General features: G+C 47.6%; 4 protein-coding genes across 8 annotated transcripts; 2 read left to right on the forward strand and 2 right to left on the reverse strand.

Moving 5' to 3' along the window:
• Positions 1-65,584: 65,584 nt before the first annotated feature.
• LOC103650816 (DNAJ heat shock N-terminal domain-containing protein) lies at positions 65,585-68,715 on the forward strand. 2 transcript variants are annotated; one of them, XM_020550379.3, is made up of 3 exons: positions 65,615-66,008; positions 66,163-66,794; positions 66,884-68,715. In XM_020550379.3, exons 2-3 carry the CDS (start codon positions 66,164-66,166, stop codon positions 66,904-66,906), a joined length of 654 nt encoding a protein of 217 aa, XP_020405968.1. In that variant the 5' UTR covers positions 65,615-66,008; position 66,163; the 3' UTR covers positions 66,907-68,715. The 2 variants fall into 2 exon arrangements, with proteins under 2 accessions (XP_008674621.1, XP_020405968.1); XM_008676399.3 differs by having other exon boundaries at positions 65,585-66,008; positions 66,163-68,715.
• Positions 68,716-71,572: 2,857 nt separating this feature from the next.
• LOC100276232 (Heavy metal transport/detoxification superfamily protein) lies at positions 71,573-74,942 on the forward strand. 3 transcript variants are annotated; one of them, XM_035965782.1, is made up of 3 exons: positions 71,573-71,911; positions 74,123-74,254; positions 74,406-74,942. In XM_035965782.1, the coding sequence occupies exons 1-3, from the start codon at positions 71,642-71,644 to the stop codon at positions 74,499-74,501; spliced, it is 498 nt and encodes a 165-aa protein (XP_035821675.1). In that variant the 5' UTR covers positions 71,573-71,641; the 3' UTR covers positions 74,502-74,942. The 3 variants fall into 3 exon arrangements, with proteins under 3 accessions (XP_035821675.1, XP_008672582.2, NP_001143542.1); XM_008674360.4 differs by having other exon boundaries at positions 71,581-71,911; positions 74,123-74,204; positions 74,457-74,942; NM_001150070.2 differs by having other exon boundaries at positions 71,695-71,911; positions 74,123-74,204; positions 74,460-74,847.
• A 1,458-nt stretch (positions 74,943-76,400) lies between these two features.
• LOCLOC103650817 (uncharacterized LOC103650817) lies at positions 76,401-77,657 on the reverse strand. The gene is made up of 3 exons (NM_001301438.1): positions 77,129-77,657; positions 76,963-77,016; positions 76,401-76,705 (listed from the first exon to the last, which is right to left on the reverse strand). The coding sequence occupies exons 1-3, from the start codon at positions 77,655-77,657 to the stop codon at positions 76,401-76,403; spliced, it is 888 nt and encodes a 295-aa protein (NP_001288367.1).
• A 694-nt stretch (positions 77,658-78,351) lies between these two features.
• LOC100383674 (putative histone-lysine N-methyltransferase family protein) lies at positions 78,352-92,198 on the reverse strand. Of its 2 annotated transcripts, NM_001319048.1 has the most exons (16): positions 92,083-92,147; positions 91,500-91,941; positions 91,335-91,418; positions 91,144-91,185; positions 90,990-91,044; positions 90,742-90,851; positions 90,000-90,176; positions 87,813-87,911; positions 84,001-84,099; positions 82,380-82,429; positions 80,664-80,752; positions 80,039-80,201; positions 79,842-79,947; positions 79,323-79,502; positions 78,932-79,162; positions 78,365-78,852 (listed from the first exon to the last, which is right to left on the reverse strand). In NM_001319048.1, exons 2-16 carry the CDS (start codon positions 91,887-91,889, stop codon positions 78,739-78,741), a joined length of 1,989 nt encoding a protein of 662 aa, NP_001305977.1. In that variant the 5' UTR covers positions 91,890-91,941; positions 92,083-92,147; the 3' UTR covers positions 78,365-78,738. The 2 variants fall into 2 exon arrangements, with proteins under 2 accessions (XP_020405510.1, NP_001305977.1); XM_020549921.2 differs by lacking the exon at positions 87,813-87,911 and having other exon boundaries at positions 78,352-78,852; positions 92,083-92,198.
• Positions 92,199-144,179: the final 51,981 nt, after the last annotated feature.

A 144,179-nucleotide genomic window follows, 5' to 3' on the forward strand; every position in this document is an offset into this window, starting at 1 on the left:
ACGAGGCACCAGTGTCCAAACTTCATTCCTCTTGAAATTATTGAGCCCCTCCTGCATGGCCAACACCCAGTCCGGATCTAGCAAGGCCTCTTCTACCTTGAAAGGCTCAATAGAAGAGACAAAAGAGTAATGCTCACAAAAATTAACTAATCTAGAACGAGTAGTTACTCCCTTGCTAATATCACCCAAAATTTGGTCGATGGGATGATTCCTTTGAATCGTTGCTCGAACTTGGGTTGGAGGTGCCGGTTGTGCTTCTTCCTCCCTCACATGATCATCTTGTGCTCCCCCTTGATCACACGCCTCCTCCTGATGAACCTGTTCATCGTCTTGAGTTGGGGGATGCACTATTGTTGAGGAAGAAGGTTGATCTTGCTCCAATTGTTCCTGTGGTCGCACATTGCCAATCGCCATGGTGCGCATTGCGGCCGTTGAAACGTCTTCTTCATCTACATCATCAAGATCAACAACTTGCTCTCTTGGAGAGCCATTAGTCTCATCAAATACAACGTCGCTAGAGACTTCAACCAAACTCGATGATTTGTTGAAGACCCTATACGCCTTTGTATTTGAGTCATAACCTAATAAAAACCCTTCTACAGCTTTGGGAGCAAATTTAGAAGTTCTACCTTTCTTCACAAGAATATAACACTTGCTCCCAAATACACGAAAGTAAGACACAATGGGTTTGTTACCGGTTAAAAGCTCATACGAAGTCTTCTTGAGGAGGCGGTGAAGGTAGACCCAGTTGATGGCGTGGCAAGCCGTGTTTACGGCTTCCGACCAAAAGCGCTCGGGGGTCTTGAACTCTCCAAGCATCGTCCTTGCCATATCGATGAGCGTCCTGTTCTTCCTCTCTACCACACCATATTGGTGAGCATGGTGACGTTGTTCCCCTCATGTGAGATCCTGAGGGTGTCCCAGATCTGCTTGGCATTGTCCAAGCCGCTCACCTTATTGTACTCTTCCCTGCACAAAGATGCTAAAAGGACAGTAGTAGCTTGTGCATTTTTATGAATTTGTTCATTTATAAACATGGGACTATCCGAGCTATCAAATTTCATTCCACTCTCTACAATCTCCCATATGCTTGGATGGAGAGAGAACAAGTGACTACGCATTTTGTGACTCCAAAATCCGTAGTCCTCCCCATCAAAGTGTGGAGGTTTGCCAAGAGGAATGGAAAGCAAATGTGTATTTGAGCTCTGAGGAATACGAGAATAATTGAAAGAGAAGTTTGAGTTAACCGTCTTTCTTTTGTCATAGTCGTTGTTGTCGTTGTCCTTTTGGGAAGAAGTGGACTCGTCGCTGTCGTCGTAGTATACGATCTCCTTGATGCGCCTTGTCTTCTTCTTCTTCCCATCTTTTTGTTTATAGCCCGAGCCCGAGTCGGTAGGCTTGTCGTCTTTCGGCTCGTTGATGAAGGACTCCTTCTCTTTATCATTGATCACAATTCCCTTCCCCTTAGGATCCATCTCTTCGGGCGATTAGTCCCTTTCTTGAAGAGAACGACTCTGATACCAATTGAGAGCACCTAGAGGGGGGGTGAATAGGTGATCCTGTAAAACTTGAGACTTAATGCCACAAAACTTGATTAGGCGTGAGCACAATAATGCCAAGTGGCTTAGAAAGGAGTCTCAACAAAACACAATAACCACAAAGATATCAACACAGAGATGGCACAGTGGTTTATCCCATGGTTCGGCCAAGACCAACGCTTGCCTACTCCACGTTGTGGCGTCCCAACGGACGAGGTGTTGGGAACTCGTTCTCAAATGCTATGAATTAAGAACAAGGCAACAAAAAATGTTAAATGTTAAGCCCTTCGTCCGCTGAAGCATTATTTCCTTAAGGATTTAATGAACTTTGAACGAAGGTTAAATACGGTACAATTACGAAGGTTGAATCTTCGTAATTGAACTCTCAGAGATTGTATAAAATAATTCGAGATATGAAGCATTAACGACAAGTAAATTATAAATAAACAATATCATTTTCATATTATACAAACTTGATGTATTCAAATGTTAGATACATTTATACCTTTGCCTTGGCAAAGAATAATTTCCGAGTGATGCGATTGTAATTGCAGGAATGCGTGAACAGTAAAGGAATATTGTTCACTATTTATAGGCACAGGACACAGCCTGTGAGGAATTACAATCATGCCCCTCATAAAAGTTTACAACATTGACTCAGACCTTTATGGACTAAAAGGTCATTCTATCTTTAAGTCGGTTCGTTCCTTCACCTTCAGATATGTTGTATTATCAAAGCTTCATGAATGATACCTTCGGCGTCACGTACGGGCAGCTTCAGCCGAAGCTGTCTCTTTCTGCAGGACCTTCGGCGACGAAGCATGGTCCCAACAGTAGCCCCTTCGCGGTGCTAGATCGTTTTTCATAACGAGCTTGATCCGTGAAAAAAGTCTCTTAGGCTTCAGGAAGCCGAAGGTCCGAAAAACACCTTCCCTGAGCTCGTTGTCGAGAAACGATAGCGGTCCCACCCTGCAGGGTTACTATTTGGTCTCTGCGGTCCACCGCGTAGTGGGTGTGAGCAGCTGTTTGCCTGGTGTAAAAATCCTGACGATTCACCTTCTTACCTGCAGTACTATATAAACAGACGGGTAGGTGTGAAGTTACCACAGCATTCATTGCTATTGCACTGTTTTGCTGCCAAAATTTTTAACCATAGCCGAAGCTTGACTCTCGCAATCAGACGAAGCTCCAGTTTAAAGCCTACTTCGTCAGAAGAAAAAGCTTCGAGAGAGAAAGTTTTTTAGTTCCCAAGAAATTCAGAATTAAATGGCCAGAGTGCGCTCTACCGCTAGAGTTGAGCGTGAGGGAGGCGAAGCCGAAGGAGCGAAGACTGTTCCTATCTCCGAAGCGATGCAACGATCCGGACTGGTGACCTTGGAAGGAATCCGCACTGCCGAGACAGAGCAGACTGTTGCCGATACAGAACAAGTTGCTGCCGAAGTGGAAGAAGGAGATATTGAGGAAGCTGATTCCGATGATGATTACCATATTGCCGTACCAAGCAAGCCCAGCCATTTGGACTTCGGAAAGTCGACTGTCTTCAAGGCTGATTTCTCCAAAATGGTGAAGTCGGGCTATTTCAGTGAGAATGAGAAGAAGCTGCTTCGCTTCGGGGGGGAAGAAACTACCCCGAAGCCAGAAAAGGATGAAATAGTTATTTTCAAGAGCTTTCTAAAAGCTGGGTTGAGATTCCCCTTAAATAGGATGATCTCTGATGTGCTGCAAAGATTTGGTATCTATTTTCACCAACTGACTCCCAACGCGATTGTCAGGCTCAGCGTCTATATCTGGGCTCTCCGAAGCCAGGCGGTGGAGCCGTTTGCCGACAGCTTCTGTCGAGTTCATGAGCTGCATTACCAAACTAAGGCCAGAAAAGATGGATTGCATGAAAATTTTGGTTGCTATAATTTTGCTTATCGGAAAACCATGAAGTTTCCCGTGATCAGCTACCGAAGCAAATGGCCGGCAGGCTGGAAATCAGAATGGTTTTATGTCAAAGTTGACGAAGACAAAGAGAAGCTGGTTCAGAGCCCTCTTGAACTAATCTTCGGAGAAATAAGACCCCGATGCAAAATGGCAGTAGAAGGTCCAACTTGGGCTGCACTGGGCGAATTCAAAATTATTGCAGAACATATTGGCACTAGAGATTTAGTGCAGGAATTCCTGGCCTTTAGGGTTTTTCCAACTATGAAAGAGTGGACAATGCCGAAGCTTAAAGGGGAAAAGAAAGAGGGGGAACTCGTCCGACTGCCCTACTATTATAAGTTCAAGAAATATTTTAAAGTACCCTGCCAAGAATGGCTTGATACAATTGAAATAATGAGTAATGAAATTCTTGGGAATTATTCTAAAAAAGAGGACCAACTGATGACAGCGGCCTTCGGCACTCGGCCGAAACAAAGGCTGAACAGGGTGCTTGATGCCATAGGATTTGAATATGCTGACTACGGCCGACTGGGCGGAGATGTTGGAGGCCCGAAGCGAAAAAGGATTGCCAGCGCTACTGACGAAGAAGTCGTCAAGGTAGCCAAAAAGAAAAAGAAAGATTCTGAAAATCTTAGCGCTGAAGAGTTAAATCCTGAGCCGAAGGTGGCCACTACAAGAAAGAGAAAAAGTGCATCCCCAGAGCCGGAAACGCCGGTTCGAGAAGAAGATACTCCTGCTTCTCCTTCTGCTGTTGAAGTAGAAGAGATTATGAAGGTAATAACTGAACCCTTGCCTATCAGGCTAAGCCCGCTGGCACTGGAACTGACGAAGTTTTTTCAGAGGGACAAGGCAGCTTCGGCAGCAAAAAGTCCTGTGAAGCCGAAAAAACGGAGAATTATTCAAGTGACAGATGTGATCCATCAGACACCGCCACCGGCGACGGTGTCAAAAATTGTCTTTGCCGAGACTGTCGAAGCCGAAGGCGCCGCAGCCGAAGCTACTAGAGTGGAAACCACTGAAGCTGAGACCGGCGAAGCCAAAGCTACCGGGGCCGAAGCCGAGACCACCGAAGAGTCAAACCTGGAAACCACACTTGAGGTTATTGACAATATACTCCTGAAAATGGCTGAAGAAGAAACTACTGCAGCTGCGGTGAGCACAGCAACTGAAAAGGGGAAAGAGCAAATTGACGAAATTTCAGAAGAAGAAGATTTTAACTTTCAAGATTTGCTTGGACAAGAGTTAACAGACGCTGAGAAAGAGGAGTTGAAAAAATATGCCATATCTTGCGGATATAAATCAGGGGCTATGCTATTTGGTGGGGTGAACGAAGGGAAACTAAGATGCCTTCGGAACCGTACCGAGGCCAAAGTTGTTAGAACCCTCTCCAAAAGCATTGGCTTGCCGAAGCTGGAAACTGACTTGTGCCGTTATCAACGACACCACATCGCCGGAAGCTTGCTTTATGCTAACTTCAAGGTAACGAATATTTTTGTTATTTTATTACTATTATTACTATCTTTTAGGTCGCGTTCTAACGAAGATCATTTCGACAGAGCATATTATTAAGCAAGGTTCTAAAAATGCAACAAGATCTGGAAGAAGAGAAAAACAAAGCCGTCATTCAAGATTTGGCTGAAAAAGTTGAAAATCACGAAGCCAATCTGAAAAAGAAAGACTTCATAATCCAAGACCTTGAAATCATGGTCAAAGAGCACGAAGGTGCGTTAGAAAAGAAGGATTTTGTTATTCAGACCATGGAGGGCTCTTTGGCTGAAGTCCAAACTGAGAATGACAAATTAAAGAATGAATTGCTCTGACAATCAGAAAAATTCGAGCAAGAAAAGAAATATCTTGAAGCAAGCCTGAAAACTGAAGTGGATAAATACTCAAATTTGCAGAAATCCTTTAAAGAACTTCAGGAGAAATGCTTAAGCTTCGGCAGCCGATGTGTGCAGCGGCTGAAGGACGTGTTTCACTCTGTCGGAGCTAGCTCTTCGAAATTTACACCTTCAGCTGAAAATCTGCCAAGAACATTAGAATATATTGAAGGCAAAGTTGATGCCCTTGACGAAGTTATTGGTGGGCACGCCGACTTCTGCGCCCTAGTAGCTTCTCGGGGCACAGCTACTGCTTTTTTGAAGGCTGGCTGCACGCATGGAAACATTGTGAACAGACCAAACTTCAGCTTGTCAGCTTCAGATTTGATAGATATCCCAAGCTTAGCCAGAAGCATCGGAAATAGATTCATGACCCAGATCTGGGTAAGTGACGGGCGGAAAATGGCAGGCGACGAAGCTCGAAGCCATCTTAAGCCGGTAAGAAACTTATGTTTGTTACTTTTACCTTCTCCTTTGAAATTTGTACCTTTCTTACTCTGCTGTTTGGTATATACAGGATGACGAAGCTGAAGATTGACAATGCTGATGTTTAACAAAACTGAAAACGAAGCCTTAGCTGAAGCTTAAAGTTGCTTATAATGTGCTTTCCTGCAAAAATTCTTGGAGAAACTCTTGTAATATAGATATGGAACAACTCATGTAAATTTGTACATACCTTGTAATATATCCTGTCTCCCTTATCCGTATTCAATCTGCTTTGCTGTGGACGAAACTTCTCTTTTGAGCCGAAGGCGAAAAACACCTTCCCTTCTTTTCGTACACACCGAAGCATAAAAAAAATTTCTTCGAATCTTTTCCTTATTTTCTGAAGCACCTGTCTTCTTTGTGTAGCATGATGATGATTCTATATATGTCTAAATGGATGTTTATGAATGCAAATGACATGATGACATGTAATGTGCAAATGAATATTAGGACACATGTTCAAAAACCATAAGCACGGCCCTTCATCCCCTCAAGAATGATACAAATCTTTTTGCCGTTTACTTTTCGACTTCACCGTTTACTTTTCGGTGTATCAGCGTTGACTTTTCGCTGTAAGCCTCCCTTAGGAGCTTCTTCGCCTTTTACTTTCGGCGGAATCAGCGTTTATTTTTTCGTTGTAAGCCTCCCTTAGGAGCTTCTTCGCCTTTTACTTTCGGCGGAATGAGCATTTATTTTTCGCTGTAAGCTCTGCATTCCCTTAGGAACGACTTTTGAGCTTCTCCCTGTTTTCTTTGCTTTTTTCCTTTGCACTCGAAGGTGCGTTTTCAGCTTTTACATTTACATTTTTGGGGGATATCGCTCTTATAGAATTGAAATAAGAAAAAGAAAAATTACATGTTGTGGCCCCATTAAAAACCTTTCTCCCCCTTTGGAAAGGAAAAGGGTGCCACAAAAAAGAATATAAAAAATTACATCGAACTAAACATAATATCGCCGAAGCTCATCCGCATTCCACAATCTAGGAATGTCATTGCCGTCCATATCCTTCAATCTGTAAGAACCGGGTCTTGACGAAGATACTACCAAAAAGGGGCCCTCCCACTTCAGTTGTAATTTGCCTACTGTTTCAGGGTTAGCTACTCTTCGAAGTACCAAGTGTCCTGGTTCAATGTTCTTCAGCTTGACCTTTCTATCACGCCATTTTATTGTTTCAGCTTGATATTTATTGATGTTTTCCACAGCTTGAAGTCTGATCCCTTCAATAGCATCTTTTTCTACAGAGCAATCAGCTTCGTTTTCGCCCTCTGCCGAAGCTACTATCCTTATTGATCCTGTTTTGGCCTCTTCTGGGGTTATTGCTTCGTCACCGAACAATAGTTTAAAGGGTGTAAAGCCTGTTGATCTTGACATGGTTGTGTTATGACTCCACACCACTTTGATTAACTCATCTGGCCACTTTCCCCTGGGCTGATTGAAGATTGACTTCATTATTCCTGTCATTATGATCCCATTGGCTGTTTCGACAAGTCCATTTGACTCTGGGTGTCGGACTGATGCAAAATGAATCTTCGTGCCAATTTGATTACAAAATTCTCTGAAGGCTTCAGAATCAAACTGTGTCCCATTATCCACAGTGATAGCCTTCGGCACTCCGAAGCGACAAACAATGTTTTGCCAGAAAAACTTTTGAATAGTAAATGAAGTTATTGTGGCTAAGGGCTTCGCCTCAATCCATTTGGAAAAATATTCCACTGCCACCACCACATATCTTAAGTTCCCCTGTGCTGGTGGTAATGGACCTAGCAAATCCAGACCCCACCTTTGCAACGGCCAAGTGGGTTGTATTAATTAAGTTAAAGACGAAGGTTGTTTTTGATCTCTTGCACATTTCTGACAACCTTCGCAATTTTGAACTAAATCCGCTGCATCCGAAGCTGCGTTTGGCCAATAAAATCCTTGGCGAAAAACTTTCCCAAGCAAGGGCCTAGATCCAATGTGAGATCCACACAGACCTGCATGTATGTCCTTCATTAATTCTATACCTTCGGATCTGGATAAACACTTGAGCAATGGGGAACAGACCCCGCGCTTGTATAACTCCCCTTCTATTATGACATATGGTCGAGCTCTTGCTTCTATTCTCCTGTTATAAGCTTCGTCGTCTGAAAGGAAATTACCCTGAAGGAAAGAGATGATCTCAGTTCTCCAATCTTCACTATAAACAGGGGATATGTTAAGGATTGCTCTTTCAAGAAGCTCGACCGAAGGTGCTTTTATTGTTTCAAAAAATACTTCCGAAGGTATAGGCAGCCCCTAGGCTGCTGACTTAGCCAATAGATCAGCGTATTCATTTTCTCCACGAGGAATATTTTTGACAGAGAAACCTTCGAAGGAAGCCTCAATCCTTTGGACTATATCTAGATACTTTTCAAGCTTCGGGTCTCTTGCTTTGTAACTTTTGTCAATATGACCAGAAGTAACTTGAGAATCAGTTTTAAGAATGGCCCTTCTGATTCCCATTGCCTTTAATTTCCGAAGACCCAAAAGCAGAGCTTCATACTCGGCGATGTTATTTGTGCAACTAAAATCAAGTCTTGCCGCATAACAAGTTTTAACTTTGGAAGGTGAAACCAACACAGCAGCCGCTCCCGCTCCGAAGGTTCCCCAAGACCCATTGCAAAACACTGTCCATGCTTCGACATCTTTATTTGTTTCTTCCTCCTGAGCCCCTGGCGTCCAGTCAGCAATGAAGTCTGCTAACGCCTGGGACTGAATAGAAGATCTATGAACATAATCAATGCAAAATTCATTGAGCTCTGCAGCCCATTTTCCAATCCTTCCAGTAGCTTCTCGGTTCCTCATAATATCCTTCAGAGGTTGTGAAGAAGGAACAATTATGTTGTAAGCTTGAAAATAGTGCCGAAGCTTCCTGGAGGCCATCAAGACAGCATACAGTACCTTCTCCAACTCTGTATAATTTTTCTTTGATAAACTAAGAACCTCGGATACAAAATATATTGGGGCCTGCCTCTTAACTTGGCCTTCAAGCTTCTCCTGAACAAGTGCTGCACTTACCGCTGAGTGCGAAGCTGCCACATATAATAATAAAGGAGCCCCTGGCGTAGGTGGAGTTAATGTTGTTAGATCTATCAAATACTGCTTCAGCTCTTCGAAGGCCTTCTGCTGGATTGGTCCCCATTGAAAGACTTCAGCTGTCTTCAGCACTTCAAAGAATGGTAAGTTTCTCTCTGCTGATCTAGATATGAATCTGTTGAGAGACGCCAGCCTTCCTGTCAATCTTTGATCCCCCTTTTTTGTACTTGGTGGTTCCATTCGAAGTATTGCTTCGATTTTGCTTGGATTAGCCTCGATTCCCTTTGTTGAGACTAGGCAACCGAGAAATTTACCCTTCTTTACTCCAAAGACACATTTTCTGGATTCAATTTTAGACCAGCCTGTCTAAAATTAGCGAAGGTCTCCTGCAAATCAGCAATGTGGTTATCTTGCTTCGTGCTTTTTACAATGATATCATCAACATAAGTTAGCACATTCCTTCCTATCTGAGAGTGAAGGACCTTCGCTGTCATTCTGCTGAAACTTCCTCCAGCATTTTTAAGCCCCTCAGGCATCCGAAGGTAGCAATATGTCCCACTAGGGGTTATGAAGCTAGTTTTTGGTTCATCTTCCTTCTTCATCCATATTTGATGATAGCCTGAATAGCAATCCAGCAAACTCATAAGCTCTGATGAAGCTGCTGCATCAACTAAGGAATCTATCCTTGGCAATGGAAACTCGTCCTTCGGACAGGCTTTATTGAGGTCAGTAAAATCGATACACATTCTCCATTTACCATTGGCCTTCTTCACCATAACAGTGTTAGCCAACAATTCTGGGTATTTTACCTCTCTAATAACTCCGGCACTGAGGAGTCTTTTTACTTCATTCCGAGCACCTTCGGCCTTGTCTTCAGACATTTTCTGAAGCCTCTGCTTTCTGGGCCTGAAGGATGGATCAACATTGAGCGAATGCTCAATAACATCCCTGTTAACTCCACAAAGATCATTAGCTGACCAAGAAAAAACATCTTTATTGTTGAACAGAAACCTTATCAAGGTTTTCTCCTGCTCTTCGGACAATTGAGATCCCAATAGCACCTTCTGCTCTGCTATATCCTCACATAGGAGCATGGGTTTCGGCTGGTCAGCCGAAGCAGCTTTTTCCCTTCTGAACTTGTATTGCTCACAAGCTTCAGTTCCATCTATATTATGGATTGCTTTTGAGTCTGTCCAATTTCCTTCGGCCCTTCTGGCAGCTTCTTGACTTCCATGAATAGCAATGGGCCCTTGGTCCGAAGGTATCTTCATGCAAAGATAAGCTAGATGCAGAATTGCTTCGAAGGCATTAAGAGTACCACGACCAATGATTGCATTGTAAGGGTACTCCATGTCAACAATATCAAACATAACTTGTTCAGTCCTTGTGTTGTTGATGAATCCAAAAGCCACTGACATTGAGATTTTGTCGAGTGCTACAATCTGCCTTCCTTCGAAGCCGCAGAGGGGATGTGTGGCATCAAGAATTTTATCTTCGGGCTCTTGCATCTGTCTGAAGGCCTTAGCAAATATGATATCAGCTGCACTGCCTGTATCAACCAAAACATTGTGGACTAGAAATCCTTTGATAACACAAGAGATAACCATAGCATCATTGTGTGGGTAATCCTTGAGTTGAAGGTCCTCTTGGGAGAAGGTAATAGGAATGTGAGACCATCTTGACTTGATGAAGGGTCCTTGCACCCCGACATGTTGTACCCTTCTCTGTGCTTCCTTCTTCTGCTTTTTGTTGGCTGGTTCTGAACATGAACCGCCTGTTATCGGGAGTACCAGCTTCGGAACCGAAGCAGCTCCAGCTTGAATATTGAACGAAGCCATCAGCTCAGAAAAGTGGAAGTGAGTTCACCAGAGGTGGGCGCCAATGTTGGGAACTCGTTCTCAAATGCTATGAATTAAGAACAAGGCAACATAAAATGTTAAATGTTAATGCCCTTCGTCCGCTGAAGCATTATTTCCTTAAGGATTTACTGAACTTCGAACGAAGGTTAAATACGGTACAATTACGAAGGTTGAATCTTCGTAATTGAACTCTCAGAGATTGTATAAAATAATTCAAGATATGAAGCATTAACGACAAGTAAATTATAAATAAACAACATCATTTTCATATTATACAAACTTGATGTATTCAAATGTTAGATACATTTATACCTTTGCCTTGGCAAAGAATAATTTCCGAGTGATGCGATTGTAATTGCAGGAATGCGTGAACTGTAAAGGAATATTGTTCACTATTTATAGGCACAGGACACAGCCTGTGAGGAATTACAATCATGCCCCTCATAAAAGTTTACAACATTGACTCAGACCTTTATGGACTAAAAGGTCATTCTATCTTTAAGTCGGTTCGTCCCTTCACCTTCAGATATGTTGTATTATCAAAGCTTCATGAATGATACCTTCGGCGTCACGTACGGGCAGCTTCAGCCGAAGCTGTCTCTTTCTGCAGGACCTTCGGCGACGAAGCATGGTCCCAACACGAGGGTTGCAATCAACCCCTCTCAAGCGGTCCAAAGACCCACTTGAATACCACGGTGTTTTGCTTTGCTTTTCTTTATCCCGCTTGCGAGGAATCTCCACAACTTGGAGTCTCTCGCCCTTACAAAGATGTTCACAAAGAAGCGCGGAGTAAGGGAGGGATAAGCAACTCACACAAGACACAAAGATCACAGCAAATACGCACACACAAGATCCAGACTTGAGCTCAAGAGACTATCACGAGTTTCTCACTAGAACGGAGCTCAAATCACTAAGAATGTCGAACAAGTGCGCAAGAACGAAGTGTGAGTGATCAACTATGCTCAAAGAATGCTTGGATGTCTTCTCCATGCGCCAAGGGGTCCCTTTTATAGCCCCAAGGCAGCTAGGAGCCGTTGAGAGCATTGTAGGAAGGCAAATCTTGCCTTCTGTCGCCTGGCACACCGGACAGTCCGGTGCACCACCGGACACTGTCCGGTGCGGATTTGTTTCCTTATTTGGCGAAGCCGACTGTTGCTGATTGAGAGCCGTTGGCGCACCGGACACTGTCCGGTGCACACCGGATAGTCCGGTGCCCCCTTGTGACCGTTGGCTCGGCCACGCATCACGCGCGGAATCCTCGGCCGACCGTTGCCCCGGCTGACCGTTGGCTCACCAGACAGTCCGGTGCCTCACCGGACAGTCCAGTGAATTATAGCCGTACGCCATTGATGGCTTCCCGAGACCGACGACTTCGCCTGTGAACGGCTCACCGGACAGTCCGGTGCACCACCGGACAGTCCGGTGATTTATACCGTACACCGCCGTCGAAGTCCCGAGAGCAGCAAGTTCGCCAGAGCCAGCCTGGCGCACCGGACACTGTCCGGTGCACCACCGGACACTGTCCGGTGCACCCAGACTGCGCAGACTTTGGCTGAACAAAGCCATCTCTTTTCCAATTCGATTTCTCCTGTTTCCAGCACTTAGACACAATACATTAGTCCATAAAACAATGTACTAAGTTTAGAAACATACCTTTTGACTTGATTTGCACTTTGTCCACCACTTTGCATAGATTAACACAAAAGCACTTAGGTTGGCACTCAATCACCAAAATACTTAGAAATGGCCCAAGGGCACATTTCCCTTTCAAAGTTTCATGGCTAAACAAAGGTACTAGGTGATAAACAATATTAATACAAAATTATTGCAACTGGAATGATTCAAAAAAGAGCTAAGATAAATTTTCTATGAATTATATAAATTCTGGAATTATTTTTATACCTGAAAATTCATTTCTTAAGTAAATTCCTGATTATATCTCTGTTTGGGCTGCGCGCGTAAAACAGGAAAATGCAGGGGCTTCTGCGCAAGAAATACTAGACTCAGGCTCTTATTACTATGACTGTAGCCTGAGTCTAGTATTTCTTGCGCAGAAGCCCCTGCATTTTCCTGTTTTACGCGCGCAGCCAAACAGAGATATAATCAGGAATTTACTTAAGAAATGAATTTTCAGGTATAAAAATAATTCCAGAATTTATATAATTCATAGAAAATTTATCTTAGCTCTTTTTTGAATCATTCCAGTTGCAATAATTTTGTATTAATATTGTTTATCACCTAGTACCTTTGTTTAGCCATGAAACTTGAATTAAAATTGTTCATTTAAATTAATCTTTTCTAGGTGCTAAATAATTTCAGAAATTCATAACTCAATAACCGTAACTTCGTTTTGATCCATTCTAGTTGCATTAGTCTCAAAATATTATTTATTATTATCTGGTAACTTGGTTTTATCATGAAATATAGGTTAAAATGTTGCACTTATTCTATGCTATATTTAAACACGTGGATCTTCGGAAAACCATAACTTCATAATCGTAACCCCGAATTTAGCAGTTCTCGAACCCACGATCTCGTAGCAACACGTAGAATATTCTTATATAGTTTGGTCTTATTTTTGGTGTTAATTTTGCCTATACCATGTTTGTTTGTAATGCTACGATTAGCGCGAGGTTACGAACCACCTGAAGAGCAAGTTGGTACCTGGAATCTCAAGCCCCAAGCAAGTTGTGCCCTTGATCACCTCTTTTTACCTAGTCATGTTCTAATTAATCATAATGATCTGCATAGGTTAATTTTGATGGGACCTAATAGGTTACCCTAGTTTGTCTATCTTTATGCTTTGTTTACCACTGAACTTCTGGGTAGTACTTGCTAGTGCTTTATGTGGATTTGGGCATAGAGATATTCATGATTATACTTTTATTATCAGTTGCTATTTACTATTCATGATAAGATCATTATGTTAATTGGAATATGGAGAACCACCCGGGAAAACAGTGCTACCACAAGGGTTTAATGGGACGCCCTTGGCTGACTAACTAGGAAAGCTAGTGGAGGACTACCTTACCCAAAAGGGGCAAGGGCAGTAGGGGAGTGGTCAGTGTAGGGAGGTCCTCGGGTTGATTTTGCTGCAATGGCGGTCAGACGAGGGATTCCTGCATTGGAGCTTCCTGTAAACTGTAGTGGGTTTTCTGAAGCTAGTGGAACTTTGTAAAGGCCTCGTAGTGTTACCCTGCCTCGCCTCCTCGGTAGAGGTGTATGGGATTGGCCGTCTCTTGGCAGATGGGTAACACGACTTGTGGGTAAAGATGTGCAACCTCTGTAGAGTGTAAAACTGGTATACTAGCCGTGCTCACGGTCATGAGTAGCTCGGACACTCACATGATTAATTTATGGAACTAAATTCAATTTGTCATATGCATTGCATCACAGGTGGTGTTGTTACTTTTGTTCTACTACTTAATTGGGTTTGGTATTTACTTATACTTAGTAATTGCTAATAAAATTTTGACCAACTTAAAAAAGCAATGCTCAGCTCTAACCATCCTTTTTGGTAAGCCTTACACTTCATGTGAGCTCCCACCTTTGGCGAGTTCATGCACATTATTCCCCACAACTTGTTGAGCTATGAACGTATGTGAGCTCACTCTTGTTGTCTCACAACCCCCCACAGGTCAAGAACAAGTACCGCAGGATGAGGCACATAGAGGATGATGTGGCAAGTTTGTGAGAGATCTAGGCCATCGTCTCCCAGTCAACTTTGGGTTGCTAGACCGTTGTCTCCTTTATAATGTAATTATTTATTTATTTTGTACAGAACTCCTATTATATAGTAAAGATGTGACATTCGATCCTGTGCCATGATTCATCATATGTGTGAGACTTGGTCCTAGCACACCTGGTGATTATGTTCGCGCCCGTGTCTTGGTGCCCCGAAACCCGGGTGTGACAGATTCGTAGCTCATACGGGTGGTCACTTGAACCAATTAGTCGCTATTTCAATGAGGTGTTGAGAGGTGTTATATCATTATGTCATGATTTTATCAAGCTTCCTAACCCTTTAGCTATACAACCTGAATATTCTAAGTGGAGGTGGTTTGAAGATTGCCTTGGAGCACTAGATGGTACACATGTTGATGTTTTTGTACCTTTGGCTGATCAAGGGAGGTATAGGAATAGGAAGCAACAAATCACCACCAATGTTTTAGGTGTTTGTGATCGACACATGAAGTTTGTTTATGTTCTAGCTGGATGGGAAGGGTCAACTTTAGATTCACGTGTGCTACATGATGCCATGTCTCGGGATGATGCATTTGCTATTCCAAGTGGAAAATATTACCTAGTAGATGCTGGATACACCAATGGACCAGGCTTTCTTGCTCCATATCGATCCACTCGCTACCACTTGAATGAGTGGGCTGCCTAAGGGAATAACCCATCCAATGCCAAGGAATTGTTCAATTTGCGCCATTCAATAGCTAGAAATGTGATAGAGAGAACGTTTGGGCTATTGAAGATGAGGTGGGCTATATTAAGGAAAAACTCATATTTTGACTTACAAAATCAGATTAGGATCATCAATGCTTGTTGCATATTGCACAACTTTATAAGGGATAGACAAAGAGATATGGATGATTTACTTTTTGGCCAAGTTGATCAAGTAATATATGTTGAATCTCATGATGTTCAAAGTGAAGTGAGTATGATTACCAATGTGCAATCATCAAATCAATGGACTAACTTCAGGGACACCAAAGCTAACCAAATGTTTGATGATTACCAAGCGAGACGTGGACAATGTATGATAATTTTTTTAAATATTTCTTTTCTTGCAAATATTGTGTTGCTCCTCAATAACTCTACTAACCTTTATAATTTTTTATTTGTAGGATATGGAGAAGGGTAAGAAGTCAGGCTCGGGTAGGGGCTACATTTCTTGGAATGATGATATGGACAAGGCACTTCTCGACACATTTGTGGAGTACTACAACAAGGGTGACAGATGCCAAAATGGGTGGAAGTCTCATGTCTACATGGCTGCTATCAAGAATGTCCGAGAAAAGTGCAATGTGGAGATCATAAAAGACAACATCATGTCAAGGAACAAGACATTTGACAAGCACAACACTATCATCAATGGTATGCTAGAAACAAGTGGCTTTGGTTGGGATTGGAATAAGAACAAGATATCCGTCGATAGTGATTCTGTATGGGAGGCTTATGTGGCGGTAAGTTTCAGTTTTTTGTTTTTATGTTGTTACACTATCATCAATGGTTTTTTGTTTTTTAGCTACATGGTCAAATCTGAAATTTGCATATGCCCTTTAATAAGTTTGTTGATCTGATACTGTACTTCGAGCAGCTAGATTTTTTATCTCCGACAAAGAGAACTGTGGCTTTGTTCTATTAGTGCTACAGTAAAAATGGGTGCTTGCTGCTGCTTGCTGCTATTTTAAATTTTGTTTGCGGCTTACAGTAAAACTGGGCAATAATGCATGGTATCATCTAGAGCTCACCTCAAATTGTTTTCTGCAGAAAAATAAAGAAGCTAATGGGTACAGACACAAGACAGTCTTATATTGGGACTCGATCAACTTGGTGTTTGGGAAAGATCATGCAACCGGTGAAGCGGCAAAGACCCCAGCTGATGGTGCGAGAGATATGAGTAAGGAAGAGGGAATCGGTAAAGAGTTTACTTCATCAACAACCTCAGGAAGCTTGAAGAGGCAACGGTCCAGTGATTCCTTCACCTCAATGATGGTAGAGAAATTAGACAAGTTCATTGAAGCCATTAGGGATGAAGCACCAAAAGGGCCGACATCAAAAGAAATTTTTAGCACAATGGAGGTGTGGAGGACAGATATCCCTCGGGTCCACTAGAAGGCAAGAAGGCCTCGCGAAGGGCCCCAGGCCCATTATTTTACAAGGCCATCCTTTCGTGGGCCAGGGGAGGAACTTTTGGCAGATTGGATCAACACGAGACGGATCAACTCAAGCCCATGCGGTTCGTTGAATTCAAGCGCTATCCGCAGCAGTGATCCGATTCTCCCGCACGACACCCTCAGACGTCGGAACTAATCGATGATAAGTCGGCAGGATCATAGGAAGATAAGTTTAGTCAGTTCACTATTGCTTAGGTGCACGTTGTTATCATATCCGCATGTATCGCCCCACGGTCGAGTATATAAGGCCTAGGGGGCACCCTATCAAAAACAATCTTCTTCATCTCATACATCAGCCATCCACTTAGCTCTCTAGCATCCCTCGTACTAGAGAATTCCTCTGTAACCCACCCCATAAAAGATCCACACCAGGACGTACGGTGTTACGTGTCTCAAAGCGGCCCGAACCTATGCAAAATTATCTATTGTCTCTCGTGCAACTAGCACGAACCATTGAGCTACAGTCGGTTACACCGTCCTACTCCAAAAAGCACCTCGAGGGGTAACCCCAGGTGCGCGGTCGGACCCAAAACACCGACAGCTGGCGCGCCAGGTAGGGGGTGTGTCACTGATCCAAGCTAGCTCAATGGCCATCACCTTCCAGCACAAGATCATCCTCCGCCTCGGATCCGTATTCCGCTTCGGAACCATTTCATCCATGGCAGACGAGGAGGGAACTCTACATCGCATTGCGAACCCGCCGGAGAGAAAACCTTCCTCGACAATCTCCGAAAAAGTCGGAGCAAAGCAGGAAAAAGCGCAACCTCCAACGCTCCGAGCAAAGACTACCTTCTGCAAGCCAGGAAAAGAGGATCATTCTGCTCGAAGAATTCTACTGTCCACCTCCTCTACGGAAAAATGGACGTGGATCACAAGGAAAAAGGAAACAAATGAGGTGAAGGCTCGTCGAGCTGCTCTTCTAATACCTCCGCCCTCAAAGGAGAACAGAGAGAAGCTCGTCACTACGACAGTTCCATTCTACCCCGACGTCCTCTTAATCGGGGGAAGAATGGAATCGACTTCCGTCTCCAACGATGAACCAACCGTGCTGGAAGAAGAACCTCTTCAGCGGGAATCTCGCCGACGAAGGAACCGACGTCGAAATATTCGGCGACATCACGAAGCCGGAGAGCGGGACCCGGCGTAGCCTGTATCACGAGATGAGATCTCGGAGATGGGAGAAACCCTAGAAGAACGGGTCTTCAGGGAAAGAAGGAATTCCCGACGACGTGATCGTCGACAAGCTCAAGAGCAGGCCGAACAGGAGGTGAGACAACGCCGAGTGAACCCTTTTCTTGGACGAAACCTGAACCCCGACTTCGCCCGAGCCATGAACACACCGAGTGAGGTCGGTGGAGTGTTGGCTCGAATAGCCGATGGCCTCCCCTAGACTCCAGACGCCGAGGGCTATCGGCGGCTGCTCACTCAGGCCGTTAATCATCTTCTGCCTCTCGCTCACCCTCCGAGCGACCTACGACACGCCATCAACAGTCGGCGGGATGCGCGGAGCTCCATCAATGCTTCGCGCGAACGACGACACGAGAACGAGATCTGGCGTTGAGAAGAGTATGATCAGGATCACGGCATCCCTGCGCGAAGTCAAGCCACCAGGGTTGAGTCGGCAACAGCTTCAACTGGCGGCACCACCCGGGGACGGTCGGGGCAGCACGTCGACAACTCCCCCCGGGACCGACATCACCATCGTCGACAAGAGGACACGTGCGGAGTATCGGCACTCACTCCTCGTCTCAGGGCCATTCAGTGGCCCCCTAACTTCAAAGTCTCCAACATCGACAAGTACGAACCTAAGCAGGACCCGGGAGGCTGGTTGGCTGTCTACACCACCGCTGCCCGAGCCGCTGGGGCGACTGAAGATGTGATGACCACGTACTTGCCCATCGTCCTTGGGCAGGATGTGCTACAATGGCTTCGACACCTACCCCGACACTGCATCGACGACTGGAGAGACTTCAGTCGGTGCTTCATCGCCAACTTTCAATCTCTCTCCAACAAACCGGCGCAGCCATGGGACCTCAAATCCATCAGGCGCCGAGGAGATGAGACTCTCCGGTCGTACCTCAAAAGATTTCAGACCATGAGAAATCGTATCTCCGAGGTTGCGGAAGCAGCGGTGATCGAGGACTTCTATCGGGGATCCAATGACTCGGTCTTCGTCCGAGCCATACTTCAAAAGGCGCTGACTACCTCCGAACAGCTATTTAGGGAGGCAGACCTCTACATCACCGCCGACGAACGGGCTCAGGACCTCATCGGGGGAACGAAGCCTGCGCCACCGGCACCACGTCACGACGCAAACCAGCAACCTGACAAACGTTGGGAGAAGAGGCCTCGTGACGAAGTCCACGCCGCCGGACCACCCGTCTCCCGCGCCCGAGGGGCACCCCGCGGAGGCGAGCGAATGTTGGACGACATCCTCGACGCCCAATGTCCGTACCATAAGGACATGCGCCACACCCTCCGGAACTACAGAGATTTCAAGCATTTCATCGGGAACGACCGACCCTTCCAGCCTCTACCACCTCCCCCGCCACGAGGAGGACCCGGAGAACAGCAGGAAGGGGGAGGAGGTGGAGCATTCCCCTGTGTCGACGGAGAAGTCAACATCATCTTCGACGAACACGGATCTCAAGAGAGCAAGAGGCAACAGAAGCTCAATGACCGTCATATACTGGTGGCGACCACCGGTCCTCCCGCCCCGTATCGATGGTCCGAACACCCGATCACCTTCACTCGGGCGGATCAGTGGCTCAACTTCGACCATCCGGGCAAGTACCCACTCCTCGTCGATCCGGTGATCCAAGAGACTAGGGTAAAAAAGGTGTTAGTGGACGGGGGAAGCAACATTAACGTCACTTTCCCCTGGACACTTCAAGGCTTAGGAGTTGCACTCAAAGAGCTCCAAGAGTCAGACACTCCTTTCTTTGGCATCGTGCCGACTGAAGGAGAGTACCCACTCGGACACATCTACATGCCAGTCACCTTTGATACTCCAGACAACTACAGAATCGAGTACCTGAGGTTCGAAGTGGCAAGCTTCGACTGTGGATACAACGCCATCATCGGCAGGCCAGGGTTGGCAAAATTCATGGCCATCCCGCATTATACGTACATGATATTGAAGATACCGGGACCACAAGGAATCATCACTATGCGTGCTGACTTCCAAGGCACCGCGGAGTGTTTCTGAGTGGCCATTCAGGCGGCCCTCACCACCAAACCATCGATGACTTCTTCTGCGCAGGCGAACTCAAAGCCTGAGGAGGACCTCTCAGTACCTGCAAATGAAGCTCAAGCCGTAACCTCTATGCGGCCGACTGAGGAAACCAAGAGAATCAACCTCGGGTTCGTTGATGAATGTAAGACTGCCATCATCAGCTCCAGCCTAGATGACAAATAGGAAAGCGCGCTCGTCCAGTTCCTGCAAGATAATTGAGACGTATTCGCATGGCAACCTGCGGATATGCCGGGGGTCCCAAGAGAACTGGTCGAGCACAAACTGAAGGTCTATCCCCAGGCGAGGCCGATCTGACAAAAGTTGCATCGTTTCACACCCGACAAAAGAGAAGCCATATGCGCTGAGCTAGCTCGCCTAGTCGCAGCAAGATTCATTAGAGAGGTACTACATCTTGAGTGGTTAGCAAAAGAATAAAGTGGATTGGCGCATGTGCGTCGACTACACAGATCTCAACAAAAACTGTCCGAAGGATCCCTTTGGGCTTCCTAGAATAGACCGGGTGGTAGACTCGATAGTCGGGTGTTCTGTGTTGTCCTTCTTGGATTGCTACTCCGGGTATCACTAGATCAGCCTGGCAAAAGAAGATGAGGAAAAAACTGCATTCATCACCCTGTTTGGAGCTTTCTGCTATACCTCCATGTCGTTCGGCCTCAAGAACGCTAGAGCGACTTACCAGAGAACTATTCAAACATGCTTAGCCGATCACTGGGGCAAGCGAGTGGAAGCTTATGTTGATGATGTGGTGATCAAAACAGAAAACTCAGAAAACTTCATTGAAGATTTGCAGCTGGTCTTCAACAGTCTGAGGCGGTATCGGTGGAAGCTCAATCCAAAAAAATGTGTCTTCGGAGTGCCAGCTAGGAAACTGCTAGGATTCATTGTCAGCCACCGAGGAATTGAAGCCAACCTGGAGGAAATCGAAGCTATCATGAGAATGGAAGCACCACGATCGCAGAAGAAAGTACAGAGGCTTACTGGATGCATGGCAGCTCTGAGTAGATTCATATGAAGACTAGGAGAAAAAGGCTTGCCATTCTACAAATTGCTCAAGAAGGTGGACAAGTTCCAGTGGACCACAGAAGCACAGGAAGCTCTTGATGCACTAAAAAGGTTCTTGACTATGCCACCAGTGCTAAAGCCACCACGCCGAGCTACGCCAAATCAATCGGCCGAAGATCTGCTATTATACATCTCTTGCACGACCCACGTGGTGTGCACCGCGTTGGTAGTCGAGCGAGCAGAGGAAGGGCACGCGTATCCAGTACAACACCTAGTTTATTTGATCAGTGAAGCTCTAGGACCATCAAATAAGAAGTATCCTCAAATTCAAAAACTATTATACGCAGTACTTCTAACTGCGCATAAGCTCCGTCACTACTTTGATGACCACAAAGTTATAGTAGTCACTGGATTTCCAATAGGGGGTATTCTCCATAGCAAAGAAGCCATTGGAAGAATAGCCAAGTGGGCCTACGAGCTGGGGGCTCACGACATTGAGTTTTAGCATCACACTGCAATAAAGACTCAGACACTAGTTGACTTCGTATCGGAATGGACCGAGCAACAAGTACCAGATAACCCGGAGACTACAGAAGTATGGCGGATGTATTTTGATGGCTTGCTGAAATTGCAAGGAGCAGGCGTAGGAATCCTCTTCATTGCTCCTAGAGGTGATCAACTCAAATATGCTTTCCAGTTATTATTCCCAGCATCCAGTAATGCAGCAGAATATGAAGCTTTGATCCATGGATTGAACATTGCTATATCACTGGGCATTAAAATATTGATGGTATACGGAGATTCACTGGTGGTCATAAGTCAGATAAATAAAGAATGGGATTGCTCGAATGACTCCATGGGCAAGTATTGCACAGCCATCCGAAAACTGGAAGACAGATTTGAAGGGCTAGAGTTCCATCACGTGGAAAGAGAACGCAACGCTACGGCAGACGCATTGTCAAAGCTAGGATCCAGTCGGACTCAGGTTCCACCCTGAGTTTTCGTCCAAGAGGTACCACACCCGAGTATTTCCTCAGATCGGGCAGAGGAGTGCAATGTTTTAAGCCAGCCACAGTCAGACTCTAATGACTAGAGGGAGCCTATTATTAAGTATATAAAGAATGAAGAGGAGCCGGATGATAAAGTTACAGCAGAACGCATTGCAAGACAGTCAGCACACTACACCCTCATTGGGGATACACTGTATAGAAGAGGTGCATCGGAGTCCTCATGAAGTGCATTCCTTCGGCCACTGGGAAACAACTATTAGATGAGGTCCATGCTGGACAGTGTGGAATACATGCCGCATCCAGAACACTGGTTGTGAAGGTCTTTAGATCTGGTTTCTACTGGCCGACCGCAAAGCACAATGTAGCCGAGTTAGTCTAGAGGTGTGAAGCCTGCCAATACTTATCAAAGCAGCAGCATTTACCAGCACAGCAACTACAAACCATACCCGTAACATGGCCATTTGCGTGTTGGGGACTGGACATGATTGGACCCTTCAAGAAAGCTCAGGGAGGATACACTCACGTGTTGGTTGCCATTGACAAATTCACTAAATGGATAGAGTACAAACCCATCGCTTCTCTAACTTCGGCTAAAGTAGTGGAATTCATACAAGATATAATATTCAAGTTTGGGACACCGAATAACATTATAACTGACTTGGGATCCAATTTCACTAGCTCGGAATTCTTTGATTTCTGCGAACAAAGAAGCATCCAGATCAAATATGTGTTAGTAGCACACCCAAGAGCCAACGGTCAGGTAGAAAGGGCTAATGGAATGATATTGGAAGCACTCAGAAAGAAAGTCTTCAGCAAGAATGAAAAGTTCACAGGAAAATGGATCAGAGAGTTGCCGTATGTGGTTTGGAGCCTAAGAACTCAACCTAGCCGAGCCTTGCATGGAAACACACCTTTCTTCATGGTCTATGGTTCGGAAGCAGTGCTACCTGCCGACCTTAGGTTTGGAGCACCAAGGTTGGTCTTCGAAAACATAGCCGAGGCAGAGGCTACCAAGTTGGAGGATATTCATGAACTGGAAGAAGAGCGATTGAATACAATAATTCAGTTAGCTAGGTACCAGCAAACCCTGAGGCGCTATCATGATAAGGCTATTAGGCATCGATCTTTCATAGTGGGAGACTTGGTCCTTCGCCGAATTCTAACAGGGGAAGGACAACACAAATTGTCACCATTATGAGAAGGGCCATTTGTAGTAGCAGAAGTCACCCGGCCAGGATCATACCGGCTTACTCAAATGGATGGCACGGAAATAGGGAATTCATGGAATATAGAGCACCTCAGGAAGTTTTACCCCTAGCTAGATTTCAAAAGCTATTGGGGCAGCATTGTATTCTGTAATCAGAAAATACATCATCAATAAAAAGTCTTCATTCTCAAAGGCACTCGAACTACTTACTATCAATCTGCATGCCCACTTAACTTAGGGTGACCACTATACCCTACTAACGGAGCAATCAGCTTAAGTCGGCAGGGACTTAAGACGGTGCAACATGCTCACGCTTACTTAACTTAGGATGACCATTATACCCTACTAACGGAGCAATCGGCTTAAGTCGGCAGGGACTTAAGACAGTGCAACATGCTCACGCTTACTTAACTCAGGATGACCACTATACCCTACTAATGGAGCAATCGGCTTAAGTCGGCAGGGACTTAAGATGGTGCAACATGCTCACGCTTACTTAACTTAGGGTGACCACTATACCCTACTAACGGAGCAATCAACTTAAGTCGACAGGGACTTAAGACGGTGCTACATGCTCACGCTTACTCAACTTAGGGTGACCACTATACCCTACTGACGGAGCAATTGGCTTAAGTCAGCAATGACTTAAGGCGGTGCAACATGCTCATGTCCACTTGACTTAGTATAAACATGCTTACGATCACTCATCTTAGTCGATCTCTATGCCTCACAAAATAAGGAGAAATTTCGAAACCAACACACTACATTTATTTCTGCAATCATGACAACTGTTGAATTCAAACAACAGAAAAACAAAAATAGCATCCAGTACCAAGAGCACGTTCAAAACAAAGTATTCAGGCACATTGATCACATATACATCATGAACATATTCAGTATCTCTACTTGGCAATATTTTTCACAAGAGCAACCGATGAATAAGGGCGACTCGAGGAGTCAGGAGCAGCTTTGACATCGGCAACTATATCATCAGGAACAACCACACCCGGCCTCCTCATCAAGATCCGCCCCGCATGAATGGCTTTTTCCATGGCCTTGTTGCGATGGGCCCTCAGAATGACGGAATTATCTTCTGCAGCTTTGGTAGCCAGTCGAGCGGCCTCTAGCTCCTGGGCGACTGATTTCTTGGAGACACGTAGATCCTTGATGATGGAATCTTTGCTCGACACCAACTGCCTAAGACGCAGGACCTCATCCTGAGAAGCTTGCAGTTCATGACGGTGGTGATCCAAATCTACCATGGTAAAACGATGGCTCCTCTCCATGATAGTCAGAGAATTGCTGGCATCACGATACAACCTATCAAGATTATCGCGAGAAGTCGCAAGTACACGTTTTTCCTCCTACATACAAGATTCAGCTCTCAAACATCCAGTAAGCAGAAAAAACATAGCAGAGAAAGTCAAGTAAGCTTACCTCGTTAGCCGCCCTTTCAGAGTCAAGCTGAGCACTAAGAGAGGAATTCAATGAATGGGCGTCATCTAAGGAAGCAGAAACCCAAGCCAGATTGATCTGACCTTGGGAATACTTTTCTTCGAATTTAGAGTACCACCGGGCCATATCTAATGAAAAATAGTTGAAGAAGGGCACACAGTTTAAAACAGACTAACCAGGTAGCCAAGGAAGAAACAAAGACACTAACCAACATTTGCCATTTTTAAATCAGATATCTGTTTCTGAAGCAGCAACAGATTCCACTGCATCAGGGACAGTGGCACCTTGTGATCTCAATTGACCAACCATCCCGTCAACCAAAGCCTGATATTACAAACAAATGAGTACAAAGACAGTAATTCGCCGAGAGTATCGCTATAACAGGAAAAGCCAAGTTACCTGAAGATTGGATAAGAACGACGGAAATCCCAAGTCACGAGAAGCTAGATGATGGTTCGATGAAGGAACATCACTAGGGATCAATTCGACGCCACTAACAGGCATCAGAACTCCAGCATCCAGTGCGCCACCTCTAAGGCGACTCCTTCACTTGAAGCATGCACTGCTAGTACACCTCCAGAATGTGGTGGAGAAGATCCGACGTGGACATCCATGGAGGCATGAGAAGAGGAGCCCGCTCGGACACCCTCGGGGGCTGGGTTGCAGCCTGTACTGCCCATCGGAGCCGGATCACCACCGGCAACACCCTCAGGGGCTGGGTTGCATCTTGCGCTACCCACCCGAGCCGGATCATTACCGGCAACACCCTTGGGGGCTGGGCAACCGCTGGCACCATCCTTAAGAACTGGGTTCTCTACAATAGCCACCTCTAAGGCTGAAGGACTCTTAGTCACCTCCATCGGAATTGAACAACCTTGACCAACCTCTTGGCTCCGAAGACCGCCCTCCAAGGTCAATGATGCACGAGACGTTGCCCGGGATACCTCTAATCCCACATCTGGAATGTCAGAGCAGACGTCCATCATATCACCATCAATGGGCTCGGATAGTAGATCTTTAGGGACAACATCCTCGAGAGCCTGATCAAAATTTGCTATGGATAATTCTTGCAAACCAACAAGAGCAGACAGAGCTGGAGAAGGAATATCGCTACTTCCCCACTGACTCTGTAACGTCGACTGTTCTTCCAAATCAATGGGACTTCTTCTTCTTCTTCTTCGTTCTCGTCAACAATACGGACCATAAGCGGCGCAGAGTCACACCCATTGGGTTCAACTCTGGCAGGGTCACACCCATTGGGATCAACTCTGGCGCCATTGGGTCCAGCTCCAGTAAAGAGTTCCACCGGTACTCCTTCAGTGGCAGGAGCAGAAGGGCCAGCACCCTGGTCCAAACACGACACTCATCGAAGCCGTCTCTTTTTCTTCTTCTTCCCCTCGGCAGGCGCAGTTGGATGACTGACCTGGCGGAGACGTTTCGGACGAGTACCCTCAGGTCTTCGAGTATACACGGTTTTTAGGCTCTGGGATAGTTGCAACAGCCATTGGCTCAGGAAGGGCCGAGTCAGAAGAATCTCTAGCCAACATGTCCAGCATAGCACTTATCTCTGCGTCACCTGGATTCATAGGCATCTCAAAGTGAACTTGCCTATCATCATTGGGAAGATCACCAAGTGAAGCAACCAGAACCTCAACTTCTTCGAGAGAGGGTCGCACTCTAAGACCCAAACCACTGTCACTATCAGGAGGATTGGACACAAAATCGAAAAAGGACTTGAACGATGGCAGATTCCAGGCAGAATATGCAACAGGAGCACCAATATTTGATACTTTGCCTCTAAGAATCATTTCCAGTCGGCTCACCAAATCCACAGCAGGAATTCTCTTGTTGGTAACCCGGGTTGAGTCGGCGACACCACTATATAAGTAAGTCGGGTATGCTCTGTCCTTCAGAGGCTGAATATTCTTAAACACATAGTCTGCAACCACAGCTTCAGCGGTCAGACCTCTCTCCTTCAGCAAACAAATTTCAGCAAGTAGAACCTTGGCCTCTGTTACCTCCAGGGCTGTAGGAGACTCAATCCAACTCGGAGTGCGCACATCCGGTTGTCTCCCTGACCGAGGGGAGAGGGAGTTACCATGGTTTTCTACAATGAACCACTCTAAGCGCCATCCTTTAATATTGTCCTTAAGTGGGATATCAAGGTACTCTGTTTTCCTCCCACGACGCATCTCCAAGCTCGCACCGCCCACAAGCTGATGCTGCCCCCCAGCCATCCTAGGGCGACAGTGATACAAGTATTTCCACAAACCGAAGTGAGGAAGAATTCCAAGGTAGGCCTCACACAAGTGAACAAAGATAGAAATTTGTAGAATAGAGTTGGGATTCAGGTGAGTCAGATTCAGATGGTAAAAGTCAAGGAGACCGTGAAAGAAGGGAGAAATGGGAAGGGCAAGACCACGAATAAGAAAATGAACGTAAACAATGGACTCGTGGGTATCCTCTGTCGGGACAGTAACCCCACACAAATCCGCCAAGAACAAAGCTCCTTGGGAGGAAGAATTCTAACATCGACAAGGTGGAGAAGATCCAACTCAGAAACAACAGACATATGATTACCTGCGAAAGGCAATTGGCTATTGGGATCGATAGGAGGAATGACCGCAGCAGCAGAATTCTGGTTCTTCCGCTTGGGCGCCATCACAATCTTGTCAGTGAATTTGGCGAAAGCGAAATCAAAGGAAAACAGAGGATGTTTGGAGGCAAAAAAAGTAAGGCTAGGGCTCAGGACGCGGAGGCATGTGACGACGTGATGCAAATGGGGTTTTCCCGGGTCAGATACTGTTTCTAAAAGCGCTAAGTCATCACTCAGGAAAAAAGCAGGACTTCATGACTCGGCTGTTACCTCTAAAACGCTGACGTCACTAGAAACCACTCGGTTGTTACTTCTAAAACGTCAATGTGGTCCAGCATCACTCGGCTGTTACCTCTAAAACGCCGACGTCACCAGAAATCACTCGGCTGTTACTTCTAAAACATCGACGTGGCCCAGCACCACCCGGCTGTTACTTCTAAAACACAGACGTAATCTAGCATGACTCGGATATTGCCTTTGAAGGCACCAACAGTAACTCAGTCGTTTTTTCTCCACATAAAACGCAGGCAGAATTAAATACGACCCGACAATAACAAGTCATTACTCAAGAATTACTTCTAAGAACAACGACTGCGTCGGGCATAAATACAAGTTGTTGATCGACTATAAGGGAACATCGGAAAGGCAAAAGATATGCATAGAGCCAACATTCTTCATTATATAAAGGGAGAAGTTCTTTCACAAATTCAAAGACCGACTCATTATGAGCCGGCCTTCCTCCCATTTCTCGACACATTACATTACTACATTACACTACTACACTACTTACACTACACTATACTACTAACTACTACTACATTATTTCACTAATACTAATACTACTTCTACTACTACTTATCTATACTAACATTTTGAGCCAGTGGCGCTTTGCCACTGGCCCTGCTGCTGCCGTCGCCGCCCTTGTCGTCGCCCTTGCCGTCACCCTTGCTGTCGTCGCCCTTGTCGTCGCCTCCGTCGTCGCCGTCGCCCTCGCTGTCGCCGTCACCGCTGCTCCCCTCCTCGGACGAGTCAGAGGAGTTCTCCTTGTCTGAGGAGACCTCCGACTCATCCGAGCCCTCGAGCCCGGAGCGCTCGACGGCCCAGATATATGTCCACACCTCGGCGGTGATCCCCTGGGAATCATCTGAGTCATCGGACGATGCCGGGGGTGAGGTGTAGACTGGCGACCCCTTGGACTCGGAGGAAAACTCCTCCTCCTTCAAGAACTCAGAATCGCCGAAGTCCTCCGAGGAAGGGGTCAGCTCACACTTCTGCTTGTCGCCGGAATGGTGCAACAAACTTCCACCCTTTTTGCTCTTGCCCATGATGGAGTAGAAGAGAAGAGAAAAGAGGAGAGCAAGCAACAAGCGGCAGAGAAATGTGTGAAGACGCCAGAGAAGCAAGCGCTCTATTTATAGAGGAAGAAGGCAACTGCTCATCTCCTACCACGGCCACTGAACAGTCACAAGTATTCAATAAGCAATTCAAATCGTCTAGGAACAAGTCAGGCGACTGACGCCGTTTCACGTAACACAACACCCATTGGGACTCAAGTCAACTGCATGGACGATATGATTACACCCGCGGTCACATCAAGTTACTACTCAGGGACAGTTCACTAAGCGCTCAGCGCACCAAGCCGTCCCTTGCCTACACCCATTGGGGGGCGTCCAGGAATTTTCAATAGATTTTCCCAAACAGTCACATCCATACAGTATACACAATGAATGTATCAAGTCAAAAAGAAGATATCAATGGAGATCGGAGGAAAGCCACAAATAGTTGATGAAGTACAAGTCTAATCAATAGGAGCATTGAAGCATGAAGCGAAAGGAAGACCAGCCAAGGGCCATCTACCGGATGTCTAATCTGTTGCAGATCAAATAAATTTCAACTGGACATGGGTAGACCGTGTTATTGATCTCAAAGGCAAAACCGTATGCTGATTTCTAAAGCATAAAGTTGATGATATCATGCTAAATTCTAAGGCATTCGGCGAGGATAAAATGCTGACTTCTAAAGCATGGGATGAAGACCTTTGAGGGGATTATTTCCAGTAATCCACTCAAAGCTCAGGGGCTACACCCATTGGATGCATCTCCAATGCACCTAATGAATCGTTAACTCCAAAAGACGAAATGCTGATCTCTAAAGCATGAACTAACGTTAAAATACTGATTTCTAAAGCATGAAATGAAGAAGAAAATGATTTCTGAAAAAGCTTGAGATGAAGACCTTCGAGCGGATTATTTTTAGTAATCCATTCGAAGCTCGGGGGCTACACCCATTGGGTGCACCTTCGGTGCACCCAATGAATCCTGAAACCCCGAGAACAAAATGTTGATCTCTAAAGCATAGGCTGATGACAAAATGTTGATTTCTAAGGCATGAGTCCAAGTCAGAGACAATGATTTCTAAAAAAGCATGGGATGAAGACCTTTGAGTGGATTATTTTCAGTAATCCACTCAAAGCTTGGGGGCTACACCCATTGGGTGCACCTCCGGTGCACCCAATGAATCCTTAACCCCTGAGAACAAAATGTTGATCTCCAAAGCATGAGCAGAGCATCGATTTCTGAAGATTAAAAGCAAAAGACTGTTGAATAATGTCAAAAGAAGATGACAAAAGATCGTTTTTACCAAGTCACTCAGAGTTAGAGGTAACGACTTAACAGACATGTTTCAAAATCGCAAGCTGGACCTAGAATCTTTGGGCCGATTATTTTAAAATCAACAAAAGGATTGGGGGCTTGTGGGGGACAGATATCCCCCGGGTCCACTAGAAGGCAAGAAGGCCTCGCGAAAGGCCCCAGGCCCATTATTTCGCAAGGCCATCCCTTCGTGGGCCAGGGGAGGAACTTTTGGCAGATTGGATCAACACAAGATTGGATCAACTCAAGCCCATGCGGTTCGCTGAATTCAAACGCTATCCGCAGCAGTGATCTAATTCTCCCGCACAGCACCCTCAGACGTCGGAACTAATCGATGATAAGTCGGCAGGATCATAGAAAGATAAGTTTAGTCGGTTCACTATTGCTTAGGTGCATGTTGTTATCATATCTGCATGTATCGCCCCACGGTCGAGTATATAAGGCCTAGGGGCACCCCATCAAAAACAATCTTCTTCATCTCATACATCAGCCATCCACTTAGCTCTCTAGCATCCCTCGTACTAGAGAATTCCTCTCTAACCCACCCCATAAAAGATCCACACCAGGACGTAGGGTGTTACGTGTCTCAAAGTGGCCCGAACCTGTGCAAAATTGTCTATTGTCTCTCGTGCATGTCGGGTACCATAATTAGGGGTACCCCAAACGCTCCTAATCATGGCTAGTAATCACCCTCAGACCAACTGACGGGTGCGGTTCAAGCCAAGACTTTGTCTACCCGAGGTACGCGATCTCACCCGAGCCCAGCCTCGGGTTGGAACAGTAGTCCCAGACGAGTTCACGCCTCACCCGAGGGCCTCCTCAGGCAGCGGGCGCCCCCTCGGCTCTCCCGAGGCCCGACTCGAGCAGGCTTCGTTGTGAAGCAACCTTGGCCAGACCGCCTCACCAACCGACCGCTTCACAGGCGCATTAAATGCAGGGGATGCCTGACGCCGTATCCTGACACACACGCATCAGACGGGCAGGCCGAAGTGACCGCAGTCACTTCGCCCCTCTTCTTTACTGTCTGATATGACAGGAAAACAGCACCGCTCGCTCTGCTTCGACTGCCGTGTCAGCCACCCCGGCAATGACTGACAACAAGTCACGATCAACCACCGAGTTCAGCCTCGGGCGCAACAGGAAGCTCCGCCTCGCCCGACCTCATGCTCTGGCCTCGGGAGGAGGTCTCCGCCTCGCCCAACCTCAGGCTCCGGCCTCGGGAGGAGGTCTCCGCCTCGCCCGAGCCCCAGACTCAGCCTCGACCCCGGTCTCGGGAGGAATCACGTCCTCGCCCGACCCCGGCCTCGGCCTCAAGAGAAGTCTCCGCCTCGACCGACCCTGGGCTCGGACTGACCGCGCTAATAGGGGATGCATCATTTCCCTATTCCTAGCCTGCTCAGGCTACAAGGAACAAGACCGGCGTCCCATCTGGCTTACCCCGGTGACGGGTAATGATGGTGCCCCGCGTGCACCATGACGCTGGTGGCTCTCAGCCCCTTACGACAGCAAGGAGACGTCAGCAGGATCCTTGTCGCGCTGCCAGCTGTGCCCCTACAGGACTCAGGCGCTCCTCTAGCGGCCACGCCATCACATGTACAGGGCCCAAGCTCTCCCCCAACGGCCACGTTGGCATGTACACAGGGCTTAGGCACTCCACTGTCGGACACGTTAGCGCATAGCTACGCCCCCCGTTGTACGTCTGGACCCTCTCCTTGCCTCTATAAAAGGGAGGTCCAGGGCCACCTTGAGGGGGGTTCGCGCGAGGGAAGCGACGGGCGAGCTCTGTGTCTCTCCCTCTCTCACGCGACGCGCTTGTAACCCCTACTGCGAGCGGCACCCCTGGTGCAGGATAATACAAGGCTGGTCCCAGCTCTTGTGTTTCATCCCACGCCAACCCATCTGGGCAGGGACACATAGCGTTTTCACTGGTCGGCCCAAGGGACCCCCCCGGTCCGAGACACCGACAGTTGGCGCGCCAGGTAGGGGCCTGCTGCGTGTTAACGAACACCTTCCCGTTGAGATCTAGATGGGGAGTCTTCAGCAACCTCTCCAGCCCGGGACGGTGCTCCGCTTTGGGAGTCTCGAGTTCATGTCCCTCGACGGCAGCTACGACATGGTACTCCTCCCCCCGCGGCGTGACGACAACGACGGTCTCCGACTCGCCCCGGCGGCGGCGAGCTCTACGACAGCATCTCCCCGCGGCAGAAGAGGAGCACTCCGGTCGTCCCCGCCACCCTCCTCGTCGGAGGAGGCGGAGACGAGGCAACCATGGCCACGCAGGAGGCGGCACCTTGTCGGCTGTCGCACCAGAGCGAGTCGATGATGCCGGCACTCCCCCGGGGGACATGTCGGACATTGTCCTCGCACCTGAGACAACGGCGGGTGTCACTTCCCCGCGACGTGTCAGCCCCAAGCGGACTGATGACGCCAGCACCCTCGCAAAGGACCTGCTGGGCGTTACCCTCGTACATGAGATGACGGTGTGCTCCGCCCCCAACGCGACTTCACCACCGTCCAACGACCAAGAGGTACCGTCCGTTTTTCATCCCGTACCTTTTCGGTTCAGCTTCGATCCACCTAGCGACCCCGCTATGGTGAGCGCCTTTGTAAAGGCGTATCCAAACCTTCCGGGGTACCACATGTGGTCGACCTGGGACCGACTGATAGCCGTCTCAACCTTCGGACCGGCGGGTTTTGAGGAAGAGGACGACCCCGACTCCGGTTGGGATTTCTCTACCCTCAATGACCCCGGTGCCATGCAGGGCTTCATGTCCGCATGTGACCATTGCCTCTCTGGTTGTTCTGACGATGGCCATGACCTTGCCGACGAGGGTTACGACCCAAGTCGCGAATGTTTCCACGTCGATCTAGGAGATCACAACAAAGGCAACCACCTCGGTATGCCAGAGGTTGACGATCCCCCTGGGCCCGCATCTCGCGTTGACATCCCGCGGGAGCTAGCTATGGTCCCAGTCCCTGTGGGGGGGGGGGTCAGGACATACAGCTCGAGCAAATCCGTAAGATGCAGGCCTGGGTCGACGGGGAAGCAGGCCGGCTTGTATAGCTCCGACATAACATCGAGCAGGAGTGGGCAGGCCAAACACTCGCCGAAGAAGCCTGTCACCGGGCCCAAGACATCCGGTGTCGCATCGTCGACAATGCCAGGGCAGCGCTACCCCCGGCCGTCAGCGGGTCCGGCCAGGACCTAGCTGCAGCGGCGATGCTGCTTCGAGCCATGCCGGAGCCATCCACTACCGAGGGACGGCGTATCCAGGGCGAACTCAAGAATCTCCTAGAAGGCGCCGCGGTTCGACGAGCTGAGAGCTCCGCCTCCCGCAGGCGAGCGGACCCCTCGGAGCATCACGCGGTGTCCTCCCGGCGCATTCGGGAAGCCTCGATCCATCCCGAGCGTACGCGGGACGAGGCGCCCGCTGCCCGGGAATGCCTCGACAACGAGCACCACCATCTCGACCCTCGAACCCGCCTCGACGAGAAGGTGCGCCGAGGCTACCATCCCAGGCATGGGGGATGCTGCAACTGTAAGGAGGATCGCAGTCCTTCGCCCGAACCACCCGGTCCGCGAGTCTTCAGCCGGGCCATACGACGAGCGCCGTTCCCTGCCCGTTTCTGGGCCCCGACTACCATCACCAAGTACTCGAAGGAGACGAGGCCGGAGTTGTGGCTCGCAGACTACCGACTGGCATGCCAGTTGGGAGGGGCGGATGATGACAACCTCATCATCCGTAATCTACCCCTTTTTCTCTCCGACGCCGCCCGAGCCTGGCTGGAGCATCTGCCTCCTGCGCAGATCTTCGATTGGGACGATCTGGTCAAAGCTTTCGCGAGAAACTTCCAAGGCACGTACGTGCGCCCTGGGAACTCGTGGGACCTCCGAAGCTGCCGCCAGCAGCCAGGGGAGTCCCTCCGAGAGTACATCCGGCGGTTTTCAAAGCAGCGCACCGAGCTGCCCAACGTTACCGACTCGGATGTCGTCGGGGCTTTCCTTGTCGGCACCACTTGCTGAGACCTGGTGAGCAAACTGGGGCGCAAGACTCCCACCCATGCGAGCGAACTGATGGATGTCGCCACCAAGTTCGCCTCGGGTCAAGAGGCGGTCGAAGCCATCTTCTGAAAGGACAAGCAACCTTAGGGAGAGCCGAAGACAGACGCCCCTGAGGCGTCCGCCCAGCGGGGCACGAAGAAGAAGGCTAAAAACAAGTCACGAGCGAAGCGCGACACCGTAGACGCGAATCTCGTCGCTGCGGCCGAGCACAGAAACCCTCGGAAACCTCCTGGAGGGGCCGACGCGTTCGACAAGATGCTCAAAGAGTCGTGCCCCTATCACCAGGGGCTCGTCAAGCACACCCTCGAAGAATGTGTCATGCTCCAGCGCTACTTCCATAAGACCGGGCCCCGGTGGAGGATGGCAATGGCCATGACGACGACAAGAAGGAGGGCGGCAAGGAAGAGGGATTCCCGGAAGTCCATAACTGCTTCATGATCTACGGCGGGCAGGCAACGAACTCCTTGGCTCGGCACCGCAAGCAGGAGCGCCGGGAAGTCAGCTTGGTGAAGATGGCGGCACCAGTCTACCTAGACTGGTCCGACAAGCCTATCACCTTCGACCAAGGCGACCACCCTGACTTTGTGCCAAGCCCAGGAAGGTACCCGCTCGTCGTCGATCCGATCATCGGCAATGTTAGGCTCTCCAAGGTCCTCATGGACGGAGGCAGTGGCCTTAACATCATCTACGCCGAGACCCTGGAACTCTTAGGGGTTGATCGGTCCGAAGTCCAGGCCGATGCGGCACCCTTCCACGGGATTGCGCCCGGGAAGCGAACCCTACCCCTCGGACGGATCGACTTACCTGTCTGCTTCGGGACTCCCTCTAACTTCCGAAAGGAAGCTCTCACCTTTGAGGTCGTCGGGTTGCCAGGAACCTACCATGCGGCGTTGGGAAGACCATGCTACGCCAAGTTCATGGCCGTCCCCAACTACACCTACCTCAAGCTCAAGATGTCGGGCCCGAATGGGATCATCACCCTCGGATCCACGTACCGCCACGCGTACGAATGCGACGTAGAGTGCGTGGAGTATGCTGAGGCTCTTGCCGAGTCCAAGGCCCTCATCGCCGACCTGGAGCGCCTCTCCAAGGAGGCGCCCGACGCGTAGCGGCACGTCGGCAACTTCGAACCAGTTGAGGCGGTCAAGTCCGTCTCTCTCGACCCCAGCAACGACGCCAGCAAGCAAGTTCGGATCGGCTCCGAGCTCGACCCCAAATAGGAAGCAGTGCTCGTCGACTTTCTCCGCGCAAACGCCGAAGTCTTTGCGTGGAGTCCCTCGGACATGCCCGGCATACCGAGGGATGTCGCCGAGCACTCACTGGACATCAGAGCTGGAGCCTAAACTGTGAAGCAAACCCTGCGCCGTTTTGACGAAGAAAAGCACAGGGCCATAGGCGAGGAGATCCACAAGCTACTCGCGATAGGGTTTATCAAAGAGGTATTCCATCCTGAATGGTTAGCTAACCCTGTTCTTGTAAGGAAGAAGGATGGGAAATGGAGGATGTGTGTAGACTACACTGGTCTAAACAAAGCATGTCCGAAAGTTCCTTACCCTCTACCTCGCATCGATCAAATCGTGGACTCCACTACTGGGTGTGAAACCCTGTCATTCCTCGATGCCTACTCAGGCTATCACCAAATCAAGATGAAAGAGTCCGACCAGCTCGCGACCTCTTTCATCACACCTTTTGGCATGTACTGTTACACTACAATGCCATTTGGGTTGAGGAATGCAGGCGCCACTTACCAGAGGTGCATGAACCACGTGTTCGGAGAACACATCGGCAGAACGGTCGAGGCTTATGTCGACGACATCGTTGTCAAGACGAAGAGAGCCTCCGACCTCCTCTCTGACCTTGATACGACATTCAAGTGTTTGAGAGCGAAAGGCGTGAAACTCAATCCTGAGAAGTGTGTCTTCGGAGTCCCCCGAGGCATGCTCCTTGGATTCATCGTCTCCGAGCGGGGCATCGAGGCCAACCTAGAGAAAATCGCGGCCATCACCAACATGGGACCGATCAAAGATGTGAAAGGAGTACAGAGGGTCATGGGATGCTTCATGGCTCTGAGCCGCTTCATCTCACGCCTTAGCGAGAAAGGCTTGCCTCTGTACCGCCTCTTAGGGAAGGCCGAGTGCTTCCCTTGGACCCCCGAGGCCGAGGAAGCCCTCGGAAACCTTAAGGCGCTCCTTACGAACACACCCATCCTGGTGCCCCCCGCCGCAGAAGAAGCCCTCTTGATCTATGTAGCCGCGACTAATCAAGTGGTCAGTGCCACGATCGTAGTCGAGAGACAAGAAGAAGGGCATGCACTGCCCATCCAGAGGTCAGTCTACTTCATCAGCGAAGTGCTTTCTGAGACCAAAGTCCGCTACCCACAGATCCAGAAGCTGCTCTACGCAGTGATCCTGACACGGCGAAAGTTGTGACACTACTTCGAGTCTCATCCGGTGACTGTGGTGTCATCCTTCCCCCTGGGGGAGATCATCCAGTGACGCGAGGCCTCGGGTAGGATAGCAAAGTGGGCGGTGGAGCTTATGGGCGAAATGCTATCATTCGCTCCTCGGAAGGCCATAAAATCCCAGGTCTTGGCAGACTTCCTGGCTGAGTGGACTGACACCCAGTTACCGACAACTCCAATCCAGCCTGAGCTCTGGACCATGTACTTCGATGGGTCACTCATGAAAACAGGAGCAGGTGCTGGCCTGCTCTTCGTTTCACCCCTCGGAAAGCATCTCCGCTACGTCATTCGCCTCCATTTTCCGGCATCAAACAACATGGCCGAGTACGAGGCACCGGTTAACGGGCTACGCATCGCCATCGAGCTAGGGGTCCGACGCCTCAACGCTCGAGGTGACTCGTAGCTTGTCATCGACCAAGTCATGAAGAACTCCCACTGCCATGACCGGAGGATGGAAGCCTACTACGACGAAGCCTGGCGCCTGGAAAACAAGTTCTACGGGCTGGAGCTCAACCACATCGCCCGACGGTACAACGAGACTGCGGACGAGCTGACGAAAATAGCCTCGAGGCGAACGACGGTTCCCCCGGACGTCTTCTCCAGAGACCTACGTCAACCATCCGTCAAGATCAATGACACGCCCAAGCCTGAGGTACCCTCGGCCGAGCCCGAGGTACCCTCGGTCGCACCCGAGGCACCCTCGACTATCGAGGAAGAGGCCTTGCCCGTCGAGGAGGAACAGAATGGGGTCACGCTAGATCCGGACTGGCAGACCCCGTATTTGGAATATCTCCTCCAAGGAGAGCTTCCCATCGACAAGACCAAAGCTCGGCGGCTGGCTCGGCGCGCCAAGTCATTCGTCTTGCTGGGTGATGAAAAAGAGCTCTATCACCGCAGCCCCTTGGGCATCCTCCAACGATGCATATCCATCGCCGAAGGACAAGAGCTGTTGCAAGAAATACACAAGGGGGCTTGCGGTCACCATGCAACACCTCGAGCCCTCGTGGGGAATGCCTTTCGACAAGGTTTCTACTGGTCAACCGTGGTGGCCGACGCCACTAGGATTGTGCGCTCCTGCCGAGGGTGTCAATTCTACGCAAAGCAGACGCATCTGCCCGCTCAGGCCTTGCAGACGATACCCATCACCTAGCCATTTGCTGTGTGGGGTCTAGACCTCGTCGGTCCCTTGCAGAAGGCACTCTGGGGCTTCTCGCACCTGCTGGTCGCTATCGACAAATTCTCCAAGTGGATCGAGGTCCGACCCCTACAGCATCAGGTCCGAGCAGGCGGTGGCGTTTTTTACCAACAACATCCATCGATTCGGGGTCCCAAACTCAATCATCACCGACAATGGCACGTAGTTCACCGGAAAAAAGTTCCTAGACTTCTGCGACGACCACCACATCCGTGTGGACTGGGCCGTCGTAGCTCATCCCATGACGAATTGGCAGGTGGAGCGTGCTAACGGTATGATTTTGCAGGGGCTCAAACCAAGGATCTACAACGACCTCAACAAGTTCGGCAAGCGGTGGATGAAAGAGCTACCCTCGGTAGTCTGGAGTCTGAGGACAACGCCGAGCCGTGCCACGGGTTTTACGCCATTCTTTCTAGTCTATGGGGCCGAGGCTGTCCTCCCCACGGACTTAGAATATGGGTCCCCGAGGACCAAGGCGTACGACGACCGAAGCAACCAGACCAGCCAAGAAGACTCGCTGGACCAACTCGAGGAGGCTCGGGGCGTTGCCTTACTACATTCGGCACAGTACCAGCAGTCGCTGCGGCGCTACCACGCCTGAAGCGTTCGGTCCCGAGGCTTCCAAGCGGGAGACTTGGTGCTTCGCCTGCGACAGGACGCCCGAGGGCGCCACAAGCTCACTCCTCCCTAGGAAGGGCCCTTCATCATCGCCAAGATCTTGAAGCCCGGAACATACGAGCTGGCCAACGACCAAAGCGAGGTCTACAGCAACGCTTGGAACATCCAACAACTACGTCGCTTCTACCCTTAAGATGTTTTAAGTCGTTCATGTACCTCGTTTACACACATAGAGTCTAACCGTCAAGGAAGGGTCGGCCTTGCCTCAGCAAAGCCCGACCCTCCCTCGGGGGCTAGAAGGGGGGAACCCCCTCTGCGTCAAAATTTTCCTCGGAAAAGTTTTCCACCAAAACAACTTTCGTGTTTCCCGACTATATCGGTAATAGAACCCCGCAAAACGAGTAAGAGCGCATGTAAGCGGCAAGGCCGACCAAGCCGAGGGACTCCTACGCCTCTGGGATACAGATACCTCACTCGTCACCTTCCGCAAAAAATAACTCTTACTCGGATAAGCAATTCTGCTACTGACGAACGAGTCCGGATACTCGAAACAAGAGGAAAAGAAACGCAGCTTTATAACACGACGACCAAGTGTTTAGGCCTCGGCGGCCGCGAAAGACACATGCATGTTCCAAACGAACTGCTCCGGCAGAATCAGGCATCGCCCGGGGGAGGAGTGGCACCCTCGGCTTCATCTCCACCCTCAGCGCCGTCTCCACCCTCGGCGAGATCCGCCCCGGCCTTGGACGGCGACACAAGCGGAAGGATCTCCACCTCGAAGGAGGACGCCAGCACCGCACTTGGGCCCACGACGGCCGCGTCAAGCCTCTGAACTTCGGCTAGGGCAGCTTCATCTTCGTCGGGTAGACAGTACCCCTCGCTGACCCGCTCCAGATCCACATCGTAGTGGGAAGCGAGCACGACGAAGGCCCACCTAACGCCGTGATGCAGCGCCTCACGGAGTCTGCTGCGCACATGGCCGCCCAAGGCCTGCAGGCGACTCTGGGGGAGCTTCCCGAGGGGACGTCGTCAAGACCAAAGACCTGGCAGAAGGCCGAGATAGCTTCAGACATGGCCACACGGTCAGCCTCCTCTCGCTCAGCCGCCCGGACAAGTGCCTTGGCGGACTTGTTGAGGGCTGACTCGAACTCTGCAAACAGCCAAACAGAATTCTTCGGACACGAGTTGAAGAATGAACATCGAAGTCACAAAGCGACCAAAACATACCTTCAGTCCGGGCACGCTGCTCCGAGGCTGCGGCTTGGGCGGACTGGGCAGACCCGACGGCCGCGGCCAGGTCCTCCGCAAGGGCTCCGGCCCGAGCAGACACTTCGGCTAGCTGGCCCCCAAGGGCCTCAGCCCGGCTTTCAGCCTTGGCGGCCTGGTTCCTAGATTGGTCCCGCTCGCCAATGACCTAGCCAAGCTCCAGCTGCCACTGCTGCGCCTCTACGCGTGCCGCCGCTGCCTCCACCCCCAGCTCATCACAGAGCAACCGAAGGTCCGCCGCCTCAGCACTCTGTTGGGCGAGGCGTTCGGTAGCCTCGGTAAGCGTGGCCCTCAGGAACCGCAGCGAACCCTAGACGTCAGCCTCGCGGCGGATGAACGACGACTTGGCGGTGCTCAGATCCATCAGATTCTGAGGAAGGGAAGCAGGGCGTCATAAAGAATGCCCTGGTCACGCGAAAGGTATGCCTGAAATCCTTACCTGGAGGATCCTAGGAACGTCCCTGGAAAGGATCTCCATGGTCGACCGAAGCGACCCCATCGCTGCCTCGGCATACTCACGGAGGTCATCCCAAGACTGCTCCTCCCGCTCATCGTCAAGGACGAAGAGGGGTTTCGGGGCGCCGCGGGTCCAGAACCGGAGCGCCTGCCCACGCTGCTCATTGGGATCGCGCCGCGCGGGGAGGAGGGCGCCGCTCCTCAAGACGGGTCGCGGTTCTGCACCCCCCTCCTCCAGGGCATCGGGACCCCCTGCAGTCGACGCATCGGGTACCCCCTCGGCTAAGGGGGCAGGCTTCCGATCACCGACCTCGAGCAGCGGCACCTCAACCATCTCAGCATCAGCGACGACGGGTGGCTCCACGGGTGGAACGGCAACAGCCTTGGCAGAAGCTGGTGCCGGCGCCGACAACACGTCAGGCGGGCTCAAGGCCGTGGCCGCGCCAGCAGTCTCCCCCGGCACGACGGCCGCCTCGACGGTGGGGTCAGCCTGGGGAGCTCGCCCCATGGCAACTCGCGCCGCCTGGGCCCCCCGCTTGGGGGCATCTTGTGCGGAGGCCGACCGACCAGCGTGGTGCGGTGCGGCACTGGCTGCAGAAGCCGACACCGTCTTAAGGGCCTTCCTGGGAGCCAGACCGGCCAACCGTGCCTCCGTTTGCTGGGAGGAAAAGGTAAAGCAGGATCAGGACACACGAGGAAGGAGCCAGGACATAGGTATCCTCAGATACTTACCCGCTCCGGACCAAGGCCAATCGTGCCTGCGGGGAGGCCCCTCGGGCGTTGGTCCCCGCAGGCGCCGCCGAGGTTCGCCCCGCTGCTGGCTTCAGCACCGTTCCCACTTCGGGCGCCCGGGGCACCGAAGGGGCGGCCTGCCCATGCGACGTCACGACGGCCCGAGGATCAACCTCCTGTACGGCCAGCACGGGCGACTGCTCTCGGGAGACAGGCGGGTCGGCCTGACTCCCCGGGGTCACCTCAACTACCTCGTCCAAGGGGTCAAGTATCCCCTCAGCCTGCCCCTGCTCTTAGGACCGGGACCCTGATGTCTCGGCCCTAGATACCGATGGCGCCAGCCCACTCGGGGGCTGGCTCAACGACCCTTGGCCCAGCCTCAGATCTGGGCTGAGGCCAAGGCGGGCCGCCATGTTGTCGTCTTCGACATCATCGTCGTCAACGTCGTCGTCAGGCGTCTCCGGCGACGGCTCCCTCGGGAGCCCGTCCCTCTCCTGCCTCCAACGGTGCCTCTCCAAGGCGTCCCGAGCCCGCATCCGCTCGTGAGCCCGAGCCTTTTTCGCGTCCTTCTTCTCCTTCTTCTTCTCCACAGCGACCCTCCGTGCGGCTTGGTCCACTGCGTCCTCCGGGACCGGTGGCAGGGAAGGCTTGTAACACCCCAACTCCTGGAGACGAGCGGAAATCCCGACTGAGAGAATCAAAGGCAACCTGACACAAGATAGAGAAGGAGCGGACACTCACCAGGGACACGGACCCGCGCTCGAGACGCATCAAGGGCTGGGTAAGGGCGCCGGCGTCCAGCCTCCCGACCGTGCCCGCTACCCGCCTGTGAAGGTCATCGGCAGAGAGGGGGACCGAGGACATCTGCGAACCCTCCAAGTCGACCCCCGGCATCATCTCCGAAAGCGGCAACCACCGCTCTGCCAAGGGAAGCACCCTCCGACGATGGATGGCGGCGACCACCCCCGCGGCGGTGAGCCCCCCATCTCGTAACTCCTGCAAGGCCTCCAGAAGGGGCTGGAGTTTCTCCTGTTTCTCGCGCGCGGCCCCATAGCGCCAATTGCTGCCGGGAGCAGTCACCACTCGTTGAGAAAACGACGGGAGCCTCCCATCGTCATTCCGGAGGTAAAACCACCGGCGCGCGCCTGCCTCAACTGGAGGGTGCAGCCGCCGGCCCGCACAACCATACGAACCTTCTTCTCCCCCGTCATCAAGGCAAAAAGCTCCGCGGAGAAGAGATGGGTCCACAGATCCTAGTGGGGGTCAATCCCCAAAAAAAGCCTTCGCAAACCGCCACGAAGATGGCCGCTTGCGCAATGGAGTTGGGGTTGAAGTTGTGCAGCTCCACCCCGTAGTAATGCAGGAGCGCCCGCATGAAATGGCTTGCGGGCACTCCGAACCCCCGCTCATGGAAGGAGACGAAGCTCAGCACATACCCCGGCAGCGGGGTCGGGTCAGCCCCGCTCGGAGGGACCATCCACTCTGGCTGCGGGTCACCAGAGAGGGGACGGAGCAAACCATCAGCGACAAGGGCCTCCAGATCGTCCACTGTGACGATGGAAAAAGGCCACGGGTCACGCGGCGGAACAACGGTCACCCGGTCGGCCATCGCCAAACGAAGGGGGTGGTGGCGGAGTGGACAAGGTACGTGGTTTTCTTTCTCTGGTTGTTCCCTTAGGTTGCGAAAACCAAAGTAGGAGGCGAGCAGCAGAATAAAGAACCGCAACCGGTCCCTCTTCTGGGTATATAAAGGCCCGGGCAAGACCCGTTCAACACTTTGCCCGAACCCGCCGCGAAGTTCAAACTCAAAGACAAAACGCCCATTCCTCGAATGGCTCGCACGCGCAACGGGCGCCACGCGAATTGCCCGTCCCGTCGCATTAACTCCCCGACGGAGCAGGCAACACCTCTGGCAGGCGAGGCGGGCGTCGCTTCGCCTTCGCCATAATGACCGCATCAAAAAAGGTGCGCCACCTTATTTAAATTCATATCCTTCCCCTCCTCCTCTCTCTCTCTTGCCATAGGGACCGGGAAAGGGGACGTTGTGGAAAGGATCCTTCTCGGCGGAGGAAGCGAGCCCTGAGCCCTCCTACTGATCAAGGGTTCGAAGGCTGGCCCCTCGGAAGGGTTTCGACAGCCGCCCCAGAGCACTCGGACTTCAAGCCCATTACTGATCAGGGGTTTGAAGGTTGGCCCCTCGGAAGGGTTCGACAGCCGCCCCAGAGCGCCCGGGCTCCGTGCCCATTACTGATCAGGGGTTCGTAGGCTGGCCCCTCGGAAGGGTTCGATAGTCGCCCCAGAGCACGCAGAGTGAGGGATGACTCTGGGTACGTTCGATACATAGCCAAGGCTCAGGCTACGCTCCCGAGGTACCCTAGGACATTTCCGAGACCGGCGGGAACGATTTGTAACGGAATCCCACCGGAGGGAGGCATCGAGCCCTCGGACCCTGTCGAAGGGGTCTGGGTCCGACGAATCACCCGCAGGTACTTTTGGAGCGCGCCTCTGGGCCACCAGCCGACCCCTAACAAACGGGGCACGGGCGTCCACTCGGATCACCCGTTAGCAGCTCACTGGAAATACCATGTTCGATGCCCTCCGAGGGCAACATGGCGCTTCCCCCCCTCCTCCTTGCGGAAAGGCGACGCAGGGGCGTATAATAAAAGTCGAGAAAGTCCTTGATCGTCCTCTCGCTCCGTGCAGAGGCTCGGGGGCTGCTCTCGCACCCGGCTACGGCCAAAACTGTTGACAGCGTCAACAAACCAGCTTGATAACTTGGAACCCGACCACGCACCCGGGCTATGGCCGGGCCGCATGAGGGAACGATCAGACCGGCCGAAGCACCACGAAAAGCATTCAGACCTTAGAGGAGTCAAACCACTCCTCCAAGGCCTCGGGGGCTACACCCGGCGGGTGCGCTCGCGTGCACCCACCAGAACAAGGCAAAAACCGAGAAAGGCCGGTCCCCTCACCGAAAACGCGGCAAAAGCCTCCAAGCGAGTACCATCACTCCCTTCGAGGCTCGGGGGCTACTATCGGGTACCATAATAGGGGTACCCCCAACGCTCCTAATCATGGCTGGTAAACACCCTCAGACCAACTGATGGGTGCGATTCAAGCCAAGACTTCGTCTACCCGAGGGACGTGATCTCACCCGAGCCCAGCCTCGGGTTGGAACAGTAGTCCCAGACGAGTTCACGCCTCGCCCGAGGGCCTCCTCAGGCAGCGGGCGCCCCCTCGGCTCTCCCGAGGCCCAGCTCGGGCAGGCATCGTTGTGAAGCAACCTTGGCCAGACCGCCTCACCAACCGACCGCTTCGCAGGCGCATTAAATGCAGGGGATGCCTGACGTCGTATCCTGACACACGCGCATCAGACGGGCAGGCCGAAGTGACCGCAGTCACTTCACCCCTCTTCCTTACTGTCCGAGATGACAGGAAAACAGCGACGCTCGCTCCGCTCCGACTGCCGTGTCAGCCACCCCAGCAACGACTGACAACAAGTCACGATCAACCACCGAGTTCAGCCTCGGGCGCAATAGGAAGCTCCGCCTCGCCCGACCTCATGCTCCAGTCTCGGGAGAAGTTCTCCGCCTCGCCCGACTTTAGGCTCCAGCCTCGGGAGGAGGTCTCAGCCTCGCATGAGCCCCGGTCTCGGGAGGAATCACGTCCTCGCCCGACCCCAACCTTGGCCTCAAGAGAAGTCTCCGCCTCGACCGACCCTGGGCTCGGACTGACCGCGCTAATAGGGGATGCATCATTTCCCTATTCCTAGCTTGCTCATGCTACAAGGAACAAGACCGGCGTCCCATCTGGCTTACCCCGGCGACGGGTAATGATGGTGCCCCGCGTGCACCATGACGCCGGTGGCTCTCAGCCCCTTACGACAGCAAGGAGACGTCAGCAGGATCCTTGCCGCGCTGCCAGCTGTGCTCCTACAGGACTCAGGCGCTCCTCCGGCGGCCACGCTATCACATGTACAGGGCCCAAGCTCTCCCCCAACGACCACGTTGGCATGTACATAGGGCTTAGGCACTCCACTGCCGGACACGTTAGCGCATAGCTACGCCCCCCCCCCCCCCCCCGTTGTACGTCTGGACCCTCTCCTTGCCTCTATAAAAGGGAGGTCCAGGGCCACCCTGAGGGGGGTTCGCGCGAGGGAAGCGGCGGGCGAGCTCTGTGTCTCTCCCTCTCTCACGCAACGCGCTTGTAACCCCTACTGCGAGCGGCACCCCTGGTGCAGGATAATACAAGGCTTGTCACACCTCTTGTGTTTCATCCCGCGCCAACCCATCTGGGCAGGGACACGCAGCGTTTTCACTGGTCGGTCCAAGGGACCCCCCCGGGTCCGAGATGCCGACAGTGCAACTAGCACGAACCATTGAGCTACAGTCGATTACACCGTCCTACTCCAAAAAGCACCTCGAGGGGTAACCCCAGGTGCGTGGTCGGACCCAAAACACCGACATGAGGAGATAGATGGGTTAGATGAAGACACAGTTTTAGATTTGTTTGATATCTTAACAGGTGATGTGCGCAAGTACGAGTCCTTATTGGCACTTCCAGTGATTCTGAGGAAGAGATGGTTGCTGAAGCAACTTAAAAAGTGAACCGAGTTGTGGTTGGGTTAATTAAACTGTTGTTGGGTGTGTTTGATGTTGCTGTCTTAGTATATGTTGGGTGAATTGAACATCACGTTGAGTTGCAAGTAATGTGTTCCAATGATATGTAGACATTTGAGATAAATCTGCATTATTATTAGTTGATGTGGTTACTTCCCTCTAAATATGTTGTGTACAAGTTAATAGGTACTGTGTACAAGTTGATGTGGTTACTTTCTTCTAAATATGTAAATTCCATATATAACTACCCAAACAGGATATTGAATTTGATTCATGGAAATAATTCCATTAGCATCCAAACAAAAAATTGAATTGAATCAAATTCTAAGGAATTACTTTCTTTAGGAATCCAATATCTAGAATGTTGTTCATGGAATGAGTTTCATTTCCATGGAAACAAACGACCCCTTATGAAAATGGAAATCCCTTGCAAAAATAGGGTTGCCAAACTAGCCATTAATCTGACTTCGTTCTTGTAGCATTCGAAGGAGGCGTTGCACGACTCCTCGCCGCTGGCCTCCATCCTCATTGTTGGCCTCCCTCCTCCCTGCCCTCCTCGCCACCATAGCAGGGTCATAGGCCACCGCCCTCCTTGCCGCCATAGCAGGGTCACAGGTCGCCTCCGTCCTCGCGACCATAGCAGGCTTGTCGGTCACCTCCGTCCTCGCGCCATAGAGGGTCACCTCTCTTCTAGTTGTCATAGCAGGTCCACCTCCCTCTTCGCTACAACAACAATTTCTTGGTCGCTTTGATCATGGTTGCTTGTTTCCTATGGTTATTTGTTTCATGTTCACCAGGGGAGACTGCACATGTTTTGGAGCAATACCATGCATCATCAAACATGAGAACATCGAATGTCTTGTATCTTCAATTTGTTGACAGTTAATGTCTTATATGTTTAATGTGTTTAATTTGTTTGGTAGCTTTTTAATTTTTTTATTTTAGATTAAGCGAATGATAGACTATCTAATTTCTTCGTTGATGACACTTAGGTGAAAGAATACTCGAGACTTGTTTGGATAGCAACAATGACGATGCTTATGGATGGAGATAAATAATTTGGAACCATCGACGAGGAAAACAGAAGGTACATAATTGTTATATTGTGTTGATTTTGCATCCATTAGGAATAAACTAACAATTTGTAACTTATCTACTATCTGTTATTGACATGAATAGATTTGAACTAGCATTGGTACCACCACGGATTCCATCTACTAATTCATATCCAATAGTAGAGCCATCAATTCCATTTATAGAGCAACCACCTCCTTTAGTGGATTGGGATTCAATAGCAATTCAAGAAGAAAGAGAGGATGAAGGACGCATATAACTTTGTGATGTAGCACAAGTTTACGCACTTTTAGGTTTGAGACATGCAGATGAGATGGAGGAAGAAACTGATATGCAAAATGTTGTTGTACCAAATTCTAGTGTTCATGGAGAAAGTGGTTCTGGAATTCCATCGACAGGATGATGAAGGTGCATTTATGCCGGTTGTTGATAATATTCCGGAGATGTCAATGATTGAGTATGATATGAACAATCCATCTATGGAGGTAGGCACAGATATCCTAATATGCAGGATTTTAAATTGGCTATTAGACAATACGTCATAAATAAAGAATTTGAGTTACGTATTGAGGCGACCAACAAATCCAAGCACAGAGGGTATTGCAATGGTGATAGATGTCCATGGTCTATTGTTGGATTCAAGGAGGGTGAAGTATCTGTGGGGCGGTACAAACTCTTAAACTAACATACAAATGTATTTGTTTGAATTGTATTTTTGTACATATTTGTCTCATGCATTTTCTTATGTTTCATGTGCAGGTTACATTGTTGAATGATATAGAGAATGACAAAGGTTGACATCGCCGTGGTGTCCGAGACGCTTGGACCCGATTTCTTTCAGAATTTTGCTTTTCTCCCCGCAGATGGCACGAGGGGCGGCATTCTGCTAGCTGTGCATGCCAGTTACTTCCGGATCCTCTCGACAGCCTGTACAAGCAACACTATTTCTGCCTTGATTCAGTCCAACTGTGTACCTAGCGAGTGGTGGATTACTGTTGTTTATGGGCCGCAGCTCGACGCTCATAAGTTAGAGTTTTTGCATGAGCTTAGGCAGCTGGGTAGCATCTCCGCAGAGAAGTGGTTAATTATTGGAGACTTCAATTTAATCATCAGTGCCGAGGACAAGAGCAACAACAATTTAAATAAGAGGTTAATGGGGGCCTTTAGATCTGTGTTGAATGATCTAGAACTGAAGGAGCTACCACTAAGAGGGAGGAGGTTTACTTGGACTAATTCTAGGACTCACACTAGAATCGACAGAGCTTTCTGCTCTAATGACTGGGACCTCATGTTCCCTAGCTGCTCCGTTCAGGCTCTATCCTCCTTAGTATCTGATCACTGTCCACTGTTTTTATCTGGTGACACCTTGTGTAACACCCCAGGTGTTGCCATGGCTGGAGCACACCTTGGCACTCAAGACTATGATCACATGTGGAAGAACTTAAGGAGCAAAAGTATAAGGGGCTTTGGAACTAAGTTTTTACCAAGAGTTGGGAATGACCAAAGGCATTACCCTAATTGTGTGCAACTATCACCTTGGGAGAGGAGGAAAGAACCCTAGGCCTCTCTTAAACCCTATCTCCCAAAACCATGGATAAGAGGGGAAAGAGAGTGAGCAAATGTGCAAAACATGGGTAATCTTTGCCCAAACCCTAAGCAACATTATAACCATCAATTAGGGGAGGGAAATATTACAAAAAGGCCCCTAGGGAAACCCCATTTCAAATCTCCAAGTGGAGAGAGAGCTAGAGCTCTCTAATTCCCTCTAAGTCCCATTTTAGCCCTAAATCAAAGATCAACCGTGTTCACTTTAAAAATGGCGCCAAAACCACTTGGGTTCTATACCAAAAATGTGCAATACCACTTAGGGCACCCACTGGAAAAAGTTGAGCTCGAGACTCGGACGTTTGACATGCCATGGCATGGCTTTTGTCGTGATATGCTCAGTATGACACACCTGTTTTGGCACCCGAAGATCTCCCTCCCTAGGCCGTATCTGCCCCGGCGTCTCACAGTTGAGTGACAGCCCTAGGTGCCAGGAAGAGGTCTGCGCCGGACTTTTGCAAAGATTCGCACGTTTGCGACCTCTGGCGACATTTGAACACTGGAAGAAACAAACCGCCACGTGTTCGACGCCGTCTGCCGCGCCAGAGCACGCCCGCGCGCGCGCCCGCGCCGCGCCCAAGCCAAGCCAGTGCCCTGGTCCGCGTCCGCGACTATAAAACGCCCAGGAGCCTTGGCCGTACCCCTCCGCACGCGCTCAAGCCTCACCGGAGCTCAGTTCGCCGCCGTTTGCCCATACGCGACGTGCCCGCGGCCACCCGAGCCCCTGCCACCGTAGACCGGCCCGCCCAGCCATTCCCAACCCCGTCCAGCCCTCGGAGAAGACTGTGCACGTCTCCGTGAAGCTCCCCGAGCGAGGAATCGGGCTCTGCTTCACCGGAGAGGCCGGCCCAAGGTCACCGGACTTCAACCGACCGCCGGCAACCGTGGACCGAGGTACACCGTGCACCTCTCTTCGATTCCTTGCACGGTTAGACTCCTTAGACCTCCACGAAGCTCCCTATGCCCTTGGATTGAACTATGCCGCCGTGGATAGGCCGGAGCACACGCCGCCGACGAGCTCGCCCGCCTGCTCACGTGGACCGGGCGATTCCGGCCATCCCCGATGACGAGCCGTACCTCGACGTGATCGCCAGACCCTCCCCAAGCCAACCCTACCCTTCGCCGGACCTCCCTCGCCGCCGGTAAGCCGCGCCACCCTTTTCTTTCCCGCGGCTACTGTTTCAGTTGAGGGAGGGACTGCGGGTGAGAGGGAGAGAAACCCAGGGGGTTAAGTGAAAGGTCAGAGACTCAAGTGAATAGTGCCTTAAGGGTAGATCTGCGAGGTTTGAATTGTTTTAAACCCAGGGACCTCGGCGCAAACTGTTTTTCCAGGAAAAACTTAATTAAAACCTAATTTAAATTCAAACAGAAACCTTAAAAACCCATAACTTCTGTTTGGTTTATCCAATTTTGGTCAAACCAATTTTGCCAGACTCTAAATCATGTAACCTATTTAGGAAAAATATAAAACCCCTTGGTGCTGTGGAAAACTTAAAAGTTCTGATTTAATGTTAACTTTGGCCAAAAGCTAAATAATAGTAAGAAAAATAGTTAGGCTATTTGACTAAGGTTAGGAAAATTTGGAGAAGTTTATATTCACCTACTAACCTGTTTAAAAATGTTAAACCCCTCTGTCCATTACATTAAGTTAGTTTTAACCCCTTATTCCAAATATGCTTAAGTTTAAGAAAAATAGGAAAAGTGACACAAATATTGAACCAGAGGGCACCCCTATTTTTGTTAAGATACTTAGTTAATGTAGTTCACTAGAAAAATATATCATACCCTGTTTTTAGTGTAAAATAATTAAGATCTCTTTTATTTTAATAAAACAAGTGAAACTTAGAAAAATTCTACAAAAATAACCCCAAGGTAAAAACACCCCCACCCTTGGGATAACTATTGTTTTATTAGAAAGAACTTAGAAAAAATATGAAATCTGCTGTTTGACATTTTTCAAATAGTAATGTAGTAGAAAGAGCCTTTTTGACATGAAACTTAAGAAAAGCATAACTAAATAACCACCCCTTAGTTTTCTGTGATTTTTAGCCCAGAGGCCTATTATTACCATAGGATGCCAACAAAAATAACCTTTAGGACAGAGCCTACCCCTAACTAAGAGGTGTAGTGTAAAATGGCCCATCTTGCCCAACTGTGGTTATTTTTTTTTTTTGTTTAAAGCCTAGCTTTTGTACTTAAGTCTCAAATTCTTAAAACAAGCTAAAACAACAAGTGACAACCCACTGTAATTTTTACAGAATTTTTAGAAATTATTAAAACCATGATGTAGTTCAAACCTACCTTAGAAACCCTAAATGGAAAATTAAATAAAGGAAAATGAATAATGTGAAATAATGATTTCCAAAACCTTGTACTCTGTCCACTAGAGTGTATCAAGACAATACAAATTCTACTGTGTTATCCTAAAGCCAAACCTAAGCTTAAAGGGTAATAAGTCAAAGTCTATGTATACCACTAGAAGCCCCACAGAACCAGGAAACCCTAAGTTAATTCTTAACTTAGTTTCTTTAACTTAATGTTCTTAAATCTTGCATAATCATGACATACATGTTCATTGCATTTCGATAGACTGTAATCTTGCGGACGGAGAGTACATCCTCGTGCCGGAGCAAGGAGCTGCCCAGGAGGTTGCCCCCGATCCAGCACCAGAGCCAGCACCAGAGGACCTGCCTGCCACTGCTTTGGAAGGCAAGCCCCGGTTTTATGCATAACCTGTTATTTATGCTATTTTACTTCACTTAATGATTGTAGGATTGATTGTGCACTTAGGTGTAGGAATTGTTTGAAACCCTAGTTGCATGATCTCAGGAATCCTTTTGAAATGAATACTAGTATGACAGGTCGAGTAGTTGCTCTAATTAAATAGGATCTCGGTAGAAGACGAGTGATTTTTCTAGCACTCGCGCGAGATCAGGAAATTGATTGTACCCACTTTCACACTATCATGATACTAGTTGGTGGACAACAATCCATGGGGATTGGTTGTTTACGAGATGGAAAATGGAATAAGGATTAACGTGCGGATACCTGTGTCAAGCGTTTGAATGTACTAAACACATACCGAGAAATATGGTAAATCGGTAAGCCTAGTACCTGAGTGAACCTGCCCGCAGATTGCCCTCCTCACGCGACCTGAGACGAGGTCTCCCATTCCGGTTATGGTGGGTACAAGTGCGGTCACTGCACGACGGCCAGTCGGGGTCAGTGAGGCATTGTACGCCAAGGCGGTGAGCCCCTTTCTGTTGCCAGGGAATCGATGGGGACGGTTGATGTGTGTGGGGACGGAGTGCCCCTGCATGTCGTGTGTTTAGGTTTACCTTGCAAGGATAAAAACTCGATTCGAATCGTCTGCTTCTCGCAGCTAATGAGACTGCTTGATCCATTGTACTGCATTGAGTAATAAGTGGAAGTATGATGAGTTGAGATAAGATGTTGACTGCTAATGATGCTTGCTACCATGTATGAGTAGATAGTCCACTTTTAGCCTTAAGAGAGTCACACTTAACTTTGATTAAGTTAAAATCTTGATTTAGAAACTCAGCTAGTGCTTTTGGCAACCAAACCCCACAGCCAAACAGCTGCATGTCTAGAGGTAGAGGAGTAGACTCCTCACACCGGGTAAGTCTAGCTGAGTATTAGTATACTCAGCCTTGCTTGTGGCATAATTTTTTTTACAGGTTCTCTGGAGGAGATGGTTGCTGGGATAACTTGGCCGACCACCCTGCCACCGGGTTGGACTGTCGAGTGGGACCCTGCCTCGGCTGAGGAGGAGCATGAGGAGTGATGGGACAGGCTTCCCCATCTCTCTGTTTAATTATCGTTAGTTTTATTCCGCTGCACTTCGAACAATGATGGGTACTTTGGCAAAAACTCCGATGATGATGATGGTGATGTAATAATTTAACATTGTGGCATGTATGGTTTTATGCTTTATTGTATTTGCTCTGTGACTCACCATCGAGTGAGCTTGTGGTACTTGATCCTGTCAGTGGCCGTGTCGGACTAGATCCGAGGGATTGACGGGTTACTCCCATTTAAGTGTGGTCTAGCCTCTAAGGCAGGGCTTAGGCACTTAAGTCGGAATAATTCGGGCAGTTCCGCCACAGCTGGTATCGGAGCTTGTACCACCATAGAGGAATCAATAAAATGTAAATACCATCAATTTTTCTACATAAAATTGGATAGAAACAAGGTTGGATAGATAGTAGGACGAGCAGGATAGACCTAGGACGTGAAGCCTTAGGTTACTAGAAGGGTAGCTAGGTGGCTAAGTAATTAGGCCCTACAGGCCACTTTTACAGGATGGGAGTTCCTCCCTATTCCTTTTAGCTTGTTGTGAGGTCGTTCAGGACGAGCATGCATGCATTCATAATTAAGCAATGGATAACTAAGTAAGGACTTAAAAACAAGATAACAACCAGCTAGGTCCTTAGTGCCTTTTTACTTAACTAGAGAAAGGCTGAGTTTTATTTTTCTTGTTCTTTTTATAATTCTTTTCTTTTACTTACGCTTAACCGTACACAGATGACTTCCCACGGATCCTCCGATGAAGGAAATGCACTGACCCACACTGACGGACTTGCACGAGAGGGCTTTCCCCGCATTTTGTGGGAGGTGCTTCAGGGGGCTGGATACACGACACCCCCTCAGTACGCGGTGCAGCAGTTCGAGAAGCACCGGGTGCCCCGCTGTAGGGTGAGGATGACTCTGGAGCCTCATCCCCTGCAGCCAGGCTGGCGCTCCTTGGACTCAGAGTCTTTCGGGTACCGGGCAGAGGACACGATCGAGGCGATCGCTCTGCATGGATTGACTACCTTCTGCGGGTTCCATCCCTTGGAGCTGGCTACCCATCCCATTGGCTTGTTCCCCGCTGAAAAGGAGGACGACCCAATGTGGAAGGATCGGGTGGAACATGCCAAGGACATCTGGGCCATCTACCCAGGACAGACTGCGCACTTAACAGTACGGTGCATGAATGCTCTGTACCGTCTGCAAGTGATGCGCGGTGAGGCAATGTCCCATTTGATGGCACTGCTGGAGGCAACAAAGATCACGCTGGATAACCGAGAGGAGCTTGTGGTTGACCTATCTCAGGAAATGGTGGAAAAGGACTTGCAGGTGGAGCAGCTATCCACTGATATTCAGGAGTTGGAGGAACTGGTGGGCACCAGGGAGAACACCATCGAGGTTCTCGAGGATCAGCTACTTAACACTCAGCAACAGCTTGCTGAGGCTAACGAGCACCTGGACATGCATCACCAAGAGATCCAGGACCAGGAGGACGACGAGGACGTCGACATTGAGGGAGGAGATGAGCCTGCCTCCAGTGTGGACACTGCTGGCTCGGGAAGACCACCTTCCCCCGAGTCAAGTGTTGCCTCGTTCGCTCACTAGGTGTCCAGGATAGGCTTGGAAGTCGGACAGTCGGACTCCTCGCAGCTAGCTTAGCTTTTGCACCCTTGGGGTACTAGGCTAGATAGAGTTGAGTCATTTTGGAACAATTTGATGTAACCGTGTTAAACTCTCTTGGGAGCTTGTGTGATGGATGCTTTTATCAGTTTAATTTGGAAGGAAGAATTTATGCCTTTTTAAATCCTTTTGTTGAAGTCAGAATCTAGCATGTTTATTTTAACTTTTCACCGCGATAAAATGTTGAACTTGGAGATATGGTGTTAAGCATGTATGTGGTTTTTCAGATGGCCGGGAGGCAGCGTCGTGGCCAGAATGAGCACGTTCCTCCACCGCCGCCACCACCTCCCACTCTGCAGGAGCTCATGGCTCAGCAGAATGAGATCCTGAGGCAGCTGGCTCAACGTCAGCCACCACCCCAGCATTATGGTGGTGGAGACCACCAGCGTCACCCCACGGCGGCCACCTATCAGGAATTCCTCAGCACCCAGCCTCCACTGTTCACAAGGGCGGAGGACCCACTTGACGCAGATGTGTGGCTGCGAGTGGTGGAATCCAAATTTCCACTGCTCCATGGAGTTTGCTCAGAGGTCACCAAAGTCAGGTTCGCCACCCAGCAGCTTCGCGGACCTGCAAGGACTTGGTGGGATCATTTTCTTGCTATGCAGCCAGATGACCGAGAGGTGGAGTGGAGGGAGTTCAAGGCAGCTTTCAGAGGGCACCATATACCAGCAGGGATCATGGACAGGAAGCTCAATGAGTTCTTGGCACTCACTCAGGGCAACAGGACAGTGTTGCAGTATGCCCAGGCTTTTAATGACTTGTGCCAGTACGCGGGATATCATGCAGATACAGATGAGAAGAAGAGGGACAGATTCAGAAGGGGGCTCAGCTCTAAGCTCCGGGATCGTCTCAACACCGTCAGGGCCAACAGCTACAATGAGTTGGTCAACATGGCTATCTCCCAAGAGGACTGCATTACAGCTAGGCAGGCAGAGAAGAAGAGGAAGACCCCTGTGGCAGGACCCTCAGCTCAGCCACAGCGCTTCAGGATTGTGTCCGACACCCAGGGCAGAGGACCCCAGCAGCAGCAAGGGAGATGGGTGATCCGACCACCGCAGCAGCAGCAGGCACCCAACCGCACCCAGTTTCCAACTCAGAGAAATAATCAGCAGCAGCAGTACCGCCAGGCAAATGACAACAGATGCTTCACTTGTGGCAACACTGGGCATTATGCCAAGAATTGCCCCAGGAACCAGCAGAGGCAGGGGCAGAATGTCAACCAGAACCAAGGCAAGAGGCAGAAGGTGCAAGTGAGGCAAGGCAGGCTGAACTTCACCACCATGGCTGACATTCCAGAGGGAGCACCCGTCATGACTGGTATCTTTACAGTATTAAATTTTCCTGCTATTATTCTTTTTGATTCCGGTGCTTCACATAGTTTTATCAGTGCCAAGTTTAGTGCCAAATGCCAGTTGCCCTTTCACCATACCGATGGGGGCATTACGATTTCAACACCAGGAGGCAGAGTTGCCACTTATCAAGTCAACAGGCAAGTGCCTATAAAATTTGGTAGTCTGGTAATTAGAACCACCCTTCTCATCTTAGGATTGGATAGCGTGGATATTATTTTGGGAGCTGACTGGTTGACCAGGCATCAGGCAGTATTGGACATTGCAGCCAGAGCCATTGAAATCCATTCCCCTGCTTATGGCGAGACTGTTTTATATTTACCCGACCAGGGATGCACCCGTTCTTGTGCCTTTGTTATGATAGAATCCCCAGTGGAAAAGATCCCAGTGGTCTGTGACTATCCAGATGTTTTTCCGGATGAATTGCCAGGAATGCCACCTGACCGAGACATTGAGTTCGCAATTGAGTTGCAACCCGGGACTGCTCCGATCTCCAAGAGACCCTATCGGATGCCTCCCGCGGAATTGGCAGAATTGAAGAAGCAACTGCAAGAGTTGTTGGACAAGGGATTTATTCGTCCAAGCACTTCACCATGGGGATGTCCAGCATTATTTGTGAAGAAAAAGGATGAGAGTTTGAGGATGTGTGTTGACTACCGCCCTCTCAATGCGGTGACCATAAAGAACAAATACCCGTTGCCTCGCATTGATGTTCTGTTTGATCAGTTGGTTGGAGCCAAGGTATTCTCCAAGATAGACCTTCGCTCAGGATACCATCAGATCAAGATCTGCGCTAGCGATATTCCCAAGACAGCTTTCTCTACCAGATATGGACTGTATGAGTTTCTGGTGATGTCTTTTGGGCTGACCAATGCCCCGGCTTATTTTATGTATTTGATGAACTCAGTATTCATGCCAGAGTTAGACAAGTTTGTGGTCGTTTTCATTGATGATATACTGATCTATTCCAAGAACGAAGCCGAGCACACCAAACACTTGCATACTGTACTTCAGAGACTGCGTGATCATCAGTTGTATGCTAAGCTGAGTAAGTGTGAGTTCTGGCTGAAGGAGATCAAATTCTTGGGTCATACCATTTCTCAGGATGGGGTATCAGTTGATCCTGAGAAGGTGCAAGAAGTGATGGATTGGAAACCCCCGACCACAGTAAAGCAAATTCGGAGTTTTCTGGGATTGGCAGGATATTATCGACGATTTATTCCGGATTTCTCCAGAATTGCCAAACCAATGACTGAACTGTTGAAGAAGGGAGTCAAATTTGAGTGGAGTCAAAAGTGTGAAGATGCCTTTCATACCTTGAGACAGCATTTGACAACAGCCCCGGTGTTAGCTCAACCTGACAAAACCAAGCCTTTTGAAGTTTATTGTGATGCTTCTGGTATTGGTTTGGGATGTGTCTTGATGCAAGAGAGCAGAGTGATTGCTTATGCTTCCCGGGCACTCAGGCCCCATGAGCAGAACTACCCTACACATGATCTAGAGTTGGCAGCTGTAGTTCATGCTCTTAAGATTTGGAGACACTACCTGATGGGAGCTCACTGTAACATCTACACTGATCACAAGAGTCTCAAATACATCTTCACCCAGGCAGATCTGAACATGAGGCAAAGGAGATGGTTAGAGTTGATCAAGGACTATGATCTGGAGGTGCATTACCACCCTGGTAAGGCCAATGTTGTGGCAGATGCCTTAAGCAGAAAAGCCCAGTGCTATTGCATGAGCATGGATGTGGGAGTTACCACCCTGTGTGATGAATTGTGCAAACTAAACCTGGAAGTTGTTTCTTCGGGTAACCTAAGCTATATCTCGGTGGAACCCACATTGCAAGAGCAAATAGTTCAGGCACAGCTTGGGGATAAGGGAGTTCAGGTTATCAAAGAAATGATCAAGCTGAAGGCAGAGAAATATAAGTGTTTCCGTCAGGACAGCAAGGGAATCCTATGGTTTGGAGATCGATTGGTTGTTCCTAAGGACCTTGAGCTCAGAAAGAAGATACTAGATGAAGCTCACCTTTCCAAATTCTCCATGCACCCTGGTAGCAACAAGATGTATCATGATCTCAGATCTTTATATTGGTGGACTAGAATGAAAAGGGAAATTGCCAAGTACATATCCGAGTGTGATACTTGTCAGAGGATAAAGGCTAGTCACTTGAAGGCAGCAGGCCCTCTGCAACCCCTTCCCATACCATCTTGGAAATGGGAGGACATTTGCATGGACTTCATAGTGGGATTACCCAATACCTCCAGGCACCATGATTCTATTTGGGTTATCGTGGACAGATTGACCAAGACTACGCATTTCTTGCCCGTGCACACCACCCACAAGACCGAGAAGTATGCTGAGATTTATGTTGATCAGATAGTGAGATTGCATGGTATTCCCAAGACCATTATATCTGACAGAGGAGCACTGTTTGTGGCACGCTTTTGGGAGAAACTGCAAGAATCACTTGGGACCCATGTCATCCGAAGCTCAGCATATCACCCACAAACAGATGGCCAGACAGAAAGGGTGAATCAAATTTTGGAAGATATGTTGCGAGCCTGTGCACTACATTATGGAAAGGATTGGGACAAGTGTCTGTCTTTGGCAGAGTTCTCTTACAACAATAGCTATCAGTCCAGTCTGAAGATGGCACCTTTTGAGGCATTGTATGGGAGAAGGTGTAGGACCCCACTGAATTGGTCTCAAGCAGGAGAAAGGGAAATTTTTGGGCCAGACTTAGTACTCGAGGCAGAGGCAAAGGTCAGGGTCATTACCAAGAACTTGGAAGCTGCTCAGGCCAGGCAAAGGAGCTATCATGATAAGAGGCGGAAGCCTCTACAGTTTGAGGTGGGAGATCATGTCTATCTTAAGGTATCACCCACCAAGGGTGTTCAGAGATTCGGGATCAAGGGCAAGTTAGCCCCTCGCTACATTGGACCCTATGAGATCAAGGCAAGTTGTGGACCCGTAGCTTACCAATTGGAATTGCCACCTCACATGTCAGCAGTGCATAATGTGTTCCATGTATCTCAGCTGCGGAAATGCGTTCGTCTACCCACTGAAGTACTCCCGGAACCAGACATTGAGATAGAACCAGATTTATCCTACCAAGAGTACCCCGTCAAGGTATTAGATCAAAAGGAGAGATCAACTCGGGCAAGGACAGTAAGAATGTATAAGGTTCAGTGGAGTCACCATTCAACAGAAGAAGCTACATGGGAGACTGAGGATTTTCTACGCTCTCGCTTCCCCGACTTTCTACCCAAAAGAGTCGGTATGTAACCACAGAACCCCACCCCCACCTGCCCTTTGAAATCAATTATAAGAGAAACTAAGATAGCAAGAATAGTCTAAGTTGTGAATTCAACTTAAGAAGGGCTTCCTTCTGAAGTTGCAAAGAGAATGACATTCGAAGAGCAGTTAACAAGAGAAACTTGAGTATAAAGAAAGAGTAGCACCAACACACCTTCCAGCACCCTCCAAGGGACTCTACCTCAAATCTCGGGACGAGATTCCTTTAAGGGGGGAGGGCTGTAACACCCCAGGTGTTGCCATGGCTGGAGCACACCTTGGCACTCAAGACTATGATCACATGTGGAAGAACTTAAGGAGCAAAAGTATAAGGGGCTTTGGAACTAAGTTTTTACCAAGAGTTGGGAATGACCAAAGGCATTACCCTAATTGTGTGCAACTATCACCTTGGGAGAGGAGGAAAGAACCCTAGGCCTCTCTTAAACCCTATCTCCCAAAACCATGGATAAGAGGGGAAAGAGAGTGAGCAAATGTGCAAAACATGGGTAATCTTTACCCAAACCCTAAGCAACATTATAACCATCAATTAGGGGAGGGAAATATTACAAAAAGGCCCCTAGGGAAACCCCATTTCAAATCTCCAAGTGGAGAGAGAGCTAGAGCTCTCTAATTCCCTCTAAGTCCCATTTTAGCCCTAAATCAAAGATCAACCGTGTTCACTTTAAAAATGGCGCCAAAACCACTTGGGTTCTATACCAAAAATGTGCAATACCACTTAGGGCACCCACTGGAAAAAGTTGAGCTCGAGACTCGGACGTTTGACATGCCATGGCATGGCTTTTGTCGTGATATGCTCAGTATGACACACCTGTTTTGGCACCCGAAGATCTCCCTCCCTAGGCCGTATCTGCCCCGGCGTCTCACAGTTGAGTGACAGCCCTAGGTGCCAGGAAGAGGTCTGCGCCGGACTTTTGCAAAGATTCGCACGTTTGCGACCTCTGGTGACATTTGAACACTGGAAGAAACAAACCGCCACGTGTTCGACGCCGTCTGCCGCGCCAGAGCACGCCCGCGCCGCGCCCAAGCCAAGCCAGTGCCCTGGTCCGCGTCCGCGACTATAAAACGCCCAGGAGCCTTGGCCGTACCCCTCCGCACGCGCTCAAGCCTCACCGGAGCTCAGTTCGCCGCCGTTTGCCCATACGCGACGTGCCCGCGGCCACCCGAGCCCCTGCCACCGTAGACCGGCCCGCCCAGCCATTCCCAACCCCGTCCAGCCCTCGGAGAAGACTGTGCACGTCTCCGTGAAGCTCCCCGAGCGAGGAATCGGGCTCTGCTTCACCGGAGAGGCCGGCCCAAGGTCACCGGACTTCAACCGACCGCCGGCAACCGTGGACCGAGGTACACCGTGCACCTCTCTTCGATTCCTTGCACGGTTAGACTCCTTAGACCTCCACGAAGCTCCCTATGCCCTTGGATTGAACTATGCCGCCGTGGATAGGCCGGAGCACATGCCGCCGACGAGCTCGCCCGCCTGCTCACGTGGACCGGGCGATTCCGGCCATCCCCGACGACGAGCCGTACCTCGACGTGATCGCCAGACCCTCCCCAAGCCAACCCTACCCTTCGCCGGACCTCCCTCGCCGCCGGTAAGCCGCGCCACCCTTTTCTTTCCCGCGGCTACTGTTTCAGTTGAGGGAGGGACTGCGGGTGAGAGGGAGAGAAACCCAGGGGGTTAAGTGAAAGGTCAGAGACTCAAGTGAATAGTGCCTTAAGGGTAGATCTGCGAGGTTTGAATTGTTTTAAACCCAGGGACCTCGGCGCAAACTGTTTTTCCAGGAAAAACTTAATTAAAACCTAATTTAAATTCAAACAGAAACCTTAAAAACCCATAACTTCTGTTTGGTTTATCCAATTTTGGTCAAACCAATTTTGCCAGACTCTAAATCATGTAACCTATTTAGGAAAAATATAAAACCCCTTGGTGCTGTGGAAAACTTAAAAGTTCTGATTTAATGTTAACTTTGGCCAAAAGCTAAATAATAGTAAGAAAAATAGTTAGGCTATTTGACTAAGGTTAGGAAAATTTGGAGAAGTTTATATTCACCTACTAACCTGTTTAAAAATGTTAAACCCCTCTGTCCATTACATTAAGTTAGTTTTAACCCCTTATTCCAAATATGCTTAAGTTTAAGAAAAATAGGAAAAGTGACACAAATATTGAACCAGAGGGCACCCCTATTTTTGTTAAGATACTTAGTTAATGTAGTTCACTAGAAAAATATATCATACCCTGTTTTTAGTGTAAAATAATTAAGATCTCTTTTATTTTAATAAAACAAGTGAAACTTAGAAAAATTCTACAAAAATAACCCCAAGGTAAAAACACCCCCACCCTTGGGATAACTATTGTTTTATTAGAAAGAACTTAGGAAAAATATGAAATCTGCTGTTTGACATTTTTCAAATAGTAATGTAGTAGAAAGAGCCTTTTTGACATGAAACTTAAGAAAAGCATAACTAAATAACCACCCCTTAGTTTTCTGTGATTTTTAGCCCAAAGGCCTATTATTACCATAGGATGCCAACAAAAATAACCTTTAGGACAGAGCCTACCCCTAACTAAGAGGTGTAGTGTAAAATGGCCCATCTTGCCCAACTGTGGTTATTTTTTTTTGTTTAAAGCCTAGCTTTTGTACTTAAGTCTCAAATTCTTAAAACAAGCTAAAACAATAAGTGACAACCCACTGTAATTTTTACAGAATTTTTAGAAATTATTAAAACCATGATGTAGTTCAAACCTACCTTAGAAACCCTAAATGGAAAATTAAATAAAGGAAAATGAATAATGTGAAATAATGATTTCCAAAACCTTGTACTCTGTCCACTAGAGTGTATCAAGACAATACAAATTCTACTGTGTTATCCTAAAGCCAAACCTAAGCTTAAAGGGTAATAAGTCAAAGTCTATGTATACCACTAGAAGCCCCACAGAACCAGGAAACCCTAAGTTAATTCTTAACTTAGTTTCTTTAACTTAATGTTCTTAAATCTTGCATAATCATGACATACATGTTCATTGCATTTCGATAGACTGTAATCTTGCGGACGGAGAGTACATCCTCGTGCCGGAGCAAGGAGCTGCCCAGGAGGTTGCCCCCGATCCAGCACCAGAGCCAGCACTAGAGGACCTGCCTGCCACTGCTTTGGAAGGCAAGCCCCGGTTTTATGCATAACCTGTTATTTATGCTATTTTACTTCACTTAATGATTGTAGGATTGATTGTGCACTTAGGTGTAGGAATTGTTTGAAACCCTAGTTGCATGATCTCAGGAATCCTTTTGAAATGAATACTAGTATGACAGGTCGAGTAGTTGCTCTAATTAAATAGGATCTCGGTAGAAGACGAGTGATTTTTCTAGCACTCGCGCGAGATCAGGAAATTGATTGTACCCACTTTCACACTATCATGATACTAGTTGGTGGACAACAATCCATGGGGATTGGTTGTTTACGAGATGGAAAATGGAATAAGGATTAACGTGCGGATACCTGTGTCAAGCGTTTGAATGTACTAAACACATACCGAGAAATATGGTAAATCGGTAAGCCTAGTACCTGAGTGAACCTGCCCGTAGATTGCCCTCCTCACGCGACCTGAGACGAGGTCTCCCATTCCGGTTATGGTGGGTACAAGTGCGGTCACTGCACGACGGCCAGTCGGGGTCAGTGAGGCATTGTACGCCAAGGCGGTGAGCCCCTTTCTGTTGCCAGGGAATCGATGGGGACGGTTGATGTGTGTGGGGACGGAGTGCCCCTGCATGTCGTGTGTTTAGGTTTACCTTGCAAGGATAAAAACTCGATTCGAATCGTCTGCTTCTCGCAGCTAATGAGACTGCTTGATCCATTGTACTGCATTGAGTAATAAGTGGAAGTATGATGAGTTGAGATAAGATGTTGACTGCTAATGATGCTTGCTACCATGTATGAGTAGATAGTCCACTTTTAGCCTTAAGAGAGTCACACTTAACTTTGATTAAGTTAAAATCTTGATTTAGAAACTCAGCTAGTGCTTTTGGCAACCAAACCCCACAGCCAAACAGCTGCATGTCTAGATGTAGAGGAGTAGACTCCTCACACCGGGTAAGTCTAGCTGAGTATTAGTATACTCAGCCTTGCTTGTGGCATAATTTTTTTTACAGGTTCTCTGGAGGAGATGGTTGCTGGGATAACTTGGCCGACCACCCTGCCACCGGGTTGGACTGTCGAGTGGGACCCTGCCTCGGCTAAGGAGGAGCATGAGGAGTGATGGGACAGGCTTCCCCATCTCTCTGTTTAATTATCGTTAGTTTTATTCCGCTGCACTTCGAACAATGATGGGTACTTTGGCAAAAACTCCGATGATGATGATGGTGATGTAATAATTTAACATTGTGGCATGTATGGTTTTATGCTTTATTGTATTTGCTCTGTGACTCACCATCGAGTGAGCTTGTGGTACTTGATCCTGTCAGTGGCCGTGTCGGACTAGATCCGAGGGATTGACGGGTTACTCCCATTTAAGTGTGGTCTAGCCTCTAAGGCAGGGCTTAGGCACTTAAGTCGGAATAATTCGGGCAGTTCCGCCACACCTTGAGGCGCCCATACAAGGGATTCCGTTTTGAATCTTTTTGGCCAAAGCTTAGTGGCTACAGCAATGTGGTGGAAAATGCGTGGAACAGGCAACTCACAATTTTTAATCCTTTCTTAAGATTGCACACAAAGCTGCAGAGGACTGCTAAAGCGCTCAGGAAGTGGTCCATGGCTCTTATTGGGAATAATAAATTACTGATGCTTGCGGCTAAGCAACTGATTTGGATTTTTGATGTGGTCCAAGATTACAGACCCCTAAGCAACCTTGAGCTTACGTTACATAAGCAACTCAAAAACAGATTTTTGGGACTCGCAGCGGTAGAAAAACTTAGGGCGCGACAAGCGTCCAGGTTGACAATGATCAAAGCAGCCCACACAAATTCTAGGCTATTCTTTCTCAGAATAAATGGCAGGCGCAGGAGGAATTTCATTCAGCATTTTGTAACTGAGACAGGGAATGTTTACTCTCAGGAAGATAAAGCGCAGCTCGCTTTCAATCATTATAGCAATTTATTGGGCACTTCTCCTGTGCGGGCGAACTCTTTGAACTGGGAATTTCTTGGGCTACAGGCTGCTGACCTTTCCCACTTGGAGGCTCCTTTTGATGAAGAGGAAGTTCTAGCAGCGATAAATGATCTTCATGCTGAGAAGGCGCCTGGACCAGACGGCTTTATTGGAGTGTTTTTTCGGTCTGCTTGGGCAATTGTCAAAGAGGATTTATTGCTGGCTGTGAATTATTTCTATCATATGCATGACCAACACTTCAACAAACTTAACTCTACACATATTTGTCTGATCCCGAAGAACAGCGAGGCAGCACCTATTTCTGACTTCAGACCCATCAGCCTCACACACAGCATAGCAAAGATAATTTCCAAAGTGTTGGCTAACCGCCTGGCACCCTGTCTTGATCAGCTAGTATCCAGAAGCCAGAGTGCTTTCATCCGGAAGCGGAGCATACATGATAATTTCCTGTTCACGCAAAATTTAATTAAAGAGCTGAATAGAGCAAAAAGCCCTACTTTGTTCCTGAAATTGGATATTGCTAAGGCCTTTGACAGTGTGAGATGGAAATACCTTCTTGAGGTCCTGCATCATTTGGGGTTTGGAAATAGATGGAAAGCTTGGGTGTCCATCCTGCTCAGATCAGCTAGCTCTGCAGTAATGATTAATGGAGTCAGAGGGAATTTCTTCAACCATGGAAGGGGCTTGAGGCAGGGGGACCCGTTGTCTGCCTTGCTGTTCATTCTTGCCATCGACCCTGTTCAGAGGCTGTTTGACATTGCTTATCGGGAGGGTCTGCTCAGCCCTATTCTTCACCGCTCTGCTAGATTGAGAGTCAGCCTCTATGCTGATGATGCCGCCATATTCATCAACCCGATCAGAGAAGAAGTTCAAGTCACTAATCAGATCCTAGCATCTTTTAGTGAAGCCTCAGGTTTATCTGTCAATCTGAGTAAATGTGCTGTCTATCCTATCCGCTGCGACTCGCTGCAGCTAGAGCATATCATGCAGCCTTTCTCGTGTGCCATCAAAGCTTTTCCGTGCAAGTACCTTGGGCTGCCTTTAACTTGCCGACCATTGCGTCGAGTGGATTTCCAGCCGCTGCTTGACAAATTGGCTGGTAAATTATCGGCATGGAAAGGGAAGCTGCTTGATAAAGCTGGAAGACTGACTCTGGTAAATTCAGTGCTCACGGCTGTCCCGGTGCATTTTTTGACAGTTTTCCCTTTGAAGAAGTGGGCCATTAAGAAGATCGATAAAATTAGGAGGTCTTTCCTTTGGAGAGGTGCTGAAAATGCTAATGGTGGGCACTGTCTAGTGAATTGGACCAAGTCTGCCAGACCGAAATCCTTGGGTGGCCTTGGCATCTTGGATCTAGAGCGTTTCAGCCGTGCTTTGCGCCTCAGGTGGCTTTGGCTCAACTGGACTGATTCTAATAGGCTGTGGGCTGGTTCTCAGATACCCTGTGATAAAATAGATGCAGCTTTGTTCCGGGCATCAACATCTGTAACGGTTGGCAACGGACTGAAGACAAATTTTTGGCATGACGCTTGGCTCTCAGGCAAAGCTCCGATTGACATTGCACCTAGCTTGTACCCCCTGGCATGGCGCAAAAATAGATCGGTGGCTGAACAATTGGTTAACCTCAATTGGACGAGAGGTCTCTGGAGAATGAAAAATGTTCAACAGATGGCTGAATTCATACAATTGTGGAACCATATTGAGGGGGTGCAGCTCAATGACCAGGAAGATTGCATTCGGTGGATATGGACCGAGAATGGAGTGTACTCTTCCAAATCAGCTTATCTTGCACAATTCAAGGGCTCTTACAGTGCTTTCAAAGCAAAATCTATCTGGAAGGCGCACGCCGAAGGGAAACATAAGTTCTTTGTGTGGCTGCTCATTCAAGCAAAGATCCTCACAGCAGATAAACTAAGTCAAAGAAATTGGCCATGCAATCCTGTGTGTGTCCTTTGCGATCAAGAGCCGGAGACTGCGATTCACCTTTGCCTCAAGTGCCCATTTGCTTTGGAAGTGTGGGAGTTAGTTAGGTCGTGGACCAATAATCTGATCATGTCGCCCAGCTCAGATATTCAGAGCTTTGATTCATGGTGGGCTGCTGTGCTCCAAAACAAATCGAAAGAAGATCAACTCACTGTTTCGGGTTTGCTTATGTACTTCACCTGGAATATTTGGAAGGAGCGGAATCGGCGTATTTTTGAGGGCAAGCAAGCATCGACACAAGTGGTCTTTCATCTGGCCAAACAAGAAATGGCGTTGAGACGAGCTGCAGTTGGGCATCCATGTGTAGTGTAATGTCTTCTCTTTTTTGGATTGTGTTTGAGTGTTTTTCGTTATATGTAATAGCAACTTTTTAAGACTCTTGTTTCCCTTCTCTCCTTAAATGAAATAGCAGAGCTCCTGCACTAAGTTTTCAAAAAAAAAAACACTTTCATACAAGTGGGTTGCCTCCAAGGCAGTTTCTATACTTACAAGTTAGAAAATATCCTCATATGGGTACTAAGGAGCTGCAGCTTGGGTTGCAAGATGAGCACGAGTGCATAATTGGCTATGATACAGTCTGGAAAGGAAAAGAAAAGGCTTTGGCTGAATTGTATGATTCATGCCAAGAGAGTTTTCAGCTGTTGTACAATTGGAGGTCAGGGGTCACGAAGGTTTTCGGTAGACCATGGCTTGGCAGACAGCAGACTACTACTAGCAACAAAATCAGTCATTAAATCGATCCGATCGGTTCACATCCCGCGAGATAATCCATGGCTGGGTGCTAGGGTTTACGGCTTCCTCCATTCGCACGCACCCCTGGGCGCTGCGGGCTCGCGGAGCAGGATCGATCAGTTCGGTAAGGACACAGATCCTCGTTTCTTTCCCATTCCTTATTCGCGTCTGATGGAACGCCTAGGCTAGGCTCTGCCGCGCTGAGTTCGCTTAAATCCCAATTGGAATCAGCGGCGCAAGCGCAATGCTTGCCTCTGACCTTGGTTCTTCCGGCGCAGGATGGAGGATGGGGAGACGGAGGAGGCGCAGCGGGACGCGATCACGGCGAGGATGCGGGCCCAGGACTACGCGGGCGCGAGGGCGCTGCTGCTGCGGACGCTTCAGACGAACCCCAGGCTGGAGGGTGCCCTGGAGATGCTCCCGGTGCTCGAGGTCCTCTGCTGCGCCGCCGCCGGCCGTGGGGGCGTGGACTGGTACAGAGTCCTCCAGGTGCTGCCTGTGGATGACGCCGCCAGGATCGAGGCGCGCTACAAGAGCATCGTGGCCCAGGTGGAGCCGGCCATGGGGGCTCTGCCCGGCGCCGAATTGGCCCTCAAGCTCGTCGACGAGGCTTACGCGGTGCTGTCTGATCCAGAGAAGCGAGAGGGGTTTGATTCGAGCAACGTTTTCACCCGGTTCGTTCGGTCCGGTGTCGTTGATGCTCCACCGCCCGGTGGCACACTCGTCCGTCCTGACAGGGTGAGCAGCCTTCACACAAACAAGATTATGGCGTTAAATGGTACGAGCAATGCAGTCTCGCGTACCAACCACGCCGACAGGCCATGCTTTGATGGAAGGGATTCCCGTCTTTCAAATGTGGCGAGTTCATCCGGGACTAAGAGGATGGATCCTTGCTTTCTTGCTGATGACGGTGAGTTGCAGTCACCTGATGGCACTCATGTTAACAAGGGGCAAAAGAGTGTCAGTGAAAAGGATGTTTATTGCATGTCTCCCTCACAGGAAAACTGGGATACCTGCTTTGATGATCCATCACATGCTAAGGAAGAAGATTTGGATGCCTGCTTTGATGATCCATCTGGTACCAAAGAAGGTGAGCTATGCAGTAGCAAGTCGTATGAATACCATAATTTTGAAGAAGATCGAGCGATCGAGAATTTTGCTCCTGGCCAGGTTTGGGCAGCATATGACTGGGGGAGGTTTCCTCGTAGATATGCACTGATTGTTAAAGTACTGACGGATAAAATGCAGTTGTATGTCTCATGGTTCATGCCCTGTCCGCAAACTCCTGAAGAGAAGAAATGGTCCCTTGTGGGGTTGCCATTGGTTTGTGGAACTTTCGTTGCAGATGAACACCGAATCTCGTTAACATGTCCAACTATGTTCTGTCACCAAATTTCCAACAACAACATGAATCAAGATCTTGAAGTGTATCCACAGGAAGGTGAAATATGGGCCATTTATAGAAATTGGGATATCGGATGGTACACTGATCCTAGGATGTGGAAGAATAGTGACTTCTCTATTGTTGAAATTCTTACTAGCTATTCTAATGAATCAGGTTACACTGTTGCACATTTGACAAAGGTGGATGGTTATGGAAGTGTTTTCCAGAGGCATTTTAAGAGTGGAACAGAACATTTGTTACACATACATGGTCAAAATCTTATCATGTTTTCTCACAGGATCCCTTCTTTCAAATTTACTCATGATGCTGGAACTATGTTCGAGCTTGATCATTCTGCAGTTCCAGAAAAAATGCACCAAAAAAATACATCTGCGTGTATTTCTCATTTGTCTGAGCTTTCAGGTTTACCTGATGACACAGATGGCTTCCCTGAAACTGCTGTTGCACAATTCTCAAATCCTTCAGCAACAAGCAAAATGGAAGCAGGTTCCCCGACGCAAGCCATGATGAGCTACAATACCAAGTGGTTTCCCAAGGATTTTCTAGAGGGCCAAATATGGGCTGTATTTGATTCTCGGGACCGGATGCCTAGGTCTTATGTCAGGATAATCCATGTGGTTTCATCTACTTCAGTTTTTGTATTGAAGTTGGAACCTCACCCTATGCTTAATGAAGAGATACAGTGGGTTGAAGATGGTCTACCGGTTGCTTCTGGAGTATTTCGCGCTGGTACTGAAACTACTTACAAGGATATCTGGGAATTCTCACACCCTGTAGAGTGTGACTGGAGTGCAAAAAGATCTTTTTACCGTATATTCCCCCAAAAGGGGGAAATATGGGCAATGCTAAAAAATTGGAGGATCACCTTGAATACCACTGACATTGACAAATGTGAACCTCGCATGGTTGAGATCCTCTCGGAATACTCTGATGAAAATGGAGTAAATGTTTGCAGCTTGGCTCGGGTAAAAGGTTGCTTTACCTTTTTTCATAGGGTAGCAGTGGAGGATTTCTGTTTGACAAGGTGGATTCCAAGGTCTGAAATGCTCAGCTTTTCCCACCGTGTTCCTGCTTTTGACATTGTTGACATCAAAGATCATGATATACCACAAGGGTCATGGTATCTGGAACCAAGTGCCCTTCCTACAAGGATCATACATTAACACATGTATAGTAGCAGAAGTAGCCATAGCCCTATTGTAATGAACTAATGACTCCACCCTTCTCTATCCCTCCATTTTGAATTGTTCTACTTATCTCCATTAATCATCTTGTACTTACTGACTCATTTGTGAAGAGAACTGTTTGATCAACTCTTCAAAATTCCCATGTATGACCAATTGCAGATCAGGTCTGACAAGTGTTAAAATTTGGAAATGAACTCTTTTACCATGAAATACAAAACGAGAAAGTAACGTAACTTAAAGTAAGGTTTACTGCATCTGTATTTGAGATTTGACCGCTGCCATCGACTGCCAATTGGTGCTGCTACAGGCTCCCTGGTTAGTATTATATGTTGTTCAGCCCTTAATGTTCTTTTAGTTGCTTCACAATGAGCATGTGTGATATCAGTGTACCGGAAGTATCGGAAGTATGAGCTCTGACACCGTAGAGTATGCAATCACCAACTTCATTCCTGATTAATATTTAGGTGTTGTTTGGTTCACGAAATGTAACGTAAATCACAACAGTAATGATTTACACTCGAGTACCACCGGCAATAAGTTTGAATAGGCCGGTAGCAATTTTTAGTGTGGTATCTGATTACGGATTTAAACAAACATGGTTTAACGTTATCAGTTACCCATTATATTACAAATATGTGAACCAAACGATAACTTAATGTAATCGAATGTTAATGTAAATGATCTCTTTATTGGATCTGCCGACACTACAGTACCGTTGAAAAATGAAACACACAATCGTCAACCAATGATGCGTTTTGGTGTTCCTTGTGGCAGGTTGTCCAAATTATCGTTTTTGCTTGTCACTGCTCTGGAGAGGTGATTTGTCTTGATATCAGAATATGATGTTTGCAGACAGAGAAAAAAAAAGGACGATTATTCTGTAGTCTAGTGATCTAGTCACCCTCTTAAGCTGTTTAAAGGCCCATGAAACAAGAGGATGATGTCTTCTGTAGTCACCCTCTTGAACTGTTTGGAAGTCCGATCCGTATCAGCACAGTACCAATCAAGTAGACTTTCTGGATACACTGGATACTCCTTTTTTTTGTTATTTGGATATCTTGTAATGCTTGTTAGGTACTTGATTTCTGTGCTTACCTTAAGCTTGCCCTATAAACTCATGCATATGTCAGCATTGTGAAGTTTGAAGTTCCAATACAAAAAAATACTGAATTTCGTTCAATTATTGCGTGCTGGATATCTTTTTCCCTGGCTCCAGCCTTGTGATGTAGGCAGCTTAGAATAGAATTAGACGATACCTTTGGTATTAATGTACCTTTTTTTCAGTCTGACTTTTTGGTCTGCACTTGTACATCCTATTGTCAAGCGTAGTACGCAACTAGAACTAGTTTCCTGTAACTTTAAATGCGTACTGGTTTAACTTACTGTTTTCCCCATTTTTTCAGACGACCTCACCGGCTGATTGCTTGTTGAGCGAGCATAGTCTGTGTATTTTTCTTGTGCTCAAGTGCAACTGTTTTTAAGTGTTTTTCGCATTCAAATACGATACTTTTTTTCTGCCTCCCAAGTGGATCTAAGAAACTTAAGAACGATTCTTTGTTTGAGCAAGAGACTTGAAACATTCTGTGGTATCCACAAGCAACAATGAGCTTATTTCCAACACCAGATGTCAACGTCACACCTAAATTATGCTGAGAATCGCATATCATCACTTTGTAAACTACACGTTGCTAGTGATGCTCGAAGTGGATGTTATTGACCTTGCTGATGTTGGAACATGAAAAATGCAATCTTGGCGAGTAGCGTGCGTATAAAGAGTAGTTGGTGGGCAGAGTCATGTCATGTCCCCTTTTTTTTACATGGAATTTGCAGCATATTCTGAATTTTCCTTTTGGTACTCTATGCCTTCAGCTATTTATGGTGATTTGCTGTGTATGTTTTTAACAATCTAGATGCTAACAATTTTCAAAGTTTTTAGGTAGCGTACTGTCGGTGTGCCCTTAAAAATGGGCGCAAGTACAAAAGACAACGATAGCTGCTTATCCAATCAGGGTGTATCTCTGTCTAGTGTATAGCGTCAGTCAGGGTTCAGTCTTTTGACATCCTTGTTTTTTGGAGATTCTAGGCCATTTGGTTTTCAGTTTCCTTCCATGTTTCCAGAATAAAATTTTCCGCTGGATTGCATTGAGCCATTAAGATGGATTTTCAGTGGTTTCTGTATATGTCTAAATCCCCCCCTTTGTCATATCTTCTCTCCATCGTACTTTCAGTATTGGTTAACACTGAATGCATGCCAGCTATGATCTTGGGATTTTGCTTTTTTTAATTCTGGTCTTCTCGGGTTTGGGAGATTGATGGTTCTTCTTTGCCTACCGTTTAAAGAACAGTATCACGGTGTCTCTTATCCTGGCCTTTTTGTTGTAAGTTTGAAGGATGGAGCATTATAGTGTATATGGCCAACCATTCCATGCTAACAGAGAATAGTTAAAGACACTAGATAAAATATGTAGCAAAAACTACATACTATATAGGTGTGCCTAAAGAGCAATTCGTTATTCTCAGTATCAACTCTACCTAGTACATTTTAAAATCATCACGCTATAAGGTGCCAAGAACTGGAACCTTCTCTTTTTTTTCCCCCCGTGTGTGAAATATGCATAGCTGCAGGAGGATTTCCTTGCAGAAACTTCAAAAGTTCCGAAAATGTGGATTCTGGAGAGGTCCTGACTGTGTGTTTTGTTGTTCCAATGTCACATTCCACCGTCCATGACGACCATTTTAGACTTCGGAAACCTTTCTCTCTCTCTCTCTCTTTTACTTTTCGCACTGCAAGTAACCTCCCCTGATGTGGTGATTTCTTAATCTGTTACTGTAACAGTGAAAACAAAGAAGGGGGAGGAATCCAATACATGGTGGGCCCCTCCTTCATTTGTAAAATGGCACTAGCCTCCAAGACAAGTGACATCATACATACATGTAAATCCTAGTCATCCAATGAAACTATGGAAGTGAATGACCATGCCACACTGTGCCTGGGCTGGGTGGGTCTTTGGAAAGGAGATCCCTCAGCAAATAAGCCTGATTGCTGGAGTTCACCTTCCTACACCTAACCTCATTCACAAGTGCCTAAAATATATCAGACCTCTCAAAGCGTGGTCTCAACAAGTAACTGTTGTGACATGGGATCCTCTCTCTCTCTCTCTCTCCATGTCTAGAATAGCTAGTATAAAAAGGAGAAGCCTTGGGTGCTGTCGCCGGACAGGAAAGGGAGGGGGAGCTCAAGCATCAAGAAGAGCCCACGCGCACGCCGCCATGGACATGGAGCTGGAGCACGGAGGGAATGAAGACGACAGGGGGAGTGAGTCCTCCTCCTCCTCCTCCAAGCGGAGCTTCGGCGCCTCGTCGGACGCAACCGTCAGCAGCACGCCAAGCAAGCTACAGGCTCTGAGGTTTGCGGAAGATCTCTCCCTCCCATCGGTACGCGCTCTCCCTTTCTTCCTCATCATTGCCAGCAAGCTGATCAGCGCCAAGAAATGAGAACTCCGCAATGGCTTGCATGTCGTTGGGTTCTTGAAACCCAGCTGCGACTATCAATCACTCTGCTAGCGACTCTGTCTTTCTGCCGGAGCAGGACTCTGTGCTCTCTCCTTCCTGCCTCGTTGAGGATATGATGCTAGCCTTTGCTGTTCAGGCTTCAGTGGTAGTGTCGTAGCACAGTAAAGTCACTCCATCCTTCACCGCATTTCGACAGACAGTCTCCATCTCCACACGTTCAGTGTCCGTTGTTCCACTGCACACATCGAGGGAGAAGAGGAAGAGAGAGATGCTGGAGCCTGGCTGCTGGTTTGATCTCCTTGGATTCTCAAAAGGGACCCGGTCGCTTTTTGCCCTCCCAGTCCGGCTTTTAGCGTAAAGGTGAGAAGTCCAGCCCCTGTTACTGTTAGTGGCTTAGTGCCAATCCGCCAAACAACTCCAGTGCAGGGAGCAAGTTTGCTTCCCTGTCTGTCTGTCTGTCTCTCTTTCTTTCTACTGTAGTATCTTTTAACTTGCTCTGATGATCCTGGAGATGAGAATCTGTGAGCTACACATTATTGTTCTTGTCCACATGCAAATCAATGGCAGTAACTTGTTGGCAAGACCAAGAGACTGAATCTGCTGGTAGCAGACACCGGGCACGCATGCAGCGCCTGTAGCCTGTTTCTTGCGCCGCTCTATGCAATGCAATGCAATGCTATGCTATTGCAGCCACTTGTTTGTTGCGCCGTTCTCGGCCACAGCTGATGAGCTGTTATTAGCTGTTGGCTGTTGCCGGGAGAGAGCTCGAGCTGCTTGTCTGGCGGCCAGGAGCCCATAACGAAGGTGAAAGTGAAACCGTCTGTCTTTGACCGGTGAGCATGCCAGGCAGTAGACGAATAGGCTAAGGCACGAGCAGGTTCACTGTACAGGCAGCCGCCATGCCTGATGAATGCTCCTCGTTTATAACCCCCTCACCAACTACGCTTGCACACGCTTCCTTTGACCTGATAATAATAAATTAATTAAGCGCACACGCTTCTCCTTCTCATCCCAACATCATATGATATACTGGCGGGCGTTCCTGCCTGCATGTGCAGTGTGTGTTTTTGACCATTATATTTGACTCAGTCATTTACAGTATTTCACCATCATCAGTTAGCTAGCTGCTATGACCGAACATTATATTTCTTAATCTCTAGAATTCCTCCTGCACGAGTTTAATCTGTATGGGAATGGGACTAGATCTCCGGAGGAGTCTTTGCATTGGCCTGTTGCCTGATCAGAGAAGATCGCAACGGTAAGATGCCATGCGATGCGACTAGTATTCATCTACTATATATAATATAATGCAAGTGGCTTGCGTAGCTGATAGATTAGCACGCACGGCATATGCTGCTATATACTACTACCTCCGTTATCGTTCTTGTTCCTTGTTCGTTAGTTTATTTTTAAACTAAAACGTGACAAATAAAAAAGAACGAATGGAGTATATATAATACCGCTAGCTGCCTAGCTGGTGGCTGCCTGTGGCTGTGTAGGATTAGATTATTAGAACAATCTGCATTAGGGTTCAAGAGTGGCAGCAGCTAGCCATGTGACTTTTGGAGAGGAACATATGCATCTCTTCCCTCCTAGCTTCCCTGTGCTACGTACGAATATATTCCCCTCAACTATATACAATGAACTCTAGCCGTACGTACGTCCTGATCGATCAGTGGAAGGTGGGATTAATATACTCTTTACTTTTTACTCTATTTATCTGTCTATAAAGATTAAACTCTATATATAACATTTCATTCGAACAGACTCTTAAACATGTAAGTTAGTTTAACTGGCGAGAGTTGCTAGCCAAATTTAGCTAGTGAGAGGGTCAATTTAAAGAGCCGGATAGCTTGGCAAGTTAAACGGATAGTCTGTTGAAGAGCTATTTTGCTATTAAATAGCTAAAATTTAACTTGACAAGCCATTTATCCAGTCTCTTGGAGATGCTCTTAATTAACTAGCTTTTTATTAATTACGTATAGGCTAGTTTTGTTTTGTTTTGTTTTTTTAGAAAACGGAACGTGTGTTTTATTTCGAGAGAAGCAACATTTTCTTTTATTCATTACGCGCGTAGAGGCAATGCGGATGCGAATGAATGAATGATGCGTCGCTGGAACCATGCATGCGCAGGTGCAGGTGGTGGTGATGAGCGCCAACATGGGTTGCTCGCACTGCCGGCAGCGGGTCGCCGACGTCGTCTCCAAGATGAACGGTGAGCGCCTACATGCAGAGTTTTTCCATCACCAGGACAAATCATTCCATGTATGCATGCATGTCCGTAATGATGCGTGTACATTTACCAACAGCTACTAGCAGTGTGCTAACCAATGCATCGCTGTCCTTCCTTCTTCATCCTTCTTGCGCATCTATCCATGCCTGCCTGCCTGCCTGCCTGCTCTGCTCTGCTCATCAGCTAGTCAGCTCATGTCTGTGCTCGGCTGCTCGTGTCCGTCCATTCCATCAGCAGGGCTGCTGGACTACATGGTGGACTTCGGGAAGAAGGAGGTGACGGTGCGCGGGAAGGTGGCGCACACCAAGAACAAGAGGAAGCACAGGAAGGCACTGCTGGGTGCTCCAGCAGGTTGGGACGACGCCAGATCGGCGGCGGCCGCGTCGTCGTCTTCGCCCGGCGGCCATGCCAGGACGACGCTGTCATGGTTTTTGGGATGCTACGGCTCATGACCACCACACCATAGTCCATAGCTAGTATATATAAGTCTCCGCATAGATATAGTATCATCATATATACTGCTGTATGTATGTATGTGCTTGTTATGTTCATATATAACTAGTAGCAGCTGCATATATAGTTTGTAATGATAGTAATAATCTATTGATTTCCATTGCTTTCTTTCTTTTTCATTCCGAATAATGTATCGTTCATGCATGTTATGTATGCAGCAACCAGCCATGCCCATACATACATATATATCAGTGAACAGTGCTGACAGTCTTCAGAGTCTTATAGGACGACAACTGGGGTACCCACCATAGATAACCATTGATCGATGAGGCAGCATCAGGCGTGTTCGTTCAGATCGATTCATTCTGCTAGCGGCAGCGGTAGGCCCTAGCTAGCACGCCGGAATAACCGGATCCGTGCTGGGGACGCGCCGGGCTCCGGGGTGACGACGCCTCGGAGAGTTCCCATGCCATGGACCTGTGTCGCAGTTGCAGTGACTGACAGACAAGGCGAGAAGAGCAGAGCATCAGAGTTAGCTGACTGCTGCCTGGTCGCCTCCTGAATATTCTCCCCTCACGTGGCGCTGCTTGTGAAGCTGTAGCCACTTTGTCTGATGAGACGCGAGCAGAGACAGGCAGGCAGCGTCTGAACTGGAAAGCCTCGGCTGAGTGAGAGCTGCGCATTATTGTGAACGCGGCACTCAGTTCCATGAACACTGTCATGCCAAAATATAGTCTAATTGTACATTAGTTGGACTTAATATATTCGTCATATGGATTATACGCTGCTTATGCAATTGTTTTATAAATAGTTCATGTTTTAGTTCTTAGTCCGGTGGATGAAACACCCTCCCAGGCTCCCAGTAGCATGGCCACATAGGCCACCGGAAGAGTCTGTTGTACTCCTTCCTCAATTCGAAACCAAATATACATCTTGTTTCTCGAAAAACTAAACTTTTAAAGTTTAACTAGAAATATAGAAAATAAAACCTATATATATATATATATATATATATATATATATATATATATATATATATATATATATATATATTTCAAACAAATCTGTTGTAAAAAAACATGGTTAATCTAATTACACTTAGTATACACTATAAATGTTAGTATATGTTTGTATAAATTTAGTCAAACATTAAAGGATTTGACTTACTGAAAAGTATGATGTGTGTTTATTGTGGGACGAACGAAATACATCATTTGAGTTGCAGCAGGACCCCTCAAACTCGAGGAGGAAAACAAAAGGAGGGAGTGGGTTTTGGATGAACAGAGCTGGGAGTAGGTTCAGATTCAGTCGGTAAAAGCACGGACCAAGAACCGGTTGTTAATCATAGCAGGGAGAGTGAGACCGGGAGAGGGACCAAGAACCGATCGCTGAGAGGGCTGAGGCGAGGTGCCTTTTCAGGAAGACAGAAAAGCTCAACGCACGCACTAGCAATAGCATAAGCGATACAGAGTGATCCAGCCAGAGCAAGCCCCAAACCCTGGACCTGGAGCCACGCCACGGCTCAACGTTTCAGACCAGAGCAGCAGAAGTATGTCTTGTACTGCAATAATCTGATGTATGTATGCCAATGTCGTACTGAATGCACCGCTACCTGAAGTTCTGAATGCGTGCACGCATGTCTTGTACTTCTCACTCTTCACTCAGTCCACAGCGATCGAAGCCAACCGAAGCGTGCCAGTTCCCGTCGGCGAGGCCCCCTCCCCCTCAGAGCTTATCGGCGATCCTGCACACGGCGTCGGCGACCCTGTCCATGGCGCGGAGGAGCGCCGCCCGCTGCTCCCTGTCGGCGTCCCACCAGCTCCTGTGCGCCTCCAGCTGCTGCGCCAGCGCCCGGTTGCCCCTCTCCAGGGCCTCGACCACCTGCTTCCCGATGCTGGCCGTGGCCGTGCCCTCCGCCTGATCCGCCACGAACGTCGCGTCGCTGTCCTTGAAGCCGCCGTCGTGTTGCGACGACGTCGAGTTCTTGTCCGACGCCGCCGCGCCCGCCTTCTTCTGATCACTCTCTGTCACTGCCGCGAAGAACTTATGGCGATTAATTTCACAGAACTAACAAGTACATTGTGGTGTCATAAAGCTACAGCCTATGCTGACAATTTCACAATGCAAACCTCTAACAGTTTTTAACCATAGTGACAAATGCATACGAATTTCAATAAAAGAAATGTTTGGATCATTGAAATTAAATTTCATTCTAATAATAGTAATTTAGGTATATATCAATTAATCTAATTCGGTTTGATTCATTAAAAATAAATTTCCGGCGCACCTGGACCAGAGCATTCGTGTTCAGAAGTGGCAGGAGGGGGCTCGTACTTCCTCACTGCATGCAAAGCAAACATATGAATGTGATCAGCTCATGCCATCCATGTCCCGACTCACGAGTCACGACGCGCGCCTATATTCGTTCACGTGCACATAGTACGAGTACTGACCTGATATAGGCATGACCATGATGGGCGGCTGCCGGTACACCCCTTCCGGCTCCCCGTCGCCGAAGTCCGGCGGCAGCACGGCCGCGGCGGCGGCGTCCTCGCCGGCGGACGCGCCGCAGACGAGCGCGTCGTACACCTCGCGGTCGAAGGACGACGGCAGCTGCCTGGCGCGCCGCTGGTCGCCGCGCATGTCCCAGAACGACTCGTGCTGCGCGGCGCCGGCGCCGGCGCCGGCGATGGCCTTCCCCTCCCACGCGACGATCTTCTTCAGGTCCCACGACAGGTTGCCCCACCGCTTCCGGCACTGCATGGGCCCGCGCTCCACTCCGTGGCGCCGGCAGTAGGCCGACACCGCCGCCCACTTGGGCCGCGGCCGCACCGCCGGCAGCTGCACGCCGCGCCGCTCCATGGCGCGCCTCGCCTGGATCAGGACCAGCGTCTCGTGCCGCGTCCACCGCGGCAGCCGCGACCGTGGCGTGGAGGCGGCCGCGGCGGCCTCCACCGGCGGTGAATTCTCGTTGGCAGACATCGTGCGCCGTCGACGTCAGCCGCGGCTGGGATTTATTTTCTGAGCCTTCCAATCGACATCAAAGCTTGCTTTTTTCGGCAGTGAGCAAGATTTTGCAAGAATTGAATATGGTACAGCAAATGCAATCTTGTTTAGTGGTATCACATATCCATCAGACGATTAGCAAGCAGTTTTTAATTGCTGCCAGTTAGCAACTAGTAACGGTTAAAACCAGCAATCAAATGAAATCTCACAGCTTACACATGCAGGGAGACATGCAAATTACTAAATTGGTGTCATGATGAAATCATATGAATGAGAAGACATGAAACCTGCGGCAACAGCAACACCCGAAGCCTTTGCAGCTATTGACAGTACCGAGACATGGGAAATTCGAAATTTAAGTCATTGTTAGAGAAAATGCTACATAAATCGATATTGTTGTGTCGTATTTGTCGCTATTTGACAATTCAGTTGCCATCACAATTTGAAAAAGGTACCTGAGTAGTCCGTGTATTTATCGATTAAGCACAGACACGCACGCGCGAGACGGCAAATGATAGAAAAAACACAGATCCAAGCCATTGACTCATTGAGGAAACATGTAACGTATATATATTTATCCAGAGGATAAGTGTTGCAGGACCAGATGTCCAGATATATCAGTTAATCGAAGATTGTCGGCAAAATATGCTACCATGACCACCATGTCCTCTAAATCTCTAATTATCACAAAACAAGAATGCTATATTATATCAATAGGGTGTTTGTTTGATGAATCACTTCATCCAAATTAAGGTGGTACATCATAAGCTCATTCCTTAAATTTGATAAGATGACTTCATTTCTAATGTTAGTGCTAACTAACTAACTATGAGGAATAAGGTGGTGATAGATCGACTCATTTTATTACATAAACCAAGCAAAAATAGTAAATGAGAAGATGATATACTAACTCATTCTTAAACCGAACACCCCATAAATTGCTCCTCTTTTGCTATATATGATCAAGAGCATGTCAACTACATAGGTACCATGACTGTTTTTCCTACAATATAAGCTGTTTCCTCAAAAATCCAAATAGAAATAAACACACTGCAGGTTAGTAGAGGCGCTTCCGGCAATCAGGAGCACCACAGTGGCAGGCCAGCTTCACAATTTTTCCATCAGGCCCAACAACACTGTCCAATCGATAACCGTAGTCATAGGATAGCTCCTGAAAAGCACATGGTAGTCAGAAATTTTCTTTTTGGTAGAGTCTACAGTTTTGTTAAGAGAACTCAAACACTTCTCACCTGAAGAGGAAGTATGGTGTCAGCAGCGAAAAGCATCACTTTCGCCAGTTTAACATCATTGTGTGAGCTCAAGACGCACTGGACGAAAAGGTTAGGTTGGCAGCTGTGATTTATAAATCTTGCAAAGTTGCCAATAGAGTGAGCGTCTATGCAGTACTCAGGTGCAGGTTGTGCATCTGAATCATTCTCAGGATGAAGATTAGGCAGGTGCATTTCGGATCCAGCCCTTTTCTGCAGGACAAAATACATAGCTTGAGTGTTCAATAACTAGTGATCTAAAAGCACCTGACGAAATTTCAGCACACCAAAAATATCTATGTAGCAAGGAACTAGTGATATAGAAGTAGAATTCGGCAATATTTCTTGTTACAGTAAATGGAAAAACAATTACCTCCCTTCCATCCAAACCCTTCATGGTTTGAAGACAGTCAATGTCAAAACAATAGTTGTTCTGTGAACCATCCAAATCTTCGGTCCTCCTCAACACCCCTGTGTACTCACAGATGGGAGCCCCAGGGAGGATAGTGTCCCAAGTCCTGACTCCCCATCCTTTTGAAGCTGTCTTAAATACCTGCAAAATCCAACCTGTTAAGCAACTAGACAGAAATGCTAGTAAGAGGCGTCACTCCCAACAGAAAGAATTGTGAAAGGGACCAAAATTGTGCAAGCACAATAAAGAATGTGTTTTCACTGGCACAATACAAATGTTTCAGTAGTCGTGCAAACAGTAGCTAATAGAAACAGCATTTGGTGTCTGGTTGGGGGAGGGAATTGACGTGTCCTCTGTACTATATTATGTTCTCTTAATGAAATAAAACACCGCTCTCCTGTGTTTTTGATAGGGAAAAGACTAAAATAGATATTCTAGGAAGTATCAAACCTCAACACTCTTGGAAAGAGGAATACCAACCTCTAAGCGGTACTGCAAACCTTGTTGAGATGTTCTGTTTACACAATCATGGTTGCAGCTGCAGTTAGCCCCACATTCAAATACAACTGCTTTCGGCTCCACCAACCTATAGAAATGGAATTTAAATACGTAAAAATAATAGTTGTAAAATGTATCCCAGTGTTGAAGGCTTGAATACATTTAAAAGTCGATCTTACCTGCCAATGTTCTTATATGATACATAAGGCAGATCAGAACCATTGCGCTGAGCACACAAACATTTTTTGTTGCTAGCACAACCTCCTTCACAATCACAGCCAATAATACTAGACGGAATCTTGATGTCCTTTGGAATTTGTAGAGATTTCAAGTACTTGAAACCTAAAATGTTGCCAAAGGTGACACCAAGCAATCAGCCATTGATGATTGCTGTATAAATTGAAACAGGAACAGGAATACAAACTATAAACAACAGTAGAACAAGATGACAAGAAAGCAGATCTGCTAGAAGTAACAAGAAAAAATTGGCACTGAATTTTGGCAGCTTAGTTACTTATCTATGTTTAAAAAGTTTCATAGACCATCGCATTGTACAAATGACACCAAATTTAAAGCTGCAAGTAATAACTAGAAAAAACTGAGTTAGCATAATTTAAAAATATCTAACAACCTAATAATTAGGAACTGTTGGATGATAAGGTTGTTTTTGTTACCAATATGTATTTAGCAACTTGCTAAATCTGAGTTTGGGGAGCTTTTTCAGGGAACTACTAGAGATGCTCTAAACTGTCATTCAATGTATTCCAGGATTTAGCTTATTCAAATTGATAAATTTGAACATACCAGATGGAGGAACAGGTGGATCATCAACCAAGTTAGTAGCAGGAATAGGAATATTTTCTTGCCCTCCAGAGATGTCATCACAAACCAGCCTACCAAATTAAAATGTAACATATCATTAATTTCATTCAAAGAAACATAACTTTTGTATCACAAAGACTAAGAAGATAAAAGAATAAATGCATGGATGTTAGCATAACACAATCGTAAAACTACCACAGCCATTGATGTTGATAGAGTACCGTCAAGTACGACTAAAGATATTATTTAATTAACATGAAATCGTGTAGCCAAAGCAGCATTTGCCTAGGTGAGGCGTGGCCTAGTGCCAAGATCAGTTTACCTTTTTCAGACAGGAATTCTAGTTTGAGTTAAATCTAAAAAATTAGATTAATCTGGTGCTTTTGGAGATTTTGTGGAGAGCACTTTGGACACACAATCTAGGTGATTAAGGCGATATTCATGTAAGATTAGTGTGCTAATCTCGTTCCTCCCTCTTTGCTCATAATTTATATGCCTAATTTTGATTTTAGATTGATTTGCTTATTTCAAGTGTTACTCTTGACTTGTTTCACAATTAAGTTGCATGCACCAACCAATTTAAACAAAAAACTTAAGCTGATAGGAAGAGATAAACAATTCACTTATATTATATTTCAATACTCTCCCTCACGTCGAGCCTCTCTTGGGTCTCCGACGTGGAATAGGAGCAAGCAACAATTATTTTATTTTAGTTGCGCTAACAAGGATTCGAACTCGTGACCTCTCGCTCCGATACCATATTAAGTTGCATACAGCAACCAATTCAACCCAAAAGCTTAAGCTGATAGGAAGAAGTAGATAATTCACTTATATTATATTTCAACATTCACCTAGATCATTTATATTAATTAGTCTTTTGTGCTAATTGGTTAATCACAAAATTAGGGCTTGATCAATTTTCGTGATACTCTACTACAACCGTGTTGTTTTGTTAATATCTCTAGATCCGGAAGTCCGATCTCTGATCAACGTGATTCCAATTGGGTTAGTTGTGTAATTTTATCGAGTTTATTCTGTTAAAATTTTGAGTCAATATAAGTTACGGATTTTGAAAAATCTTGTTTTTATTAACGAAACAAAGTTCTGTTAAGTTTTTCGAAAAGTGGTTTTATTTGGTTTTGCAATGAGGTGTTATAATTATTTTTAATCTTCCGTAACTATTCACACCCCTCTGATTGCCTATCCTTGTGTCTTATTAAGATTTCTTTATGGTAGAGATCCTTCCTCATTCAAAATGCAGGCCATTTTATCTTTGTTCTAAGTTAAAGATCTATAACTTTAGCCAAATTTATATAAAAATGATATTAAGATCTACAATATAAAATAAATACATTATCAAGACATAAATTATGGTGGATTTAATAAAACTAATTTAAGGTTTACATTATGTATTTTCTGTGAATTTAATTAAAGTTAGAGAAGTTGGACTAAGGGAAAAACTAATAATCTGCATTTTGGAACAGAGAGAGAATACATATTCCCACTCTAGCTAAGGCAGTACAACCAGCAATAGTCATCCAATATGCTATCCACCGTGTTTAAGCACACATATAGTCAATATAAGCTACTTCATTTAAGAACACATAACTTACGAGGGGGAAATGAAATCATTGCAAAACAGAAACTTCAGTTCTGTGTGCACTAATAAAAAAGGAAACTTCAGGTTCGATCATTTACCCGGGTAATTCGGAAATAGTTGTCGGAGCTTCTGCACGAGTAAATCGCACCTGGACACACAGATATGTGATGACAAACACATGATATTTCCAGCATATACAAAACTGCAGAGTTAAATTTATTCAAGAGAATACAAATTCGATTCAAAAAGTCAAATAGACAAACAAAACTAGGTGGCTGTATTATTAGTGCATTATGACAACTCAGAAGCATATTTATGTTAAAAATGCCACAAGCAGTCAAGGATGTTTCTGAAAGAAAAAAAGGCTACCTGCACTAGAGCCATGCTTGTTAATTGTTATGGCGTCCGTACAGTGTCTCTTAAGCGGTGCTCCAGGCCGAACGCCACAGTCCACGCCTTGCCAACTGGGTGTATGGCATCCGCGAGGCGTCTATGGCGACGCCCTAGTGCTTGTCGTGGACGCCATAGGAAGGGGTGCTCTCCCAATAACCCTAGACACATCCCCTCACGACGCGGCGGGCAGGGCGCGGCAGGGCGGACGAGCACCGCGACGGGAAGGGCGAGCAGGGGCACGGTGGGCAGGCGGATGGTGCTGAGGGAGAAGCGTGAGGCAAGGTGAGGCAAGAGGGGGAGGAGGAGGGGGAGGGAGGGAGGAAGAGAGGGTCAACCAGGGCCCTCACGTGAGTGTGTGAGGCGTGCAGAGAAAGCGATGGTGCTCGAGAAGGAGGAGCGAGACGCCGCAAACCTCTTTCTCCGTGCGCCATCACGGGAGAGACTGAAGAACCGAGGGAGAGAATGATAGTGACTAGGGCTTTGAGGGAGAAGAATCTTGTCTAACCATTATGATCCAATGGCTTAATATAATAAATAGGAGGCAAATTTGCCGTTGAGTTTAGGCCTGTCTGGTTCAGTTGGTTCAAATTCACAAGCTAAGCCAAATGTAGAAATGTGACTAGATAGAGATGACTTGAGACTTGGGTGTTGACAATCTGAATTTAATGTTGTCTCTTATATTCTTCTGTGGATTTATGAAATTATGAATTATGCATCGTGAATTTATTAATTTTATGAACTATGTTATTTTACAAACTATATTATACGTTAGTTAAGACTTGTATGTCCTATAATGTCTATTGTCTATCTATAAGGCCACCTCACGTCGCGCTTAAGGTCCTGTTTAGAAGCAATCTAATTTTTAATAGTCCGGTTTCTACCTTTAGTTTTTAACTTTAGTTTCTATAAATTAATTTATGACAAAATTTGGTTAATGGTCTTTGAAATCACATCAATTTTTATAAAATGACTTTAGCCAGAGAAGACTAGCTTCTTGATTTTGAAGAACTAGTAATCAAGTTTCTATAAACTCGAACATTAACTAGTACGTTTGGAACCGCATTAATTTTCATAAACCAGTTTTTAAAAAACTGAGTGCTTCTAAACAAACTCTTAGACATTTAAAATATAAAAAGGACCTAGATCACTCGTAGGTCACCTTAGCGCCATAACAACCATGACTAGAACTAGAAATGTTTTGACAATTGATAGCAAATATGAGATGTGTCATATTATTTTCACGCGAAGTCCACCCATCCAAATCATAAGAAGACGGTGGGCACTATCAATACAACAACTCAGTTTGTTGTATTTGTTCAAGTATACCTCAGAGGTTGTCAATGATGGCTGACCCTCAAGCCGCTTCAACTTAAATTTGAAAACAACATGGCCTTGCACTCCCTTCTGCACCCAGTCATCTACAACCTACCAAATATCCACATGAAATAACAAACATAGAATTGGTCAGATAATTGCAATAGAACAAGATACTATCAAATACATTTCTGTTGTGTTCCCAATGAAGGCTATCTGGACTGTTAGAGTACTTGTTTAAGATTTTGGGGTTAGCCCCTTGTAATTACAGTTGCACCCCTGTGTAATAAGTCAGACCCAAGTCTTAGTCTATTAATACAACATCCAACCCTGAGTTAGGGTTAAGACTTCCCACAAGATATAGAGCAAAGTTAGTTTTCTTCTCTCCTCTCACCCCACCCCAACCGTAGGACTTCCCTCCCCCTTCGCCGCGGGCCCACCCCCTCCTCATCCCGACCACCGACACCCCCTCTGTTGCCCTATCTCTCCTCTCCACATGCCCGCTGACTCTCCTCACTTGTCCAGTCGCCGGCACCATGACAGACCTCCCTGGCACAACCTCTGGCACAACCTCTAGGACCATGGCGGACCTCTCCGGCGCGGCCCTCCTCCCCGCAGTCGTCGCCGTCGTGGGCACGGGGCTACTTCCCATAGCCGCCGCCACCCCTACCATGGGTGCTGCCACCGTGGGCGCAAGGCTGGACACGGGACTGCTCCCCCAGCCGTCGCCGCCCTGCCATGGGCGCTAGACCTGAAACTTGGGCCAGGCCGGGCCGGGCCGGCACGGCACGAGCCCATCGTGCCTTGGGCCTTAAGTCTTTGGGCCGACACGGCCCTTAATATTTTTGGACCGAGCCGTGCTGGGCCAAACACTTAAAATCTAAGCCCGGCACGGCACTAAAGCACATCGTGCTTGTCTTGGGCCGGGCTGGCCCAGGCACGGCCCACAACCACGCAAGCCATTTTGAAGATATATATAATGAATCCTAATATAATTTTAATGTCACATTTTTACCGGCCTTTTCGCCGTCGGGCTGGCCCAAGCACGGCCCAGTCACTCGTGCTGGGCCGGGCGGCACGATGGGCTGAAAATCAAAGCCCGGCCCAGCCCTTTATTCGTGTCGTGCTGGCACGGCCCAATATATTTCGTGTCGGGCCGTGCTTTGAGCCCGTTTTCTTGGGCCGTGCCTAGGCAGCCCAAAACAGCACGGCCTAAACTTTTAGGTCTAATGGGCGCGACCACAAGCGCCAGCAGCCTCCTACCCACCGGCGCCGCTTGTCTCCCTCCTGCATGCTTGCTCCCAAGCACCACCGCAATCGACGTCATCGCGGAGCTATCCCCCCCCAGTCACCACTGCTGGGCTCGGACTCCTCCCCGCTACGTCGGCCGCCTAGAACGCAGGGGGTTTCGTCACTAACGCCCACACCAGCGCGCTTGTCGACCATGGGGCCCCCTTCATTCCAGCCTCGGACCCCTGACTGGCACCCTCTCGGCTAATCAGTGACGCTCTCTACGTTCCCCACCGACCTTCTCCACCCACGACCCCATGTGGACCGACGTTGTCGCGTCTCCGTCGGCTTCTCCGCCAGCACCTTCCGCGCTCGTCGCGGCCATCGCCACCATCCAGGCAGTCGTCACCGCCTCCCAAGAACGACAACGCGCCGCGTCCCTGACCCTAGAGCAAGAGTGTGCCACGGGCACCGCCCTGACCACCCAGATGGCCACCGCTCAGCGCCTCCTCGGTCGCCTGTCAATTGCCCAGGAGGACCCCCCCCAGTGGCCCCCGATGCTCCACATGCCTCCGGGCTCAACGCCGACACATCGTCGCCCTCCATGCTCAGGCCGCCAGGATCCACAACAATCGGTCCCTCGTGTCTGTTGTGCTCGGCCGACGTCCTCCCACTACCCTTGGTGGGCTGGTGGCGCACTTAGGTCATCCTCACGCTTCAGCAATATGCCCTCGCCGACCACGTCCTCGACAACCCCGTCACCTAGTTGTCCCCTTCGTGGGTCTAGATGGACAACGTCGTCCTCTCATGGCTCAATGGCACCATCATCGTCGAGCTACAAGACATCGTCCGCGACCAGGCGAACACAACACCTCAGGTGTGGCTCGCTGAGGGCTAGTTCCTCGAGAACTAGGAGGCTCGGGCGCTCCATCTCGACGCCCAATTCCACCTGTTCTCTCAGGGGGATCTCTCCGTGGGGGAGTACTGTCACCAGATGAAGGGCATGGCGGACTCTCTCCGCGACTTCAGCGAGCCCATCGCCAACCGTACCTTGGTGATGAACCTTCTGTGTAGCCTTAGCCTCCGCTAAGGCCACCTGAAGACTTTCATCAAGAGGATTGTGCCATTTTCCACCTTCCATGCCGTGCGGAACGAGCTTCTCCTTGATGAGCTCACCATGGAGACCAAGGCCCCCGCACCAACACAGGCATTCTACAGATCTCCTCCCGGCGGTCACGCGCCTTCGGGATGCAGGCCCCTCGCCCTCCGTCGACCGGGGTTCCAGCCCGCCCTCCATCCACCGTCCCTGTTGCACCTCGTCCGGCTTCCACCGTCGACGGAGGTCATCGTTCCCGCAAGGGCGACCGCGGGGGTGGCGGCTCCACCCAAGGTGGTTCCTTCGGCAGGGGTGGCGTCCAGGCATGACCGTTATTCTACAACCCCTGGACCGAGACCATCTCCATGTGGCTGGGCCAAGGCCTCGAGTGCCTCCCATCCTCCGTCGTCGGACCTCCTGATAGTGCCTCCCTACGGCGTGCCACCGACGACTCCGACTCCGCCCCAGCTCCCGCCCTCGGGGACTCCCACCCCGACGCCTTGGTCTCCGATGGCTGGAGGATGGGACTCCACCTCCCTCATTGCCGCCTTTGGCACCATGGCGATTACCACACCCCCCCTCCGAGTGGGTGGTCGACTCTCGTGCATTTTACCACACCACCCCCACTACAGGCACACACTCTCTCGCTCTCATCCATTCCATTCCTCCCACCCCTCTTCGATCGTCGTTGGAGACAGTCCACTTTGTCAGTCACCTTAGTAGGTGCCTCGGTTCTTCCTGGGTCGTTATATCTCAACAACGTTCTCGTAGCCCCTCATATCACTCATAATTTTCTTTATGTTCGTAGGTTCACCATCAACAACTCTTGTTCCATTGAGTTTGACCCCACTGGTTTTTCTGTGAAGGATCTGGCCACTAGGACTCCTCTCGCCCGATGTGACAGCTCGGGGCCCTCTACACACTCCGGCATCCATCCACCGGCACGTCTCCACCTCCCATCGTGGTCTCCACAACCTCCTCCACCACTTGGTATCGTCTCAGCCATCCAGGACCAGACGTCATGACCAGCCTCTCACCAATAGTTTAGATCTTTCATGTAGTAGGGGACATTTTGAGGGCCTTTGTCATGCTTGTCAACTAGGCCGACATACTCGTCTCCCATTTACTACTTCTCGGGCTGAGTAGGCTTTTGACCTATTTCATTGTGATCTCTGGACCTCCCCTGTACTCAGTCTATCTAGATTTTTTCTCTAGACTTTCCATTTCCTCTTTAGGGTGTTAGAGTACCCGTTTAGGGTTTCAGGGTTAGCCCCTTGTAATTACAGTCTCACCCCTGTGTAATGGCCCAGGCCCAACTCTTGGTCTATTAATACAACACCCAACCCTGAGTTAGGGTTAGGGTTTCCCACATGGATAATGATTTAACCAACAACGATATATCTAAATAGAATTGCAAATTCAAAAGCCTAAGCTCCTATAAGACGACGAGAACGTATGGTTTACGTTATTCATATGAGAATTCAGAAAACGTAAAAACCTTGTAAAGCCCATCATAGGTGTAGATCTTTCCAGTGTAGCTATTCTTTGACAAATGTCCTCGAACAACTCGGACAGGATTACCATTCTCCCTGCTATTCTACAACAGTAAATTAAAATGAGATTGATAAAAACAAAAAAGAATCAAGAGCTTAGTTTACATATATGTTTGAGATCAATTCATTCAGAAGTGTAAGGCAAAACATTTGTGATCGGCAAGAAAAAAATGACGGACCCTGAATGATTGGCCTCCCTTGGGGTATACCACAGAAGAAAGAAATTTGATCAAACTGCAAGGTCAAGAAAAGGCTTGAAAGTTGGCTGCCTAGGACACGCCTGCAGTTTAACCCCTGGTTGGCAGCCTCCCAATAGGAGGACCTACCACCGCGCTAAACCAACATGTTGAGTATATAAATTAACTCATGTATTAAAATGTTAAATGTTCCAAACATGCCATGAGCTATAGCTTGAACAACTAGAAAATCATAATGTCTGATTGGTTGCTTACGATAACATTAGCTTGCATGTAGTGTCATGTGGGGCAAACGATATACACGCTTCCAGGGATAAGTCAAGTCAGTTGAGATTTAGTAGGAGTCGGTTTAGATAAAGATAGGAGAGTAAGATTAGGATGAGAGTATTTAGGAGAGTTAGTTATCAGGAATACTATATATAAGTCGTATGGGCAACATGAATGAATCAAGCAAGAAGTTATATCATCTTCCTCACCTCCTCTCCAGCAAAGATATGTAATCGAGGGGCAAAACCTTGCGCTGCCAACTCCGGCAGCTACGCCCTGCGCAGCCAGGGGTCACCCATCCCCTCTACTAGAACACGCCACGCCATGTAATCACATCCATGTTCTAGTTGAGGTGTCATGTTTTTAATGAAGGTATGAAGACAGGTGAAACCCCTAGAGTGGTGCTTGTCATCTCAGCAACTTAGAGATAGGTGAAACCCTTAGAGTGGTTGGGTTGGTTTCTTTTGCTAATATGTAATTGACAAGAACATATATCAGGGATAACCCAATCAAGCTCAACAAAAAGGGCATGTACAGATAGGTCCATGGGTTTGGTCAAGAGCCCATGGACTCGAGCATCATGATCAGGGGGAGGTCTACCACCAGGAGGATTCTAGAAGCACAAACATGACAAAGATCTTATTAGAATAGAAGAGATGGTCAAGATCCTAACAGTTAAGGCAAAGATTCTAACGAATAAAGCAAAGACCCTAACGAATAAGACAAGATCCTAGTGGATAAGGAATACACACTTGTAATCATAGAGTAGGATTCATGTACAACTAGGTTACCGACATGGTACCGTCATGGAATAGAAAACCAACTTGGTGTCTATCATGTAGCCGCTCCGCTTCTTAGACTATAAAAGGAGGGGCGAGGGAGCCTCCTAGGGGCATGAGATCATCAGCTCGTGAGCAATAGCCACCAATATATAGAACGTAGAGCATTGCCTTCTATCGAGAGCCTGAACCTATCTAAATCTTCGTCTACCATGCATTTACCTTTGGCTTTCGGTCTCGTGACATACCCCATAAATTTACTGCCGAAAAATTCTAATCTCTTTTCTTTTGTGAGGGTGAGGATCTTCATCAGTAGGGTCATGTTAATGTAGGACTCAGTCTTTTTCTCTCTCTATTATATAATGATGTGCAACTCTATAGTACTATCAAATTTTGAACCAACTAAGATTCTATGTTGGTATTTCTCAACCTATGCAAGCAAGATGGGACTAAACACCCAACTTATCATACACACGTGCACATGATCCACGATCCACCATCGACAAATCAAATCAGGTTGGTATCACATTACAACATATTTAATATTTTTGTTGTAGAAATATAACCCTCCCTCTATCCCGAATTCCAATTCACTTTGGTTGCTCTAAATCAATATTTTCTAACTTTGACCGAGTTTTTAACATATATGGACATCTACAAGTTGAAATAAAATCACTACTGAATTTTTTTTATGAACAGAATGGCAGAACTAACTTGACCATTTGATGTTCTAGTTGTTTGGCATTTTTGTATAAACTTAGTCAAAGCTAAGAAAGTTTGACTTAGGATAAAACCAAAGTGAATTATAACTTTGAACGGAAATGTGAAACATAGCAAGTTACATGCAAATGATATAACTAAGTAACAAATATGAACCACTGAAACCAACCTTCAACGCTAAATTCCCACGTTTCAACTGTTGAGAGCCAATTTGGCGATGGTTACCAAGCAAATCATTTCCTCCTTGACCAGTATAAATAATTTCATCAGCTTTGTCTAGATCATCTTCATATACCCCCGACATTACGATACAGGTGGCCAGTGGGAAAGTTAAGTTTGAATACTCCTACCACAGCAAAATTCAAAATTATTAGTTAAGGTACATGATCACTCCCTTTAGGAGTCATTTTTTTCTTTGGTTTAGAAGCTAGAAATGGATGACAACTTGATGAACATTTAGAAAAATACAAAGAAACAGCTACAAGATGAGTTGCAAAAAGGAACCACTTCTTCGGATCACAAATGTAAGTCCATGAGGACATTGACACCATCTCCAATATAATACTTTGATAAACAATGTCTAAAAATACATTACCTTAATTAATGCAAATCTTGTGGTGATGATTTTTTTATGGAACAATGCAGAAGAACTGTGTGCTATTTTATTAAGTAGGAAAAAGTGACCAAATGAGAGGCAGGGCCAACTCCCCCAGGCCACCGACTACAAGGCGGCTCCACACGCTAGAAACAAAACAGGACAAAAGAACTCATGAGGAGCCTAAGCAGTCGATGGCAACAACCTACATAGGGTCTATGTAAAACCTAGCACGAGCCCAGCACCAACGATTATACTCCTCATGAGGTATTTTTTTCTTGAAAAACGTCTCTACGGAAATGTCTGCTGCTGTTACCTTTCCTTGGTATTTCAGCCCCATGAAGTCAATGCCATTGAGCCAATGGCTGTGTATGCCCAACACTACCATTTCAGCGCGAGAATAGAAATGATCTCCAACATCGATCCCTAAGAATGATTGGATGAAAGCGTCAATTGGCACATCCATATAGTAAAATGAAAATATGGAGAGAAAATATATAACTGAATTCATGTGCCTCAAACTTCGGAATACATTTTTTCCTTGGAGAGGAGTAGAAGATCAACCTGGTAGATGTCCAATCGTTTTCTCTGGATAAAGCACGGCATTCATTTCTTGCATCTGGGATTTCAACAATAACAATAAGACCAACAAGTATAGCTAACTCATACAGAGATACAGCTTGGTAATGGACAAGAATGGCGAAGATCAACAAGGTACCTTGGTGATTGCTTTCAGGTCAGGCCGCTTTGATGGGCGTTTCTGCATTTATAAAGGCAAAGGAGCATACAAATTTACCGAAACAGTTTTCATCATGACACGACTCATAGACCCATAGGCCATAGCACAGTTAACGAACGAACGCATACGAGAAAACAGTATTACATAAAATTCAAGGCAGCGGTAAGAACCTTTTCACCCCCCTTGGTCTGACGTTTGAGGCCACTCTTAGCGTTAATCTCCTGTAGCGCAGCCTGAGCTCTCTTCTGCTCCTCCTGTACCAACATGCTTATAAATTCAGCGAAAAACATGAACCAAACTGGATAATACCCGAACATTCAGACACACAAAGGTACCTGCACAAAGTGGAGGTAGTGGCTATTGAACGCCCTCAGTGTCTCCTTCACCCTCAGCTTGGCGCTCTTCCCGGTCCCCGTCGCATCGTCTTCAGCAGCAACGCCAGCGCAAGAGACCGGCAGCGCCGCAATCATGGGCGTCGGCTTCTTCTCACCCGCCTCATCCTTGGAGTCCTTCCTGTCCGGACTCTTGGCACCCTGCTGCGCCGGTGCCAGCTCCGGTTTCTCCTCGTCCCTCTTCCGCTTGCTCCGGCCCCGGCCGCCGGGTTTTTTAGGAGGCTCCTGTTCCGCGTAGCTGGGCCGGGTTGGCCTATTGAGGCAACGAGCACTGCGGCGCAGCACAAGCTCCTCCTCCACCAGCGGCGGCGGGTTCAGGGGAGAGGCGTCCATGAATATCGGGTTCGGCACCGGCGCCACCGAATTCACCTTCGGCGTCCACCAGCTTCACCAACAAAACCCCAACAAAGCAAAGTTAGAACCAGATGAACCGAAAAACCCCCACTTGCAAACGAGCGCAGCAATCGCCTTCGCAGCGGGCCCTAGACCACCGCGTCAAGAGCAGCCAGAGAGACGAGGAGCTCACCCTGCGCTCCGCTATAGTGAATGGTGGAAGACGAAGGGAGGAGGGAGGGGCAGAGTGAAGCGTCGAGAGCAGAGCAAAACAGGCAGGGTGCGTCCTCGGTCCTTTCTGGCTGCTACCGCGGACCAGATGACGATACTACCCCTGTTATTTAGGGCATGTTTGGTTTCCTACCTAAGACGCCACAATCTGCCTAACCTTAGGCGCTCGAATTGAAGAACTAAGGTTAGGCAGAAAAGTTTGGCACATTATGGCGTCTTAGGCACCAAACCAAACAACCCCTTAGACTGTCTGCAACGGTTACCTCTAAATTTTTCCCCCTATATCACTTTTTTGCGTCACATCATCAACATTTCATCCCCTACTTTTTTATCTCCCGCAGCGGTTCCCCCTATATTCTCCCCCTATACCCCACTACAACTATAAAATATCACTATCCAACCCTACTTATCATTTATTACCATTTTTTCTCCACCTATTAAAAACTCACCGTACGCATGAATAGTGAATAGAGGGGGTGGCTGCTTCACGCTGGCTGTGGCGGTGCACTGTTCAAATCTGCTGCCTAGGGGGTCCTGCAGAGGATGCCGTTGCAGGCTTAGGGGCTTCTGTAGCCGCCAGATCAAGGGGAGGGGGCTGCCTCGCGGACGCGGCTGCGGACAGCCTTACGGCCACTGCCACGGCGTGCTGGCTGGGCATGTTTGCCCGGGCGAGTTTGATTGTTTGAATTTTGGGCAAGGTGCACATTGGGCGGCTGAGGATTGGCGATTTGAATCGCAAGCGCCCGCAGCGCCGTCCGATTGGGGGGAATGCGGTGTTTGAAACCGACGTGTCAAATCGCTGCGCCAGTGGGTATTCTACCAGAATCGCCAGCGGGCAGCAGCCAGCAGCCCAATGCGGGGATTTCCTTGCATACCTTTCGTACGGCATGTATTTTTTAATTAAGGGGCTAAAAAAGGTAACCTAGCTGTCAAACTGGGCTTTTCATGGATTCCTAGACAATGCAAAAGTTATAGGGTTTTAAATTTTGAATTTCAAAATAGTTGTTTTACTGTGACCAAAGGACAAGGTGGTGTAATAGGCCAGTTGCAGTCAGTTTTTTATGTCACAGTTTTTAACTAACACATCGTTGAAAAACGGTGCAGAAGAGTTTTATATGTGAAACCCGCTCTACTATCACGGAGCTATTTTGATTTTTGTAACAACTGTACAATTATGACAAAAATAGAGTGTGCATTCAATTCTATTGTACTATTAGTCGTGCTCACGGTTAAGAGCGACTAGACCTTCACAATTAACTCAAAGATGAAAATAAAATGTGCTCTATTTTGTTTACGCGGTGTGCTTAAGTGGTTCGCTCGAGTGGTTGAGCTTCATGTTGATTATAATTTGCTCAAGTGGTTTGAGCATATGCTGATTATTATGCTTAATTGGGTTTGGTATATACTTATACCTAGTAATCAGGTGTTGATAATAAAAATTTGACCAATTAAATGCTAACTCTTAGTCTTACCTTGTTAACTTTGAATTCTCACCCCACTTGATGAGTATCAACCATAAGTGTACTCACCCTTGCTTAAATTTGATCAGAAGGTTCTGTAGACAAAGGTTATGGTCATGATGTTCGACAGATTCCAGTCTAGCTATACCTCTGGTCATCTTCTTGTGGAAGGATGCCCATGTTTTGTTGTACTTTGATGAATAAAGGTTAAGACATTAAGTCTATTCAAAGTGTAACATGTTAATATAATTTCAATTTACGCCTTTGTGCATTGTTCTTTTGATATATTGTGCTTGTGACGTCAACATATGTGTGAAAATAGATTATGGGACACATAAGATATGCATTCGGTTTTGCCCTTAAAATCGGGTGTGACACTGTTGTTGTGCCTTCAATGCCTCTAGATCCACCATATCTCACATTAAGTGGGCCTATAGCCTACTCATTCTTTGAGAGTTGCCTTAGGTTTGGCGTGTGTTGGTGCCACTTCTCAATCTCCGCCCCAGTCTATGTGAGCGCTGATGTCTGTCCTCGAAACTTTGGAACATACCCGCAAGTACTGATACATGTGTCTCTCCCATTCACTTGATGAGATACTATTCGAGAGTTGTTAGATGTCACCGTTTCTTTTTCCTAGGATATATTGAAAAAATACTGCTTCAAAAAACGCACCCTCAAGAAAGGTACATGGAGGCCCATTACTAAGCCCATGGTGGACATCTCTCTGCCCTCTCTTGGCCCCACAAAATCCACCAAGGAAAGTGCCTCTTTGTCTTCAGGTGCCTTGGGCAACTGTTGAATTCCTCATACTGAGAAAACACCAACCTTTATTGGAACTGCCTGCCCTCCTTGCTCCACACTTTGTATCTCGCCCTCACCTGATTCGGTAGTGCAACAATCCACAATGACCAGCTTCCTAATTGACCCTCAAGTGTTTATTCGACCAGAGATGGATAATGAACATGGTGGAGCTCATCGCTGCTCTAGGTCCAAGGTCCACCTCACCGTTGGTCTTGATGATTGGAAGGGAGGGTTTGTCATTGCCATTGACATAGATGGAGTTCTAGGCCGCAACGACATATGTATGTTCTTACAACGAGTGAGAAATTATTTGCAAGGCGATCTTTGTCTCCAAGTTCTTAGTGTTGGAAGACAACCCTTTGGACTTTGGATCTTTGAGCTGGTAATCACTTCCCAAAAAGATCATATTCTTAGCATAAACAATCATGACATTGATGGCATTTTGATCTGTATCTCAGACATGATAGAGCATTGAACTTCAAGGAGATTCCTTATGCTAGGAAGGGTTGGGGCCTGATGTTAGGCTTTCCACTATAGTTTATGCATTGTATTTACATCAATCACATGGTTGCTTCTTTTGGAAAATTGTTGAGATGGCACAACAATCCAATAAATTAGTCTCATGTGCTTGTAAAATGATTGTACAAATCAGTCCTGGATGTTCCCTAGAGCATCATTCTTTCTCATGGCAATGATCAATTTGGGTTGGGACTCTCTTGGACTGTCCCAGCCTATGTACTAAACTCTGATAATGGCTAGCCAATAGGTAATATGCAAGGCATGTTTCAACTTTCTGAAGATGATCCCCCTCTGAATGGCAACTCTCACTCTTTTTGTCGGTGTTTTGAACCTCCACTCCCACAAGTAAATTTCTATGTCCTGTTCTAGGCTTCGGACGGTGGATGCAAGGTTTCTATTGGATCGGGCAGAAAGTCCCTATATCTAGTCTTCAGTGGCTCGCGCTACCGACACCTCTGTTGCTCGATGCTCGTAGTAGGTGTTACAAGAAGGTGAAAGTCGCCTACAGGGGGTGAATATGTGAAACCTGAAATTTACAAACTTTAAACACGCACTAAGGCCGAGATTTGCGTTAGAATTAAATCAGAGTTCGAAAGATGGTTCTCCTTGCTTAGAGTTGCTCAATCAATGCGGATGACGTTTGGGAGCAAACTCAAATCAATATGAGCAAGGGAACTTTTAGAGAGAGGAATGAGGGGAAACAAATCAAGTGAAGATCAATGCATTTGAACACGGTGATTTGTTTATCGAGGTTCGGTTCCAAAGAACATAGTCCCCATTGAGGAGGCCACAAAGGCCGGATCTATTCCAACCCTTTCCCTCTCTCAATCGGTCACTTAGATCGGTCCAGGCTTCTCCTTAATCACTTGGGTCACTAAGACCCCGCAAGGACCACCACACACTTAGGTGTCTCTTGCTAGCTTTGCAAAGCACTTCAAAGAATAAGAATAGAGGAGGAGAAAGCAATCCAAGCAACAAGAGCAACAAAAGAACACAAAACATCCTCTCTCAAATCACTAAGGAATTGAGTTGATTTGGAGGCTTGGAGAGGATTTGATCTATTGAATGTGTCTTGGAGTGAAGTCTTTTGCTCTTGCAATGAATGTTTAGTTCAGAAAACTTGGATGACTTGAATGGAGGTGGTTGCGGGGTATTTATAGCCCCAACCATTATTCTAGCCATTGCTGTCGATGGTGCACCAGACAGGGCACTGTTCACTGTCCGGTGCGTGCCACGTCAGCACGTCGTTAGGGTTTGGAGCGGTTGACCATGGAAGTTCTTTATCTTGTAGTTGCACCAGACAGTCTGGTGGCACACCGGACATGTTCGGTGCGTTCTGACTTTCTGCTCTGACTTCTGACTTGCACTATTCATCTTTTTCAGTCGACCATTAGGCGCAGGTTACCGTTGCTCCGTTGGCTCACTAGACATGTCTGGTGCACATCGGACAGTCCGATAAATTATAGCGGAGCACCTCCCTAACAAACCTGAGAGTGGCATGTTCAAGTGGTGCTTGGCCTGGGGCACTGGACATTGTCCGGTGCGCCACTGGCAGCACCATTCCAACTCTTTGCTCTAAATTTTGTTGAGTCCCCAACTCAATTTCTTTCTTGGTTTATGTTAAACCTAATGCACCTGAGATTAAAAAACATCTAGGCAGACTAGTTAGTTCACGTGGTTTGTGATGGACGTCAACCACCAAAATCGATTATAGGAAATGATTAAGTCCATTTCCCTTTCAATCTCCCCCTTTTTGGTGATTGATGCCAACACAAACCAAGGCAAATATAGAGTGTAAAAATATAACTAGTTTGCAAATATGATAGATGTGCATAGGTTACTTAGATTTAAACCAATTGAAAGTCTTTTTACATAAGTCTAAGAATAAACGTGATTGATTTCTTTTATTTAACATTTTGGACCACATTTGCACCACTTGCTTGTTTTTGCAAATCTTTTGGAAAAATCTTTTCAAATTCTTTTGCAAATAGCCAAAGGTATAAGAATATGATTTCAAGAAACATTTTTAAGATTTAAAATTTCTCCCCTTGTTTCAAATGCTTTTCCTTTGACTAAATAAAAGCTCCCCCTGAAGAAGTTCTTCCCTTAGCTGTCAAGAGGGTTTTTGAAATGATTTCCATTCTTGAAGCAGATACCTAATGAAATTATACCAAATGAAATTTTGAAACCAAATGAAATACTAATTGAAATAATTTCTTCCTTTAGTTTTTGAAAATTTTAAAATGGTGGTGTGGTCCTTTTGCTTTGGGCCTAATACTTTCTCCCCTTTGGCATTAATCGCCAAAAACAAAGAATCTGGAGGGCCCTTATAATTCTCCCACTTTGGGGCCTTTTTTCTCCCCCTTTTGAAAATAATGCATATGAGTGAAAGATTTATACCAATTGGAGGTTATGAGTAAGGCAAAGGATAAATGATACCGACAGAGTTGAGTGGAAGCCTTGCCTTTGTCGAATACTCCTTTTCCCTTTCAATCTAATACTAGTCGTAGAAGTACACTTGAAAGAATATTAGTCTTAGCCTTGGCACAAGAAGAATAGGAAATATGCATTTGTACCAAATGAAAGAGACATGATCATAAGTTTATATAAATGAGCAATGTGTGCAATGTTTCAATCAAAGTTCCGAGAATCAAGTATATTTAGCTCATTTCTAAGTTTGCTAAAAGTCTTTTCATCTAATGGCTTGGTAAAGATATCGGCTAATTGGTTGTGGGTGCTAACATAAGCAATTTCGGTATCTCCCTTTTGTTGGTGATCTCTCAAAAAGTGATATCGGATGTCTATGTGCTTAGTGTGGCTGTGTTCAACAGGATTATCCGCCATGCGGATTACATTCTCCTTATCACATAGGAGAGGAACTTTGCTCAACTTGTAGCCATAGTCCCTAAGGGTTTGCCTCATCCAAAGTAATTGTGCACAATAGTGTCCTGCAGCAATATACTTGGCTTCAGCAGTGGATAGAGCTACTGAGTTTTGTTTCTTTGAAGCCGAAGACACCATGGATCTCCCCAAAAACTGACAAGTCCCTAATGTGCTCTACTTGTCAATTTTACATCCAACATAGTCGGCATCGGAATAACCAATTAAATCAAAGGTAGATCCCTTGGGGTACCAAAGCCCAAACTTAGGAGTGTAAACTAAATATCTCATGATTCTTTTCATGGCCCTAAGGTGAACTTCCTTAGGATTTGCTTGGAACCTTGCACACATGCATACTGAAAGCATTATATTCGGTCAAGATGCACATAAGTAGAGTAAAGAACCTATCATCGACCGATATACCTTTTGATCTACGGATTTACCTCCTGTGTCGAGGTCGAGATGCCCATATGTTCCCATGGGAGTCTTGATGGGTTTGGCATTCTTCATTCCAAACTTCTTGAGTATGTCTTGAATGTACTTAGTTTGGCTGATGAAGTTGCCCTATTGGAGTTGCTTGATTTGGAATCCAAGGAAGTACTTCAACTCCCCCATCATAGACATCTCGAATTTCTGTACCATAATCCTATTAAATTCTTCACAAGTTGACTTGTTAGTAGACCCAAATATTATATCATCAACATAAATTTGGTATATAAACAAGTCTTTTGCAATTGTTTTAATGAAGAGAGTAGGGTCAGCTTTACCAACTTTGAAGCCATTAGTGATAAGAAAGTCTCTTAGGCATTCATACCATACTCTTGGGGCTTGCTTGAGCCCATAAAACGCCTTTGAGAGCTTATAAACATGGTTAGGGTACTCACTATTTTCAAAGCCGGGAGGTTGCTCAACATATACCTCTTCCTTGATAGGGCCATTAAGGAAGGCACTCTTCGCGTCCATTTGATATAGCTTAAAGCCATGGTAAGTAGCATAGGCAAGTAATATACGAATTGACTCAAGCCTAGCTACGGGTGCATAGGTTTTATAAAAATCCAAACCTTTGACTTGTAAATAACCTTTGGCAACAAGTCGGGCCTTGTTCCTAGTCACCACACCATTCTCATCTTGTTTATTGCGGAATACCCACTTGGTACCTTCAATATTTTGGTTAGGACGTGGAACTATATGTCATACCTCATTCATCGTGAAGTTGTTGAGCTCCTCTTGCATTGCCACCACCCAATCTGGATCCTTTAGTGCATCCTCTATCATGTATGGCTCAATAGAGGACACAAAGGAGTAATGTTCACAGAAATGAGCAACTCGAGATCTATTGGTTACCCCCTTGTGTATATCACCAAGTATGGAGTTGACGGGGTGATCTCTTTGAATTGCTTGGTGGACTCTTGGGTGTGGTGGTCTTTGATCCCGAATCTCTTGATCATCTTCCTTGTCTTGATCATCTTCATCTCCCCCTTGATCAATGTCCTCTTCTTGAGGTGGCTCATCGTCATCTAGTTCATCAAGATCAATTTGCTCCACTTGGGAGCCATTAGTCTCATCAAACACAATGTCACAAGAAACTTCAACTAATCCAGTGGACTTGTTGAAGACTCTATATGACCTTGTGTTTGAGTCATAACCAAGTAAAAAGCCTTCTACTGCTTTAGGAGCAAATTTAGAATTCCTACCTCTTTTAATGAGAATAAAGCATTTGCTCCCAAAAACTCTAAAATAAGAAACATTTGGCTTTTTACCAGTGAGGAGTTCATATGATGTTTTCTTGAGGATTCGGTGAAGATATAACTGGTTGCTGGAGTAGCAGGCGGTGTTAATCGCCTTCGCCCAAAACTGGTCTGGTGTCTTGTACCCATCAAGCATGGTCCTTGCCATATCCAAATGAGTTATATTCTTCCTCTCCACTACACCATTTTGTTTAGGTGTGTAGGGAGAAGAGAACTCATGCTTGATGCCCTCCTCCTCATGAAATCCTTCAGTTTGAGAATTCTTGAACTCTGTTCCATTGTCACTTCTAATCTTCTTGATTCTCAATCCGAACTCATTTTGAGCTCGTCTTAAGAATCTCTTTAGGATCTCTTGGGTTTGAGATTTTTCCTGCAAAAAGAATACCCAAGTGAAGCGAGAATAGTCATCCACAATAACAAGACAGTAGTTACTCCCACCGATGCTTATATAAGCGATCGGACCGAATAGATCCATGTGGAGTAGCTCAAGCGACCTGTCGGTCGTCATGATGTTCTTGTGTGAATTATGAACTCCAACTTGCTTCCCTGCTTGACATGCGCTACAAATCTTGTATTTCTCAAAATGAACATTTGTTAGTCCTAAAATGTGTTCTACCTTTAGAAGCTTGTGAAGATTCTTCATCCCAACATGGGCAAGTCGGTGATGCCAGAGCCAGCCCATGTTAGTCTTAGCAATTAAGCAAGTGTCTAGTTCAACATTGTTATCATTAAAATCAATTAAATATAGTTGACCATCTAACACTCCCTTAAATGCTATTGAATCATCACTTCTTCTAAAGACAGTAACACCAACATCGTTAAAGAGACAGTTGTAGCCCATTTTACATAATTGAGAAACTGAAAGCAAGTTGTAATCTAAAGAATCTACAAGAAAAACATTGGAAATGGAATGGTCAGGAGATATATCAATTTTATCCAAACCTTTGACCAAACCTTGATTTCCATTCCCGAATGTAATCGTCCTTTGGGGATCTTCATTTTTCTCATATGAGGAGAACATCCTTTTCTCCCCTGTCATGTGGTTTTTGCACCCGCCATCGATTATCCAACTTGACCCACCGGATGCATAAACCTACAAAACAAGTTTAGGCCTTGTTCTTAGGTACCCAAACGGTCTTGGGTCCTTTGACATTAGAAACAAGCACCTTAGGTACCCAAACACAAGTCTTTGGGTTCTTGCGTTTGCCCCCAACATATTTGGCAACTACTTTGCCTGATTTGTTAGTAAGCACATAAGATGCATCAAAAGTTTTAAATGAAATGTTATGCTCATTTGATGCATTTGCAATTTTCTTTTTAGACATTTTGATATTAGTTGAATGCCTAGAACTAGAAGCCACATTTCTATACATAAAAGCATGATGAGAAACACTATGAGGTTTTCTAGCATGAATTTTCCTAATCTTATGCTCAGGATAGTTTTCAGGATATAAAATGTAACCTTCTCTATCCTGAACCATGGGAGCCTTACCCTTAACAAAATTAGAGAGTTTGTTCTTGGGGGCATAAAGCTTGATGTTGCTTTGGCTCCCTTGTTGGAAGCCAATGCCAGAGTGTCTCCCATTATAAAGCATGGTTCGAGCAAATTTAAAATTTTCATTTTTCTAATTCATGCTCGGCAATTTTAGCAGTTAATTTAGCTATGTGATTATTTTGTTCTTTAATCATGGCAAGGTGATCATCAATAGCTTTAATATTAACATATCTACATCTAGTACAAATAGTGACATGCTCAGCAGTAGATGTAGATGGTTTGCAAACATTCAGTTCTTCTATCTTAGTATTTAAACTAGCATTCTCATCTCTAAGACAGGAAATTGAATCATTGCAAATGCTAAGGTCCTTAGATAAGTTTTCACATTTTCTACTTCTAGAGCATAAGCATTTTTTAAATTAACAATTTTTTATTTTCCTTAACGAGCAAGTCCTCTTGGCATTCCAAGAGATCATCCTTCTCGTTAATGGATTCTATCAATTCATTCATCTTTTTCTTTTGATATTTTGTTAGGTTGGCAAAAAGAGAAGTTAAATCATCTTCATTATCACTAGAGGTACCTAGAGATGGCAATGGGTACCCGAAACCCGAAACCCGATGGGTTTTTACCCTATTAGGGTACGGGTTTGGGTCAATTTTCATACCCATGAATTTGTTAATGGGCATAAATCTATACCCGATGGGTTTATGGGTACGGGTTTGTTCCTATAGTACCCAAACCCGTGAACCCGTGGGTTTTTTTAAACCCGACCAAACCTAGTGCATATTGTCATTTTATTTTATAAATGAACAACAAACTTGTTATTCCTTATTTACTTCCTATTTTTTATCAAATGGTGAATGTATAAGTAGTCAGTGAGAGTGTTGCTTGCTTGCTATTATAGTTTTTACTAGCGTTATATATGTGGTGGATGGATAACTTAGTGCAATGTCACTTAATTATACAACTTATTATTTGTATTTCATTCTCTCTACTATTAATTTTTATACCAAATCATGAACTCGTTGTTCATCACATAAATTTTGGACCATAATCTCATTAATCATTACGATACTTATTGATTATGAGAAGAACAAGCATATTGGAGATGAAACCCACGGGTAACCCGTGGGTACCCGCTAACCCGATGGGTACGGGTTTGGGCAAAATCTCAAACCCATCATGGGTACGAGTTTTTTAATGGACATAGATATTTTTTACGGGTACGGGTTTGGAATGGCAAAACCCAGTGGGTTTGTACCCGTTGCCATCTCTAGAGGAACCCTCATCATCGGATGTAGTATATTTGGGGGTATATCTAGAATGTACCTTCTTCTTTTTGCCATCCTTAGCCATGAGCCACTTATGGCCGATGTTGGGGAAGAGAAGTCCCTTGTTGATGGTGATGTTGGCGGCGTCCTCGTCGAGGGAGGTGTCCATGGAACTCTCCTCAGAGTCCCATTCCCGCCCCATGTGCGCCTCGCCACCCTTCTTCTTGAAATACTTCTTTTTCTCCATTTTCTTCTTCCCTTTCTTGTCATCGTCCCTGTCACTGTCACTTGTATATGGACATTCTGCAATAAAGTGACCGGTCTTACCACACCTGTAGCACACCCTCTTGGAACGGAGCTTGTAGTCCTTTCCCTTCCTTTGTTTGAGGATTTGTTGAAAGCTCTTGATGATAAGAGCCATCTCCTCGTTGTCGAGCTTAGAGGCATCGATTGGTAGTCTACTTGGTGTAGGCTTGTCTTTCTTTTCTTCCGTTGCTTTGAATGCAATGAGTTGCACCTCGGGTGTGGAGGTGGCGCCTTGCTCCAAGTTGACAATATGTTTGGAGTCCTTGATCATAAATTCAAAGCTCACAAACTTGCCAATTACCTCATCGGGAGACATCTGTTTATACCTTAGATCTCCACAGATTAGTTGCACTTCAGTGGGATTGCGAAAAACAAGAGATCTAAGAATAGCCTTGACCATTTCATGGTCATCCCACTTGGTGCTCTCGTGGTTGCGCACTTGATTGACCATTGTCTTGAGCCGGTTGTACATTGCTTGTGGCTCCTTGTAACACCCCTGGTGTTTATATTCTGCTCGACAATGAGTATGGATTTAAGCACGTAATATCAGTGGATAAAACAGATGCTAAATTTCAATCATCTTCGCCTATCGCGATTTTAATATCGCATCTGTTTCATTTGTCACGAGTTCGACATCGTTTTTATTTATCCGGGCTCTTCCTAAATTTTCGTGATGTTCGGAACATCGTTGTTCCGAAAATCGGTGCGTCCGGTGATTATTTAAAATTCATCGCTCGCGCGAATCCGAATTCGGAAGCCCAACCCACTCTGATGATTTTATCTCCAAACAAATTTATTTAGAACTCGACGACTAAGTTTTTGGGGTGAAATAATTTCGTATCTGCTCGTGAGCTGAGAAATCGTGCGCGAGGTTATGATCCAATTTGTTCTTCAGCACACTCTGTAAGATATTAAAATCAACTGTATTTAGATGGCGGATAAATTTTTATCCGAGATCGACTAAACCAGTGTTGTCCTAAATATTGAATCTGTCTGTTTACGTGTTGTCCGAGAAAAACGAGGCGCCAGCTCATTGCCGAATTATTCTCTTATTGAGTATTCAGATAACAGACGAAATTCATTTAGGTTCCACTAAATAAAACTGTGTCATAATTACTGTCTATCCCGTATACATCGCATCTCAGGATTTATAATTGAGATTTATTCGTCTAGTAAATTATCTGCTCTAAATTAAATCAAGCACAGTCTATACTAGTTTGTCTGATATCTTTTGTTTCGTTCGGTTTACATCTCGCGCAGACTTAATGTGAGAACTAAATTATCAGTGTGTTCTCTTGTAAAGAAAATATGAGAAAATAAAAACGATATATTTTTCCCTAAATATCTCACCGCTTTCCACCCTCCAGGATTTTTTTTCTCTCCTTCACGTCTCATCTCCAGGAGATTTTTCCCACCGCCCTCACTAGTTTCTTATCCCCACGTCACTACCTTCTATTCTTATCTGTTGCTCGTCCTACTCGTTGCACGGAGCTAGAAAAAATCCTATACGCGCTCAGCTGCCAGGGATATTTTTCATCACGCACGCATGCGCTCGCCTCTGGCCATGGCGTTGAAGCTCAGCTCGGCTCCTCCGGCCAGGTTCATCTCCCTGCTCCCTTGGACTCTTCCAGACCTCCACGCCGGTGTTCCTTCATGTGCCGGTCAGCCTTGGTGGCTATCGTTCATTCCTCGACGAAGCCAAGTCTAGCCATCACCTTCCTGACCGCGCGCTCTTTCTCCCTGCGCAGGATGCCGCCGACCCTCGCATTGGCTGCTTTTTTTTTTGTAGAATCAGTAGAGATGCCCCTGTTGAGAAATTTATTAAGTATGCGAAACGAAGACGTTAAGACAAAGTCTTTTTATAAACGTTAAGAATAAATAAAAGGGAACACTACTCCTATGCCTGTCACAGGCTCAGCCAATTCGGGATAGAGGTGTCAAATGCCCCGTGCTCTGTGCATGATCAATCGCAGCTCTTTGTTGAATTCCTGCGTACAACGGTGCACCGAAGGATCTTTGCTTGAAAACAACCACTCGTTTCGGCTTTTCCAGATGCTCCAAGTCATGAGTATAATAATCTCCATAGAGAAGGGGACGTTAAGCTGGTGGTTAAGGTTCGCAGCTGCCACCTCAGGGTTAGAGATTCTGGGCGGTGTTATGCCAATTGAGCTCCAGCAGGCTTTCGCGAAATTGCATCTGAGAAACAGGTGATAGAGAGTCTCCTCTCTTTGCCATAGACAGTTTTCACAAGAATAGGATTCCAGTTCCATGTTTCTCCTTCTCAGCATATCTCTGGTGTTTAGCCTATTCTTGAGCCACAGCCAATAGAAGACTCTATGTTTAGGCTGATATTTGCTTTTCCATAAAAGTCTGTAGATAGGGTGAATCTGCGTCTGTCCCATAAAAAATCTGTAAGCTTTTTGAGTAGAGAATTTGTCAGATCCCCATATGTATCGCCAGCGATCATGGGCGTCACTGAGGACAATTTGCTCCCAAGGCCCCTTCAGCACCAGAAATTGATCATACGCTTGTTCAGAGATAGGCAAATGAAAGAAACCATCAAACTGCTCCTGCTCCTTGGCCTCTTTCACAGTCAGTTTTGTGTTTTTGGCAAAGGAGAAAAGCTCAGGAAAATTCTGCCTCGGGATGCTCTGACTCCACTGATCATCCCAGAACGAATTTGAGCCTCCATTGCCAATAACAGGGATAGCCAGCCCCTTGAAGTTGGGAAGAAGTTTGATCATGCTCTTCCACCAGAAGGAGCCAATGTTTCTATGACCAGGAAGACCCCGGGATAAATAATATTTATTCCATATGAGATGCACCCAAGGTAAGTCACTGTGATTGAAGAATTCATGTAAGAATTTGATTAGAAGGGCCTCGTTCTGAGTTTCCAAGCGAAGAACCCCCAACCCACCATTCACTTTCCTCTGCGTAACCGCATTCCAAGCAATCAGAGGTGGCTTCTTTGAATTGATGTCATTCCCTCTCCACAGACAGTGCTTGCTATACCTGTCAATTTCCTTAATGATGGTTTTAGGAATCTTGAGCGTGCACATGAAGAACGTCGGTAAGGCTGAGAAGACTGAATTTACCAATTCCAAGCGCCCGGCCTGAGACAGGAAGTTTGAGGAGCAGGACAACCTTTTCTGAATCCTTTGAATAAGAGGCAAATAGTGTTCCTTTCTGTGCCTCGCAAGACCCAGAGGCAAGCCAAGATAGGTGAAAGGCATCTCTCCAATCTGATAATTGAAGGTACGGAACAGGATCACCATTTTTCCAGGGGGCACGTTAATAGGGTACATATTTGATTTATTATAGTTAACCTTCAGGCCAGTAGAAGAAGCAAAAGAGTTGAGGATTGCCTTGAGGAAGAAAAGCTGTTTAGGGCATGCCTCCAAAATCAAGAGAGTGTCGTCTGCATACTGAACAATCGGGAAATCCTGATCACCAATATCCGGTAAAGGGAGCTTAAGAAGGTTCCGCAGCCTAGCTTTATTTATGATGCTCTGAAGAAGGTCAGCTGCCAGGACAAACAACAGAGGCGAGAGGGGATCACCCTGTCTAACACCTCGCTTGCAATGAAAGGGCTTACCAGGAACACCATTGAGTAACACCGAAGACGTGCCAGAGAGAAGAATGCTCCGAATCCAGTTGGTCCACCTAGGACCGAAACCTTTGTGAATCAGAACCTGGATAATCAGTTCATGTTCCACAGTGTCAAACACTTTTTCAAAGTCCAGCTTGAGCACAATGATCTCTTTTTTTGAAGAGTGGCATAAGTGAATGTATTCAAAGGCCCATGCCAAGCAGTCTTGAATAGACCTCCCTTTGATGAAGCCATACTGGTTCTTGTGAATTAGCCGAGGCATGAACGGTTGCAGACGATTTGCCAACATCTTTGTTAAGATTTTCATACTATTATTTAGAAGTGAAATTGGCCTGTAATCCCCCACCTTCTGAGGATTCTCCATCTTTGGAATCAAGACAATGAAAGACCCATTGATACTTCTAAGGCAGACCTCCCCATGATGGAATTTATCACAAAGATCATAGAAATCCGGGGCAATGATATGCCAACACTTCTTGATAAAATTTGTATTGAAGCCATCAGGACCCGGAGATTTATCCGAAGGTAAAAGTTTTATAATGCTATCAATCTCCAATTTAGTAAATGGTGATTCTAACTCGTGAAGTTGCACATCACTGGTTAAAAGTTCTGAAAGGTCAAAATCAATGCCTGAAAAGTCAGACGATCCCAGTCTGCACTTGAAAGCGTCCCAAAGAAGACCAGCTTTAAGTTCATGCTCAAGTAAAGTGATCCCATTGTCGTCAGTCAATGTAGCAATTGAATTATTCCTGTGTCTAATGGTGGCATGGGCATGGAAGAAGCGAGAACAAATGTCTCCATTAGAAACCCACCTAATAGCCGCACGCTGCTTCCAATAGATTTTCTGAATGTTAAGCAATTCGGCCACCTTTTGTTGCAGAATATCTCTGAAATTCCATTCCTCAATAGATAGATCTCGATGCTCTTCCATGATGTCAATAAGCTCAATAAGCAGCTTGATGTTCTTCACCGTTTTATCAATTTTTGGCAACGAACTCTGCCAGTCTTTCAGAACTTTCCTTACATACTTGAACTTGGCAGTCAGGTTCTTAGATTTGTCGGGGATGCTAGGAAGCCCATTCCATGTAGCTTGGAAAAGATTCATGAAACTGTCCAATTCAAGCCAGAAGTTTTCAAACCGGAATAACTTAGGTTTAGGAATTCTAGACTTAAATGAAACCAAACAAGAAACATGATCGGAAATGTCTCGCGGCATAGTCTTAGCATGGGAGTCCGGGTAAATGATCGACCATTCTTGGGAGATGAAAAACCAATCTAGCCTCTGAAGAAGAGGTTCCCGCTGTCTGTTTGACCATGTGAAAGTTAGCCCGTGTAGGGGAATTTCAATCAAGTCTAAGTTGCTAATTGCTTTATTGAACTTCAACATAAGGTTATTATCACCCCAATCCTATTCCTGTCCTGTGGCCGACGGATTAAGTTGAAATCACCGACGAGAAGCCAGAGTTTGTCAGAAGGCATTGTGAAATTATGCAGCCAATTTAGGAAATCAATTTTGCCATGATGGGTACACGGAGCATAAACATTTGTAATAATCCAAGAACAAGCCGACAAATTTGAAGTGAATTCCACCGACTGGGCATAATTGTTTTGAAAGATAACATTCCCGGAAAGCCTTGAGCTCTTCCAAATGATAACAGATCCTCCCGAGTTCCCCGTGGCGGGTACAAAAGCAAAAGAGTCAAAATGAGCAGGGCAAAAGTTTTTAAGGTAAGCTGAGTCAAAGAACTCCTTCTTTGTTTCTTGCAAACAAATAACCTCACAATCAGCATCCCGAATAGCACAACGAATAGCATTCCACTTCACGGTGGAGTTAATCCCTCTAACGTTGTGGCTCAACACAGACCACTCCCGGAAGTTAACAGTATTGGGATTACTCATTGAGTAAATAAGAAGTTTTTGAGGCAGAGCAATACCCAGACCAGAGGGTAAAGCCAGATTCAGTCCACAAGCAAAATATTAACAGAACATTAAAACAAGCACGCACAGGTGCTAACCAAGTATCCAGAAGACATGCATGAGTCAAAAGTAAAACCAATCCCACCCAAAAGTTTATGGGGCCCACTCCAGAGCCCAGATCTCCCACCGTCCGCTTATTGTTTGTCATGCTTATCTTCATCGGATGAATCATCAGTACTGCCATCCTCCAGATCCTTCCTGCCAACCCTCCGCTGACCCACAGGTCCCACAGCTGATTTCTTTTGCTTTAGTCTCTGCTCAGAAAGGTCATCCTCAGACAGGTTGCAAAACCTGGAGCCCAGATTCCGCAGCACCTTGGAGGATAGCGGGGGGCATCGAAGTTATGTTGGCACATGAGGCAGTTCCTTTTTGGGCAGGCCCCTGCCTGAACCCAGCACGTGATTCTTTCAAACGTTTGCTTCTTCTGAGCTCCGACTCCACAATGATTGGTGACGGCCCACCACAACCGCCAGAATCCTTGGAGATCCCAGAAATGACATCCTCCATGGAGGAATCATTCGGACATTCCTTAGGGACCACAAAAGGGATGGATTTCATTCCCTGCTCCTGCAAAGTTGAGGGAATATCTGACAGCAGAAAGTTCTTGGACCAATTGAAAGTGTCAGGCTGAAGCAGATTCGAAAGGAAAAAGGGTGCCCACTTCTTAGGGATGTCCACCAAGTGGTCAGCCGACCCAGCAGGATCAAAATATTTGGCCCAGAGTCTAGAGAACTGGACAACTCTTTTTCTTTCCTCAAACATCTGGAAAACGGGGTCAGGCAGCCATTCCTGAGAGAACATGAAGTTCATCTCCAAATTCTGAGGGTGATTATTGTTAGGCTCACCAACATGGGCCTGAAGAGGCAAGTCCTCCAAATCAATGACATGGTCCACCTGATGCACCGGTCCATCAACCTCCTGAGGCCCAACGAGAGGGGCATCCCCAGGCAGCAAATGTCCATTTTCCACAAAATGCCCATTCGGAAGAGGTGCAAGCTGACCAGCACCAATGGAGCTATCGGACGATAAGCCAGAGTGCTGGTTACTGAGTTGTATCTCATCCTGCTGAACGTGTTGCTCTTCTGGCACTATGGGCAGCGGAGCCTGCTGATTGGGCTGGTCATTCACAATCCACTGGTCCCAATCTCCCTGGCCAAAGTCCTCCTGCTGAGCCGGCAGCTCGCCACCCGCAGGCTCCGGAGGGAAATTTAGGTCAAACCCTACCGGGGGCACGGGCTGGCCCAGCCCAAAGAAGACCAGGGGGAGCTGGTGGCCATCCTTGGGGGCCGGGGGGATGGGGTCCTCATCCTGAGCTTGGCCGCCAAGCATGAGTTGCTGAATAATTTCACACTGAACAGTCCAAGAGTCACCAGCAAATCCCTCAGCCTCCGAAAAAACAATAATTTGGGGGACCTCATCAAGTGAAGTGACACGAACACGAAGCAAGGTTCTAGAGATATTACTCCGATCCTCCTCCTAGAGAATCAGCCTTCCAAATGATCCAATGGCAGCTTGCAGGTATTCTGAAGAACGATAATCCAAAGGAAACCCCAGAAGCATAAGCCAGCATTCATGGTTGAAAAGAAGAGCCCGGTGGTTCCAAGCATCATTGTGACGGACCACGGTGAAAGTAGCATCCAGATATTGCTGGGGGCCCAGCAAAACCAAATTATCCCGCTCCAGAACACTACGAAACTGCACTATCACCTGCCCCAAGTGCGAGCGCTGAATGGCACGAACACCGACCCGACGATGCTCAACAAGATACTCCCTGACCACATCTCTGACCGCAGGGAACAAAACCTCGTGCTCAGGTAAAGGATGAATATTGATAATCGCCAGTCCTCATGCATTGGCGGCAAACGCTGCGAGACTGACCTGACCATGATCCCACGGTGCTGGACCACCGCGGCGCTGAAGCCTGGTGGTAGGAACGGCTTCGGGTCCACTCACCGGTACGCCATTGCCAGATTCTCAGAAGGTCGCCGGAGAGCCAAGAGCAAAGGAGCGGTTTGGGGTTTTGGTGAAGTGACACCCAGCGAGAGCTCCAAGGACGTTTCAGGCGCCTGTTCGTATATTTTTAATAAGACCGCCCTGGCGAATTCACCGAAGCAGGCAAAGGCAGGAGGAGTCCCACCCGTCAGGGACCCGGGTGAAGGGCGGAACCAGGACCCGAAGTCCAAGAGGCGAGACGACCCCTCCAAAAGGCAATTACTTTCGAAGGAAGGGAACGAGGAGAGGGGGAAACCAAATTCCGATTTCTTACGATTGCAGAACAATTCCAAATGCCCCCTGGCTTTACAAAAATGGCAGAGAAACGCTGAGGAAACCGAGCCAGACAAATCCGTCCTTCCAAGATAGGGGTGGGCCGAAGGGCCCGACCCAGACCTGAGAGGCCCATTACGAAGAATGGGCCGCCAACGAAGCCTACGGGTCCTGGAGAACCCAGCAACAGAATTTGAAATTGAAGAGGAGCAATCATCACGGCCCTGATGCCCGCGTCCAATCACGCATCCGTTAAGCCCAGGGAGACCCACAGAAGGAAAAGGCCTGCAATGGAGAGCATGCGACGAGGCTCCCGAGGCCGGGGAAGAGACAGGAAACCTCGAGCCCCGCGCACCTGAGGAGGATCCCAATCTATTGAAGACAGAGATCCTCGACGCATTCAAATTTCCAGCAAAGCGGGAAGAAGGATTATGACGACGAATTGGGACCGCGTTTACACCGGTCAACGGCGGACGCCTAACCAAATCAGCGAACGAGATTTTTTTCCTGCCCTTAACAAACCACCAGTTGGCATTCTCCTCTTGAAGGAATAATCTGAGTTCATAATTCCAATTGGGTCCACCAGAGTTCCACAAGTTGAAGAAGGCTTTGAATTCCGGACGGACAATGCATCTAGAGTTGTAAATGTGGAACCCAACATCCTTGGAGGAAACCGTGAATCGAAACACCCGGTCAGCAAGCGAGAGGACCATGAATCTCCTGGCAAAACCACCAAAAGCAGCTTGAAGAAGATGACCAACCGAAACCGAGTCGAGCTTGAAGATGCATCTTCCAAATGAAACAACTAGCCAAAAGGCCGACGGCGAATTCGGACTTCCAGAGCAAACAGGAACAGAAAACCGGCGCTTAACATCCGCCTCAAATAACGAGCCCGGCCGGAAGTCCAAACGAGAGAGATCCATCATCCAACACGAAGAAGACCAAGCGGGAAGGAGGGGGAGCGAAGAAGACCAAGAAGAGGGGAGAGGAAAGACCCAACGAGCACCTTGATCAGAGCTCCCACCCCGCGTCCAAAGACGCCGGCCAGGGTGCAGCCTGGCGGCGCGCGGCATCCCCGCCGGTGGAAGCCATTCCCCCTCAGCCTTGCTGTTGTTTGGCACCTTCTACTTGGACCCGCTCTTGGACTTCCTCGCATTGGCTGCTTGCTCGGACTTTGTCCCTACTAGAGCTCACCAGCACGCAAGCTGCCACCAGCTCGCCAGTCCCTGCTTCCAGTTTTCCCAGTGCCGCGTGCCCTGTCTCTCTCCCTTCACGCGCGCTGCTCCCTGTTGGCCCACACAGTTTCCTGGTGCCGCGTCCCAGCCCCTGGCTCGGCCGCCTGCCATGGCGCTCGCCCTGCCCTCGGCTCCCTGCGTCGCGCGCTTTGCCCAGCTTCCTGCGCTCGGACTGCAGCGTCCCTTTCCATAGTTCGCCCCTGCGTCTCCTCGTCGTAGAGCTCCCAAGCCGTCGCCGTTGAAGCTCCTCTGCGCGCTCTGCTTTTTGTGTGCGCGTGCTTGCCGTCTCTGTTCTGGCCGTCCGCGCAATTTTCTCTGTTCCCTTGTCGTGGTCGACACGTGCCTGCGTGTAGCTCGCCAAGTTCGGCCTCGACAAAAACTCTAGACGTTCGGACCCTACCTCGACCAAGTCTTCCATTCCTGCCGTTGTAGATTGTCGTCGTTCACCTTCGCGCCGTGCAACAGCACGTCCCTTATCGTGCTCATGGTTAATACTGCCATTCCTGCTATGCCTCGTTTCCGTTGTGTTCGATTAAATGTCGGACCAAGAATCCACGATGTCGCTCATTCTCGCTGTGAAACCCTCACGCTCACCATCCCCTATTCGATCTCGTCATCAAGCTTCGCCTCAGCCTTAGCTCGTCGGTCACGCTCGCTAGATGTTCGATCAAGGACTTCAGTTGAAAGCCATCGTCGTTCAGGCAACTACCAAATCGAGTTGTGATGTGGTGAGCCGATTCGTTATTTTTACTATCGATTTTATGATCGTAAAATAAGACACTTCATATACGTATACGATTAAGTTAGAAATACTAGTAATGCGAGGTGTGCGCTTGGTAATTATGGCTAGATCCGTTATTATGTCGTTAGGTTGTGTGATGTTATGGGGTCGATGATAGAAGTGAAATTCTAGCTGTTGGGCGATGACAGGAAGGACGTTGTTCATCGCGTGCTTAATGTTTGATGGATAGTCTGAACCGGAATCATCGTCGTTCTCATGAATTTTATATCGAATAGTAATAGTACACTGGATTCGCTAGTTTTTATTATTAGTACAAGGCTTGGATTAATTAGTTATATTAGTTGCGTCAGTTCTCTAGACGGTAGTAACCGTGCGTTATGGTTGTATTAATTGTTTATTAAAATGCTTCATCGTATATAGTGTATTGGTTTATATATATATATATATGAGATGTATAGGTGATGAGTAGGATCGGTTTAGTGTTTTAATTAATTAACTGATAAGTTGTGTTTAGGCTAATTATATGAAATATGTATTGTTCGCTGTTTCGTAATGTTTGTGTTAGATTCGGTTAATCTAGAGAAGCGTAATTATTGCGCTTAGTCGTACGTCGATAACTAGTGTTTCCATATGAACTTGTATAACGCCTCGTCACAAGGTGTTTAATTCGCTATCGCGTAGCACTATTTAGGCTTCTGATGTTCTTATCTATATGCATTCATGTGCATAATGCATTTCATTCAGGTACGTTAATTAATCGCGCAATGCGGAAGACAAGCCAAGTCGACCCCAAGTGTGGACTACTCCGCATGGTGATGCTGATGGACGAACCTGAAGATGGACAGACGGAGCAAGTATCGGAACAAAAGCTGATCGCCAAGTGAACGTCGTCTAACAAACACTAACGTAGTGTTTATTCCAGGCAAGCCTCGGTGCATGCAACCCCTTCCTTGTGTTTTTAAATAATTTTTACACACTTTAAGTCTAGCGAAATGTGCATTACGTTTATAGGAGTTGCTTGGAAACCCTTTGATGCATTGCCTACCTTGATATCCATACCTATATAGGTACTTCTAGTGAAGTATCAAAATATAATTTACAAAAAATGCTTAGCCCTGCTTATAAGCAGATAGAGTTTGTCCTTTGCACTTATGCCTAGCTCAGGTTTATCCTGAGGAAGGATGACCTCTACCTGCAAGAATATTTTTATTGGGAGCATGGTGGGATCTTACTGTAAAGTTCCCTATAATGCTCTTTTCATCCTAAGGAACACAAACAATCCTAAGGGTGGAAGTACTTAAATCGGGACTTGGGCTAGGAACAGGTGATGTTCCGTCCGGGTCAATTAAGGATTGGATGCGTATGTAGGCCTGTATGATCAAGGACTATCTTAACTGGCCACATGCCCTAGACATGGGACAGGGTAAGCTTGAACCCGGCTATTCCATACGTGAAAAGACAACCGCGCACTGGGCGTGGGAGATGGTGGGAGTAGCGTGTACCCTCCTGGCTAGAGGCTGGATGGAGGAGTACTGTGCTCCCGGGTAGCGCGGACCGGTTCACATTGTGGAGGATCTGTGGGAACGGTTGACATATGCAAGGGTTAAGTGCTACATATGTCGTGTGGTTAGAGATCCTCAGCTGAGTAAATCGATTCAGATCGCCGTTATATCCCCGGAGAGTGGAGACTTGATCTCCGACCTACAACCCAAGTCAGGATGTGAACATTATGAATAAAAATGATGTTGTAATGATGAGATGGTGAAATTAGACTAGGTGCAAATAGAGTCTATTAATATTTAATCTGACATTAAAATATTGAAAGTAAGGACTCACTTTAGTAAGCTTTTTCTGCAAAAGTATCTAAGTTGATTCTTGCTAAAAGCCTCTCCTTGATTCCTAAATCCAGCATATCCTTGAGAGTCTTTTTCCTTAGTCGGGTAAGACTTGCTGAGTAATTCCGTACTCAGGGTTTTGTTCCATGTTGTTTTTCAGGTTTTAACTTTGTGTTGCAGTTGATGGTGTTAAGTGCTAGTGGGCTCGGCCTTCTTATAAGTCTAAGTACTTCTTCTATACTTCTTACTGAGGATGGTCACTTGAGCTAGCATATATTTCAAACTTATACTTTGGTAATCACTTCGATGAATATTATGTAAATTTTTTTGTAACCTGTAAAATTTGGTAATAAGTTTTCCACTGCAAAAATGTTGATGTGTGTGATTTGTGTTACTTAATCCCGCGATTCTGGTTGTAAGTGGTTTATCCGATGTCCTTGGGGCAATCGGACGGATCCTGTTAAGTTATCTGGTGCACATGCATGGCCGTCTGAGGTATTTGGGACAAGGACAGGTGCATGTGGGCTCGATAACTTGGGAGGTTCTGCCACACTCCTCTCCTTTGTTGAGGATGAATTGACCGAGCTCTCCCTCGATCGTCTCGCGCTTGGTGATCTTGGTCACCTCATCCCCTTTGTGCGCTGTTTTGAGGACGTCCCAAATTTCTTTGGCATTTTTCAACTCTTGCACCTTATTATACTCCTCTCGACACAAGGAAGCGAAGAGTATATGTCGGTACCCTGAAAAAGGGGTACCCCTTACTACAGTGAGAAGACGCTATACCCGCGCGACTACCTCTAGTCGCGTGGTGAACAACACCCTACACCACCACGTGGACAGCTCCGGGGTCGCCACGTGGCCAGGGAAGACGATATACTCCAAGATATCAACAGTGGGTCTGGACCCCATGGGAAAGTGCCGGACCCCTGTACATGTAGACCGAACCTCCGGGCAAGGTCCAGGACCCCGCGGGCATGACCCGAACCCCCGGGACAGGTCCCGAACCCTTTTGTGTGGGGTCCGGACTACCCACAGCTGGGTCCCAAGACTCTGGGACAGAGAATACCCATACCTTGCTTAGGCAGGGGTCCGATGCCGACACGTGTCCAGGCCCAGCCTGGTGTGGATCTGTCCGCATAACGCTTCTGCTCCCCGCCCAGGCGGAGACCCAATGCTGCCATGTGGCCTACCGCGCGTGACGTAAGCCAACGGGCGGGGCCTGACGTAAGGCCTCCGGGTTGCACGACCCCTGCATTTATTGCGGATAAGGCGTGCCGCCTGACAAGCGATGTGCCACCTCGGCATTTAATGAGGCCTGCCCACTCTGCTGTCAGGCAACGACCTGTCCACTCTACTGACAGGCAGCGTGCCGCCTTAGCATTTAATGAGACCTGTCCATATCGCTGGCAGGCGGCATGCCTATCCATTCTGATGGCAGGCGATACGCCCATGCTGCCGCGTGCACTGTGTTCATCATCACTCGTACGTTGCTAGAGAAGCTTCCGCTGCACGCCAATGCTACGCAGACCGCGGAAACTAGGACGCAGGAAGATTGCACTGGCGACTAGCATTAGTTGCTCCAAGTATTACATCCGTTATGTTCCCGGGCCCATATGTCGGGGCTCAGCACCCTTGTACGTGCCCCCCTTGGACTATAAAAGGGAGGGCACACTACGTTATAAGGCATCCTCGTTCAGACTCAAGCCAACCTAGACACAACTCAAGCTCACGAGCAATACAACACATAGTAGAGTAGGATATTACGCTCCGGCGGCCCGAACCACTCTAAACCCTTGCGTGTTCTTGCGTGTTCATCCTGAATCCATCTAACAGGCAAAACGCTTAGGCCCCCTCCTCATCTTAGGATTTAGGGGGGTGCATTCCACCACCCGACCGGAGATTTCCTCTCCGACATTTGGCGCGCCAGGTAGGGGCTTTGGCATTAGGTTTTTTGCTTGTTTTCTTGCTCAGCATGATGGTGCAAATCGTTGAGCACTGCACCGAGACTTCAGAGGACTTCCTGGTGGAGGAAGAAGTTGCATCTTCCATGCCACGAGTGTCCAACCGCCCTGCGTCTGGGGCGGCTGCTGTGCATGCAGCGTGGCAGCACACGCCTGCACAGGCGTCCCGGACTCCAACAAGGGCAGCGCCTGGGGCGTTGTTAGCGGCCAGAGAGTTGCTGCGCCACCCTCCTAGCTCCATAGCCTCGCCGGGGGCCATGAAGCAGTGGCATGACGACGTCGATCGACTGCTCGGCATGGCGCATTCTGGCTCGACCAGATGCAGGTCTCGGTCATCTCGGTGCCATCATGAGGCGACGGCGTCTGTGCGCTCACCCTCGGTGAGGGGTGCACAGACCAACGACCTCCAGGCAGAGCTCAACCGCAGGCGTGCAGGAGAGGATGCCCGGATCTCTCTGGAGAGGACGCAGGAGCGCCGGCAAAACTTCGAGGGTCATGAAGACGCTCGAGTCTCTCTAGAGAGGGCGTGAGAGCGCCGACAGAACGTCGAGGGTCGCAACCTCGACCAAGACTTCGCTGCGGTCGCACCGCAGACTCCAAGGGGCGCCCGGATCCAAGCGGGTGTCCCATTGGCCGGCGTGGGCTGCGCCGCACTCGTGGACCATCTCCGCGCGGCGACCTGGCCATCCAAGTTCTGGCCACACCTACCAGAGAAGTACGACGGTACTTCCAATCCATCGGAATTCTTGCAGGTTTACGTCACTGCCATCACTACAGCAGGTGGAGACACCACCGTGATGGCAACATACTTCCATGTTGCCTTGTCTGGGCCGGCTCAGACTTGGCTCATGAACCTTGCCCCAGGATCGGTCTACTCCTGGGAAGAGCTCTGTGCGCGGTTCACAACAAACTTTGCTAGCGCTTACCAACAGCATGGCGTGGAGGCCCACCTCCACGCAGTGAGGCAGGAGCCCACAGAAACTCTTTGGACGTTCATCTCCCGCTTCACCAAGGTACGAGGCACCATACCTTGTATTTTAGATGCTTCCATCATCACTGCTTTCCGCCAGGGAGTACGTGATGAAAAGATGTTGGAGAAGTTAGCCACGCACGATGTGGAGACTGTCACCACACTCTTTGCTCTGGCCGACAAGTGCGCTAGAGCCGCCGAGGGCCGTGCATGGCACTCGGCGCCATAGATCAGGGCTGCCCAGACGGGTGGCTTAGGTGTCGTCGCTCAGGACGGCAAAAAGAAGAAGAAAAAGAACCGCGGCCACGAGAAGCCGTCGTCTGCCGCTCTGGTCGCAGCAGTTGTGGCTGGGGGCCGGAGCGAGCGCAACAAGCGCCCATGGCTGTAGAGGGGTAATAGTGGCTCATGCCCTGTACACCCCAACAGTCGCCACAGCGCCGCAGAGTGTCGCGAGATCATCAAGCTCGCGAAGCGCGTCAGCAAGCGGCGCGAGCAGACATCTAGGGATGGCTCCCCTCGTCGCCGTCGGCCTGGCGAGGAAAGGGTCGACAGCGGCGAGGTGGCCGCAGGAGAACCGGACCTCAGTTATCAGTCACCCGAGGGGGTCCTGAAGGATGTTTTCACCGGAGACTCCAACTTCGATGATGACAACTAGACGGGCACCCGGGGGACCCCGTACTCTCTGCTCTACGAGGCCGAAGCCTGCCTTCCCCTGGAAACCCCTCTGGACTCCCCATGGGTCCAATCTTTTGATAAGTCAAGTCTGTGCAGGAGCGGCTGCAGTGCGAGGACATGGACTCCATCCATGAACGCAGATAGCAGGCGATGATCCAAAGTGCACGTTGCAACCAGGCGCCTAGGCGCTACCGCCAACGGTTCGTGCATGAGTAGGGAGCTTCGGGTCGGGACCTAGTCCCATGGTGAGTACCGAACCAAGAAGGGGTCCGCAAACTCTCTCCCAGCCGAGAAGGACCCTTCAAGGTGACGGAAGTATGCCGACCCGGGTGTATCTGTCTTGCCGCAACAGAAGGAGAACCTCTTCCTAGCCCCTGGAACATGGAGCATCTCCGTAAGTTCTGCCCAATAGGAGCAAGTCTGAGGGGTTAAGTTTTTCTTCTTTTGTAATTAGGTCGTGCATATGTGTACGTCAGCCCGGTGAGGTCCGCCCTCATAAACCCGGCCTGTTGGTCTGCACCCATGCATGTAAGGTTATAAAGAAAAGAATTACCCCCTCAGATGTGCTTTTATGATAGTCTTATCCTCCTGCTCCATGGTTTTATCCTGCAGTTTCTGGATATTATTTTTTTATCTAACCCACCCATACAATTCCCATCCCTGCTGATATGACGACATCCGAATTGAGTAGCTAGGCTTACAGTTTAGGACCCCTCTACGAAGGCAGGGGGGTCCGGCAGTCTAGGGGCCGGTTCTAAAGAACGACAACTCGTTCCATGGGGTGGTCCGGGGTTGTGTAGCCGCTTAGCTCGGTTCCGTACCCTAAGCCTGCACACTCCACCACTCTATGACGGGTATCCTAGTATTTGGAGCTATGGTCCTGTGGGTCCGACAATCTGGGGTCCGGTTCTAGAGAATGGACACTTGTCTCCTAGGGTGGTCTGGAGCCGTGTAGCCACTTAGCCTGGTCCTGTACCGTAAGCATGCACGCTCCACCACTCTGCGACGGGTGTCCTAGTATCTGGCACCGTGGTCCAGGGGGTCCGGACACACAACTTAGCTTCCCAGACTAAGTCCTGCAGGTCCTGTGCATGTATCAAAGGATGGCTAATATCGGACGAAGGGTCCTATGGGTGTGCTACTAATGCTTCTTGGCTGAAGCTGTGTACATGTCTAGGTCCCAGCCGAGGCTACCTTCTAGAGGTTGTTACCAACTATTTTAAGTATGCTGGTATCCAGTCTCGACACATCGAGCCTACATCCTAGGGGGGCCAGGTACCGGGAAGGAGTCAGTAACGCCACACTCAATAGGGACAAATAGCATACAGATAAGCGCTAATGCTGCTCGATAAGTAGTACTCCAAAGTATCTTACAAAAACAAAGTTATTACATCCGCTTTCAAGCAGAACCCTAGCTCCATTCCTACAGGACGAACTACTCGACACCAGCAGGGTCACGCCAAAAGTGCGCGACCACCGTCTTCATGGTGTACTGTACGACCTTCCGAACGGCTTGCCGGCGGCGGTGGCCTCCTCGACGTGTGCGCCGAGACAAAGGGGCCCTCATCGTTGGAGGCGATGTCAGGGCCATTAAAGCCAAAGAGTTGGAAACGCGGCGACACGCGGCGCCCAGTGGCCTGGCCGCTGAAATGGAGCTGGAGCTCGACCAGTTCATGGAGGCGTGCCATGAGGCCGCTGCAGGAGGCAATGAAGTTCATGCGGAAGATGGAGCCGCAGCTCAGCTCGCTTTCCACCTCCGCAAGGCTGATGAACATCCTTGAAACGGAGCACTGATAGAAGAGCGCCACCTCCCACGAGGCCGCGCTCCTCCAGCAACAACAAGAAGAAAGGCGAGATCGGCAGCGCCAACACACAGGAGACGAAAAGCATGGACTCCCCGGTGGCAAGATCGCGGAGGAGGATGGCGCCGGCGCGGATCCTTCTGCCGAACGCTGGCACACTCCATCCAGGCAGGCGGCACACCATGTCGGGTGCCCACTTAGTCTAGAAGCGCTTGGGATGAACTAACAAGGCCATTGCAACTACGACAGCGCAAAGCAGAGTTCGGAGGCGAAAGGGCACAACAAGTAGGAGACAAGCGAAAGAATAACTACTGCTCGCGGGGTGAATCCCTTTTTAAAGCAGACTCTCCCGCTCGCACCCCGAAACGCCACGAGAAATCTCCCCCGATGCGCACCAGGGCGACCCAACCTATGACACGAGGGCCTGGCCCCACAAGTCATACAGCTGGTATGCTGGTCTCCGAGTGCGAAGAAGGCGAACCGCCACGCGAGGAGCGAATCGCTGCGCCTCTTCGTATCCACCGAAAGCAGCGGCCCAGCCTCTGACACGGGGGCCCGGGCCCACGGGTCATGCTCCATCAGTGTCGGTCTCCAAGTGCGAAGAAGGCGAACCGCCGCGTGAGGAGCATGCCGCCGCCCGCGGCGGTGCGCCTCTTCATCTCCGCCGAAACCAACTGCCCAGTCTCTGGCACGGGGGCCCGGGCCCAAGAGTTATCCTTCTTGGGTGCCAGTTCCTGGGTGTAGAGAAGTCATACCGCCGCTCGTGCCAGTACCACGCCTCCTTGAGTCAGCAACAGAAGACAGAGAAGGTGAATTTTTAAAAAACCAACGCAGCGGTACCGAGGCACCTCGTGCGTGGGCCGGCGAAACCATCAAGTATGGGGGCAACGCATCAGTCAGCCGAGAGGACAGGCATGACAATTGATGTGAGCGATGGCAGACTGACAGCGCGTGCATGCCGAGTTAATGCGACGCACGCTGAGGTGGCGCCCCAGTCACAAGTCATGTCGTGCTGACGCAAGGTACAAGTTTTGGCCCCACCTACAGGCTCGCATCCTCCCTGAGGTGGGCCCGGGGGCCACTGTCGGTACCCTGAAATAGGGGTACTCCTTACTACAGTGAGAAGACGCTATACCCGCGCGTCTACCTCTAGTCGCATGGTGAATAGCACCCTACACCACCACGTGGACGGCTCCGGGGTCGCCACGTGGCTAGGGAAGACGATATACTCCAAGATGTCAACAGTGGGTCCAGACCCCATGGGAAAGTGCTAGACCCTTATACATGTAGACCGAACCTCCAGACAAGGTCCAGGACCCCGCGGGCATGACCCGAACCCCCGGGACAGGTCCTAAACCCTTTTGTGTGGGGTCCGGACTACCCACAGCCGGGTCCCAAGACTCTGGGACAGAGAATACCCAGACCTTGCTCAGGCAGGGGTCCGATGCCGACACGTGTCCAGGCCCAGCCTGGTGTGGATCTGTCCGCATAACGCTTCTGCTCCCCGCCCAGGCGGAGACCCGATGCTGCCATGTGGCCTACCGCGCGTGACGTAAGCCAACGGGCGGGGCCTGACGTAAGGCCTCCGGGTTGCGTGACCCCTGCATTTATTGCGGATAAGGCGTGCCGCCTAACAAGCGATGTGCCACCTCGGCATTTAATGAGGCCTGCCCACTCTGCTGTCAGGCAACTACCTGTCCACTCTACTGACAGGCAGTGTGCCGCCTCAGCATTTAATGAGACCTGTCCATATCGCTGGCAGGCGGCATGCCTATCCATTCTGATGGCAGGCGATACGCCCATGTTGCCGCGTGCACTGTGTTCATAATCACTCGTACGTTGCCAGAGAAGCTTCCGCTGCACGCCAATGCTACGCAGACCGCGGAAACTAGGACGCAGGAAGATTGCACTGGCGACTAGCATTAGTTGCTCCAAGTATTACATCCGTTATGTTCCTGGGCCCATATGTCGGGGCTCAGCACCCTTGTACGTGCCCCCCTTGGACTATAAAAGGGAGGGCACACTATGTTACAAGGCATCCTCATTCAGACTCAAGCCAACCTAGACACAACTCAAGCTCACGAGCAATACAACACACGGTGGAGTAGGGTATTACGCTCCAGTGGCCCGAACCACTCTAAACCCTTGCGTGTTCATCCCAAATCTATCTAACAGGCAAAACACTTAGGCCCCCTCCTCATCTTAGGATTTAGGGCGAGTGCATTCCGCCACCCGGCCGGAGATTTCCTCTCTGACAGTATAGAAGTTGCTTGGGAGTTAAAATGCCTAATTTGGGCGGCCTCGTCCGAGTTATAGTCTTCGTCGCCCACCTGTGGTGTCTGCGCTCCAAACTCAACAATATCCCAAATGCTTTCGTGGAGTGAGGTTAGACGGTGCCTCATTTTATCACTCCACATACAATAATCTTCACCATCAAAATATGGTGGTTTGCCTAGGGTACCGAAAGTAGAGGAGCGCGTTTAGGAATGCGAGGATAGCGAAGAGGCATCTTACTATACTTCTTATGCTCGTGGTGCTTCGAAGTTATAGACTCGGCGCTAGATGTGGAAGGTGATGAAGAGTCAGTCTTTTGTAGCTAGTGGCGCACCAAACACTATCCGATGTGCACCGGACACTGTCCGGTGTACCAGGCCAAGCACCAAACAAACATGCCACTCTCAGGGTTCTTCGGGGCGCGCTCTGCTATAATTCACCGGACTGTCCGGTGTGCACCGAACATGTCTGGTGAGCCAACGGAGCAACGACTACCTAGCGCCAATGGTCGACTACAAAAGGGAACAATTGTGAATAGTGCACGGTAGAAGTCAGAGCGCAGAAGTCAGAGCACACCGGACTGTCCAGTGCAACTACAGGATGAAGGGTTCCAACGGTCGTCCACTCCAAACCCCTATGGGTGTGCTGACGTGGCACGCACCGGGCAGTGAACAATGACTGTCCGGTGCACCACCGGACTGTCCGGTGTGCCCATCGCCAGCAAAAGCAGCCAATGGCTAGGAAGTGGTTGGAGGCTATAAACACCCCCAACCACCTCCTTCAATGACATCCAAGTTTTCTGAACTCCATATCCATTGCAAGAGCAAAGCCAAACACTCCAAGACACATTCAAAGCATCCAATCCACTCCAAGCTCCCAAAATCAACTCTAGTGCTTAGAGGCTTGTGAGAGGATTATTTGTGTTCATTTCTTGCTCTTGTTGCTTGGATTGCTTTCTCCTTCCCCATTCTTATTCTCATAAGTGCTTTGTAAAGCTAGCAAGAGACACTTAAGTGTGTGGTGATCCTTGCGGGGTCTTAGTGACCCAAGTGATTAAGGAGAAGGCTCATCCGGTCTAAGTGACCGTTTGAGAGAGGGAAAGGATTGAAATAGACCCAACCTTGTGGCCTCCTCAACGGGGACTAGGTTCTTTGGAACTGAACCTTGGTAAAACAAATCACGGTGTTCACTTGTGTTGATTTCCATTCGATTTATTTTCCCTCTTTCCTCTCTCTAAAGTTCCCTTGCTCATATTGATTTGAGTTTGCTCCCAAACATTATTCGTATTGATTGAGCAACTCTAAGCAAGGAGAACAATCTTTCTAACTCCAATTTAATTCTAATGCTAATTATGGCGCTAGTGCAAGTTTAAAGTTTGTAAATTTTAGGTTTTGCCTATTCACCCCCCATCTAGGCGACTTTCGATTGGTATCAAAGTCAGTGCTTCATTAAGAGTCTAAGAAACTCGAAGTGATGTCTGTAGATCACGCCATGAGGGAGATTATCATGGGCGACAAGGCCATGGGCTCGAGAAGGACTCTATCAAGGGAGTCCGGCGGCAAATACAAAGAGGAATCCTCTTCCTCCATCAAGTCACTAAGGAAGGGTGACAAGAAGAAAAAGAAAATGAAGAAGGTGGTCTACTACGAGACCGACTCTTCATCACCTTCCACATTTGGCGCCGAGTCTACAACTTCAACGCGCCACGAGCGTAAGAAGTATAGTAAGATGCCTCTTCGCTACCCCCGTATTTCCAAGTGTGCTCCTCTACTTTCCATCCCCTTAGGCAAACCACCATATTTTGATGGTGAAGACTATTGTATGTGGAGTGGTAAAACGAGGCACCATCTAACCTCACTCCACGAAAGCATATGGGACATTGTTGAATTTGGAGCGCAGGCACCACAGGTGGGCGACAAGGACTATGACTCGGATGAGGCTGCCCAAATTAGACATTCTAATTCCCAAGCAACTTCTATACTCCTCGCCTCCTTGTGTCGAGAGGAGTATAATAAGGTGCAAGGGTTGAAAAATGCCAAAGAGATTTGGGACGTCCTCAAAACGGTGCACAAAGGGGACGAGGTGACCAAGATCACCAAGCGTGAGACGATCGAGGGAGAACTCGGTCGATTCGTCCTCAACAAAGGGGAAGAGCCGCAAGCCATGTACAATCGGCTCAAGACGATGGCCAACCAAGTGCGCAACCTCGGGAGCACAAAATGGGATGACCATGAAATAGTAAATGTTATTCTAAGATCCCTCATTTCTTCGTAATCCTACTCAAGTTCAATTAATTCGTGGGGATCCTAGATATAAAAAGATGTCTCCCAAGGAAGTGATTCGTAAGTTTGTGAGCTTTAAACTTATAATCAAAGACTCCAAACATATTGTCAACTTGGAGCAAGGCGCCTGTTGGGGGCCTGAAAGTTGCCTAGAGGGGGGTGAATAGGCAAGTTAAAACTTTTTCAACAAAAACTATAAGCAAACTGGGTAAAACTGAATTGATCTTGAAATTCACCTAGTTAACTTTGGAAATGAGATGTTCTAAATGATCCGCAGGGTTCAAAGTAGTAGATCTGAGAAGGGCACTTCTCAAAATCCACACACCAAAAAGATATAAACAAATCTTTCACAGAATGGTGGGAGAACGAAGAACACAAACAAACACAATGAGCAAGAACACAAGAGACACAAGATTTATCCCGAGGTTCGATCACACCACCAAGGTGCCCTACTTCCTTGTTGAGGCACCCACAAAGAGTCGGGTCTCTTACAACCCTAATCCTCCCTTTGCCGACCACAAAGGTTAAGGCCACACACTAATCTTTGCTCAAACGAGCGGGTAATACAAACTTTCTTGTGGTCTTCCACAAGATTTGGAGACTCACAAGAGACACCTAGTCGTCTAGGAGCTAGAAGCTCCAAGAGTAATGAATCCATAAAGAACTCGATGTAGTACCAAAGCTCGAACCAAGAAGAGCAAGAAGGATTTAGAGATGAAGCACAAAACCACAGCTCTCAAACTCTTTCAAAGATTTCTCTCCAAAGATTTGAATTGGGAGAGGCAAGAGGTGTGTGAGAGAGAGTGGGAGGTGTTTCTCAGGTTAGAAATGGAGTTTTGTGCCTGCTCTACAATGGGGAAGAGTGTGGGAGGTGTATATAAAGGTGCCCCCAAAAGTTGGTGGCCGTTGGGGAAATCTGACTGAAAAACGGTTGAACCGGTTCTAAAACTGGTTGAACCGGATTCCACCAGGGGGTTTTCGGTTCACTGGCGGACTCAGGCGGAGACTGGACCGGCTGCAAATCCGGTTGAGCCGGGCCAAAATTCGGTTGAACCGGTTGCAAATCCGGTTGAGCCGGGCCAAAATTCGGTTGAACCGGTTGCAAATCCGATTGAGCCGGGCCAAAATTCGGTTGAACCGTTTTTCCACAAATCTGCACACGACTTTTTCTGACAGGACTGACTGGCAGGTCAGACAGTGACAGAGGGGAACAGTGCAGAAACCGGTTGAACCGGTTTTAATTCCGGTTGAACCGATTTTTGAAACTGTTGCACAGATTTTGAGAAAACTGAAGTGAAACAAGGGTAAAATGGAAGTTTTAGATCAAGGATTTTGAGCTTTAGTACCAACACCAACCTTCTTTATGGATCCCCCTTGATAGTACGATGATTCCTATACTCAAGTTAGATAAAATATAATTAAGTAAACTCCTTGAGTCATTGGTGTCTCAAGTGTGATTTCTCCACGGTGTTGCTTCATAAGGATCACAAACATCTTTGTCTCACCTTTTGAAGCAAACACAAATCGAGCCTATGACTTGTGCCATTTCACCATATATGAGTTCAAATCATGGCTTTAAGTCACCTTACTGATGCATCAACATGTTGTAACTCTTCATAGCTGATTAGTTCATCGACTTAGTGCAAGTACTCTTTTCTTCATCTTAGCCATGGTACCTCGGTCTACAAGCCGTCGCTTGGCCTTCACCTTCGCTTAGTTCCTCGAAGCCCTTTCCTTGCTATCTTCACCCTATCAAGCCATTCTTGAGTCACATCCTATTGAACATCCATTGAGAGAATCATTTCTTCAATATTGTGAACCTTGCTTGAATGTCATCTAGATATAACTGCTAAGATCAATCAAGCTCTAGTTTGATTCTCATATATTCATATATGGACTAATAGTAATATGGTCAAGCCAATTCACGGTTCCTTATATCTTATTCACTTTGGCTTGACCAATCCTCTTAATCACTTCAACCTCTATTATGATCATATTTATGCATAGTGATTTCTCAGGTCTTGTCCATATATTCAAACCAATATAGAGATCATATTATATCCATTTGCATTGTCTCACTGGTTATTTAACCTTGTGTTGAACCTTTGTTCACTGTCATTATACACTATTCAAGTATGTTCATCATACTGAATTTCATGTTCAACACTTAGCAAACTTGTTAGTCCTTTAAATGTGTTGTCATCCAAATCACCAAAACTCACAAAAGGGATGAATGCACTTTCAATCTCCCCCTTTTTGGTGATTGATGACAACACATTTAAAGCTTACATAAGATTTGATAAATAAGATTTTGAATCCTATGATATAGTTTCCTCCCCCTAAATATGTGCATTTCAGAAAATACCAATTTTGTACTCAAGTGCCAAAAGCACATATTTGGGTCAAAGTATGGAGACAACTTATATCATACTATTCATTGGGTGCACTGAGCCATAAAATAAACGTCACTCATCAATTTCCTACATCTTATGTTTTACTTATGATTCTCCCCCTTTTGTCAATTATTTCTCCCCCTTTTCAAAAGTCTTCTTACACTTAGTTACATAAGACTAAAGGTAAGCTTTAATGCACAATTTCTCCCCCTTTGTCATAAATCTCCAAAAAAGATATAAATAATATAAAGGGTAGAAATTATGATTAATCAAGATTTGAACACACTATCATGAAAAGGGTCCTTATATGGCACAATGGTAATGGAGAAGTGTCATAAGTGATGTACCTTTGCGTTTTACCTTTTCAAAGGGGTGTTCCACACTTGTGTTGTATTTAGAGTTCATTTTGCAATCTCTTATTGGCATAATTGTGACATAGGTCCAAGATATCAAATGAATATTGTCATACTAATTAAAAGATAAATCTTGATACCTGGAGTCTAGATGTCACCTAGCATTTTCTTATCATAACAAGAGGCAGCATGAAAATTTCACAAGTATGGATTATACAACTAGTGATCATGTACGAAAAATATCAATTGAAAACCACCAATTGATACAATTTGATAGATAATCAGATCACTAATTGCATATTACACTAAGTTCTCTTCAAGTTTTAGTGCACACATATATATGAATTCAATTGATACCTGTTGAAAGTACTTATTTGCAACTTAAAATACCATTGGCATACAAGGAGTATCAATTGAACATAATCATGCAACATAAGGAACATGTGCACTATTTAATCAATTAAGTTCTAGAAAAGAGAATTTATAAGCTATGTTACTTCAGATCTTTGCAATCCAAAAGGATGTGATACATATTTACCAATTTTAGATGACATTGGAGTAGCATATACACGAGAAACTCATTCTCTTATAAAATGTATAAAAGATACATTTAGGAGCAAATAATCTTTGATACCCATCAAATTTGCAGCGGAAGCGATTGTCTTTGCCCGAAAATTCCTTTCTAATTTGAGACTACACACATAATAGACTTGAAAATGAAGTTAGTCTCAAAGATTCAAATTATAGACCATTCTCCCCTTAAACGTGTGCATACAAGTGATGAATACTTGTTTTACCTTATGCACTTGGAATTGTGAGGACAGGGGATTAAGTTCTACAATTTGAACCTTGGTACAAATAAAGTATGAAAATATGAAATTGCACCAATTGAAGGAATTACTCATAATCAAAAGGTATACTAATAGACATGATATGCAATATTTTAAGCCAAGATTCTCGAGAAGTTAGCATGTTTGACTCATACCTCACTAAGATGACTTAAGACTAACTTATGACATCAGCACAAGAGGTATTAATCAAATATCTAGAGAGTCTTTAATCGTCACCACAAGTGCAACCTTATGGTGTGACTTAAGATATCGCATATACATTCACACACTAGCATGTAAGAGACTAGATGTACAAAGGTAATACAATAGTTCATGGAATGACACACCTTTGTTTTATGCCACATGTTCTCCATCATGATCATCAATTTTCAACTTAGTGTTTTGACAGGATTGACATTATTTTTGCACAAAGCAAGATGGTTTTCATTCATGCCCATCAGTCTTCATGACGACATGTATTGAGTAAATTTAGCATGCCAAAGAGAAACATATCCTCTTCAAAAAAATCAAGAGAAACCCATTCTTTTCAAAGAACTACACAAGTTCACTAAAAAAATGTTAGTATTTAATGACACATGATATAGAATGAGCTCCCCCTAAATGTGTGCATCAAGTACTCGAATTACTTGTAACATGCACTTGATTCAATTAAGATTCTTAGAGGGGTTCATCATATATCTTGGCCGGGGCATAATAAATTTGCAACAATTGAAATCATGCTAGAGAACACATATCGTTCCCCAAAAGAACTAATCCATGGGGTGACATGTGGTAATTATTTGATCATTTCCTTGGAACCACTCATCCTCATTTGATGTTCTTCTTTCACCAAGGTGTGAGACTACACAACATGAACTTGAAAGAAATCATTAGTCTCACAAGATATAGGCTAAACTCTCCCTCAATTTGTGCATGCAAGAGTACACAAAGTACACTTATGCACATCAACAATACGAGATTAAAGGAGATGTTTGCACTATATCTTGGTTTAACATAACATGCTTTACATAGATGATGAAAATTAAACCAATTGAAAGTTTAAGAACTGAAAGTATATCAATTGAAATTCTGAAGGGTAAAACATGCTAATATGAACCTCAAACCTCATAATGAAGGATATCATATAAATATGTCACTACATCTTCATTATTTGGTTGACAAAAAGTGTAACTCCCTTCTTGAATCACTGTGATTTATTTTCTCTTTATGATTTCATCCAACCAGGCGATCTTGAACTTCATTCATCTTGGCTTGGTTCAATCATACTTGATATGAGACCCATTGAAACTCAATGATTGAAACAACCAAGACTCTTATATTCGTAGACTAGGTTAGTGCCCGTGCGTTGCAACGGGAACATATAATAACATAATAACTTATATACAAAATGTGTCTTATATTGTTATAAGAAAATGTTTCATAATCCATTTGTAATCCTAGCCATACATAATTTTTGTTATTTTAATTTAGCTGTTTCACTACTACATTGCAACCATCAGTATCATGCAGACTTCGATATATGCCATGATTTGCATGGTCTCATCATTGAAGAGCACGTGCCACACCTGCCTAGGGATGAAAACGGGACGGATACAGCCGGATACAGGGTCATCCCGTATCCTACCCTAATGTATTTCTCTCGGATACGGGACCGGATACGGGTAGTTAATATTCGGGACGGATACAGGACGAGACTGGGTAATAATCCGGACGGGTAAGAAACGGATAACGGATACTACTCGGGTAGGTACTGGATAATTATCAAGTAGTTCATCTGATGATATTAATTGTCCAACCATCCAACAAACACATAAGTTAAGCAATACATAATCATGTATATGATGGATCAAATGTAAGAAAGGAAACCGATAAAATTGACATCATGCAGTTCAAAGTTACTTATCACAAGGACATTATAGAACCAACACCGTAATATTTAAAATTCATAAAATATTCTAGTTTCACTCAAAATTTGCAAATAAGTTACACGAACTAATAAACATTTTATACAAAGATAACTCAAGTCCTCATGAAAATGATAAAGTAAAGTACTGATTATGTTGAAACTTGGATATTTACACTGATTTCACATGTAACTCATACAAATAAGTGAAAGTGAAATAGAATAAACGCGGGCATCTTATAGATCTTATGATCCAAATATTTTTTATTGTTATATATGGACATATGTTGTGTCTCCGTAAAATTTCACGATTTTTGAGGCTATTTATGTATTATTAATTTCTTGTCATAGAAAATCATCAAAATACAATTAAATCCTTAAAATATTGTAGTATCGACCGAAAAATACAAATAAGTAATCAATACTAATAAATAGTCAATAAAAGGATAACCTTAAGTTCCCACATGGAGATACCTTTAAGCTCACACATAAAAATGGTAAAGTCTATTAATTTGATATAAATTTGGACATTATTTCAATGATTTTGGTCTAAAGATATGTTTAAACAAAAAACTGATGTATTACAAACTTATAGATCTCTTCAAGCTCTACAATTTTCATATAAACTTTATCTTCATCCGATTTCATATGTAAAAGTTATGATTTTATAACTATATTATGCAGAAAAAGAAAAAAATGGGTACCCGAATTCCGGGTACCCGTATCCGACCCGAATATCTGGGTATTTTCCGGGTAGTTCTTGCTCTGTATCCGACCCGAATTCGAAGCTACAGTATCCGGGTATTACCCGTATCCGTCCCGAATATAAAACTACCCGAACCCGTATCCGAAAAACAGGTATTAGCACTACCTGTATCCGGTACCCGACGGCTATACCCGACCCGTTTCACCCCTAACACCTACCGATAGAAGTTTCCTCGTACATTGTCATTCATCAGGTACGCACCACCATACACGCTTGCTTAAACAAAAAAAGCAAGTGTATGTGTTTGCGAAGAGAATTAAAGGCAGGCCGACACAAAAGCTACCCCGACGATGGCGAGTGGTCATTGCTGTCGGTCCTCCTCTACGTCACCTCTAGCGCCAAGATGACGCCATAGTCCTTGATATAGTAGTCATCGAACGCGCACGACATGGCGAGTACCGATGACTCTTGGTTGGGCTGCCAAACGAAGTGCACCCCAATCTCATTAGCGAGGTAATACACCTAGCCGTTGCACCACTGGATGTGCTACTCCTCTACATACATCTTGTTCGAGGACACTCACACAACGTCAGCAACGGCTGTCGTCGCAGCGCACAAGAATTCATGGCCGGTCAGTAGTGACTTATGTGACAGGTTGAGCTTCAGGTGATGATAAGCTGGACGGTGTGATGGCACCGTTGTCGGATGCGGTCCTAGAACAACCCAAGAGTCGCCGGCGTTGGTGACGACCATGAGGTCCCCCTGTTTGAGATGGACAGCACGGTGCAGCCGCTCTGGATCGCGTCCAAGCGGCGGCTGCGATGGAGCTTGCCGAACACAGCGACGCATGCGGCCACGTAGTACTGCTTCTAGAGGTCGAACTGGCAGTCGCCAAACTTCTTTTCGTCGTCGATGAGCGACGCCAACACGAGCGCCTCCTGCCAGTGGTGTTTGTTCGAGGTTTCCAAGTAAGAAACATGGATTCATCTTTAGCGTTGGTTTATGAAAACGACTCACAAGTCAGATCCATGAAAAAAATATTACGGAGAATAAATGTCACATATATAAAAAAGAATTTAAGTTGAAAACATTATTCAAACAAAAGAAATTGCATGCAAGGCTCTTCTTTAAATACTACTCCCTCCATCCAAAAATATAATTCAGGAATCTCGTTGATAATTATCTATTACTACACATTGTGCAAAGTCAACAGGTAGGCTTGAGATGTAGTAGATATTTTTACTGTAACAGATATTGACATAAACACACATGTGGTGTAGTGGTAGCTACGAGCACAGTTGCTTGAGAGGTCGCAGGTTCGAATCTCATTGGGGCCATATTTGTGTTTTTTAATTTAATTTTAGCTAGGCGTGGTATGCACGTGGGAATGGGAATGGGCTTTGCGGGGAGGGAGGAATGAGAAAGACAGTGCGGGGGAGAGGAGAATGGGAATGGCAGAACACTGACAGAACATGGAATGACAGTCGGGAATGAGAATGGGCTTTGCGGGGAGGGGAGAATGAGAAAGACAGTGCGAGACAGTGCTGGGAGGGGGAATGGGAATGGCAGAACACGGAATGGCAGCCTACCCCTTACCGCCTTAATAAGTAGTAGAGATTTTGAATCCATCTTGAAAGCACTTGGAAAGACCTTATTGAAACACTTAGAAAAGAGAGCATTAGAAACACAAGGGAGGGTTTCACAAATGATAATCCTTATATGTGGATGGAGAATGAATCATCATTCTTGAAACCCAAAAGGATAGATTAAATTCCTTTAAATTAGTGCACACATATAGTTGATGTCAAAGTTATATGCACTATTAAACATTTTATATTGCAAGGAAATTAACCTATACTATGGTACATCCCACTAAGGATAGAATACTGAAACAACTGAAGGAGAGGAAGTTTTCATACCTTGGCCTCTTATCAACTTCATCTTACTTTAGTTGAATAGTATCCTTTAAGCTTGTGATTTATCCAATTTAAAACAAGCAGCATCTCTTAACATAGATTTTCTATGGATAAACTCAACACAAGAGATGGCATTAGTAGCACAAGCACTAGTTTCTTATTTAGCAACCCTTTATATGTGGAAGACAAGCGTGTTGCTAAAATAGAGAAACGTCATAATATGGACTAAATTTCCTTGAACCCTCATGCACAATATATTTTGAATGACATGGATAATATGCATGGTTATTCGATGAAGTCTAAAGGGATGACTTAATCCATATTATGGTGAGTGTCTAATATAGAAGAATCAAATCCAAATTAACTAGATAGAGAATACGTCACATAATTTTGGATTGTTCACCATATGATAATATTCATTCAACTTCCAATTAGACCTTTATTTCATAATCAACAACTGATGTATATCCTCAGGTGCTTCTTTTTCCTTAGTGGCTACACAAGTCACAAAAAGATAAGATTTGAAAATAATATGCACTTGAGATTCAGTTGTTACCACCCTAGCTACTATCTCCAAAGATGATTTATACATTCATTATCGAGCACCCAACTTGATCCATTGAAGGAGTGATCCTGTAAAACAAGTTTAAGCTTCATATCTTGGTACCCAATTTGAATTGGGTCCTTTGAGATTAGTAGTAAGAGCCTTGAGTGCCCACACAATCCTTATTGTGGCCTTTCTCTTTGTGTAGGCACCCACATATACTTGACAACCATCTTACATGGTTTCAAGTCAATATTTAATCACATAGATAAAAACTAGAGTTAAGAATAGGAGCCTTTTCTCCTTTTATTAATACATCGTTGTGTTGCCTTCTTGATGATGAACCTACCTTGACTTTGGGTGCACCTAGCTTATCAAGGTTAGTAGCACAAGCATTCATATCATAAAGACAAGTTATGCATGGAATTTACAACTTAGTGATCCAATTCAATGTGAAGCATATGGATATCGATTGAAGTAGATTTCTAAGATGTCAAAATATGGGTTTCCAAAATTTAGAGAGTATGGATCACTAATTGTACCTTTTACAGTTTAAAAATCATATCCATGTTAGTGCATATGTATGTGATGAATATCAACAAAAAGATTCTTATGCACTTTTAGAATTAACGATAAGGGAATTTTAAACTGCATCAAGAGTAGCTATTTAGAAAACAAAGATTACAATCCATATGAATGAGATACAAATTTACCATTTTGGATTGTCTTAGTATAGCTTACTCAAGTGAAACTTATTCTCTATGACACAAGATATATAATGTTCTCCCACCAGATATGTGCATCAAGTATTTGAATGACTTGCCACATGCACTTTCAATTCAGTTAAGAGTCTCATGAGGAGTATATTACATAGCATGGTCAAGGCATGACAAATTTGCAATGAATTAACTTATGCCTAAGAATACTTACCACCATATAGAATGTACCATTTGTTATACCAATTTGACAGATCTTACTATTTGTGGTGGTGTCACCTTAGTATTCTTCTTTTCATCATTTGTGGAGACTTCCTTCTTTGTTATCCCTTTTCCTTTTAAAACTAGTCGATAAAACACTTTGAAAAGAGGTATTAGTAGTACAAGGAAGTATTTAATGAATGATGATATCTATATATGAATGGCAAACAAATCATCATTTATGAGGCGTAAAGGCATAAATTAAATTCCTTTTAAGTTAATGCACATGGAGTAGTGAATTCACAATATGCACTAATTTACAAATTTAAGCCAAAAGGAATTTAACCTTCATATTGACATTCCTTTCCATAGAATATATTATTACCAATTGAAAGAATGCCACTTGGAAGGAACTACTATTGATCAACTACCAATTGAAGCAATTTGTTCTATACTTTTGCCTTGAGCATTCCTAATCTTTCTTTTAGGTGAAGATTAACCTTTAAAGCTTGTGATTTTACCAATTGAAAGAGCATAATCTCTACTTATGAATTTCCATGAAATATCTTAAAAGAGATTGTATTAGTAACACAAGCAATAGTTTCCTATTTAGCAACCTCTAGTATATGAATGACAAGAAGGTTACTAAAACAAGGAAACCTCATGATATGAACTAAATTACCCTTACAAGCATCATGCATAACATCAATTGTAAAAAACATGAAAGTAGCATGATTATTTAATTAAGTTTACATGGCAAGTTTAATTCATAGCATGGTGAGTGATTAATGTAGAAGACTCAAAACCAATTTAAACAAGAATGAATACATCACATAGTATTGGTTCGATCTTCTTTGAATGTTGAATGACACACTCCATTTGGGAAACACATTCTCATGTTGTGAGACTACATAAACACTTGGATAGAAACATTAGTCTCACAACTCTAGTCATATAGAGAATTCCCTTTTGGTAAGTGCTTTAAGAATTTGAATTTCTTACTTAGCACTCTATTCATTTAAGAACATGGGATAATACTCTTTATGTCTAGGTCATGGCAATAATATGATGATTAACTTGAAATATGCCACAAGATTCATACAATCAATTTAAAGCATGTAGATTGTCACAATATAAAAATATGAACTTGCAATCTACCATATAATTAGATCCTTTCCAAAGCAAGGTAAAATCTTTTAAGTTCATTCTCAAGTGCTTCATTTTTCCTATGTGGCTACAAAAGACACAAAGGAATATACCAATTAAAAGCAATGTGCACTTAAGAATTAATTGTTACCATCCTTTGGATATCACTTGGTTGTAGGCCTTTTGCTTGATTCCCACAAAGGTTAATCCTTATTCCCTACAACACAAGTTCTTGCTAGAGATGAATATGAAGTTAGTGATATAACAACTCAATTCATCTTTGGGTCAATCTTAAAGGATAGACAATGTAAGATTGATAGCTTGAGATAAGAATTGAGTTAAACCGCTCAAGCACCCCCAAACCTTCATATCATCTCTGGGTACCTGCAAAACTTATTAAGTACATTTTGGTACCCATTTTTGGATGGGTCCATCAAGGTTAGCCAATAAGGACTTAGGCACCCAAATAGCCTTGGTCCTATAATGTGGTGAACTCATCACCTTTCTAGCACAAGAGTCAAATTTAGGTCTTCTAAGCATATCTGAATGTATTGACAAGTTAGGCTTAGGAATTTTACCCTTTGGACAAACCTTGAATAGATGACCTTTTTTACGGCAATTGTAGCAAATGTGGTGCTTGTCCTTGCAATGCATTTGCCTTTTGCTTTCATCTTTCTTGATAGTGCAAGGTCTTGATTTTTCATGTGGGGGCATGAATCAATTTCATGACCTTTCTCCTTGCATCCATAGCACCTTCTATCGCTTATCTTTGATCTTTCTTTGTTGAAGCACATAGGTACATTATTAGAGCAAATAGTATGAGCATTAATTTTCTTACCATGAATTTTGCTCATGCCCTTCTTGGAAAGCTTGGTATTCTTTTGAAGGGGTTTTGTGCATGCTACGGTTGTCCCCTTCTCAAGCTTTTTCACCATATTATCACGGTTATCTTGAGAAGGTTGAGCATGACACTTTCCCTTCAAAAGAGTTAAGCTTCTTCTTAGCCTTCCAACTTCTTCCTTGAGCTCTTTTATTTTCTTGTATGATAGAAGTATCACTAATTCCTGAAATCTCTAGCTCAATGGAAGATTGGCTTTCTTGAGAGCAACATTTGTTAGCACATGATAATATAGTTTCTACTTGAGTACATGTGCATATGTGAGGTTGGTATGATTTCAAATTAGTTAACACAACCTCATGAGCCATTTCTAACATGATATGTGAATCCATAAATTTATTATGAGAGCACACAAACATATCATGTTTTTCTTGCAAAGCTAGATTTTCAATATTTAGCCTTTCTATCGTGTTCTTGAACATAGCATTTTTATTTTCTAATTGAGCAATATACGACGAATGATTAACATCTTTAATTTGCTCAATTGAAATGTCTTCATACCTGTCGGGGACCGTAATTAGGGGTACCCCCAAGGCTCCTAATCTCAGCTGGTAACCCCCATCAGCACAAAGCTGCAAAGGCTTGATGGGCGCAATTCCGGTCAAAGGCTCCGTCCACTCAAGGGACACGATCTCGCCTCATCCGAGCCTAGCCTCGAGCAGGAACGGTAGACCAAGGCAGATTCGCGCCTCGCCCGAGGGTCTCCTCAAGCAACGGACGCACCTTCGACTCGCCCGAGGCCCAGTTCAGGCATGCTTCACGGAGAAGCAACCTTGGCCAGATCGCCTCGCCAGCCGACCGGATCGCAGGAGCATTTAATGCAAGGATCGCCTGACACCTTATCCTGACGCGTGCTCTCCAGTCGACAAGGCCGATGTGACCGCAGTCACTTCGCCCCTCCACTGACTGACCCAACAGGAAAACAGCGCTGCCTGCGCTGCTCCGACTGTTGTGCCACCCGCCAGGGTGAGGCTGACAGCAGCCAAGTCCAGCCTCGGGCGCCATAGGAATCTCCGCCTCGCCCGACCCCAGGGCTCGGACTCAACCTCGACTCCGGAAGACGGTCTCCGCCTCGCCCGACCCTAGGGCTCGGACTCCACCTCAACCTCGGACGATGGTCTCCGCCTCGCCCGTCCCAAGGGTTCGGACTCAACCTCGACTTCGGACGACGGTCTCCGCCTTGCCCGACCCTAGGGCTCGGGCTTAACCTCGACTCGGAAGACGGTCTCTACCTCGCCCGACCCCAGGGCTCGGACTCAACCTCGACTTCCGGACGACGGTCTCCGCCTCGCCCGACCCCCGGGCTCGGACTCAACCTCGACCTCGGAGGAGTCACCACCTCGCTCGGGCCGACCACGCCACAAGGGGGGCATCATTACCCTACCCCTAGCTAGCCCAGGCTACGGGGAATAAGACCGGTGTCCCATCTGGCTCGCCCCGGTAAAACAAGTAATGATGGCACCCCGCGTGCTCCATGACGACGGCGGTTCTCAGCCCCTTACGGAAGCAAGGAGAGATCAGCAAGGATCCGACAGCCCTGACAGCTGTGCTTCTACAGGGCTTAAGCGCTCCTCCGACGGCCACGACGCCACATGAACAGGGCTCCAACACCTCTCCGACAGCCACGTTGGCATGTACATAGGGCTCTGGCTCCTCTCTGCTAGACACGTTAGCACACTGCTACACCCCCCATTGTACACCTGGACCCTCTCCTTACGTCTATAAAAGGAAGGTCCAGAGCCCTCGTACGAAAAAGGTGGCCACGTGGGAGAACGGGCTGACGCGCAGTCTCACGCCCTCTCTCTCTCTCCCTCGCGAACGCTTGTAACCCCCTACTGCAAGTGCATCCGCCCTGGGCGCAGGACAACACGAGGCCACGGTTTCCCCTCACTGGCTTTCCCCCCTTGTGCTCCATCTCGCGTCGACCCATCTAGGCTGGGACACGCAGCGACAATTTACTCGTCGGTCCAGGGACCCCCCGGGGTCGGAACGCCGACAGTTGGCGCGCCAGGTAGGGGCCCGCTGCGTGTTGACGAACAGCTTCCCGTCAAGCTCCAGATGGGGAGTCTCCAGCGACCTCTCCAACCCGGGACGAAGCTCTGTTTCGGGAGTCTCGAGTTCATGTCCCTCGACGGCAGCTACGACATGATACTCCTTCCTCCGCCGCACGACAACGACAATGGCGGCCGTCATCCCGCCCGCCAGCGGCGGAATCGACGACGTCTTCCCCGCGTGGCGGAAGAACAACATCTGAGTCTGTCCCGTCACCTTCCTCGTCGACGGGGAAGGAGGCGGGGCAATCATGGCCAAGTAGGAGGCGGCACCTCGTCGGCTGTCGAGCGAGTCAACGACGCCAGCGCCCCAGCGGGGGACACGTCCGGCATTGACCTCGCGTCTGAGACGAAGATGAGCGTCGTTTCCCCGCAACACGCCAACCCCGAGCGGACGGGCGACGCCAGCACGCTCGCGAAGGACTTGCTGGGCGTTAGCCTCGTACCTGAGATAACGGTGCAGTCCGTCCCCGACGCGACTTCGTCGCCATCCGTCGATCAAGAGGTACCGTCCGTTCCCCATCCCGTGCCTTTTAGATTCAGCTTTAACCCACCAAGCGATCCCGCTTCGGTGGACGCTTTCATAAAGGCATATCCGAACCTTCCGGGGTACCATATGTGGTCAACCTGGGACCGATTGACGGCCGTATCGACCTACGGGCCCCCGGGTTCCGAGGAAGACGATGAGCCCGACTCTGGTTGGGACTTCTCCGGGCTCGGTAACTCTAGTGCCATGCGGGACTTCATGACCGCATGTGACTACTGCCTCTCCGGTTGCTCCGATGATAGCCACAGCCTCGGCGACGAGGACTGTGGCCCAAGTCGCGAATGTTTCCACGTCGATCTAGGGGGTCTCGACGAAGGCAACCACCTTGGTATGCGGGAGGATGGCGATCCCCCTGGGCCTGCACCTCGCGTTGACATCCTTCGGGAGCTAGTTGTGGTCCCAGTCCCTGCGGGGGGTTAGGACACACAGCTCGAGCAAATCCGCGAGATGCAGGCCAGGCTCGACGAGGGAGCAGGACAACTTGTGCAGCTCCGGCAGAACATCGGGCAGGAGCGGGCAGGCCGAGCACCAGCCGGAGAAACGCGTCATCTGGCCCAGGACGTCCAGCACCGCATCACCGACGATGCCAGGGCAAGGCTGTCCCCGGCTTCCAGTGGGGTCAGCCAAAACCTGACTGCAGCAGCAATACTACTCCGAGCGATGCCGGAACCATCCACCACCGAGGGGCGGCGTATCCAGGGAGAACTCAAGAATCTCCTGGAGGATGCCGCGGTCCGACGGGCCGAAAGCTCTGCCTCCCGGAGGTAGGGGTACCCCTCGGAGCATCGTGCCGCGACTTCCCGATTCATGCAGAAAGCCTCGGTCCACGCCGGGCGCACGCGAGACACAGCGCCTGCGGTCCTGGGCCACCTCGGCAACGAGCACCATTGCCGCGACCGTCGAGCCCACCTCGACGAGAGGGTGTGCCGAGGCTACCACCCCAGGCGTGGGTGACGCTACGACAGCGGGGAGGATCGGAGCCCTTCGCTCGAACCACCCGTTCCGCAAGCTTTCAGCCGGGCCATACGACGGGCGCCGTTCCCAACCCGGTTCCGGGCCCCGACTACCATCACCAAGTATTCGTGGGAGACGAGGCCGGAACTATGGCTCGCGGATTACCGGCTGGCCTGCCAGCTGGGCGGAACGGACGATGACAACCTCATCATCCGCAACCTCCCCCTATTCCTCTCCGACGCCGCCCGAGCCTGGCTGGAGCATCTGCCTCCTGCGCAGATCTCCAACTAGGACGACCTGGTCAAAGCCTTCGCCGGCAACTTCCAGGGCACATACGTGCGCCCTGGGAACTCCTGGGATCTCCGAAGCTGCCGCCAGCAGCCGGGAGAGTCTCTGCGGGATTACATCCGGCGATTCTCGAAGCAGCGCACCGAGCTGCCCAACATCACCGACTCAGATGTCATCGGCGCGTTCCTCGCCGGCACCACTTGCCGCGACCTGGTGAGCAAGCTGGGTCGCAAGACTCCCACCAGGGCGAGCGAGCTGATGGACATCGCCACCAAGTTCGCCTCTGGTCAGGAGGCGGTCGAGGCCATCTTCCGGAAGGACAAGCAGCCTTAGGGGCGCCAGCCGGATGACGTCCCCGAGGCGTCCGCTCAACGCGGCGCAAAGAAGAAGGGCAAGAAGAAGTCGCAAGCGAAACACGACGTCGCCGACACAGACCTTGTCGCCGCCGCCGAGCACAAGAACCCTCGAAAGCCTCCCGGAGGCGCCAACCTGTTCGACAAGATGCTCAAGGAGTCGTGCCCCTATCATCAGGGTCCCGTCAAGCACACCCTTGAGGAGTGCGTCATGCTTCGGCGCTACTTCCACAAGGCCGGGCCACCGACGGAAGGTGGCAGAGCCCCCGACAACGACAAGAAGGAAGCCCACAAGGCAGAGGAGTTCCCCGAGGTCCATGAATGCTTCATGATCTACGATGGGCGGGTGGCGAACGCCTCGGCTCGACACCGCAAGCAAGAGCGTCGGGAGGTCTGCTCGGTAAAGGTGGCGGCGCCAGTCTACCTAGACTGGGCCGACAAGCCCATCACCTTCGACCAAGGCGACCACCCCGACCACGTGTCGAGCCCGGGGAAGTACCCGCTCGTTGTTGATCCTGTCATCGGCAACGTCAGGCTTACCAAGGTCCTCATGGACGGAGGCAGCAGCCTCAACATCATCTATGCCGACACCCTCGGGCTCCTGCAGATCGATCTGTCCTCCATCCGGGCCGGTGCGGCGCCCTTTCACGGGATCATTCCCGGGAAGCGCATCCAGCCCCTTGGACAACTCGATCTGCCCGTCTGCTTTGGGACTCCCTCCAACTTCCGGAAGGAAACCCTCACGTTCGAGGTGGTCGGGTTCCGAGGAACCTACCACGCAGTGCTGGGGAGACCATGCTATGCCAAGTTCATGGCCGTCCCCAACTACACCTACCTCAAGCTCAAGATGTCGGGCCCCAATGGGGTCATCACCGTCGGCCCCACGTACCGACACGCGTACGAATGTACATGGAGTGCGTGGAGTACGTCGTGGCCCTCGCCGAATCCGAGGCCCTCATCGCCGACCTGGAGAGCCTCCCCAAGGAGGCGCCAGATGCGAAGCGCCACACCGGCAACTTCGAACCAGCAGAGGCGGTTAAGTCCGTCCCTCTCGACCCCAGCAACGACGCCTCCAAGCAGATCTGGATCGGCTCCGAGCTCGACCCCAAATAGGAAGCAGTGCTCGTCGACTTTCTCCGCGCAAACGCCGAGGTTTTTGCGTGGAGTCCCTCAGACATGCCTGGCATACCGAGGGAAGTCGCCGAGCACTCACTGGATATCCGAGCTGGAGCCCGACCCGTGAAGCAGCCTCTGCGCCGATTCGACGAAGAAAAGCGCAGAGCCATAGGCGAGGAGATCCACAAGCTGATGGCTGCAGGGTTCATCAAAGAGGTATTCCATCCCGAATGGCTAGCCAACCCTGTGCTTGTGAAAAAGAAAGGTGGGAAATGGCGGATGTGTGTAGACTACACTGGTCTAAACAAAGCATGTCCAAAGGTTCCCTACCCTCTGCCTCGCATCGATCAAATCGTGGATTCCACTGCTGGGTGCGAAACCCTGTCGTTCCTCGATGCCTACTCAGGGTATCACCAAATTAGGATGAAAGAGTCCGACCAGCTCGCGACTTCTTTCATCACACCTTTTGGCATGTACTGCTACATTACTATGCCATCTGGTTTGAGGAATGCGGGTGCGACATACCAAAGGTGCATGAACCATGTGTTCGGACAGCACATTGGCCGAACGGTCGAGGCTTACGTTGATGACATCATAGTCAAGACGAGGAAAGCCTCCGACCTCCTCTCTGACCTTGAAACGACATTCGAGTGTCTCAAGGCGAAAGGCGTAAAACTCAATCCCGAGAAGTGTGTCTTTGGAGTCCCCCGAGGCATGCTCCTGGGGTTCATCGTCTTCGAGCGGGGCATCGAGGCCAACCCGGAGAAAATCGCGGCCATCACCAACATGGGGCCTATCAAGGACTTGAAAGGAGTGCAGAGGGTCATGAGATGCCTTGCAGCTCTGAGTCGCTTCATCTCGTGCCTCGGCGAAAGAGGCCTGCCCCTGTATCGCCTCTTAAGGAAGACCGAGCGCTTCACTTGGACCCCCGAGGCCGAGGAAGCCCTCGGGAACTTGAAGGCGCTCCTTACAAGCGCGCCCATCCTGGTGCCCCTCGCTGCTGGAGAAGCCCTCTTGATCTACGTCGCCGCTACCACTCAGGTGGTCAGCGCCGCGATCGTGGTCGAGAGACGAGAAGAAGGGCACGCATTGCCCGTCTAGAGGCCGGTCTACTTCATCAGTGAGGTACTGTCTGAGACCAAAATCCGCTACCCACAAATTCAGAAGCTGTTGTACGCGGTAATTCTGACACGGCGAAAGTTGCGACACTACTTCGAGTCTCATCCGATGACTGTGGTGTCATCCTTCCCCCTGTGGGAGATCATCCAGTGCCGAGAGGCCTCGGGTAGGATTGCAAAGTGGGCGGTGGAGATCATGGGTGAGACAATCTCGTTCGCCCCTCGGAAGGCCATCAAGTCCTAAGTCTTGGCAGACTTTGTGGCTGAATGGGTCGACACCCAGCTTCCAGTAGCTCCGATCCAACTGGAACTCTGGACCATGTATTTCGATGGGTCGCTGATGAAAACAGGAGTGGGCACGGGCCTGCTCTTCATCTCACCCCTCGGGAAGCACCTCCGCTACGTGCTGCGCCTCCATTTCCCGGCGTCCAACAACGTGGCCGAGTATGAGGCTCTGGTTAACGGGTTGCGCATCGCCATCGAGCTGGGGGTTCGGCGCCTCGACGCTCATGGCGACTCGCAGCTTGTCATCGACCAAGTCATGAAGAACTCCCACTGCCGCGACCCAAAGATGGAAGCCTACTGCGATGAGGTTCGGTGCCTGGAGGACAAGTTCTATGGGCTCGAGCTCAACCACGTCGCTCGACGATACAACGAGACTACAGGCAAGCTGGCTAAGATAGCCTCGGGGCGGACAACGGTTCCTCCGGACGTCTTCTCCCGAGACCTACATCAACCCTCTGTTAAGACCGACGACACTCCCGAGCCCGAGAAGGCCTCGGCTCTGCCCGAGGCACCCTCAGCTCAACCCGAGGCGCCCTCAACTCAGCCCGAGGCACCCTTGGCCCCTGAGGGTGAGGCACTGCGCGTCGAGGAAGAGCGGAATGGGGTCACGCCTAATCGAAACTAGCAGACCCCATACCCGCAATATCTCCACCGAGGAGAGCTACCCCTCGACAGAGCCGAAGCTCGGCGACTGGCGCGGCGCGCCAAGTCGTTCGTCTTGTTGGGTGACGAAAAGGAGCTCTACCACCGCAGCCCCTCAGGCATCCTCCAGCGGTGCATATCCATCGCCGAAGGTCAGGAGTTATTGCAAGAAATACACTCAGGGGCTTGCGGTCAGCACGCAGCACCTCGAGCCCTCGTGGGAAATGCCTTTCGATAGGGTTTCTACTGGCCAACTGCGGTGGCCGACGCCACTAGGATTGTACGCACCTGCCAAGGGTGTCAATTCTACGCAAGGCAGACCCACCTGCCCGCTAAGGCCTTGCAAACAATACCCATCACCTGGTCGTTTGCTGTGTGGAGTCTGGACCTCGTCGGTCCCTTGCAGAAGGCACCCGGGGGCTTCACGCACCTGCTGGTCGCCATCGACAAATTCTCCAAGTGGATCGAGGTCCGACCCCTAAACAGCATCAGGTCCGAACAGGCGGTGGCGTTCTTCACCAACATCATCCATCGCTTCGGGGTCCCGAACTCCATCATCACCGACAATGGCACCCAGTTCACTGGCAGAAAGTTCCTGGACTTCTGCGAAGACCACCACATCCGGGTGGACTGGGCCGCCGTAGCTCACCCCATGACGAATGGGCAGGTAGAGCGTGCCAACGGCATGATCCTGCAAGGAGTCAAGCCGAGGATCTACAACAACCTCAACAAGTTCGGTAGGCGGTGGATGAAGGAATTCCCCTCGGTGGTCTGGAGTCTGAGGACGACGCCAAGCCGAGCCACGGGCTTCACGCAGTTTTTTCTAGTCTATGGGGTCGAGGCTATCTTGCCCACAGACTTAGAATACGGCTCCCCGAGGACGAGGGCATACGACGCCCGAAGCAACCAGACAAACCGAGAAGACTCACTGGACCAGCTGGAAGAGGCTCGGGACATGGCCTTACTACA

This window comes from Zea mays, chromosome 3 (genome assembly GCF_902167145.1).
Source record: "Zea mays cultivar B73 chromosome 3, Zm-B73-REFERENCE-NAM-5.0, whole genome shotgun sequence".
NCBI classification, from domain to species: Eukaryota; Viridiplantae; Streptophyta; class Magnoliopsida; order Poales; family Poaceae; genus Zea; species Zea mays.

Excerpts from the sequence above, each read along its gene's own strand:
- LOC103650816 (XM_008676399.3), top strand. The coding sequence starts at position 66,164 with ATGGAGGATGGGGAGACGGAGGAGGCGCAGCGGGACGCGATCACGGCG.
- LOC100276232 (XM_008674360.4), top strand. The coding sequence starts at position 71,642 with ATGTCTAGAATAGCTAGTATAAAAAGGAGAAGCCTTGGGTGCTGTCGC. Across the intron at positions 71,912-74,122 it reads AAGATCTCTCCCTCCCATCG|GTGCAGGTGGTGGTGATGAG; the intron begins GTACGCGCTCTC and ends ATGCATGCGCAG. Across the intron at positions 74,205-74,456 it reads CGTCGTCTCCAAGATGAACG|CAGGGCTGCTGGACTACATG; the intron begins GTGAGCGCCTAC and ends CCATTCCATCAG.
- LOCLOC103650817 (NM_001301438.1), bottom strand. The coding sequence starts at position 77,657 with ATGTCTGCCAACGAGAATTCACCGCCGGTGGAGGCCGCCGCGGCCGCC. Across the intron at positions 77,017-77,128 it reads CATGGTCATGCCTATATCAG|TGAGGAAGTACGAGCCCCCT; the intron begins GTCAGTACTCGT and ends CTTTGCATGCAG. Across the intron at positions 76,706-76,962 it reads ACACGAATGCTCTGGTCCAG|TGACAGAGAGTGATCAGAAG; the intron begins GTGCGCCGGAAA and ends TCTTCGCGGCAG.
- LOC100383674 (NM_001319048.1), bottom strand. The coding sequence starts at position 91,889 with ATGGACGCCTCTCCCCTGAACCCGCCGCCGCTGGTGGAGGAGGAGCTT. Across the intron at positions 91,419-91,499 it reads ACTACCTCCACTTTGTGCAG|GAGGAGCAGAAGAGAGCTCA; the intron begins GTACCTTTGTGT and ends ATGTTGGTACAG. Across the intron at positions 91,186-91,334 it reads AGACCAAGGGGGGTGAAAAG|AAACGCCCATCAAAGCGGCC; the intron begins GTTCTTACCGCT and ends TTATAAATGCAG.